Below are 144,179 nucleotides of genomic sequence, written 5' to 3' on the forward strand. Positions count from 1 at the left end.
ACTAAATGAGAGAGATAAGACACTTATGGTTTATTAATATATTATAAGTTCTAATATATTAATAATAAGAATAATAATATTTAGTTAGTATTGATCAATAATTAATTTAGAATTAATTATGTGATCAAAAGAAGACTAATTAAATATATGGGTTGATTGTGTCAATCATCCATAACTTATATAGTGGGCCAAGGCTCCATGTATTATCAAGTTGGGTTAAACCCATAAGATGCTCCATGGATGCTCCATGGGAGGTACATAACCCATGGGTCATGGAAATGAAAGGTCATGACAATTAGGGTTTACGTGGTGTAACCCTAATTGTGATACACTATATAAAGGTTATTCTATTCACCAAAATCGGCCACTAGAGTGAATCAAAGAGGGCTAGCCGAAAATACTAAGTGTTCTTATTCTCTTAGAGTTAATTCCAAGTGTACTTGGTGTTGTGTGAAGCATTTGAGGCATCACACTTGAGGTGCTAGGCTCACAAGGTTTCAAAGGAATCCAAGCTAGAAAGAGGTATGTAATTCTTACTAACTATTAGAATAAATGATCCCCATGTATGCTATATAGGATTTTGAACCTTGGAAAATCATTTTGCATGTATCTTAGTCAAACATAGATCCAAGGTTTCTAGGGTTGCATGTACACCATAGGAGTGTTAGAATGCTCAAAACCCAACAGAAATATGCGTTGTAACATTCATAACAAGAAATTAGAAATATCACCCAAAATCTCGGCCAGAAGGTGATCCTATGGAAACAAGAATATGTATGGAGGAATAAACTTCAAGAGGTATTTTTTTCTATATATTTTCATTGAATGAGGATGACAATATATACAAGAATGATGATACAGACTTCCCTAATTATAGCCTATAATGACGGGACTAAATAAGGAATATACAACAACCACCTAAATGATAATGCTATGCAGCTCTCGATAACACTCCCCCTCAAGGTGGTGAATGTATGTCTATCATTCCCAGCTTGTTAAGAGAGCTATGAAACACTCTCTCACACACGGCCTTAGTTAGCATATCTACAAGTTGTTCCGTGGTGTTAGCATGAGGGAGTTCTACAGTCTTTCTTTCTAAGTGATCTTTAATGAAATTCCGGTCAATTTCAGCGTGTTTAGTTCTGTCATGTTGTACTGGGTTATTTGCAATCTTCACAACAGATTCGTTGTCACAGTGTAACTTCATTGGTGACATTAAAGAGATCGCTAAATCTCTTAAAATTCGTTTTATCCATAAGAGTTCACACACACACCATGAACCATTCCTCTGAACTCTGCCTCAGCACTTGATCGATGGACGACCTTTTGCTTCTTGCTTCTCCATGTGACTAAGTTACCTCCAACAAATGTAAAATATCCAAACGTGTAATTTCCATCTGATCGATCTCCGGCCCAGTCTGAATCAGTAAAACCATTTATTTGGTGGTCTTAATTCTTCCCAAAAAACAAACCTTTACCTGGTGATGACTTGAGATATCTAAGAATTCGATATACAGCTTTCATATGTCTTTCACTTGGAGCATGCATGAATCTATTCACCACACTCACAGCATAGGCTATATCTGGTCTTGTGTGAGATAAATAGATGAGTTTACCTACCAGCTTTTGGTACCGATCTCTATTTCTGGGGGTCTGATTCAGGACACTTTCTAGCTTATGGTTTGTTTCGATTGGTGTATCTACAGGCCTACAATTCAACATTCCTATTTCTTCTAATAGATCCAAGACATACTTCCTTTGGCTAATGGATATTCCCTGTTTTGATCTTGCTACTTCGATTCCTAAGAAATACTTCAAATTTCCAAGGTCCTTTAGTTCAAATTCGGTAGACAGAACTTCTTGAACTTTCACCATTTCTTCTTTGTCATTCCCAGTTACCACCATGTCATCAACATACACAATTAGTGATGTTATTTTTCCTTTCTTTGAATTTACAAACAAGGTGTGATCGGTATCTGATTGTTTGTATCCTATTTTTTCCATAAATGTTGAAAATCTGACAAACCACGCTCGAGGACACTGTTTTAAGCCATATAACGCCTTTCGTAACTTACATACTTTCCCTTCACACTTGATGCAAGGTGGAGGATCCATGTATACCTCCTCTTCAAGATATCCGTTCAGGAAGGCATTCTTTACATCAAACTGCTTAAGTGGCCAATCTTCATATGTTGCAATAGAGATAAAAATACGAATGGTGTTAATCTTGGCTACTAGTGCAAACGTGTCTCCATAATCAATCCCATATTTTTGTGTGTAACCCTTGGCTACTAATCTTGCTTTGAATCTATCTATTTTTCCACTTGAATCCAGCTTTATGGTGTAAATCCACCTACACCCCACCATTTTGTTTCCATTTGGAAGTTTAACCAACTCCCATGTTTGATTCTTTTGAAGTGCCTCCATTTCTTCATTCATTGCATTATTCCACCAGTCGTCGTTTAGGCCCTGTTGCACATCACTTGGAATAATGACGGTAGTTAGTTCTTCCACCATTAGAGCATGTGGTTTTGCGAGCCGGTCTTGTGATACATAGTTACTGATCGAGTACCTCCCGTTTGCTTTTAATTCCGGTTGGTATTGTCTCTTAGGCTTTCCACGGTTATTGCTTATTAGGTATCTTCGATCACCATCGTCTTCCAGCTCTACTTCTTCGTCTAGATCTGTTGTTTCTTCGACTCCAAGATGATCGAGTTCTTGTTCAATAGGAATATCTTCATGTTCCTGTAAAACAGAAGTGGAAGTATTGTTTTTCGTGTTAGTTTCAATGGTTTGTTCCGGAGTTGATGCCTCGTCCTCATTAACTTGATCTTGATCAGGTTCAGGTTCTGCACTGCTCTCAATGCTAACACTTTCACTTTCTTGATGAGGTTCAATGACACTATGGGACTCACCTTCAGGAAAATCAGAAGAAAAAAACTTGTTCATTCTGGTTCACTTTGTTTTGTTCATTAAGGTTCACTACACACACTTTCTCCCCCTGAAGTGTACTCTCATTGAAGTAAGGCATAGTTTCATGGAAAGAAATATCACGAGTGACATAGACCATCCCATTCGTGGGATCAAGGCACCGATAATCCTTTTTGAAATCAGCATAGCCTATGAAGACACATCGAGTTACCCGTGGTTCCAGCTTACCCACAATTTGATGGACCTAGGTAGTACAACCGAATATTCGAGGTTCAAGATTCTAACATGGAGGAGTTTCTACGAGTTCTTGAAGCCTTTGAAGAGGGGTTGGTAAGTTGATAACTCTGGAGGGGGTTCAGTTCATAATATGTGCAACGGATCGAACCACCTCTCCCCAGTACTTGAGAGGTACTGTCATGTCAAAGAGAGAGGCTCTAACAATTTCAAGAATCATTCTATTCCTTCGCTCGGCAAGCCCATTTTGTTGAGGTGTTCAGGCACAGGATGTTTGGTGCCGGATTGAGTTTCTGTTGCAGAAGTTTTCCATTTCAAAATTGACATATTCGCCCCCATTATGGGATTGGAGGGTGTGAATGTCCTTTTTGTATTTAGTTTTTACAAGTTGATGTAATTCTTTGAATGCTTTGTACACTTCTCCTTTGGTTTTTAGGAGATATATCCATATCATACGTGTACATTCATCAATAAATGTGACAAAGTAACGAGCACTACTTGGAGTTGGAACCGGAGTCGGGCCCCATACATCGGAATGAATTTTCATAAATGCTATCATAGTTTTATATTACTGGGAACATAAGAAATTCTCTTATTTTTTGCTAACTCACAAATTGCACAAATTAAAAACACTATCTGATACATTCAAGAATAAGTGTGGTTTCAATTTCCTAAGATAATTAAAAGATAAGTGCCCGAGTCGGCGATGCCATAACATGGCCATGGAATTTTTTGCTTGAGTCATCCCCACATGATTAGCTTGACTACGATAGTTCTCTTCAAGGTAGTATAACCTTCCCCTTCTAGTAACATAGCCACGAATCTGATGTGTCACCATGTCCTGAAACACACAATCATTTGGCCAGAAAGTCACATAGCAATTAAGGGCCTCGGTAATCTGACTTACAGATAACAAGTTTGATGACAATGAGGGTACGACTAAAACTGATTCGAGTTCCATAGAGTTCAACACTTTCACATTTCCTTTTGTTGTGACAGGTTCTAATTCCCCACTAGTAGTATAAATGTTCATTTGTTTTGGTTTATGCCTTGTAGTTAAAATTTCAAGGTTGTTTGTCATATGATATGTGGCTCGTGTGTCGATTATCCAAACACTACTATGAGTATAGCCATAATGAGACTTACCAGTAGTATCCATGGTGGTGTGTGCTGCTATGGGGTTGGGTATCTCCTGGTTTTGAGAAGAATTCGAAGTTGCTAATGTTGCTTGCCCAATCTTCTTCCTTGGTTTCTTTGAGAAATCCCACCAATCTGGGTGACCAATGATCTCATAACACCTGGTTTTTGAGTGTCCCTCTTCCCCACAGTGAGTGCAAGTGAAGGTGTTTCCTCCTCCTCCCCTTCCAGCAGGTCCTTTTCCTTTCATAGGGCGATTTCGTGTAGCAGCATGGACCATAGTGTCTGGTTCAACATGTGCGTCCTCCATAGCTTGTCATTGGTTCGAGTCTTTCCTGATGTAGGCGTAACACAACTCGAGACTGAGAGGTGGGTCCTTTCTCAAACATTCATTCCTAGCCTGGTTGAACTCGGAGTCCAAACCAGCCAAAAAAATGGGACTCGGAATCGGGACATGGTTCTATTTGCTGCAACTGTTGCGTCAATCGTGTCTCCCTTTTCATTTAATTGAGTGTCAATTTCTCGGAAAAGACTAACCAGTTCATTGTAGTAGGTAGGAAGTGTTCGTTCGTTCTGACGAGTGTTGAAAGACTTTCAATTCAACTCGAAGAGTTGGGTCTCATCAGTTCCATCATAAAAAGTTTTGGAAACCGCACTCCAGATCTCAACCGCCGTTTTATGACGAATGAATCGGCGCATTAGGGTTGGAGTCATTGAATTAATCAACCAACTTCTCACCCTACTGTTGTCTGTTGTCCATGTTCCAATAGTTTTCTCATTCGTTGCGGGTTTCACTGATGTACCGGTGAGGAACCCTAATTTATTCCGAGCTCCAATGTGCATCTCCATTAACTGAGACCACAATGGAAAGTTTGTGTCATCGAGAATGACTCCAGCAGGAAACGGTGCATCCTGGATGTTCTGAACGATAATAGAGTTGGAGTTTTCTGCTGTGTCGCCGGTCCCCATAATTCTTCAGTACTTCGATGGATCAGAATTTGACCTGCTCTGATACCATGTGGAAACAAGAATATTTATGGAGGAATAAACTTCCTGAGGTATTTTTTCTATATCTTTTCATTGAATGCGGATGGCAATATATACAAGAATGATGATATAGACCTAATTATACCTATAATGACGAGACTAAATAAGGAATATACAACAACCACTTAAATGATAATGCCATACAACTCTCGATAACAAATCCATTTACAATATATCACTTTTTCATTCCAAATAAACTATATGATAACTACGAATTAGGGACAAATGCAATTCTTGTTCACAAGTTTACCCTTAATTAAATCCTTATCCGTTGCATAAAGATTGAAATCGATAAGATTTTCCAAAAAAATTCCAAGAATTCAGGTATGTAATTATAAAGAATTTCTAATTACATCAAAGAAAGCATAAATGACAACTATAAGGTGGTATAGACCAATGGAAAACACTGCGATCTTTTTGAAGCCTCATTTCACTATGTGTACTTCGTTCAACTTTTTATGCATATTCATATCTTATTTACTTTTATTTTAAGTTTTTGATCTTTTTTTTTCTTTTAGTTTCCAAGATCGAGAAGGATATCATCAGTGGCGGTGGAATTGAAAAAGTTTTGATATGCACACCAACTGTTATTTAATATGTCTCGGTGAAGTTGAATTGCTTGATTCCAAAAGTGCTTCTTTTTTGTTTTATGGGTCATGTATAATTTGAGGAAAAATGTTAGAAGAGCTATTTTAAAAAAATCAGATATGGGTTAATTCATCTTCAAAGCTATCTTTCGCTTTGTATTGTCGAACAAAGAATTAAATCCCAACGAGGTAAGGATTTCCTTCAATCAACCCCTTTAACCACTTTTAACTGCTTAAACGATTCAGGATAAAGTAATTTCAACAAGAGAAGGAAATTTAGAGAATAAATAAAACCAAGTGCTTTGATCCAATATTGGTTGACTGGTCTAATTTTTTCAATGTACATTTGTAATTCCGTGACAAGGAGAAGTGAGAAATAAAGGGGTGGTGGATGGTGGATGAACAACAAAAGAAAATTAGAAATATTAGTGGGTTGATTGCTTATGGTGTTCTCAAGAATGTAAAAATTAACAAGGAAGTTGTTAACACTTAACTACAACTCAATTGGCCTAAACTTCAACCTTGTCTCATTTAGCTAGTAAGACATAAACTAATACTTTTAAACCAATTGTTTTATATGTTTTTGTAAGTCCCAAAAACTATGGATCCAAATCAGTGATCAATTAAGGCAAACAATCAAACAGAGTGTAGAAGGAGTAGAAGAAGAATTAATCCAAGCATGCACACATTTATATCATATAAATGTCAGGTACACCTTGGGAAAACACACACATACGTCACTGACGTCTCTCTCCAACTGACACAGACACACTCTATTTATAGGACCACCAGCCGCACACGTGTGTACAGCCGCACACATTTGTACAACCGCATACACGTGTATGGCCACACACAGAGTGTGCAGCCGCACACACGTGTATGCCCGCACACACTCGCTAACATACTACAACCAACATAACAAACCCCAAGACCCTACCAAGACCTATACAAGATGAATGCCTAGCTCAAACCACAAAATTGTGACCTAACAATCTCCCCCTTGGTTTGAGCTAGCATGGACTCAAGTCTTCTTCGATCAGTGATCACTATCTTGAGACTTTATCACTGCAGTGACGCAAGGCTCTTCGACTGTGGTCTTGAACTTGTCACCAAATTCTGCAATAAGTTTGTTCTTCAAGTCAGAGTAGCCTGCTGATAGGGCACCAAGATTAAGCTGCAGATCGGAGATCTATTTAGAATTCTGAAAGTTTTCTTCTGGAAACTCAAATATCGAGGTTTCCGATCAAAACGTCTTTCTCGATGATCTTCTGTTTAAGAGTAGTGATCTCCTCCTTGAGCTCTGAGATAGATGGGCTTGCTCCCCCTGAACTTCCTTCACCTATTGATATTCATTTGCCACGAGGTAAAGGATCTGAATCTTGTTGAGCAAGAAACCCGGCAAGCCTCAGAGAGGCAACATCATGCTCAGGTTGTGGAGGAGAAGAACCCCCAAGAGTGGAAGAACTCTCGACTTCAAACGAAGATCTAACATTACTTGGTCCTTTTAGGGTCGATTGAGTTGGTGTAGCAGCTATGGAGGGTTGTTGGACTGGTGGTTCTTGATCTTGAATAAGATCTCCCTGCCTCTGATCAAGTCATCTTGTTTTCACAGTAGGCTGGGAGGTTTGTGTCAGTATCTGATCACTCATCAAATGGCAATGAAGTTGGAATAGCAAATGGAAGGGGAGGAATCCTTGAAGTTGTATCCATATCGGTTGAAAGGTGTCGGCCATCCGATCAAAAGTTGGAGACGTTACTTTGAGAACACCACTAACTCCTTTTGTCAATGATCAAGCAACAAACAGTCGCAATAGAATAAGAGGATGAAAAGAAATCGAGCTTGCACACGTCTCTATCAGAAAAAAGTCAGGTACAACTCGATGGATCACTCTGTAAACACTATTGCATTGAGGTCTTCACTGCTTAACCTTATATCATTATCCGTAGTCTATAAGCCGATCTGTGAGACACTCAACAAGCTATACTTTAACTCAAGAGCATAGATGACGTTCTCAAAACTCAGCACTCTATTTACAACTATTCATTTTTGAGTGATCTTCCCTCCATCTCCTCCCGTGAAGGAAACATAACTCCCATTAAAAGTCTGAATGATGTGCAATTGGGAGATGTCTCCTGTCAGTGTGCCAGGAACAACCGCTGTCGACGTACCAAGGTTTGACGACATTTCTCCGCAGCTGTTCCTGCACAATGAGTGGGATTATTTAGATTTGGGGACCCAGGTCATTACAAGCCTGGGTCCTAACCGCACACTCCAACCGCACACTCTAACCGCACACCTTCAAAGTTCCAACCACACTCCTTCAATGTTCCAACCGCACACTTTCAAACTCCAGCCGCACACCTTCAAAGTTCCAACCGCACACCTTCAAAGTTCCAACCGCACACTTTCAAACTTTAACCGCACACCTTTATGATTCTTCAAATTGACACTGAATTGGCTCTGATACCAATTGTAAGTCCCAAAAACTATGGATCCAAATCAGTGATCAATTTGAAGAATCATAAAGGTGTGCGGTTAGAGTTTGAAAGTGTGCGGTTGGAACTTTGATGGTGTGCGGCTGGAGTTTGAAAGTGTGCGGTTGGAACTTTGAAGGAGTGCGGTTGGAACTTTGAAGGTGTGTGGTTGGAGTGTGCGGTTGGGACCCAGGCTTGTAATGACCTGGGTCCCCAAATCTAAATAATCCTGCTCATTGTGCAGGAACAGCTGCGGAGGAATGTCGTCAAACCTTGGTACGTCGACATCGGTTGTTCCTGGCACACTGACAGGAGACATCTCCCAATTGCACGCCATTCAGACTTTTAATGGGAGCTATGTTTCCTTCACGGGGGGAGATGGAGGGAAGATCACTCAAAAATGAATAGTTGTAAATAGAGTGCTGAGTTTTGAGAATGTCATCTACGCTCTTGAGTTAAAGTATAGCTTGTTGAGTGTCTCACAGATCGGTTTATAGACTACGGATAATGATATAAGGTTAAGCAGTGAAGACCTCAATGCAATAGTGTTTACAGAGTGATCCATCGAGTTGTACCTGACGTTTTTCTGATAGAGACGTGTGCAAGCTCGATTTCTTTTCATCCTCTTATTCTATTGCGACTGTTTGTTGCTTGATCATTGACAAAAGGAGTTAGTGGTGTTCTCAAAGTAACGTCTCCAACTTTTGATCGGATGGCCGACACCTTTCAATCGATATGGATACAACTTCAAGGATTCCTCCCCTTCCATTTGCTATTCCAACTTCATTGCCATTTGATGAGTGATCAGATACTGACACAAACCTCCCAGCCTCCTGTGAAAACAAGATGACTTGATCAGAGGCAGGGAGATCTTATTCAAGATCAAGAACCACCAGTCCAACAACCCTCCATAGCTGCTACACCAACTCAATCGACCCTAAAAGGACCAAGTAATGTTAGATCTTCGTTTGAAGTCGAGAGTTCTTCCACTCTTGGGGGTTCTTCTCCTCCACAACCTGAGCATGATGTTGCCTCTCTGAGGCTTGCCGGGTTTCTTGCTCAACAAGATTCAGATCCTTTACCTCGTGGCAAATGAATATCAATAGGTGAAGGAAGTTCAGGGGGAGCAAGCCCATCTATCTCAGAGCTCAAGGAGGAGATCACTACTCTTAAACAGAAGATCATCGACAAAGACGTTTTGATCGGAAACCTCGATATTTGAGTTTCCAGAAGAAAACTTTCAGAATTCTAAATAGATCTCCGATCTGCAGCTTAATCTTGGTGCCCTATCAGCAGGCTACTCTGACTTGAAGAACAAACTTATTGCAGAATTTGGTGACAAGTTCAAGACCACAGTCGAAGAGCCTTGCGTCACTACAGTGATAAAGTCTCAAGATAGTGATCACTGATCGAAGAAGACCTGAGTCCATGCTAGCTCAAACCAAGGGGGAGATTGTTAGGTCACAATTTTGTGGTTTGAGCTAGGCATTCATCTTGTATAGGTCTTGGTAGGGTCTTGGGGTTTGTTATGTTGGTTGTAGTATGTTAGCGAGTGTGTGCGGGCATACACGTGTGTGCGGCTGCACACTCTGTGTGTGGCCATACACGTGTATGCGGTTGTACAAATGTGTGCAGCTGTACACACGTGTGCGGCTGGTGGTCCTATAAATAGAGTGTGTATGTGTCAGTTGGAGAGAGACGTCAGTGACGTATGTGTGTGTTTTCCCAAGGTGTACCTGACATTTATATGATATAAATGTGTGCATGCTTGGATTAATTCTTCTTCTACTCCTTCTACACTCTGTTAATTGAGATTGCACACGTCTCTATCAGAAAAACGTCATGTACAACTCGATGGATCACTTTGTAAATGCTATTGCATTGAGGTCTTCACTGCTTAACCTTATATCATTATCCGTAGTCTATAAGCCGATCTGTGAGACACTCAACAAGCTATACTTTAACTCAAGAGCGTAGATGACATTCTCAAAACTCAGCACTCCATTTACAACTATTCATTTTCGAGTGATCTTCCCTCGATCTCCTCCCGTGAAGGAAACATAGCTCCCATTAAAAGTTTGAATGATGTGCAATTGGGAGATGTCTCCTGTTAGTGTGTCAAGAACAACCGCTGTCGACGTACCAAGGTTTGACGACATTCCTCCGCAGCTGTTCCTTCACAATGAGCGGGATTATTTAGATTTGGGGACCCAAGTCATTACAATCCTGGGTCCCAACCGCACACTCCAACCGCACACTCAATCGCACACTCTAACCGCACACCTTCAAAGTTCCAACTGCACTCCTTCAAAGTTCCAACCACACACTTTCAAACTCCAGCCGCACACCTTCAAAGTTCCAACCGCACACTTTCAAACTCTAACCACACACCTTTATGATTCTTCAAATTGACACTGAATTGGCTCTGATACCAATTGTAAGTCCCAAAAACTATGGATCCAAATCAGTGATCAATTAAGGCAAACAATCAAACAGAGTGTAGAAGGAGTAGAAGAAGAATTAATCCAATCATGCACACATCTATATCATATAAATGTCAGGTACACCTTGGGAAAACACACACATACGTCACTAACGTCTCTCTCCAACTGACACAGACACACTCTATTTATAGGACCACCAGCCGCACACGTGTGTACAGCCGCACACATGTGTACAACCGCACACACGTGTATGGCCGCACATAGAGTGTGCAGCCGCACACACGTGTATGGCCGCACACACTCGCTAACATACTACAACCAACATAACAAACCCCAAGACCCTACCAAGACCTATACAAGATGAATGCCTAGCTCACACCACAAAATTGTGACCTAACAGTCTTTCTAGCTCATCTTAAGATTGCAAGAGATATGTAAGGAACTATTTAACATTGTCTTTAGAAGTATAGATGTTGTGAATAATTGTTTTTATTCATAAATGTTGTGAAAATATGTATACATTGCCAAAATAAAAAGCAGGAGGAATTATGTCCAGGTTTGAAATAACAACTCACTTTCATTAGTTATTTTTATATTGCATCTTACTTACAGTTCACTCTTATGATTTTATTCAGTTTTTTCTTATTAAATCAATGTACTATGAAACTACGCTCATGATTACAATGAAAAATTTATATTTTTTCATTAATTCCCATTTTGCCCCTTTGACAGTTAGAATCAACACAACCATTAACATAAAGCATATACACATATCATATATAACATTAACCAAAAAAAGACTTTCAAGTTGCTTACAAAATAGGATGTTCTAATCCATCCAGTATACAAAGCATATATATTATTTCTTAAACATGAAACATATTACTTCATCAAAAGATAGAGATAATGGTTGCATACACTAAGTTTTGCCATGCAATGACATTCTTCTTGGCCATGTCCATTGCATCTTCCATGTTTCCTCTGGGAATGGTCATGCTTAGAATATGATTGATGTATGCTATTCCATCATCAACTGTTTCCATAGGGTGTTCTGTTACAAATAGATGAATAAGCTTCTCAACTCTTTTGGAGGGTGAGTTCATCATGAAGTGGGTGAAATTGATTGGCACATATATCCGCTTGTGTTCTATGTATAGATGTTGAATATCATGAAATTGGTGTACCCTAACCATCATTTTGAAAGTTCCCAAATAATCATCATCCAAAATTGGAATCATGGATAAACCACAATGTTCTGCAGTAGGCATATGATTCCATTAACCCATTGTTGTATAACCCAAACTTTTAGAAAAATGACCCAGCAATTCCATGTTAAGAAAATCGATGTTGACAAAAGTAACAAAGTAAACTTTTGTTTTTTCATAAGATTTACCTAGATAATTGGTAAAATATCCGCCATGAACAACTCTGATCGTGAATCTCTTATCATTTCATTTCCCATACTCTACGATTGGTGTATTTTTTGGCTGTTCACTGCATATACTCCATAGTTGTAACCTAGACGTTTCCCATGGATCATTATTCATCTTTTTTTCCCATTGATTGATGGATTTTTTTCACAGAGGAGGAGCAATTTGAACTTACCGACGGTTGGTGATGAAAAGGTAAGAATAACCATTTTCATACAAGGGGAGGGTTTAAATGGATGATCAATCGGAGATGAAGAGACATCGACGCAGGCTATTCTCACATCAGTTCTGATTACCTACAGTCTACAGGGGAAATGCAAGTTGAACGACGACGGTTATAATGATTAATGATAATAGTGTTATATATTAATATAATATTAATTAAGTATAAAATTCATACCTGATTTTTTTTATTATTACCATAAAAAATATAAATTAAATAGAAAATATTAATTACCTTAGGTTTATGGGTTCCATGTGGTCGGTTAGTGGTACGGGTTGATCAGTACTATGTCAGGGTGGGGTGTTGGTATGAGTTTAGGACCACAATGGGTTTACAATAGGTGTATGGGTTCCATGTGGTCGGTTGGTGGTACGGGTTGATCATTACTATGTTAGGTAGGGGTGTTGGTATGGGTTTAGGACCAAAATGGGTTTCTAATAGGTGTATAGGTTCCATGTGGTTGGTTGGTGGTACGGGTTGATCATTACTATGTCAGGTAGGGGAGTTGGTACGGGTTAGGACCAAAATGGGTTATAATAGGTGTATGGGTTCCATGTGGTCGGTTGGTGGTACGGTTTGATCATTACTATGTCAGGTAGGGGTGTTGATATGGGTTTAGGACCAAAATGGGTTTATAATAGGTGTATGGGTTCCATGTGGTCAGTTCGTGGTACGGGTTGATCATTACTATGTCTAGTAGGGGTGTTGGTACGGGTTTAGGACCAAAATGGGTTTATATAGGTGTATGAGTTCCATGTGGTAGGTTGGTGGTACAGGTTGATCATTACTATGCCAGGTAGGGGTGTTGGTACTGGTTTAGGACCAAAATGGGTTTATAATAGGTGTATGGGTTCCATGTGGCCGGCTGGAGGTACGGGTTGATCATTACTATGTCAAGTAGGGGTGTTGGTATGGGTTTAGGACCTAAATGGATTTATAATAGGTGTATGGGTTCCATGTGGTCGGTTGGTGGTACGAGTTAATCATTACTATGTCAGGTAGGGGTGTTGGTACGAGTTTAGGACCAAAATGGGTTGATAATAGGTGTATGGGTTCCATGTGGTCAGTTGGTCGTACGGGTTGATCATTACTCTGTCAGGTAGGGGTGTTGGTATGGGTTTAGGACCAAAATCGGTTTATAATAGGTGTATGGGTTCCAGGTGGTCGGCCGGTGGTACGTGTGTAATACAATTGGGTAAATCAATGATATATATATATATATATATATATATATATATATATATATATATATATATATATATATATATATATATATATATATATATATATATATATCAAATATCTAATATTTCTATTAATATCAAATAACTCGTAATAATGTTTTAAAAGCAATAACATTTTTCTAAACCACGATTTATGCTTCTCATCGTGTGGGATCACTATCAGATCAAAATTTGGAAAATCTTTGAATTCATCAAACGAAATTACGCAAATATAAGGGGAGGCAAGAAATTTTTCCATATTGTTTTGGGTCACCACCAAAACTATGAAGAACAATCCAGCAAATCAAGGAAATTACAGTAAATTTGGTAACAACCCTCAATTTAGGACGTACTAACATTGTAATATTTAAAAGACCATGATTTTTTCAACCACTATATCGTTTTTCTCAAGGTTATATCACAGTTGGATTATAATTTAGTTCATCAATCGACAACATTCATCACGCATTCTACTGTAATTATATTGTTTGTGTATTGTGTCAATGTTAGTGATTGTATTGATTAGGGGATTATACATAAAACAAAAAAAAATATATACTACATATTATTGTGCTTGTGGCACACCAAATGTTCGATGAAACACATTTGTGAAAACTTGTTTGTAACATAAGTTACTCATACCTTTTCAGTAAACATATATATAATCTAACTTATTTCTTATGTTTCATGTCAACAGAAGAATCATGGAGGTGAACAAGGAACAACACGTGGATATGCCCGGCTATGATATGGAATATGAGCAAGATGATGGAACCCAAGCTTATGATTCAGACATAGAAGATGGTGAATAAAGGACATTGACTATAATAGCCATTTAGATTCCGAAGAAGAAATCCAAAGCACAGTTCCTACAAGGTCAAATAGGAAGATGGAGTATGACTCGATTGCCAAAGCTGAAGACCGAGTATGTCAATTCTGGTGGAAGAAAAAAATGTGTCATGTTTGATGAATCTGGTGTGTTTACAGGGAAGAATAATGCAGTGTTTGTTAGTTATTTGGGAGATCTTGTCCGCGATAAGGTGGGATTAAGTGCTCTTTGTTGGAAGAAAGTAAAACCAGAAGTGAAGGACTAACTTTGGGAAGAGATTACAGTAAATATTTTATTCACTTTTTTTAGCTGCATCTCACATTGTATTTCCAAATCATCTATAAAATACTAACATATTCATTATTGTTTCATTTTAGCGCTTTCTTGAAGTTGATGAAACTGGAAAACAATTTGTGATGAATAGGCTTGGACAGAACTTTCGAAGGAAATAGTATGCAGCTTACATCAAGCCACATCTAGGCAATCCCAAAAAGCTCAGAAAAATCCCCCTTCGTTACCATGCACTAATTATTGAAAAATATGATTGGAACAAATTCGTGACGTATACACAATATGAAGAGTCTAATGTTACAATTTTTTTTTTCCAAAACTTCTTCATTTATTTATCATAAACATACCAAAAATTGCATGACAAATCTTTTATTTTTTTGACAGGTTGTGTCATAAAGGACTATCAAAGCACAAAAAATGTCAAAGCATGTTCATCGGATGGGACGAGGGGGGGTATACTACTCTTAGGCGGAAGTTGGTAAGCTTTGTTTTTAGCTATATGTTCCTATTACATTACCTTCATATCATTGTAGTGAACATGATTTTTCTTTATACTGTTTACAATTTAATTTTTTTTATCACGATTGAAGAGAAAATGATTTCAAAGGAAGAAATGCCCCCAAGGTCAATTATGTGGTGTAAAGGATGTGAAAGTAAAGCAGAATTTAAGGATGAAGATATTAAACTCATGGCGGATAAACTAGTAACTTCACTAAACATTTTTATTAGTATTATTGTAAAGATTTAATCAGTTTTTTTAGGACAATAATTATTAATATTTTGTGTGCCGGATGGAACAAGAAAAGCAGATAAAAGAAGGAGAAATAAATGTTGAACCAGGAACGGATGCCATGACCTTAGTTTTTGGCAACGAAAAGGGCGAATTTTTAAAGGGTGTCGGCACGGGAGTCACTTACAACAAATATTTCAATGTTCCTCGCAACAAAGAATCATCTAAGGAGGAAATTAAAGATATGAAAGTTGCACTGCAGAATGGAAAACTTGAGCTTGAGAAAAAAGATGTTGAACTCAAGGCTTTGTCTACAATAATAGTAATAAGATGAATGCCTAGTTATGTCTAGGTTTTGCTTTGTGATGTGTTTGCTTTTTTACCATAATTTAAATACTTGCAATTAGTACAATTTTTTTTTTTTTGTATTTTAATTAGGAATTTTATGTATGGATTTGGATTTCAATTATTACTAATATGAAATTATGATTTTTGATATTGTTTCATATTGTTGGGTTTGGTTACTTTTATTTAAATTATTTTGATGTGTCTCCAATGTAGAAAAAGTAACAATACAAATTGAATTATTGTGGCTTTAATATAAATGTGGCCATGTTTTATAGGTTTTCAATATCTCTAAAATGGTTAACAATAAAAACTGAATTATTGTTAAATGGTTTTTAACGTGTAGCTAAATGGTTAACAATAACAATAATATACAAGAACTATGAGTCTACATTTGTTTTAAGATGATGTTTTTTCTAATGTTTTTATGACTAAGTTAAATAATAACAACATGAAAAACAATTTATGAGGAAAATAAATACCATAATTGATTGATTTTGTCACTAAATACTATCAAATCGTGACTTACATAATTAATTACCTGTGTCCATTTAGCGAACATGGTCATGTTCACCGTAATTATATGTTTCTAAAAGATACCCAATAGTCTTAATACAATACCGAATATTCATTAAATTTAACAAAATGTGTGTCTTAATAATACTTATGATTGTGTTTCACTTAATTGTGTCTCTATACAATAGACAATAGTCACAAAAATTGATTCTTTTTGTGACTAATTATAAGCAAATTGCCACTTATGGAATTAATTACATGTGGCAATTTAGCGAACATGATTATGATCACCATTATTATATGTTTACAAAAGATACACAATAGTCATAATAAATTTTAAAATGTGTGACAATATATTAGAAAACAACCACACTTAAACAACATGAATGTCACAAGTTGGTGATATAAAGTCACTACAATTACTAAATAAATGTATCTACTGACGGTTTAACACTACAATATTCGATAAAGTGATTGATTTAAGGTACAAAATTTCATACACATTAGCCACACTTTTATAATAAGGCCACATGTTTTCATATCATACGGACACTAAATTTTAAAGTCACCATAAGACCCATACGATGGTGCCACCTTCAGTCACACTTTTAGTGAAAAAAAATAAAATTTCACTATACGCATATGGTCACACTTTTTTGGTGTGTCTGTAAGTTATTTTTGTACTAGTGAAGGCCTAATCTGTATGCAACCTTTCCAACCCTGGCTATAATCCAGAATGGTCCAATATATCAGGGACCCAATTTCCCTTCTTCCGGAAATAAATCACACCTTTCCAATGTGAGACTTTCAGCAACACCATGTCATCGACCTGAAACTCTAACTCAGATTGGTGATGGTCGGCACAACTTTTTTGCTGACTCTGAGCAGTCTGCAATCTCTGCCTGATCTGCTAAATCATCTTTGTAGTCTGAAGAACCATCTCATTCCGACCCATGACTCTGTGACCAACCTCACCCCAACAGACTGGGGTACGACATATCCACCCATACAAAAGCTCAAAAGGCAGAGCACTAATGTTGGAGTGGAAACTATTGTTGTATGAGAACTTTGCAAGAGGTAGGTAGGAGTCCTTGCTCCCACCAAAATCAATGGTGCAAGCTCGCAACATATACTTGAGAGTATGAATGATCTGCTCACTCTAACCATCAGTTTGCAGATGATAAGTTGTGCTAAAGTGCAGTCTCATGCCAAGTTCCTTATGGAACTTCTGCCAGAAGTGGGAGGTGAACTGAATGTCACGGTCTGAAAAAATGGAGACCAGAATCCCATGGTGTAACGCCTGTGTTTCCGGGCTTGCCATTTTTAGCAATGTAATAGTCTAGGTTAACCTTTGTAACCCGTTTTGAAATAATAAGAGTGTATTATTTGAGTATTATGTGTTTTTGCTTAATTGCTTAATTATGTGGTTTGATTAATTAAGAATACAAATAAGCGTCAAAATTTAAGTGTAAAATAAACTTGATATCTTTGAATAATGTTGTATTAGTTGAAACGAGGTTTCCGAATATATATAGAACGCCCAAATCTGACTTCGTATGAGGAAGTTATGATTTATCGAAGTTTCGGCTTAGCGGTATGCAGCCTGAAATACTCGATTTGAGATCGAGCGGTTTTTAGCCGAAACAATCTAAACGAGAATCGAAGATCTCGTTGTCGGTATCAAAGCGATAAAAAGTTAGGCGAGAACGGACGTCAAACGAAGAAGTTATGAATTTATAACGAAAGTTTCTGTCCCGGCCTATTAAAATAAAATAATAAAAATAAAATTAAAATTAGCCGACAGAGTCTAAACGAAAGTTGTGGAGCGTAGTCTCACCTTCGCGTGGATATAAAGAGCGTCGAAAACGGAGTTCGTATGAAGACGATATGAATTTCCGAAGTTTATTAAATAATTTGTATTTAAAATTTAATCTTTAATTCGGATGATTATCCGAAGGAGTCACCGATCTGATCCGAGTGATGCCCCGCATACTCGTGTACGCCCCGCGTATACCGAGGTATGTCGACACTCGCACTCGAGCACTTCGGATGCGTAAGCAGTGACGTTTCTGAGGCAGTACGCCCCGCGTACTCCGAGGCTCCAGCCTCCTATAAATAGGATGCGAGGGCAGCCGACTCCTTTGCTATTTTTCTCTCTTCTCTCTCCCGTTTTGCATCGTTTTCCAAGACAGAAGTACCCCGAAGCCCCGGTATTATTCTCGAGCCCCGAAGCAAGTCCCGAGATCCTGAAGATCCCGAGAAGTGCGGTTCCCGAGCCGAAGCTCTGCCCGCGAGAAGTTCGATTTTTGTGGAGATCTTCCAGATCTGCTGAGGATTACTACTTCTGCAAGTCGTAGTGTTGTCCGATCATCTTCTGATCAAGTGAGTGTATACTAACTTTCATAAACACGATAATAATACAAGTATGGTTTGAGTGTATTAAGTAAATTGTGGTTTATATGTGTGAGTGTGTAGTTACTTTCTTCTAACGCATAATTATGAAGTATTTTATACGAAATACGTGTTATGTGTATAACTTTGTTGTCATGTGTGTGAATGTATATTCACTCTCTTCTATCTCATAGATCTGATTTGTTTTCTATGAATTACGTGTTATGTGGGTATGCCTCATCTGTTATGTGGAATATATATTGAATGAAAATGCTATACAGGTTTTAAACTATGTATGAAAATGTATATTCTTATCTACTAATATGTTGGGTAGAACATGGGTAGATAGTTGGTATGTAATAAACAGATGAGAGGCCTCGATGTTGTTGTTGTTGTTGATCTAGTTATTCAGCGGAGTATGGATAACGACTACAGACTTTTTCTAGACAGTCTTGTGGAACGCTAGCAGGTTCATAACCTGTAGGTGTTGTGAGCGATGTGTTCACCGGTGTACTCTATCCCCCTCAGGGTTGCCTTTAGGATATCTATTGTTGAGGAAGCCCCTTAGCAGTAATGTCCGTCCCGATGAAAATCCTAGATTAGGTCCCTTGAGATAAATGTTGTTTTAAGGACGTAAAGTGAGGATAACGGGAACGGGTAATCGGGATAGTGTTGGTTGGTGAAATTAAATATAATTTATTTATTGTGGGTTGAAAACCCTATATGCTTACCAGGCTCCCAAGCCTGACCCACTCAGTTTTATATGTATTACAGGAAGTGGCGCAAGGGCGTAAGATGGATGAATCATCGAGTTGTTTTGTTTACAAGTTTGTATATGTATATATTTGTTGAATGACTTGTAATGTTATCGTTTATGCTTTATGGTCTGTATCGGAACATGACATTCCAAGTTTTGATTATATAATGAAAATGCATCTCCTGATGAAATGCTTTGATAAATATTATTTTATCATGTTTTGTTTTGGGAACAAATTCCGCAACACTTTCAAATCAAAAGGATTTACTCTAAAATTATTTTAAAAGCATAAATGAAAATCGGTCTTTTCTGGCCGTGATTTTGGGGATGTCACAGTTGGTATCAGAGCATTAGTTTAAGCGAACTAGGAATTTGTAGGATTTCTAGACTTAAACTTAGAATGCTAAGTGGAATTTTGAGAGGTGTGTCTATTGGATTTTAGACACGAGCACTACTTTATTTTAGGAAAGTTGCCTAAAATGCTTTTATTTGCTAAATGTTATATGTTGCCATATATGATATTATTTGTCCGGATCTACGGTTTGTCGCCAACCGGATCTGAAGGTTTATGTGTTTAGGATTCTAAGCGTATGTATACGATATTAGAACTAGCATGTTATCGTTTGGAGTAATAAGGATGATTTGAATATCTTATCGTGAATGAAGATCTAAATTTCACCTTATTCGATGTGTAGATCAAAAATGGTGAGAACAAGGAGTGGCGTTGGAAACGCGGATGAAAACAGGAATCAAACGCCAGTGATTGAGCAAATACCTGTTGTAGCAGTAGCACCAGAACCAATAACAATGGATGGGGTGCAAGCCATGATTCGGGCTATGTTAGTCGAACAAAGGGATGAGATGCGACAGATGTTGCATGATAATAAGGATGAACCTATCATACCTATTCAGGAACCCGAATTGATTCCTGAGCAATCGGAGGAAGGGAACAATAGTCGCATTATGAGTCAATTTGGGACTCAAGGAGAACGAAGGAACGATTCGAAAAGGAGAAACAACAAGGATGGGCGAATGTACAAGAACTTATTGGGTACCAAGCCGCCAAGTCTTTCTGGGAGCCCAAAGCCTGTTGAGATAATGGACTGGATCTCCGAAATGGAGATGGTATTTGAAAGTTGCGGCTGTAGCAACAAACAGAAGACCACCTTTGCAGTTAGACAACTGAAGACTGGAGTCTTGAGTTGGTGGAAGTTGTTGGCAGATACTATGCCACGAGGAGAAGCCCTGAAAATGTCATGGGAGGAGTTCCTGGAACAAATAAGGGTGCAGTATTGAGTTCCAAAACTTAAAGAAGGGGAGGATGAGCATAGATGACTATGCTACTGCATTCACTGAGAAAATGAAGTTATTTCCGTACCTGGTGCCAATGGAACCCTCCAAGATTGAGAGGTTTGCTAATAGACTGCCTGCCGACTTTGGTCCGACAGTCAAGATGGCAACTACTCTGAAAACAGCTGTTCGCGCAGCTAAGAATGTGGAGGCCCAACAGAAGGAAAAGGGTCTGGAAAGGATAGGTGTTGGTGAAAAGAGGAAGTTCGATGGAACTTCAGGGTCCAACAAGAAAAACAGGTTCTCGAAGTCTGGTTCGAGGGGAAGTGGAGGCGAAGCGAAATGGTGCGACAAATGTAAGAAGAAGCATCATGGAAAATGTGAGGTAGCGGCCACATGCTACAAATGTGGAAAGCTAGGGCACTATGCCAATGATTGTACCCTCTCTAAGAAGGTTTGCTATGGTTGTGGTGAGGAGGGACATATGTCGAGGGACTGCCCGAAGAAGAAGGAGGCAGCTAGACCCAACATTCCGCCAAAGCCAAAGGCGAGAGCATTCCAGATGACACTGGAAGCTGCTAAAGATGAAGCTGATGTCGCATCAGGTACCTTTCTCGTTAACAATTTGCCTACCCAAATTTTATTTGATTCTGGAGCCAACTACTCCTTTATATCGCATGAATTTGGTAGAAAGCTAGCTTTGCCTGTTGATAGACTAGATAATGCCTTATTAGTCGAAGTTGCTAGTTGCAAGTTTGTACCTGTTAGCCATCGTATGAAAAACATCTTAATTGATCTGAATGGGAATAAGTTCCACGAGGAATTATTGCCTATCGAACTTAACGGTTTCGACATCGTTTTGGGAATGGATTGTCTTAGTGCCAACAATGCCGAGATTTTGTGCAAGAAGAAGATAGTGAAAGTGAACCCGCCTGGGAAAGATTCGTTTATGGTGTATGGGGACAAACGCAGAGTAAATTCTGGAATCATTTCTCTAATGAAAGCCAGAAAATGTTTGACCAAGGGGTGTACATCATACTTAGCATTCGTGATCGATGCTAAGAAGGAAAAGAAGGTGATGCAGAATATTCCCGTTGTGTGTGATTATCCGGAAGTATTTCCCGAAGATCTTCCTGGATTACCGCCTGATCGACAAGTTGAGTTTAGAATAGACTTGTTGCCCGGGACAACGCCGATTGCAAAAGCACCTTATCGATTAGCACCGACGGAGATGAAGGAGCTAATGATGCAACTTCAGGAGTTATTGGACAAAGGTTTCATTAGACCTAGTTCATCACCCTGGGGAGCTTCGGTGTTATTTGTAAAGAAGAAAGATGGAAGTATGAGAATGTGCATTGATTACCGAGAGCTGAATAAGGCAACAATAAAGAATAGATATCCGTTGCCGAGGATTGATGACCTATTTGATCAATTGCAAGGTTCAAGTCATTTTTCAAAGATCGACCTAAGGTCAGGATATCATCAGCTGAAAGTAAGAGAGCAGGATATAGAGAAGACTGCATTCAGAACACGATATGGACACTACGATTTTTTGGTTATGTCATTTGGACTAACCAATGCTCCAGCAGCATTCATGGATTTAATGAACAGGGTTTGTAATCCGTTCCTTGATAAATCTGTGATAGTGTTCATAGATGACATTCTGATTTACTCAAAAAGCCAAGAAGAGCATGGCAGACACTTGCAAGAAGTGTTAGAAGTTTTGAAGAAGGAGAAGCTGTATGCAAAGTTCTCCAAATGTGATTTTTGGATTCGTGAAGTCCAATTCTTGGGTCACAACCAAGAAGGGATAATGGTTGATCCAGCAAAGATTGAAGCTGTAATAAAGTGGGAACAACCGAAAGTCCTACGGAGATCCGAAGCTTTTTGGGATTAGTCGGATATTACCGAAGGTTTATCCAAGGCTTTTCTTCATCGCTACTCCATTGACAGCTTTGACCCACAAAGGAGCTATTTATGCTTGGAGTGAGAAGCATAAAGAAGCATTCGAGAAGCTAAAGAAGAAGCTATGCGAGGCACCGATACTTTCTCTACTCGATGGAGTTGAAGACTTCGCTGTTTATAGCGATGCGTCTGGGGTTGGATTGGGTTGTGTTTTGACCCAAAGAGAAAAGGTGATAGCATATGCGTCTTGACAGCGGAAAGAGCATGAAAAGAACTACCCGACTCATGATTTGGAGTTGCAGCGGTAGTTTTCGCTCTGAAAATATGGAGGCATTACCTCTATGGCACGAAGTGCAAACTTTTCACTGTTCATAAGAGTCTCCAATATCTCTTTAATCAGAAGGAATTGAATATGAGGCAACGACGCTGGCTATAATTACTTAAAGACTACGACTGCGAGATACTTTACCACCCCGGTAAAGCTAATGTTGTTGCTGATGCTCTCAGTCGGAAAGTCAATCTTGAAAGGAAAAGGACAAGAGCGTTGAGAATTGAAGTTGTCTCGACTATTTTGGAAAGTATAAAGAAAGCTCAGAGCGAAGCTTCTGAGAAGAATGACAGAAAGGAGGAACGTTTGGGCAAAACATTGGTGTTCGTTGTAAACAGTCATGGACTGAAGGTGTTCCAAGATCGGATTTGGATACCTATGGCAGGAGGAGTCAGAGATCTTCTAATGGAAGAAGCTCACAAAACCATGTACTCGATTCATCCCGGTAGCACTAAAATGTATAGGGACCTAAAACCCTACTACTAGTGGCCGACGATGAAGCTTGATGTTGCAAAGTATGTGGCTGAGTGTGTGACTTGTGCGAGAGTAAAGACACAACATCAGAAACCATACGGGAGTTTACAACCTTTGCCTGTGCCTATGGGTAAGTGGGAAGACATTGCTATTGATTTTGTCACTAAACTACCCAGAACAAAGAATGGTCACAACATGATTTGGGTGGTCGTTGATCGATTCACTAAGAGTGCGCATTTGTGACAACCCGATATTTCAACTCTTTGTAACGACCAAAATGGGTCAAGTATTGTAACCACTTCTGAATAATAAAAATTTACTTTCATAATAAAATGTACAAATAGTTCTATTTAATTTCCTTCTATGATTAAATGTCTTTGAACCATGATCGTACGTGAAAAGAACGCCCAAATCCGACTTCATATAGCGAAGTTATGATTTTTCCAAGTTCGGCTTAGCAACAGACAGCTAAAAACTCGAATCGGAGATCGAGCGACTTTTGGCCGGAATGACCTAAACGAGAATCGAAGGTCTCGACAATGGTATTCCAGCGGTAAAAAGTCTGGCAAAAACCGACATCAGATAAAGAAGTTATGAATTTTCAAAGAAATTCCTTAAACACGATGGGTTTTTAATAAATAAATAAAAAAATTCGGAATTTGCCGACGGAGTCTAAACGAAAGTTGTAGAGCGTAGTCTCACCTACGCGAGGATATAAAGACCATCGAAAACGGAGTTCGTATGAAGAAGATATGAATTTTTGAAGTTTATTAAATAAATTAATTATTTATTTTAATCAAAATTCGGATATTATCCGAAGGGGAGTCAGTGTCCTCATCCGAAGTACGCGCTGCGTACTCCTGTACGCCCCGCGTAACCGAGAGGATTGGCCTCTGATCGTCCACGTCGCGCTATCCGAAGGAACCGACCCGTCCGACCCGTCCGAAGCCCCGACCCGTCCGACCCGCCGTCCCATCCGACCCGCCGTCCCATCCAACCCGCGTACCCAGCAACCCGTCCCATCCGAAGCCGAGGCAGTCGAGGCTTCGGTCATGCATGACGTACGCGTACGCGCTGCGTACGAGCGTACGCCCCGCGTACCGAGGCAGACCAGCCTTATTATAAATAAGATGCGAGGGTTTCCAAAGAAAGGGCTCATTTCTCTTCTTTCTCTCTCAACTTTGCCTCGTTTTCCGTGTGCGTTCAAACCCGAAGCTCTGGTCTTTTTGGCTCAAGTCCCGAAGGTCGATTTTACTCCCGAGATTCCCGAGAATCCCGAGGAAAGTCCGTTTCCCGAGACGAAACTCTGCCCGGTTTTCCATCTCGCTATCTCCAAAACTTTCAAGTGAGTTTCATACCCCTTAATCAACCGTTTTAATTATTCTAAATACTTTTATATGCTTTCAAGGTGGGGATTACAAGTAAAACACATGAGTATTATCGTGTGTTACATAAAGAAACTCTTTTATATATTGTTATATATTCAAATCACATGCGATTTATAAACCTTTAAAGGAACTTTTATATATATAACATATGTTACAATAGCATTCGATCTTTTAAAATATAAAGTTGTTGTAATGCATGTATAAAACTAAACTGTTCTTAGATTATTCTTTTCTATCTTAGACTCTACACCAAAAATCTATGCTTTCATAAACAAGTGATTCTTTTCCTAAGTATTTCTAAACAAACAAGGCACACTTTTTGAAAACTATAATAGGTATAGTTTTACGAACAGATTTCTAACTCTTATGTACTAGAAACATATATTTCAAGAAGTTTACTTTCGTATACAAGAACAAACGTAACATTTAAACAAGTAGATCTGTTTTTATACCACGGATTTGTGAGACACTAACTTCATGTACGTTCGAGTACACATTTCAAGTCCTGTATTATATACCAGAATCCCTTGGAGGGGGAGCATGGTGTTTGTGTATAGATCTATACGGGCTTGACAACCCGCACCCTGACTGTTAGCTGCAGTCCACCGTTTGGGGTGACAAACGTCATAACATTCCAACGCCTGAAGAACGTTGTGTATAGGCATTCAGAGTCAATAGTATGGTTATAAAACTCACAAGGGGTATTAAAAATGCATTGATTTACAAGGTTTTCAAACTCATTGGTTATTTTACATTTACATACATTTTGGAAACAAACATTGGTCTTGAGTGAAGGCTACTTTTATACTAGTAGAAAATATAGGATTTTCTAAACACAAACAAACAAAGATAAACATTTCGTTTCATTCAAACATTGTCACTTAAATACTTATGAAATTTACCAGCTTAAATGCTGATCTACTCTTTCAAAATTACTTGTATGTCCCAGGAAATCAGTAATTTCAGGTATTCATTTCGCTTTTGATGAAGGGATGCTGCGGCGCCAGTTTAATCTCGTATTTTGACATCATATTGTAATTAAGTTTTGAACATGTAACTTATGACAAATGTAAACTTGCAATTATATATATGATGGTTGTATTGCTTTCTTTACTATGTATTCATTTGTTACGTTACCACATGAAGTCATCCGCCCCGAACGTTTCCGCCGTTCAGGTTTGGGGGTGTGACAGATTGGTATCAGAGCAATGTTTATAGTGAACTAAGTATATCGAACCACATAAGATATACAAACTATAAATGCTTAAGGGACTAATACTCTCTGACAAAACAAATTTTCTTTTTACACTTAAGCAACATTTCGTTCAACTTAAATTGATAGTTCATTTAAGTACAATTACATGCATACCACAAACTATTTTCATGTTATACAATTATACAAGTATTTAGGCAAGTTGACACTACGATTGAGACTTGATATATGTAATCAGATTTTGGACAAATATAGCGTGATCAACTATATTTGCCCAAGATTGGACCAACGTATATCGAGGAATGATCGTAGTAAGCAACAAGTCAAACCTTACCAAACCATTACAAGAATCAAACACAAGAATTTAAAAACTATAGGAGTATTTGCTATCTAAACTAGTTTAACTTACATGTTTTACATGTTCCGGCTTTATTCAATTCTTATAACCCTATTTCTCGTACAGTCAAATGGCTGGATTTCACCACCCTGGCGACCCCTACTTTCCCAACCAAGGCAACGGAGGATGGATCGAAGATGATCCCGAAGAGGACGAGGAACCCATAGAAGTGGGTGATGACTCCGGTACCGACTCAGAGCCGGAAGTTATCGATCCACCACCCATTCAACCTCCCGTCTTCGTAAGGAACTTTCAAGGACCGACTCCAGTCTGGGGAAGTCACCTCCACTATTGGAGCCAACAGCAAAACCTACGCCCTCCCTACGGCATGTGTCGGGACTTCTATGATGTCCGCGGCGGAGGTTCGGCTGATCGAGCACTCCCGGTAATGGTGGGTAAGTTAGCCAATCAGTCCTATCAGTCAGGAGTACAAGCTAGTCGACTCCGGGATATCAACGTGGAAGTGCAGGTTCACACTTCTGACATCCGTAGGTTGGACAAGATGCAAGACAACGCCCAATTCCAAACCGAAGCGTTTCAAGCGCAAATGATTGCAGCCCTCGCCGAACTAAGGGAACAACAAGCCGCTTTCGATAGGCGTCTAATGGAGTCAAAGCACTCAGATGCGGAGTCAAGCTCCAAGCGCAACCTTCGACGCAAGTAGTGCTTGTCAAGGACTCAATTTTTGTTATAGCTTAGGACCTCGGCTAAAAGTCTTTAAATTTCTCGAACTTTGTAATCGGAGACCCTTATAGGGGTCAAATTTTCATGATCGTTGTAACAAATTTTATATTAATATAAGTGGCACTATTACTACTATGTTAAGTATTTCGTTCGAACCTTGAATGGTCTTTGTGAACCCAAATACTTGTTTCATACCTTCAGTCTTACAAATAACTTTCATTCTTTTTTTTTAAGACTCATACTATCATCTGTTGTTGAACTATAGCGATTTAGTTCATGAGACACATACATTTTCCATTCTATGAAATTCTTATCCTTGTCTTTTCCATCTATAGTTGAAGGATGCCTCCGCGTAGGAATCCAAGGCGAAACAACAGTGAGGAAGCACCTATACCACCACCACCTCCACCACCCCAATTTGATGCTGTAATGTTTCAAGCAGCAGTCACCGCAGCGGTGGAAGCTGCCATGTCACAGATCAATAACTCGAGTGCTAATGGCTCGGGATCTGGCACACACCCATCCAACCATGGCGAGAGTCATGGACCACCTCGAGAATGCACCTATAAGGACTTCACTAATGCCAAGCCCCGGATGTTTTATGGTACTGGTGGTGTGATAGCCCTGAGGCAGTGGATTGAAAGGACGGAGGCAGTCTTTGAAATCTGCTCCTGTCCCGAGCACAGTAAGGTCAAATTTGCAACCTTCACCCTTCTCGATAAAGCTTTAACTTGGTGGAATGGCCACGTTAAAGTACTTACCCTAATCGTGGCGAACTCCATAAGCTGGGAGAGCTTGAAGGCCATGATGATGAGAGAATACTGCCCACGGGGAGAAATTCAAAAGCTTGAACATGAGCTATGGACTCTCGGAATGGTGGGTACCGACATCGCTACTTATACCAACAGATTCTGCAAACTGGCAATCCTTTGTCCAGATATGATTGCTCCCGAGAGCAAGAAGATAGAAAGGTACATCTGGGGACTGACGCCCCAAATGCGATCAAGCGTGTTAGCTTCTAAACCTGACACCTTTGAAAGTGCTAAGCAACTGGCACAATCTCTGATCGACTACGGAGGTCATCAGAACTCAACCACTTCTGCACCAGCACCACAGAAAGGAAACAACAACAACAACAACAACAACAACAACAACTACAACAACTACAACAACAACAATGGCAGGAAGAGAGCGTGGATTAAAGGGAAGGGTGGGTCTTCCCAAGAATCCGCAAAGAAACAACTGGTTTCAGTAAATGCTGCCATCGTACCTGCTACAGCCCCTACAAATACCTACCCAACAAAGCCTTATATAGGCAACCTCCCAAAATGCACCAAATGCAATTACCACCACCATGGACCTTGTCGAGATATGCAGTGCGCCAACTGCAGCAGGAAAGGACACACAGCCCGTTTCTGCAAAGAACCCGCAAAGCCGATCACTCAAATTCCCGGTGCGGGTGTAGGGCAGGCTTGCTACGGTTGTGGCGAGGTGGGCCACTACAAGAGAAATTGTCCTAAGGCAGCAGGCACCGGAGGTGTGGGACGATTTTTGGCAATAGGCCACGACGAAGCTGTAGCTGACCCAACTATAGTTGCTGGTACGTTCCTTCTCGATAATTCATACGCATGCATATTATTCGATAGTGGAGCGGAGAGAAGCTTCGTGAGTCAAAACTTTATTCATTTACTTAAACCTAAACCTAGCAAGTTAGAAAATTCATTCACTGTAGAGATGGCCAATGGAAAAACCGAAAACAAAAATTGCATATACATGGGTTGTACATTAACATTAGACGGCCATTCTTTCCCAATCAATCTCATGCCGGTTCAAATTAAAAGTTTCGACGTCATAGTCGGCATGGATTGGTTGAGTCTTCTTCGCGCCGACATCATGTGCTTTGAGAAAGCAGTCCGTCTTAACCTCCCTAACAACGAAACATTAGTTATCTACGGCGACAAATCTAGTACAAACCTTCGCATCATTTCGTGCACCCAAGCTCGAAAGTGCTTGCGGAAGGATTGTCGAGCATTCCTAGCACACATCGTCGATACAAGTCAAGAACTGAAGGACATCAAGAGCATCTCGGTAGTACGCGACTTTCCCGATATCTTTCTAGAAGAACTACTAGGATTACCACCGCAACGCCAAGTCGAGTTCATAATCGACTTAATTCCAGGAGCTACCCCAGTAGCGAAGTCGCCTTATCGTCTTGCACCAGCAAAGATGCAGGAACTTTCCAGTCAACTTAATGAACTCCTTCGCAAAGGATTCATAAGACCAAGTTTCTCACCTTGGGGAGCACCGGTCTTGTTTGTAAAGAAGAAAGACGGATCGTTTCGTATGTGCATCGACTACAGAGAGCTGAACAAACTTACTGTCAAGAACCGCTATCCTCTACCCCGTATTGACGACCTATTCGATCAACTTCAAGGGGCGAACTACTTCTCCAAAATAGACCTGCGATCCGGATATCACCAATTACGAGTTCTAGAGGGGGACATTCCAAAGACAGCCTTCCGAACTCGTTATGGACACTACGAATTCGTGGTGATGCCGTTCGGATTAACCAATGCACCAGCAATATTTATGGACCTAATGAATAGGGTATGCCACCCTTACTTGGATCAGTTCGTCATCGTCTTTATCGATGATATACTTATCTACTCTCGAAGTGAGGAAGAACATAGTCAGCACCTACGAAAAGTCCTAGAAACACTGCGAACGGAGAAACTCTATGCGAAGTTCTCTAAATGCGAATTTTGGATACGAAGAGTCGAATTTTTAGGCCACGTTGTTAGCGAGAAAGGTATACACGTGGACCCCTCCAAAATTAAGGCTATTGAGAACTGGTTGGCACCAAAGACACCTACGGAAATTCGTCAATTTCTAGGTCTAGCTGGCTACTATCGCAGATTTATAAAGAACTTTTCGAGCATTGCGAAGCCTCTTACTACATTAACCCAGAAAGGTGTGGCCTTTGACTGGGAAGCGAAACAAGAGAAGGCATTCCAGACACTAAAGCAGGCCTTGTGCACCGCACCGATACTATCCCTCCCCGAAGGGATAGAAGACTTCGTAGTGTATTGCGATGCTTCAAATCAAGGACTTGGTTGTGTTCTTATGCAGAGAGGGAAGGTTATCGCTTATGCCTCCCGACAACTTAAGACACACGAAGTGAACTATACGACACACGATCTCGAATTAGGAGCAGTGGTATTTGCTCTGAAGATCTGGAGGCACTACTTATACGGAACAAAGAGTACTATTTTCACCGATCACAAGAGCCTTCAACACATTTTCGATCAGAAGGAACTCAACATGCGACAACGACGATGGGTTGAGTTACTGAATGACTACGAATGCGAAATTATTTATCATCCTGGCAAGGCCAACGTAGTAGCTGACGCCCTCAGTTGAAAGGAATACACTGGTCGGAGGGTCAAATCTCTGACCATGACTATCCATTCCCACTTGTCCACACAAATTAAGGAGGCACAAATGGAAGCTTTGCAACCTGAAAATGTGGCAGGTGAATCCCTGCGAGGAATGGAGAAGAATTTAGAAGTCAAGGGTGGTGGAGCCTACTATCTCATGGACCGAATCTGGACCCCAAATCATGGTGGTTTCAGAAACGTAGTCATGACCGAGGCTCACAACTCAAGATATTCCGTTCACCCGGGTTCAGATAAAATGTATCTGGATCTTAAGAAACTGTACTGGTGGCCTAACATGAAAGCAGAAATTGCTACCTTCGTGAGTAAATGTCTTACTTGCGCTAAGGTTAAGGTCGAGTATCAGAAACCGTCAGGACTACTACAACAACCAGAGATACCGGAATGGAAATGGGAGCGGATTACTATGGACTTCATAACCAAGTTACCCAAGACGACAAGTGGACTCGATACCATATGGGTCATTGTCGACAGACTGACCAAATCCGCGCATTTCCTACCCATCAAGGAGACTGACAAAATGGAGAAGCTTACAAGAACTTACTTAAGGGAAGTAGTGCGACTGCATGGTGTTCCGATATCCATTATCTCCGATCGAGATAGTAGATTCACTTCAAGGTTCTGGCAGTCACTACAAAGTTCCCTGGGAACTAGGCTGGACATGAGTACAGCCTACCACCCACAGACAGACGGACAAAGTGAGAGAACAATACAAACTTTAGAAGACATGCTGAGAGCCTGCGTGATTGACTTTGGAAAGGCATGGGATATTCATTTACCCCTTGTCGAATTTTCATACAACAATAGTTATCATACAAGCATAAAGGCTGCTCCGTTTGAAGCCCTCTATGGTCGAAAGTGCAGATCCCCTCTGTGCTGGACTGAAGTTGGCGATACCCAGTTAGCTAGAGGAAGAGTTCCTGAAAGCACTCTCACCGGTCCGGAGATCATACGTGAAACAACAGAGAAGATCGTTCAGATTCGTGAACGATTGAAAGCCTCAAGAGACCGACAGAAAAGCTACGCTGACCAAAGGAGGAAACCTTTGGAATTCCAGGTAGGAGACCACGTCTTGTTAAAGGTCTCACCGTGGGAGGGTTTAATACGATTTGGAAAGCGTGGGAAACTAAATCCAAGATACATAGGGCCTTTCAAGATTCTTGCCAGAATCGGCCATGTGGCTTACAAGCTTAACCTACCGCGCGAACTTAGTAATATCCATCCAACCTTCCACGTCTCAAACTTGAAAAAGTGTCTGTCCGACGAGACTCTTGTTATTCCACTCGACGAGATCGAGATCAACGAGAGCCTCAACTTTGTGGAAGAACCAGTAGAAATCATGGACCGAGAGGTCAAACAAACAAAACAAAGTCGCATACCCATCGTGAAGGTTCGCTGGAACGCCAAGCGGGGACCCGAATTCACATGGGAACGCGAGGATCAGATGAAACAAAAGTACCCTCATCTCTTTCATGTTCACTAGTATCTTTACTACTTTAAATTTCGGGACGAAATTCTCTCTAACGGGGGGATGATGTGACAACCCGATATTTCAACTCTTTGTAACGACCAAAATGGGTCAAGTATTGTAACCACTTCTGAATAATAAAAATTTACTTTCATAATAAAATGTACAAATAGTTCTATTTAATTTCCTTCTATGATTAAATGTCTTTGAACCATGATCGTACGTGAAAAGAACGCCCAAATCCGACTTCATATAGCGAAGTTATGATTTTTCCAAGTTCAGCTTAGCAATAGACAGCCAAAAACCCGAATCGGAGATCGAGCGACTTTTGGCCGGAATGACCTAAACGAGAATTGAAGGTCTCGACAATGGTATTCCAGCGGTAAAAAGTCTGGCAAAAACCGACATCAGATAAAGAAGTTATGAATTTTCAAAGAAATTCCTTAAACACGATGGATTTTTAATAATTAAAAAAAATAATAATTTCGGAAATTGCCGACGGAGTCTAAACGAAAGTTGTAGAGCGTAGTCTCACCTACGCGAGGATATAAAGACCATCGAAAACGGAGTTCGTATGAAGAAGATATGAATTTTTGAAGTTTATTAAATAAATTAATTATTTATTTTAATCAAAATTCGGTTATTATCCGAAGGGGAGTCAGCGTCCTCATCCGAGGTACGCGCTGCGTACTCCTGTACGCCCCGCGTAACCGAGAGGATTGGCCTCTGATCGTCCACGTCGTGCTATCCGAAGGAACCGACCCGTCCGACCCGTCCGAAGCCCCGACCCGTCCGACCCGCCGTCCCATCCGACCCGCGTACCCAGCAACCCGTCCCATCCGAAGCCGAGGCAGTCGAGGCTTCGGTCATGCATGACGTACGCGTACGCGCTGCGTACGAGCGTACGCCCCGCGTACCGAGGTAGACCAGCCTTACTATAAATAGGATGCGAGGGTTTCCAAAGAAAGGGCTCATTTCTCTTCTCTCTCTCTCAACTTTGCCTCGTTTTCCGTGTCCGTTCAAACCCGAAGCTCTGGTCTTTTTGGCTCAAGTCCCGAAGGTCGATTTTACTCCCGAGATTCCCAAGAATCCCAAGGAAAGTCCGTTTCCCGAGACGAAACTCTGCCCGGTTTTCCATCTCGCTATCTCCAAAACTTTCAAGTGAGTTTCATACCCCTTAATCAACCGTTTTAATTATTCTAAATACTTTTATATGCTTTCAAGGGGGGGATTACAAGTAAAACACACGAGTATTATCGTGTGTTACATAAAGAAACTCTTTTATATACTGTTATATATTCAAATCACATGCGATTTATAAACCTTTAAAGGAACTTTTATATATATAACATATGTTACAATAGCATTCGATCTTTTAAAATATAAAGTTGTTGTAATGCATGTATAAAACTAAACTGTTCTTAGATTATTCTTTTCTATCTTAGACTCTACACCAAAAATCTATGCTTTCATAAACAAGTGATTCTTTTCCTAAGTATTTCTAAACAAACAAGGTACACTTTTTGAAAACTATAATAGGTATAGTTTTACGAACAGATTTCTAACTCTTATGTACTAGAAACATATATTTCAAGAAGTTTACTTTCGTATACAAGAACAAACGTAACATTTTAACAAGTAGATATGTTTTTATACCACGGATTTGTGAGACACTAACTTCATGTACGTTCGAGTACACATTTCAAGTCCTGTATTATATACCAGAATCCCTTGGAGGGGGAGCATGGTGTTTGTGTATAGATCTATACGGGCTTGACAACCCGCGCCCTGACTGTTAGCTGTAGTCCACCGTTTGGTGTGACAAACGTCATAACATTCCAACGCCTGAAGAACGTTGTGTATAGGCATTCAGAGTCAATAGTATGGTTATAAAACTCACAAGGGGTATTAAAAATGCATTGATTTACAAGGTTTTCAAACTCATTGGTTATTTTACATTTACATACATTTTGGAAACAAACATTGGTCTTGAGTGAAGGCTACTTTTATACTAGTAGAAAATATAGGATTTTCTAAACACAAACAAACAAAGATAAAACATTTCCTTTCATTCAAACATTGTCACTTAAATACTTATGAAATTCACCAGCTTAAATGCTGATCTACTCTTTCAAAATTACTTGTATGTCCCAGGAAATCAGTAATTTCAGGTATTCATTTCGCTTTTGATGAAGGGATGCTGCGGCGCCAGTTTAATCTCGTATTTTGACATCATATTGTAATTAAGTTTTGAACATGTAACTTATGACAAATGTAAACTTTCAATTATATATATGATGGTTGTATTGCTTTCTTTACTATGTATTCATTTGTTACGTTACCACATGAAGTCATCCGCCCCTGAACGTTTCCGCCGTTCAGGTTTGGGGGTGTGACAGCATTTCATAGCAGCCAAGGAGAAATGGTCTATGGAAAAGCTTGCGAATTCTTACGTGAAGGAAATTGTGAGGCTTCACGGTGTTCCGTTAACGATTGTGTCGGATCGTGATAGCCATTTCACCTCGAGGTTTTGGAAAAGTCTACAAGAGGAAATGGGTACCAAGTTGTGTTTAAGTACAGCTTACCATCCGCAGACTGATGGTCAGAGCGAACGAACGATACAAACGCTTGAAGATATCCTGAGAGCATGTACTCTGGAATTCCTAGGTAACTGGGATGAACATTTACCTTTGGTAGAATTTTCCTACAATAATAGTTTCCACTCGAGCATTAAGATGGCACCTTATCAAGCTTTGTACGGGCAGAAGTGTCGTACGCCGTCTTGTTGGCTTAAGGCTTGGGCAAAGTAGTTTATGGGACCAGAGATGGTTCATCAAACTACTGAAAAGTTGAAAATAGTTAGGGAAAGAATGTTAGTAGCTCAGGATCGTCAAAAGAGCTATGCTGACAAAAAGCGAAGACCGATGACTTTTAAAATTGGAGATTCGGTTTTGCTTAAAGTCTCGCCGTGGAAGGGACTTATAAGATTTGGTAAAAGGGGAAAATTAAGTCCAAGGTTTATTGGACCATTTAAAGTTCTTCAGAGGATTGGGAACCAAGCTTACAAGCTCGAACTACCAGAAGAACTGAATGGAATTCATAACACTTTTCATGTGTGTTATTTGAGGAAGTTCACGGGAGAAGTTCCCGACATGATTCCACTTTCAGAGTTGAGAATCGATGAGAACAAAAGGTTGATTGAAGAACCAGAGGCAATTGTTGACCGAAAGACTAAGAAATTGCGACGTAAGATGGTTGGGTTAGTGCTTGTCCGATGGAAACACACGAATGGGCCGAATCTCACCTGGGAGACGGAGAGTGAAATGATGGGTCGCTATCCACATTTGTTTGTTGATGTGTGATTTCGGGGACGAAATCATTCTAAGGTGGAGAGAATTGTAATGCCTATGTTTCCGGGCTTGCCATTTTTAGCAATGTAATAGTCTAGGTTAACCTTTGTAACCCGTTTTAAAATAATAAGAGTGTATTATTTGAGTATTATGTGTTTTGTGCTTAATTGCTTAATTATGTGGTTTGATTAATTAAGAGTACAAATAAGCGTCAAAATTTAAGTGTAAAATAAACTTGATATCTTTGAATAATGTTGTAGTAGTTGAAACGAGGTTTCCGAATATATATAGAACGCCCAAATCTGACTTCGTATGAGGAAGTTATGATTTATCGAAGTTTCGGCTTAGCGGTATGCAGCCTGAAATACTCGATTTGAGATCGAGCGGTTTTTAGCCGAAACAATCTAAACGAGAATCGAAGATCTCATTGTCGGTATCAAGGCGATAAAAAGTTAGGCGAGAACGGACGTCAAACGAAGAAGTTATGAATTTATAACGAAAGTTTCTGTCCCGGCCTATTAAAATAAAATAATAAAAATAAAGTTAAAATTAGCCGACAGAGTCTAAACGAAAGTTGTAGAGCGTAGTCTCACCTTCGCGTGGATATAAAGAGCGTCGAAAACGGAGTTCGTATGAAGACGATATGAATTTCCAAAGTTTATTAAATAATTTGTATTTAAAATTTAATCTTTAATTCGGATGATTATCCGAAGGAGTCACCGATCTGATCCGATTTACGCCCCGCATACTCGTGTACGCCCCGCGTATACCGAGGTATGTCGAAACTCACACTCGAGCACTTCGGATGCGTAAGCAGTGACGTTTCTGAGGCAGTACGCCTCGCGTACTCCGAGGCTCCAGCCTCCTATAAATAGGATGCGAGGGCAGCCGACTCCTTTGCTATTTTTCTCTCTTCTCTCTCCCGTTTTGCATCGTTTTCCAAGACAGAAGTACCCCGAAGCCCCGGTATTATTCTCGAGCCCCGAAGAAAGTCCCGAGATCCCAAAGATCCCGAGAAGTGCGGTTCCTGAACCGAAGCTTTGCCCGCGAGAAGTTCGATTTTTGTGGAGATCTTCCAGATCTGCTGAGGATTACTACTTCAGCAAGTCGTAGTGCTGTCCGATCATCTTCTGATCAAGTGAGTGTATACTACCTTTCATAAACACGATAATAATACAAGTACGGTTTGAGTGTATTAAGTAAATTATGGTTTATATGTGTGAGTGTGTAGTTACTTTCTTCTAACGCATAATTATGAAGTATTTTATACGAAATACGTGTTATGTGTTTGAATGTATATTCACTCTCTTCTATCTCATAGATCTGATTTGTTTTCTATGACATACGTGTTATGTGGGTATGCCTCATCTGTTATGCGGAATATATATTGAATGAAAATGCTATACAGGTTTTAAACTATGTATGAAAATGTATATTCTTATCTACTAATATGTTGGGTAGAACATGGGTAGATAGTTGGTGTGTAATAAACAGATGAGAGGCCTCGATGTTGTTGTTGTTGTTGATTTAGTTATTCAGCGGAGTATGGATAATGACCACAGACTCTTTCTAGACAGTCTTGTGGAACGCTAGCAGGTTCATAACCTGTAGGTGTTGTGAACGATGTGTTCACCGGTGTACTCTATCCCCCTCAGGGTTGCCTTTAGGATATCTATTGTTGAGGAAGCCCCTTAGCAGTAATGTCCGTCCCGATGAAAATCCTAGATTAGGTCCCTTGAGATAGATGTTGTTTTAGGGACGTAAAGTGAGGATAACAGGAACGGGTAATCGGGATAGTGTTGGTTGGTGAAATTAAATATAATTTATTTATTGTGGGTTGAAAACCCTATATGCTCACCAGGCTCCCAAGCCTGACCCACTCAGTTTTATTTGTATTACAGGAAGTGGCGCAAGGGCGTAAGATGGATGAATCATCGAGTTGTTTTTGTTTACAAGTCTGTATATGTATATATTTGTTGAATGACTTGTAATGTTATCGTTTATGCTTTATGGTCTGTATCGGAACATGACATTCCAAGTTTTGATTATATATTGAAAATGGATCTCTTGTTGAAATGCTTTGATAAATATTATTTTATCATGTTTTGTTTTGGGAACAAATTCCGCAACACTTTCAAATCAAAAAGATTTACTCTGAAATTATTTTAAAAGCATAAATGAAAATCGGTCTTTTCTGGCCGTGATTTTGGGGATGTCACACATGGCGAGCAACGATCTCGCGAATATACACATTAGCCAATTTATCGGCCAACAAACTCTCCCGAATGGCTAGGAAGTGGGCACTATTCGTCATTCGATCCACGGTGACCCGAAGAACATCAAAATCCCTTGCCTTCATTGGCAACTTGGTGATATAATCTATCGAAATCTACTCCCATTTCAACATGGGAACCTATAGAGGTTGCGACCTGCCATGCAGCCTTTGATGGTTGGCCTTGACCATCCTGCAAGTCAAAAACCTCTCGACGTACCAAGCAATCTCTCTCTTCTTGCACGACCACCAATAGCTCAAACACAGATCCCGATACATCTTGGTGGCCCACGGATGGATAGAAAGACAATAATTATGAGCCTCCTACAACACAATATGACTAACCCCACAATACATAGGAACCCAAACCCGAGCTCAACGAGTCAACATGCCACTACTGTTCGGAACAAACCTGGTGATCTCTCCCCTAATCCTCTCAATCTTCCCATTTTCTTCCCGCACCCCCTCGGCCCGAGCCTCCCTAATCAACCCCACAAGCAAATAATCCATGGATATCCTCATACATGACACCTCAAAAAAAGGTCCAACCGACTTGTAGCTCAAGGAATCCGCCACCACATTCACTTTACCCAGATGGTAAAGGATCTCATAGTCATAATCCTTGACTACATCCAGCCACTCATGTTGCCTCATGTTCTGGTTCAGATGATCCATAATATGCCTCAAACTCTTGTGATCCATGTAGATGGTACAACCGAACCCATATAGGTGATGTCTCCAAATCTTGAGGGCAAAAACCACCACCCGCAACTCAATATCATGCGTGCGATATCTCGTCTCATGCAGCTTCAGCTGCCGCGAAGCATAAGTTATCACTCATCCTCTCTGCTTGAGAACTATCCCCAACCCAGTGATGGATGCATCAAAGAAAACCACAAAATCGTCGATTCCCTATGGGAGGCTCAAACGTAGGGCCTCACAAAGTCTTTGCCGAAGGGTCTCAAATGTTGACTGCTGCTCAGGACCCCACCGAAAATCCACGCTTTCCTCGTCGGACAAGTGAGGGGTATTGCAATCTTGGATAAGTCCCGATTGAATCTCCGGTAGTACCCTATGAAACCCAAGAAACTCCTGATATCCGAGGGAGATTTCGGAACCTCCCACTTCATCATCGCCTTGATTTTGGCCAGATCGACCAAAATCCTATCCTGGTTAACGAGGTGTCCAAAGAACTGAACCTCTTGCAACCAAAACTTGCATTTTGAGAACTTAGCATAAAGTCGTTCTCACCTTAGAACCCCGAGAAGCTCGCAAAGATGCTCCTCATGTTGCTCTCTAGTCTTCGAATACACCAAGATATCATCAATAAACACAACCAAGAGATCGAGCATCAGACTACATACCCGATTCATCAAATTCATAAATACTACAGGCACATTAGTGAGCCCTAATGGCATTACCAAGAACTCGTAATGCCCATAACGAGTCTAGAATGTGGACTTCTCCTCATCCTCCTCTCTCACCCTGACCTAAGGGCACCTAGACCGCAGATCTATCTTGTTGAACCAAGATGTTCCCTGTTGCAGATCAAAGAGATCATCAATCCACGAATAGGGATAACGGTTCTTCAGCGTGAACTTCTGGTGTGAATCATCCTTATTTTTTACGAATAAAATCGGTGCTCCCCAAATAGAACTGCTCGGACGGATGAACTACTTAGCTAACAACTCCTGCAGCTAAGATGACGGCTCTGGCATCTCAGGAGGTGCCTGTCACACCCCCAAACCAGAACGGCAGAAACGTTCGGGGGCGGAGGACGTTATGTTTAGTATCACAAGACATGTATCATAGTAATCAAAGTAATAAACAACCATTTCATTAGAAAGAAAGTGTTTACAAAGTATGTGGTTCACATAGCATAGACTACATATGTAAATAACAAAACAAGACATGAAACAACTATGCTCCATCTTTTGAATCCTAACACACGTACCTGTCTACTAGTTTCCTAAGAATTCAAGTTATTTTGAAAGAGTATATCAGCATTTAAGCTGGTGAGTTCATAAGATTTTAGTGATGTAAAGTAAGTTGAAAGTTCTTTTTAGAAAAGTTCGCATGTTCCCTCAGAAATTCTTGTATTTCCTGCTTTGATGAAAGATAAGTAAAAATGACTCTATAATCCTTTATATGAGTACTAAATGGATATAAGTTATATAAAACCCATAGTGAAAAACCAATCGATGGTGTGTATCTGCCCTAAGCCCACAACCAAACAAGGAACATGAAATGAGGCAGAAGGCACACCTCCCATTGTTTGTTAGATCATCATTGTATATAACCCTGACGTATTCACTTGGTAGTCACGGAGTTAACTACAATAGTTCCTTTATATTTGATAAAAACATTCTCTAAGAAAACCCTTATTTCTTTTAGTAAAAAATGGTAACCAGAATGGTTCCTTCTATAATCACTTGGCTTATACTAGCTATATATAATCTAATATCGAATAGATAATCAGTTGTGTGAATATGCCCTAAGCCCACAACCAAACAAGGAACATGAAGTAAAGCGGAAAGCACACATCCAAATACCTATCGAGTATTAATTATATATAACCCTGATGTATAGACCAAGGTATTATAGAATTAACCACTTAAGGTCCTTTAAGTTATACTGGTTTAATAAAGTGGATTAAACCGTTTATTGGTAAGTTTCTAGTTCAGTTTACTCATGTTCTATCTGAAAAGTATGGTTTTGTACTAGAAAACGATGTATTAAATTTGTATACTATGACCTGACCCATACCTGGTACACCTTATGATTACTTGGTGTATACGCGATATATATATATATATATATATATATATATATATATATATATATATATATATATATATATATATATATATATATATATATATATATATAACTAAGATCAAATAGATAATAGACTGGGTGCATGTGCTTTAAGCCCACAACCAAACAAGGAACAGAAAATGAAGCGGAAAACACACATTCTACTGTCGGTCAGATCCGATTAATATATATCCCTGATGTATGCACTAAGGAATCATAAAGTTAGCATTATAGGTCCCTTTCTACTGAATGTACTATGACTCAATTGTTCTGTTTGTCGCTTGTATTGATGGAAGTTTGTTGTTGTCTTTTAAATTGACACAACTGAAGTATTGAATACTATAAAACTAGCTCGTTTTATTAATGTCATAATGTGATGTGGTTGTACTCATACTATATGCTCTCCCTCCAAGAGATTTTGGTTACAAAACGCAACTTCAGCAAACAAACTACTGAGCCGTGAAGTAGTTTCACATTAAAGTTATCTTGTTCTTGTATACCACATTTATTATCACCTTTTGTTTAGAACAATGAGTAAGCGATCATTGGCATAATGCTGTTAATCATGATTTGTTCTTCTGTTATAGTATTTAGTGGATTCTTTCTATTATCGTGTATTGTATCTTCCCCCCTGTTTCTCATTATAGTATGTTCTCTATGTTATTGTGTATTGTATCTACCTCCCTGTTTCTCTTTATAGTATGTTCTAGTGTGAACTGAACACCTAAACCATACCTATTATGGTTCACTAGTATGTTTACTTGATTTGTTTCCAACTTGAAGAAAAGACTCATTTATCTATTAAGTAATGATTGTACTTTAAAAGCGAAGTTTTATAAACTAAAAAGTAACACAACTTAAAAAGAGTTTTTGAAATGTTTTGATCACTTATAATACATAAGCAATCTGTTAAAATGATGTTTATAGCAAAAAATTTACACAGTTATCATTGTGTCCAACTTGTATCTCCCCCAAAAGCATTTAAAATAGTTAAAAGATTGATTATAGGGGTATGAACTCACCTTATGTGGGTGATTCAATTGAAGATGTGTATAAGGATGATAAGTTCCACGAGTGAACTCCCAAGACACAAACGAGTCCTAATGACATATAATGGCATATATTGACATGAATTTGGTGTTTTAAACAACTATGTTCCATCGATGACTTACCTAACTTGTAAAACCTGTCTTTTCATTATAATTATATTATTTACCGACATCATGCTTTCAAAGCTTGTAGTCCTTGTTTATATTTATGTCAGCTTCACAGTTACTTAGCCTAGCCCGCTTATAGTTTGTTTGTTTCTCATCGGAGATTTTGTTTTTATGAGTTGTTTAAAGTAAAAATACGAAGATAACAAAAAAAAATCATCCCTAATATATAGAACATCCGAGCAACACACAAAACTGAGGTTTTAATGAAGAAATATGAGCAGGTTGTATTATTGAAGAAATAAAAAATGCGGTGAACGTGGATCGAACACGTGACCTTCAGATCTTCAGTCTGACGCTCTCCCAATTGAGTTATCCCCGCTGTTGTTCTTTTTGATGCAAAATGAATTATATTGTTCAGATTTTTTTTCATGTGTTCTTAATTACATAATTGTTCTGATTTGAACCAAAGTCTACATATATTCATTGAACATTTCAATGACCATGAACACTTCAATGGTCATTGAATTTCATATTAATTAAATGCCAACACCATCCAACTATGATCATGTTTAATCTATTTAAAGACAATTACTCATTTCACATTATCCAAAAATTCAATTAAACTATACATCATTGTAGATGTTATAACAAGAAATGAATAAGAGGTGCAAGGTGTCAAACATGAAGGTATACATGTACCTATGTACTAAGTACAAGTTTTTGATTCATGATGATGATAACTAGAGAATGTTCTAATAGATACGGAGATACTATGAAACATTCAATATGTATTAGAGGAGTTAAAGTGCAGAATGAAATGTTCAAAGCCATGATGCAAGTATATAATATTGATACTTAAATGGAAATTTTAAGATTTTTACTACATGAAAAAAGTTACATTGCATACGTGATTATTGAAAACTCTACCCACCATATCCTTATGAATAGGAATCACTTAAGACCTGGTAAACCAACTTGAAAGTTGACCACAAATTTCAAACTCAGCAGCTAACATATGTTCCGTCAATGACTTACCTAACTTGTAAAACCTGTCTTTTCATTATAATTATATTATTTACCGACATCATGCTTTCAAAGCTTGTAGTCCTTGTTTATATTTATGTCAGCTTCACAGTTACTTAGCCTAGCCCGCTTAAAGTTTGATTGTTTCTCATCGGAGATTTTGTTGTTATTTGAGTTGTTTAAAGTAAAAATACGAAGATAACAAAAAAAAAATCATCCCTAATATATAGAACATCTGAGCAACACACAAAACTGAGCTTTTAATGAAGAAATACGAGGAGGTTGTATTATTGAAGAAAACTGAGCTTTTAATGAAGAAATACGAGGAGGTTGTATTATTGAACAAATAAAAAATGCGGTGAACGTGGATCGAACACGTGACCTTCAGATCTTCAGTCTGACGCTCTCCCAACTGAGCTACCCCCGCTATTGTTCTTTTTGATGCAAAATGAATTATATAGTTCAGATTTTTTTTTCCTGCATTCTTAATTACATAATTGTTCTGATTTGAACCAAAGTCTACATATATTAATTGAACATTTCAATGACCATGAACACTTCAATGGTCATTGAATTTCATATTAATTAAATGCCAACGCCATCCAACTATGATCATTTTTAATCTATTTAAAGACAATTACTCATTTCACATTATCCAAAAATTCAATTAAACTATACATCATTATAGATGTTATAACAAGAAATGAATAAGAGGTGCAAGGTGTCAAGCATGAAGGTATACATGTACCTATGTACTAAGTACAAGTTTTTGATTCATGATGATGATAACTAGAAAATGTTCTAATAGATACGGAGACACTAAGAAACATTCAAGAAGTATTAGAGGAGTTAAAGTGCAGAATGAAATGTTCAATGCCATGATGCAAGTATATAATATTGATGCTTAAATGGAAGATTTAAGATTTTTACTACATGAAAAAAGATACATTGCATACATGATTATTGAAAACTCTACCCACCATATCCTTATGAATAGGACTCACTTAAGACCTGGTAAACCAACTTGAAAGTTGACCACAAATTTCAACCTCAACAGCAAACATATGTTCCATCGATCACTTACCTAACTTGTAAAACCTGTCTTTTCATTATAATTATATTATTTACCGACATCATGGTTTCAAAGCTTGTAGTCCTTGTTTATATTTATGTCAGCTTCACAGTTACTTAGCCTATCCCGCTTATAGTTTGTTTGTTTCTCATCGGAGATTTTGTTGTTATTTGAGTTGTTTAAAGTAAAAATATGAAGATAAAAAAAATCATCCCTAATATATAGAAAATCCGATCAACACACAAAACTGAGCTTTTAATGAAGAAATACGAGGAGGTTGTATTATCGAAGAAATAAAAATGCGGTGAACGTGGATCGAACACGTGACCTTCAGATCTTCAGTCTGACGCTCTCCCAACTGAGCTATCCCCGCTGTTGTTCTTTTTGATGCAAAATGAATTATATTGTGCAGATTTTTTCCTGTGTTCTTAATTACATAATTGTTCTGATTTGAACCAAAGTCTACATATATTCATTGAACATTTCAATGACCATGAACACTTCAATGGTCATTGAATTTCATATTAATTAAATGCCAACGCCATCCAACTATGATCATGTTTAATCTATTTAAAGACAATTACTCATTTCACATTATCCAAAAATTCAATTAAACTATACATCATTGTAAATGTTATAACAAGAAATGAATAAGAGGTGCAAGGTGTCAAGCATGAAGGTATACATGTACCTATGTACTAAGTACAAGTTTTTGATTCATGATGATGATAACTAGAGAATGTTCTAATAGATACGGAGATACTATGAAACATTCAATAAGTATTAGAGGAGTTAAAGTGCAGAATGAAATGTTTAATGCCATGATGCAAGTATATAATATTGACGCTTAAATGGAAATTTTAAGATTTTTACTACATGAAAAAAGATACATTGCATACGTGATTATTGAAAACTCTACCCACCATATCCTTATAAATAGGAATCACTTAAGACCTGGTAAACCAACTTGAAAGTTGACCACAAATTTCAACCTTAGCAGCTAACATATGTTCCATCAATGACTTACCTAACTTGTAAAACCTGTCTTTTCATTATAATTATATTATTTACCGACATCATGCTTTCAAAGCTTGTAGTCCTTGTTTATATTTATGTCAGCTTCACAGTTACTTTGCCTAGCCCGCTTATAGTTTGTTTGTTTCTCATCGGAGATTTTGTTGTTATTTGAGTTGTTTAAAGTAAAAATACGAAGATAACAAAAAAAATCATCCCTAATATATTGAACATCCGAACAACAGACAAAACTGAGCTTTTAATGAAGAAATACGAGGAGGTTGTATTATTGAAGAAATAAAAAATGCGGTGAACGTGGATCGAACACGTGACCTTCAGATCATCAGTCTGACGCTCTCCCAACTGAGCTAACCCCGCTATTGTTCTTTTTGATGCAAAATGAATTATTTAGTTCAGATTTTTTTTCCTGCATTCTTAATTACATAATTTTTCTGATTTGAACCAAAGTCTACATATATTAATTGAACATTTCAATGACCATGAACACTTCAATGGTCATTGAATTTCATATTAATTAAATGCCAACGCCATCCAACTATGATCATTTTTAATCTATTTAAAGACAATTACTCATTTCACAGTATCCAAAATTTCAATTAAACTTTACATCATTGTAGATTTTATAACAATAAATGAATAAGAGCTGCAAGATGTCATGCATGAAGGTATACATGTACCTATGTACTAAGTACAAGTTTTTGATTCATGATGATGATAACTAGAGAATGTTCTAATAGATAAGGAGATACTATGAAACATTGAAGAAGTATTATAGGAGTTAAAGTGCAGAATGAAATGTTCAATGCCATGATGCAAGTATATAATATTTATGCTTAAATGGAAAATTTAAGATTTTTACTACATGGAAAAAGATACATTGCATACGTGATTATTGATAACTCTACCCACCATATCCTTACGAATAGGACTCACTTAAGACCTGGTAAACCAACTTGAAAGTTTACCACAAATTTCAACCTCAGCAGCTAACATATGTTCCATCGATGACTTACCTAACTTGTAAAACCTGTCTTTTCATTATAATTATATTATTTATCCCGATATCATGCTTTCAAAGCTTGTAGTCCTTGTTTATATTTATGTCAGCTTCATTGTTACTTAGCCTAGCTCGCTTATAGTTTGCTTGATTCTCATCGGAGATTTTGTTGTTATTTGACTTGTTTAAAGTAAAAATATGAAGATAACAAAAAAAATCATCCCTGATATATATAGAACATCCGAGCAACACACAAAACTGAGCTTTTACTGAAGAAATACGAGGAGGTTGTATTATTGAAGAAATAAAAATGCGGTGAACGCGGATCGAACACATGACCTTCAGATCTTCAGTCTGACGCTCTCCCAACTGACCTATCCCCGCTATTGTTCTTTTTGATGCAAAATAAATTATATAGTTCAGATTTTTTTCCTGTGTTCTTAATTACGTAATTGTTCTTATTTGAACCAAAGTCTACATATATTCATTGAACATTTCAATGACCATGAACACTTCAATGGTCACTGAATTTCATATTAATTAAATGCCAACGCCATCCAACTATGATCACGGTTAATCTATTTAAAGACAATTACTCATTTCACATTATCCAAAAATTCAATTAAACTATACATCATTGTAGATGTTATAACAAGAAATGAATAAGAGGTGCAAGGTGTCAAGCATGAAGCAATAAACATGTATGTACTAAGTACAACTTTTTGATTCATGATGATGATAACTAGAGAATGTTCTAATAGATAAGGAGATACTATGAAACATTGAAGAAGTATTAGAGGAGTTAAAGTGCAGAATGAAATGTTCAATGCCATGATGCAAGTATATAATACTAATGCTTAAATGGAAAATTTAAGATTTTTACTACATGAAAAAAGATACATTGCATACGTGATTATTGAAAACTCTATCCACCATATCCTTACGAATAGGACTCACTTAAGACCTGGTAAACCAACTTGAAAGTTGACCACAAATTTCAACCTCAGCAGCTAACATATGTTCCATCGATGACTTACCTAAGTTGTAAAACCTGTCTTTTCATTATAATTATATTATTTATCCCGACATCATGCTTTCAAAGCTTGTAGTCCTTGTTTATATTTATGTCAGCTTCACTGTTACTTAGCCTAGCCCGCTTATAGTGTGTTTGTTTCTCATCGGAGATTTTGTTGTTATTTGAGTTGTTTAAAGTAAAAATATGAAGAAAACAAAAAAATAAATCATCCCTAATTTATAGAACATCCGAGCAACACACAAAATTGAGCTTTTAATGAAGAAATACGAGGAGGTTGTATTATTGAACAAATAAAAAATGCGGTGAACGTGGATCGAACACGTGACCTTCAGATCTTCAGTCTGACGCTCTCCCAACTGAGCTACCCCCGCTATTGTTCTTTTTGATGCAAAATGAATTATATAGTTCAGATTTTTTTTCCTGCATTCTTAATTACATAATTGTTCCGATTTGAACCAAAGTCTACATATATTCATTGAACATTTCAATGACCATGAACACTTCAATGGTCATTGAATTTTATATTAATTAAATGCCAAAGCCATCCAACTTTGATCATGTTTAATCTATTTAAATACAATTACTCATTTCACATTATCCAAAAATTCAATTAAACTATACATCATTGTAGATGTTATAACAAGAAATGAATAAGAGGTGCAAGGTGTCAGGCATGAAGGTATACATGTACCAATGTACTAAGTACAAGTTTTTGATTCATGATGATGATAACTAGAGAATGTTCTAATAGATAAGGAGATACTATGAAACATTGAAGAAGTATTAGAGGAGTTAAAGTGCAAAATGAAATGTTCAATGCCATGATTATTAGAAACTGTCACACCCCAAAACCAAGAACGGCGGAAACGTTCTGGGGCGGAGGACGTCTTGTATAATATCAACAACAATGTAAAGTTGTAACCTAGCAACAACATCATCCATTGCATTAATAATATAATTATTATACAAATGTATTCTGTCAAATTTTGATAAACACTAAAGCATAAATCAAAATGAAAGATAAGTCTTGAACAAGCTCCATCTTCCTTTCTCCTTGCATCGGTACCTGTCTATGATAACCTGAGGATACAAGTAATTTTGAAAGCGAGTATCAGCTTTGTAGCTGGTGAGATCATAAGTTTTTAGTGTCTTAATTTGTATTTAAGTATTTGTATGTAAGAATTTGTAAGTATATGTATTGAAAGAGTATATGAACTGTAAGTGTTTGAAAAACCCTAGAAATCCCTATGATTCCTACTAGTACAGGAAGGTGTCATCTACCAAGACCTAACTGTTCTGAATATAGCCTTCTACCAAGGCATCTAGTGTCTGGATGTGTGTCTCGCGTAAGAGTATGTATTTTCCCAAGTATAACTATCATTAACAAAAATATAGTCTCTACCTTACCGTGCGTCGTGTGAATATTCACGAAGTGAATGAAATGGGAAAATGAACTAGTACTATGGTGTAGTGCAATAAGAACTACAGTCGTACTAACTACCTTAAACCGGATTTTATATTAAGGCATTATGTGATAAATTGCACCATACTATAGACTGGTACCAACGACAACTTATAGTCGAAAATAAGATATGACGTTTGGCACCTGCAGACCGGCCGGTCCTGCTGTAGCTAGCAGCAAGGTGTAGGATAGTCAATCCAGTATAGATCCATACACAAACTCATACTATAGACGGGTTACAACGACAACGTATAGTCGAAAATAAGGTGTCACGTTTGGTACCTGCAGACCTATCGGTCCTACTATAGCTAGCAGTAAGGTGTAGGATAGTCAATCCATTATAGATCTATACGCAAACTCACGCTCTCCCTTCAAGAGACTCTGGCTACAACCCGGGTCATGACAATTAAGGCATGATCCCATACAGTAGATCACAATTTTATTAACGTATTAATGTAACTGTAATGTACGGAAATGTTCTACGTGTGCTAGCTGTAATGTGTGTTCTCTCTATCTAGAAAGTATAGTAATGTACTGTAATGTTCTAGAAAGTATTGACTCATGAATGAACTGACTCATTGTATGATATCGCGTTCTAGTAATTGTTCTAGTATCTTCCTAAACTACCCATATGGTAGTTTACTAGTAATCTAACCGGTACATATGGTCATGGATGTATACCCTTGCTACCCAAGGGCATGGGATGAACTGGAAGGACCTTTTATGACTATATATGTACACATGATATATAACTAATATTTAAACGACTTTTGGATGAGTACCTGATATCCCACCAGACCACATCTCAAGCGCGAAAAGGAAATAGGGTGGATAGCCTTCCTAAGTCTTTTAAACATTTCTTATATAATTATACATATAGAGGCATGCAATTTATAATATAAAAGCATAAATAAGTTTTGTAAGACATTTGAAACTTAAATATTATTTTAAGAAAAGATTGACTTGATGTCAATCTATAAAACAATTTGAAGGTATAAGTTTGATAAAACAGTTTAAGTATAAGGAAACATTTGTTTGAAACATAGTTGTAAATAAGTTTGAAAGGTAATGTACAGAGTAAGATGTACAGTGTAATAAGTAGTTTAAAACATATAAAATGTTTATAAAAATCATTTGAAGGAAACCGTTTGTTAAAACGACTACTGAGTAGCCAAATCTTTTGAATGTTGTATATTAATCACATGTGATTGATATAATAACTAGCGTAATTCTACTTATTAATCGCATGTGATTGATATAATAACTAGCATGATTCTACTTGTATCCCCCCCCCGGTAAAACATTTAAAATAGTTTAAAACCTTAGTTAAGGGGTATGAACTCACCTACAGTAAGTGACTGGAATTGAACGGACTGTTATCGTACGGAAGGATCTGACAAGTGCTTGGTGTCAAGTGAAGACTTAGACACACACAATGATCCTAATTACATATGAAAACATATGTATATAGATAATTAGTGATAAAAACACCAATTATACAAGTAATAACATTTAAGCGCGAGGAAAACACTTTTGGTCAAGTGCTAGGAGGCTAATGGGTTGCAACAAAGGAGTGCAATGCCCCTAATGGGAGTTTAAGGTCTAATGACCATATTCATTGGATTTTACGGCCCAGGGGAGTAAACTCCTGGCCGTAAACTCTCAACCAAGGCACTAAATGTAGCTTAGAATTATTACAACTCTAGTGGGAATTGTTTCAAGGCATATACAAGTGTTTGGGCACCATATTGACTCCTTTAGGGAGTTTACGGCCCAAAGACCCTATTCCCTTGGAGTTTACGGCCGTAAACTCCCTTGGGAGGGTTCTTATGGTGCTTTCAAGTCTCAAACATTTCTAGGAACAAATCTAGACTTTAGTACTTGGCTTTAGGAGGGTTTATGGCACCAAATGGTACCATTTTCTGGAGTTTACGGCCATGGAACCTTTTGGGCCGTAAACTCCCTCACTATTGGTGTTCTAAGTATTTTAACTAGTCCAAAACTCATCTAGGTACTTGCCCAAATAGTCTCTTGGCTTAAGGAAAGATTTAGGGTGTCCTTTGACCCCTTTAAAGGATTTTACGGCCCAAGAAATACTCTTGGCCGTAAACTCTTCCACACTTGTGTTTCCATGAGTTTTCTAGGTTCTAATCACTTAGGAGTACATGCCAAAAATAAAGTCTAAGCCTTAGGGAAAGTTTGAAGGCATTTTGGCACCTAAAACATGGAGTTTACGGCCTAAGGAGCTTCTTGGCCGTAAAAACCCTTCTAGCCATGATTTCTAATGGTTTTGTTGGTATAAAGCATGAGTTTAAGGCTTCTAGTTCGAGTTCTAAAGCTTTGAGGGTCATTTGAACCCTTAAGGACCTTAAAATGGAGTTTACTCCCCAAGAACGTTCTTGGGCGGCAAACTCCCGGATCTCACTTATTTGGCAAGCAATCTATGTTATTAAGCTTATAACAAGTAGTATAAAACAACTAGAGAAGTATACTCACAATCTGGAATAAAAACCCGAAGATCCGTGAGAGGAAATTTGGCTTTTCTCTAATTGGAATTCAACAAATGAACCAATTTGGTTCAAAATTCTATTTATAGTCCTGATATTTTTGGCAGAAAATATTTCTATTCTCGGAATGAACTCTAATGTCCTAGAGAAATGGAATAACAGTGTTGCACAAAACCCTAGTGCAACCACTCTCCTAATATCATCTTAAGTGTAAATAATTAAAACTGCCAAACTTATACTCGAAATCCGAGTTTTCACTGCAACTGGTCTACTTCTATTGGCTTGATATGGTTTGATCAGAATGGAAATTTCGGGTTGTCACAAAAAATCTATCCACCATATCCTTACGAATAGGACTCACTTAAGACCTGGTAAACCAACTTGAAAGTTGACCACAAATTTCAACCTCAGCAGCTAACATATGTTCCATCGATGACTTACCTAACTTGTAAAACCTATCTTTTCATTATAATTATATTATTTTTTCCGACATCATGCTTTCAAAGCTTGTAGTCCTTGTTTATATTTATGTCAGCTTCTTTGTTACTTAGCCAAGCCCACTTATAGTTTGTTTGTCTCTCATCGGAGATTTTGTTGTAATTTGAGTTGTTTAAAGTAAAAATATGAAGAAAACAAAAAAATAAATCATCCCTAATATATAGAACATCCGAGCAACACACAAAACTAAGCTTTTAATGAAGAAATACGAGGAGGTTGTATTATTGAAGAAATCAAAATGCGGTGAACGTGGATCGAACACGTGACCTTCATATCTTCAGTCTAATGCTCTCCCAACTGAGCGCTATTGTTCTTTTTGACGCAAAATGAATTATATAGTTCAGATTTTTTCCTGCGTTCTTAATTACGTAATTGTTCTTATTTGAACCAAAGTCAACATACATTCATTGAACATTTCAATGACCATGAACACTTCAATGGTCATTGAATTTCATATTAATTAAATGCCAATGCCATCCAACTAAGATCATGTTTAATCTATTTAAAGACAATTACTCATTTCACATTATCCAAAAATTCAATTAAACTATACAACATTGTAGATGTTATAACAAGAAATGAATAAGAGGTGCAAGGTGTTAAGCATGAAGGTATACATGTACCTATGTACTAAGTACATGTTTTTGATTCATGATGATGATAACTAGAGAATGTTCTAATAGATAAGGAGATACTACGAAACATTGAAGAAGTATTAGAGGAGTTAAAGTGCAGAATGAAATGTTCAATGCCATGATGCAAGCATATAATATTGATGCTTAAATGGAAAATTTAAGATTTTTACAACATGAAAAGAGATACATTGCATACGTGATTATTGAAAACTCTACCCACCGTATCCTTACGAATAGGACTCACTTAAGACCTGGTAAACCAACTAGAAAGTTGAACACAAATTTCAACCTCAGCAGCTAACATATGTTCCATCGATGACTTACCTAACTTGTAAAACCTGTCTTTTCATTATAATTATATTATTTATCCCGACATCATGCTTTCAAAGCTTGAAGTCTTTTTTTATATTTATGTCAGCTTCACTGTTACTTAGCCAAGCCCGCTTATAGTTTGTTTGATTTTCATCGGAGATTTTGTTGTTATTTGACTTGTTTAAAGTAAAAATATGAAGAAAACAAAAAAAAATAAATCATCCCTCATATATAGAACATCCGAGCAACACATAAACTGAGCGTTTAATGAAGAAATACGAGGAGGTTTTATTATTGAAGAAATAAAAATGCGGTGAATGTGGATCGAACTCGTGACCTTCATATCTTCAATCTGACGCTCTCCCAACTGAGCTATCCCCGCTATTGTTCTTTTTGATGCAAAATGAATTATGTAGTTCAGATTTTTTTTCCTGCGTTCTTAATTACATAATTGTTCTGATTTGAACCAAAGTCTACATATATTCATTGAACATTTCAATGACCATGAACACTTCAATGATCATTGAATTTTATATTAATTAAATGCCAATGCCATCCAACTATGATCATGTTTAATCTATTTAAAGACAATTACTTATTTCACATTATCCATAAATTCAATTAACCTATACATCATTGTAGATGTTATAACAAGAAATGAATAAGAGGTGCAAGGTGTCAAGCATGAAGGTATACATGTACCTATGTACTAAGTACAAGTTTTTGATTCATGATGATGATAACTAGAGAATGTTCTAATAGATAAGGAGATACTATGAAACATTGAAGAAATATTAGAGGAGTTAAAGTGCAGTATGAAATGTTCAATGCCATGATGCAAGTATATAATATTGATGCTTAAATGGAAAATTTAAGATTTTTACTACATGAAAAAAGATACATTGCATACGTGATTATTGAAAACTCTACCCACCATATCCTTACGAATAGGACTCACTTAAGACCTGCTAAACCAACTTGAAAGGTGACCACAAATTTCAACCTCAGCAGCTAACATATGTTCCATCGATGACTTACCTAACTTGTAAAACGTGTCTTTTCATTATAATTAGATTATTTATCCCGACATCATGCTTTCAAAGCTTGTAGTCCTTGTTTATATTTATGTCAGCTTCACTGTTACTTCGCCTAGCCCGCTTATAGTTTGTTTGTTTCTCATCGGAGATTTTGTTGTTATTTGAGTTGTTTAAAGTAAAAATATGAAGAAAACAAAAAAAATAAATCATCCATAATATATAGAATATCCGAGCAACACACAAAAATGAGCTTGTAATGAAGAAATACGAGGAGGTTTTATTATTGAAGAAATAAAAATGCGGTGAACATGGATCGAACACGTGACCTTCAGATCTTCAATCTGACGCTCTCCCAACTGAGCTATCCTCGCTATTGTTCTTTTTGATGCAAAATTAATTATATAGTTCATATTTTTTCGTGCGTTCTTAATTACATAATTGTTCTGATTTGAACCAAAGTCTACATATATTCATTGAACATTTCAATGACCATGAACACTGCAATTTTAACACCGTAAATTTCAAAACAATATTTTGCGTTTTATAAAAACATAATTCATTCATTATTCATAAAAACATCATTGTTTAAAACTCAATTCATAACATATATCAATCCCAAGATCTCAGAACATAAAAATCCCGTGTGTGTACTGATCAAGCTGGCGCCTTTCCGCGATCCTCACTAGTACCTGAAACACAAAACATAAAACACTATAAGCACAAGGCTTTGTGAGTTCCCCAAAATACCACATATAAAACATATAAGCCACTCGAGGCTATAACTCTGTGGGTCCGTGCACCCAAACTCTGTGAACCCTCAGGTTCTAACTCTGTAAACATGCACAGCATAAATCACATAGAATAATGCAGTGCAACACATAACACATATACAGCATACAAACACTGTATCACATAACTCTAGTTATCTACTAAAGGTAAAGTATAGTGAGAAGACTCACCTCAGATATCTCAGTAACTCTCTGACTCGGTAAACTCTGGTCTAGCCCTTGCCTAATCACATGAAATAAATACTCTAATTAATACAACCTTCAGGGCTAGGCTAATCTCTTTCTCTCTATTCTTCCTCTAGTAAGGGTAAAAGACTATCCTACCCTTCCGATGACTCTGAGATCCAAACATTGACTAATCCTAAAAGTCAATGAAGTCAACGGTCAACCTTGACCAAACTCGTCGAGTGCACAACTGTGACTCGGCGAGTCCACACGTGTTCTTCACTCTCCTAGTCCTCATTCGACTCACTGAGTCCACCTCAACTTTGAAAATCGTCACTGATCACAATCTGTGAAATGTCCTGACCCAACTCGCCGAGTCCGGCTCCTGACTCGGCGAGTACCATTGTGTACTCTGTCCTCTAGATTCCCTCTTACTCACCGAGTCGCTTCCCCAACTCAGTGAGTCACCAACTGTGTGATTATCGGGAAAAAACCCTCGTCCAACTCATCGAGTCGGCTATTGGACTCGGCGAGTTCATTCCATGCTCAAGCTGAATTGACCTCTTGAGGTCAGATCCGTTTCTCTAAACCATAGATCCAGCTTCCTAAAGCATTATAATCACGTAAAGCTAACATCTTGGTGCTCATGCAAAGGCTCAAAGGCCTTATTTGAAGATATGGCCTCTAACATGACATCCTAAGCTCATAACCTCCATTAACACCCATAAAGCTCAAGGGAAAAGGGTCTCTGGACCTCTTTGGGTCCAGATCTACAGCACCAACACGAGAAGGGACCAATTACTCCATATAACCATCCTTTAAAGGGGCTAAAAAGCCCTAACTCTAAGAATTACACCATAAACTGAAGAAGGGACGAATGAATACCTCAAAATGAAGTCTCTGAGCCTTGGAATCACTGGATTAGCACCCTCTTCAGCCTCCTCTTGTCTTGGTCCTCTTCTATTTGCAAACACACTAACAAATGATCAAGAAATGACTCATTTCCTCTCACAAACACTCTAGATCACTTAGGGTTTCTCTCTGGGGTCTGGTAGCCGCAAATGACAGCCATAAGGCCCTTCAAATAGGCCCCAAACCCGAGGAATTAGGGTTTCATTAAACAGTGTGGACTCGCCAAGTCCTTGGGGCGACTCGTCGAGTCCAGCCATCCACCCGGATAATGATTCGCGTCTCTACTCGTCGACTCTACGCATCAACTCACCAATTTCTTCCATAAAACTTGAAACTCAACGAATAAATAAAATACCTAAAATTCTGGATGTTACATCAATGGTCATTGAATTTCATATTAATTAAATGCCAGCGCCATCCAACTATGATCATGTTTAATCTATTTAAAGACAATTACTCATTTCACATTATCCAAAAATTCAACTAAACTATACATCATTGTAGATGTTATAACAAGAAATGAATAAGAGGTGCAAGGTGTCAAGCATGAAGCAATAAACATGTATGTACTAAGTACAACTTTTTGATTCATGATGATGATAACTAGAGAATGTTCTAATAGATAAGGAGATACTATGAAACATTGAAGAAGTATTAGAGGAGTTAAAGTGCAGAATGAAATGTTCAATGCCATGATGCAAGTATATAATACTAATGCTTAAATGGAAAATTTAAGATTTTTACTACATGAAAAAAGATACATTGCATACGTGATTATTGAAAACTCTATCCACCATATCCTTACGAATAGGACTCACTTAAGACCTGGTAAACCAACTTGAAAGTTGACCACAAATTTCAACCTCAGCAGCTAACATATGTTCCATCGATGACTTACCTACCTTGTAAAATGTGTCTTTTCATTATAATTATATTATTTATCCCAACATCATGCTTTCAAAGCTTGTAGTCATTGTTTATATTTATGTCAGCTTCACTGTTACTTAGCCAAGCCCGCTTATAGTTTGTTTGATTCTCATCGGAGATTTTGTTGTTTTTTGAACTGTTTAAAGTAAAAATATGAAGAAAACAAAAAAAATAAATCATCCCTAATATATAGAACATCCGAGCAACACACAAAACTGAGCTTTTAATGAAGAAATACGAGGAGGTTTTATTATTGAAGAAATAAAAATGCGGTGAACGTGGATCGAACACGTGACCTTCAGATCTTCAGTCCGACGCTCTCCCAACTGAGCTGTCCGCTATTGTTCTTTTTGATGCAAACTGAATTATATAGTTCAGATTTTTTTCCTGCGTTCTTAATTACATAATTGTTCTAATTTGAACCAAAGTCTACATATATTCATTGAACATTTCAATGACCATGAACACTTCAATGGTCATTGAATTTTATATTAATTAAATGTCGACACCATCCAACTATGATCATGTTTAATCTATTTAAAGACAATTACTCATTTCACATTATCCAAAAATTCAATTAAACTATACATCATTGTAGATGTTATAACTAGAAATGAATAAGAGGTGCAAGGTGTCAAGCATGAAGGTATACATGTACCTATGTACTAAGTACAAGTTTTTGATTCATGATGATGATAACTAGAGAATGTTCTAATAGATAAGGAGATACTACGAAACATTGAAGAAGTGTTAGAGGAGTTAAAGTGCATAATGAAATGTTCAATGCCATGATGCTAGTATATAATATTTATGCTTAAACGGAAAATTTAAGATTTTTACTACATGAAAAAAGATGCATTGCATACGTGATTATTGAAAACTCTACCCACCATATCCTTACGAATAGGACTCACTTAAGACCTGGTAAACCAACTTGAAAGTTGACCACAAATTTCAACCTCAGCAGCTAACATATGTTCCATCGATGACTTACCTAACTTGTAAAACCTGTCTTATCATTATAATTATATTATTTATCCCGACATCATACTTTCAAAGCTTGAAGTCCTTTTTTATAGTTAGGTCAGCTTCACTGTTACTTAGCCAAGCCTGCTTATAGTTTGTTTGATTCTCATCGGAGATTTTGTTGTTTTTTGACCTGTTTAAAGTAAAAATATGATGGAAACAAAAAAAATATATCATCCCTAATATATAGAACATCCGAGCAACACACAAAACTGAGCTTTTAATGAAGAAATACGAGGAGATTTTATTATTGAAGAAATAAAAATGCGGTGAACGTGGATCGAACACGTGACCTTCAGATCTTTAGTCTGACGCTCTCCCAACTGAGCTATCCCCGCTATTGTTCTTTTTGATGCAAAATGAATTATATAGTTCAGATTTTTTTCCTGCGTTCTTAATTACATAATTGTTCTGATTTGAACCAGAGTCTACATATATTCATTGAACATTTCAATGACCATGAACACTTCAATGGTCATTGAATTTTATATTAATTAAATGCCAACGCCATCCAACTATGATCATGTTTAATCTATTTAAAGACAATTACTCATTTCACATTATCCAAAAATTCAATTAACCGATACATCATTGTAGATGTTATAACAAGAAATGAATAAGAGGTGCAAGGTGTCAAGCATGAAGTTATAAATGTACCTATGTACTAAGTACAAGTTTTTGATTCATGATGATGATAACTAGAGAATGTTCTAATAGATAAGGAGATACTATGAAACACTTAAGAAATATTAGAGGAGTTAAAGTGCAGAATGAAATGTTCAATGCCATGATGCAAGTATATAATATTTATGCTTAAATGGAAAATTTAAGATTTTTACTACATGGAAAAAGATACATTGCATACGTGATTATTGAAAACTCTACCCACCATATGCTTACGAATAGGACTCACTTAAGACCTGGTAAACCAACTTGAAAGTTGACCACAAATTTCAACCTCAGCAACTAACATATGTTCCATCGATGACTTACCTAACTTGTAAAACCTATCTTTTCATTATAATTATATTATTTATCCCGACATCATGCTTTCAAAGCTTGTAGTCCTTGTTTATATTTATGTCAGCTTCACTGTTATTTAGCCTAGCCCGCTTATAGTTTGTTTGTTTCTCATCGGATATGTTGTTGTTATTTGAGTTGTTTAAAGTAAAAATATGAAGAAAACAAAAAACTAAATCATCCCTAATATATAGAAAATCCGACCAACACACAAAACTGAGCTTTTAATGAAGAAATACGAGGGGGTTGTATTATTGAAGAGAAAAAAATGAGGTGAACGTGGATCGAACACGTGACCTTCAGATCTTCAGTCTAACGCTCTCCCAACTGAGCTATCCCCGCTATTGTTCTTTTTGACGCAAAATGAATTATATAGTTCAGATTTTTTCCTGCGTTCTTAATTACATAATTGTTCTGATTTGAATGAAAGTCTACATACATTCATTGAACATTTCAATGACCATAAACACTTCAATGGTCATTGAATTTCATATTAATTAAATGCCAACGCCATCCAACTATGATCATGTTTAATCTATTTAAAGACAATTACTCATTTCACATTATCCAAAAATTCAATTAACCTATACATCATTGTAGATGTTATAACAAGAAATGAATAAGAGGTGCAAGGTGTCAATCATGAAGGTATAAATGTACCTATGTACTAAATACAAGTTTTTGATTCATGATGATGATAACTAGAGAATGTTCTAATAGATAAGGAGATACTATGAAACATTGAAGAAATATTAGAGGAGTTAAAGTGCAGAATGAAATGTTCAATGCCATGATGCAAGTATATAATATTGATGCTTAAATGGAAAATTTAAGATTTTTACTACATGAAAAAAGATACATTGCATACGTGATTATTGAAAACTCTACCCTCCATATCCTTACGAATAGGACTCACTTAAGACCTGGTAAACCAAATTGAAAGTTGACCACAAATTTCAACCTCAGCAGCTAACATATGTTCCATCGATGACTTACCTAACTTGTAAAACCTGTCTTATCATTATAATTATATTATTTATCCCGACATCATGCTTTCAAAGCTTGAAGTCCTTTTTTATATTTATGTCAGCTGCACTGTTACTTAGCCAAGCCCGCTTATAGTTTGTTTGATTCTCATCGGAGATTTTGTTGTTATTTGATTTGCTTAAAGTAAAAATATGAAGAAAACAAAAAAAAATCATCCCAAATATATAGAGCATCCGAGCAACACACAAAACTTAGCTTTTAATGAAGAAATAAGAGGATGTTGTATTATTGTAGAAATAAAAATACGGTGAACGTGGATCGAACACGTGACCTTCAGATCTTCAGTCTTACGCTCTCCCAACTGAGCTATCCCCGTTATTGTTCTTTTTGATGCAAAATGAATTATATAGTTCAGATTTTTTTTCCGGCGTTCTTAATTACATAATTTTCTGATTTGAACCAAAGTCTACATAAATTCATTGAACATTTCAATGACCATGAACACTTCAATGGTCATTGAATTTTATATTAATTAAATGTCAACGCCATCCAACTATGATCATGTTTAATCTATTTAAAGACAATTACTCATTTCACACTATCCAAAAATTCAATTAACCTATACATCATTGTAGATGTTATAACAAGAAATGAATAAGAGGTGCAAGGTGTCAATCATGAAGGTATAAATGTACCTATGTACTAAGTACAAGTTTTTGATTCATGATGATGATAACTAGAGAATGTTCTAATAGATACGGAGATACTATGAAACATTGAAGAAATATTAGAGGAGTTAAAGTGCAGAATGAAATGTTCAATGCCATGATGCAAGTATATAATATTGATGCTTAAATGGAAAATTTAAGATTTTTACTACATGAAAAAAGATACATTGCATACGTGATTATTGAAAACTCTACCCACCATATCCTTACGAATAGGACTCACTTAAGACCTGGTAAACCAACTTGAAAGTTGACCATAAATTTCAACCTCAGCAACTAACATATTTTCCATCGAGGACTTACCTAACTTGTAAAACCTATCTTTTCATTATAATTATATTATTTATCCCGACATCATGCTTTCAATGCTTGTAGTCCTTGTTTATATTTATGTCAGCTTCACTGTTATTTAGCCTAGCCCGCTTATAGTTTGTTTGTTTCTCATCGGATATTTTGTTGTTATTTGAGTTGTTTAAACTAAAAATATGAAGAAAACAAAAAACTAAATCATCCCTAATATATAGAACATCCGAGCAACACACAAAACCGAGCTTTTAATGAAGAAATACGAGGAGGTTGTATTATTGAAGAGATAAAAATGCGGTGAACGTGGATCGAACACGTGACCTTCAGATCTTCAGTCTGACGCTCTACCAACTGAATTATCCCCGCTATTGTTCTTTTTGACGCAAAATGAATTATATAGTTCAGATTTTTTCCTGCGTTCTTAATTACATAATTGTTCTGATTTGAATGAAAGTCTACATACATTCATTGAACATTTCAATGACCATGAACACTTCAATGGTCATTGAATTTCATATTAATTAAATGACAACGCCATCCAACTATGATTATGTTTAATCTATTTAAAGAAAATTACTCATTTCACATTATCCCAAAATTCAATTAAACTATACATCATTGTTGATGTTATAACTAGAAATGAATAAGAGGTGCAAGGTGTCAAGCATGAAGGTATACTTGTACCTATGTACTAAGTACAAGTTTTTGATTCATGATGATGATAACTAGAGAATGTTCTAATAGATAAGGAGATACTATGAAACATTGAAGAAGTATTAGAGGAGTTAAAGTGCAGAATGAAATGTTCAATGCCATGATGCAAGTATATAATATTGATGCTTAAATGGAAAATTTAAGATTTTTACTACATGAAAAAAGATACATTGCATACGTGATTATTGAAAACTCTACCCACCATAGCCTTACGAATAGGACTCACTGAAGACCTGGTAAACCAACTTGAAAGTTGACCACAAATTTCAACCTCAGCAGCTAACATATGTTCCATCGATGACTTACCTAACTTGTAAAACCTGTCTTATCATTATAATTATATTATTTATCCCGACATCATGCTTTCAAAGCTTGAAGTCCTTTTTTATATTTATGTCAGCTGCACTGTTACTTAGCCAAGCCCGCTTATAGTTTGTTTGATTCTCATCGGAGATTTTGTTGTTATTTGACTTGCTTACAGTAAAAATATGAAGAAAACAAAAAAAGTCATCCCAAATATATAGAACATCCGAGCAACACACAAAACTTAGCTTTTAATGAAGAAATACGAGGAAGTTGTATTATTGAAGAAATAAAAATGCGGTGAACGTGGATCAAACACGTGACCTTCAGATCTTCAGTCTGACGCCCTCCCAACTGAGCTATCCCCGCTATTGTTCTTTTTGATGCAAAATGAATTATATAGTTCAGATTTTTTCCGACGTTCTTAATTACATAATTTTCTGATTTGAACCAAAGTCTACATAAATTCATTGAACATTTCAATGACCATGAACACTTCAATGGTCATTGAATTTTATATTAATTAAATGCCAACGCCATCCAACTATGATCATGTTTCATCTATTTAAAGACAATTACTCATTTCACATTATCCAAAAATTCAATTAACCTATACATCATTGTAGATTTTATAACAAGAAATGAATAAGAGGTGCAAGGTGTCAATCATGAAGGTATAAATGTACCAATGTACTAAGTACAAGTTTTTGATTCATGATGATGATAACTAGAGAATGTTCTAATAGATAAGGAGATACTATGAAACATGGAAGAAATATTAGAGGAGTTAAAGTGCAGAATGAAATGTTCAATGCCATGATGCAAGTATATAATAATGATGCTTAAATGGAAAATTTAAGATTTTTACTACATGAAAAAAGATACATTACATACGTGATTATTGAAAACTCTACCCACCATATCCTTACGAATAGGACTCACTTAAGACCTGGTAAACCAACTTGAAAGTTGACCACAAATTTCAACCTCAGCAACTAACATATGTTCCATCGAGGACTTACCTAACTTGTAAAACCTATCTTTTCATTATAATTATATTATTTATCCCGACATCATGCTTTCAAAGCTTGTAGTCCTTGTTTATATTTATGTCAGCTTCACTGTTATTTAGCCTAGCCCGCTTATAGTTTGTTTGTTTCTCATCGGATATTTTGTTGTTATTTGAGTTGTTTAAAGTAAAAATATGAAGAAAACAAAAAACTAAATCATCCCTAATATATAGAACATCCGAGCAACACACAAAACCGAGCTTCTAATGAAGAAATACGAGGAGGCTGTATTATTGAAGAGATAAAAATGCGGTGAACATGGATCGAACACGTGACCTTCAGATCTTCAGTCTGACGCTCTACCAACTGAATTATCCCCGCTATTGTTCTTTTTGACGCAAAATGAATTATATAGTTCAGATTTTTTCCTGCGTTCTTAATTACATAATTGTTCTGATTTGAATGAAAGTCTACATACATTCATTGAACATTTCAATGACCATGAACACTTCAATGGTCATTGAATTTTATATTAATTAAATGCCAACGCCATCCAACTCTTATCATGTTTCATCTATTTAAAGACAATTACTCATTTCACATTATCCAAAAATTCAATTAACCTATACATCATTGTAGATGTTATAACAAGAAATGAATAAGAGGTGCAAGGTGTCAATCATTAAGGTATAAATGTACCAATGTACTAAGTACAAGTTTTTGATTCATGATGATGATAACTAGAGAATGTTCTAACAGATAAGGAGATACTATGAAACATGGAAGAAATATTAGAGGAGTTAAAGTGCAGAATGAAATGTTCAATGCCATGATGCAAGTATATAATATTGATGCTTAAATGGAAAATTTAAGATTTTTACTACATGAAAAAAGATACATTGCATACGTGATTATTGAAAACTCTACCCACCATATCCTTACGAATAGGACTCACTTAAGACCTGGTAAACCAACTTGAAAGTTGACCACAAATTTCAACCTCAGCAACTAACATATGTTCCATCGAGGACTTACCTAACTTGTAAAACCTATCTTTTCATTATAATTATATTATTTATCCCGACATCATGCTTTCAAAGCTTGTAGTCCTTGTTTATATTTATGTCAGCTTCACTGTTATTTAGCCTAGCCCACTTATAGTTTGTTTGTTTCTCATCGGATATTTTGTTGTTATTTGAGTTGTTTAAAGTAAAAATATGAAGAAAACAAAAAACTAAATCATCCCTAATATATAGAACATCCGAGCAACACACAAAACCGAGCTTCTAATAAAGAAATACGAGGAGGTTGTATTATTGAAGAGATAAAAATGCGGTGAACGTGGATCGAACACGTGACCTTCAGATCTTCAGTCTGACGCTCTACCAACTGAATTATCCCCGCTATTGTTCTTTTTGACGCAAAATGAATTATATAGTTCAGATTTTTTCCTGCGTTCTTAATTACATAATTGTTCTGATTTGAATGAAAGTCTACATACATTCATTGAACATTTCAATGACCATGAACACTTCAATGGTCATTGAATTTCATATTAATTAAATGACAACGCCATCCAACTATGATTATGTTTAATCTATTTAAAGACAATTACTCATTTCACATTATCCAAAAATTCAATTAAACTATACATCATTGTAGATGTTATAACTAGAAATGAATAAGAGGTGCAAGGTGTCAAGCATGAAGGTATACTTGTACCTATGTACTAAGTACAAGTTTTTGATTCATGATGATGATAACTAGAGAATGTTCTAATAGATAAGGAGATACTATGAAACATTGAAGAAGTATTAGAGGAGTTAAAGTGCAGAATGAAATGTTCAATGCCATGATGCAAGTATATAATATTGATGCTTAAATGGAAAATTTAAGATTTTTACTACATCAAAAAAGATAAATTGCATACGTGATTATTGAAAACTCTACCCACCATATCCTTACGAATAGGACTCACTTAAGACCTGGTAAACCAACTTGAAAGTTGACCACAAATTTCAACCTCAGCAGCTAACATATGTTCCATCGATGACTTACCTAACTTGTAAAACCAGTCTTATCATTATAATTATATTATTTATCCCGACATCATGCTTTCAAAGCTTGAAGTCCTTTTTTATATTTATGTCAGCTGCACTGTTACTTAGCCAAGCCCGCTTATAGTTTGTTTGATTCTCATCGGAGATTTTGTTGTTATTTGACTTGCTTAAAGTAAAAATATGAAGAAAACAAAAAAATCATCCCAAATATATAGAACATCCGAGCAACACACAAAACTGAGCTTTTAATGAAGAAATACGAGGAGGTTGTATTATTGAAGAAATAAAAATGCGGTGAACATGGATCAAACACGTGACCTTCAGATCTTCAGTCTGACGCTCTCCCAACTGACCTATCCCCGCTATTGTTCTTTTTGATGCAAAATGAATTATATAGTTCAGATTTTTTTTCCGGCGTTCTTAATTACATAATTTTCTGATTTGAACCAAAGTCTACATAAATTCATTGAACATTTCAATGACCATGAACACTTCAATGGTCATTGAATTTTATATTAATTAAATGCCAACGCCATCCAACTATGATCATGTTTAATCTATTTAAAGACAATTACTCATTTCACATTATCCAAAAATTCAATTAACCTATACATCATTGTAGATGTTATAACAAGAAATGAATAAGAGGTGCAAGGTGTCAATCATGAAGGTATAAATGTACCTATGTACTAAGTACAAGTTTTTGATTCATGATGAATATAACTAGAGAATGTTCTAATAGATAAGGAGATACTATGAAACATTGAAGAAATATTAGAGGAGTTAAAGTGCAGAATGAAATGTTCAATGCCATGATGCAAGTATATAATATTGATGCTTAAATGGAAAATTTAAGATTTTTACTACATGAAAAAAGATACATTGCATACGTGATTATTGAAAACTCTGCCCACCATATGCTTACGAATAGGACTCACTTAAGACCTGGTAAACCAACTTGAAAGTTGACCACAAATTTCAACCTCAGCAACTAACATATGTTCCATCGATGACTTACCTAACTTGTAAAACCTATCTTTTCATTATAATTATATTATTTATCCCGACATCATGCTTTCAAAGCTTGTAGTCCTTGTTTATATTTATGTCAGCTTCACTGTTATTTAGCCTAGCCCGATTATAGTTTGTTTGTTTCTCATCGGATATTTTGTTGTTATTTGAGTTGTTTAAAGTAAAAATATGAAGAAAACAAAAAACTAAATCATCCCTAATATATAGAACATCCGAGCAACACACAAAACTGAGCTTTTAATGAAGAAATACGAGGAGGTTGTATTATTGAAGAGATAAAAATGCGGTGAACGTGGATCGAACATGTGACCTTCAGATCTTCAGTCTGACGCTCTCCCAACTGAATTATCCCCACTATTGTTCTTTTTGACGCAAAATGAATTATATAGTTCAGATTTTTTCCTGCGTTCTTAATTACATAATTGTTCTGATTTGAATGAAAGTCTACATACATTCATTGAACATTTCAATGACCATGAACACTTCAATGGTCATTGAATTTCATATTAATTAAAAGACAACGCCATCCAACTATGATCATGTTTAATCTATTTAAAGACAATTACTCATTTCACATTATCCAAAAATTCAATTAACCTATACATCATTGTAGATGTTATAACAAGAAATGAATAAGAGGTGCAAGGTGTCAAGCATGAAGGTATAAATGTACCTATGTACTAAGTACAAGTTTTTCATTCATGATGATGATAACTAGAGAATGTTCTAATAGATAAGGAGATACTATGAAACATTGAAGAAATATTAGAGGAGTTAAAGTGCAGAATGAAATGTACAATGCCACGATGCAAGTATATAATATTTATGCTTAAATGGAAAATTTAAGATTTTTACTACATGGAAAAAGATACATTGCATACGTGATTATTGAAAACTCTACCCACCATATGCTTACGAATAGGACTCACTTAAGACCTGGTAAACCAACTTGAAAGTTGACCACAAATTTCAACCTCAGCAACTAACATATGTTCCATCGATGACTTACCTAACTTGTAAAACCTATCTTTTCATTATAGTTATATTATTTATCCCGACATCATGCTTTCAAAGTTTGTAGTCCTTGTTTATATTTATGTCAGCTTCACTGTTATTTAGCCTAGCCCGCTTATAGTTTGTTTGTTTCTCATCGGATATTTTGTTGTTATTTGAGTTGTTTAAAGTAAAAATATGAAGAAAACAAAAAACTAAATAATCCCTAATATATAGAAAATCCGAGCAACACACAAAACAGAGCTTTTAATGAAGAAATACGAGGAAGTTGTATTATTGAAGAGATAAAAATGCGGTGAACGTGGATCGAACACGTGACCTTCAGATCTTCAGTCTGACGCTCTCCCAACTGAGCTATCCCCGCTATTGTTCTTTTTGACGCAAAATGAATTATATAGTTCAGATTTTTTCCTGCGTTCTTAATTACATAATTGTTCTGATTTGAATGAAAGTCTACATACATTCATTGAACATTTCAATGACCATGAACACTTCAATGGTCATTGAATTTGATATTAATTAAATGCCAACGCCATCCAACTATGATCATGTTTAATCTATTTAATGACAATTACTCATTTCACATTATCCAAAAATTCAATTAACCTATACATCATTGTAGGTGTTATAACAAGAAATGAATAAGAGGTGCAAGGTCTCAATCATGAAGGTATAAACGTACCTATGTACTAAATACAATTTTTTGATTCATGATGATAATAACTAGAGAATGTTCTAATAGATAAGGAGATACTATGAAACATTGAAGAAATATTAGAGGAGTTAAAGTGTAGAATGAAATGTTCAATGCCATGATGCAAGTATATAATATTGATGCTTAAATGGAAAATTTAAGATTTTTACTACATGAAAAAAGATACATTGCATACGTGATTATTGAAAACTCTACCCACCATATCCTTACGAATAGGACTCACTTAAGACCTGGTAAACCAACTTGAAAGTTAACCACAAATTTCAACCTCAGCAGCTAACATATGTTCCATCGATGACTTACCTAACTTGTAAAACCTGTCTTATCATTATAATTATATTATTTATCCCGACATCATGCTTTCAAAGCTTGAAGTCCTTTTTTATATTTATGTCAGCTGCACTGTTACTTAGCCAAGCCCGCTTAGAGTTTGTTTGATTCTCATCGGAGATTTTGTTGTTATTTGACTTGCTTAAAGTAAAAATATGAAGAAAACAAAAGAAATCATCCCAAATATATAGAACATCCGAGCAACACACAAAACTTAGCTTTTAATGAAGAAATACGAGGAGGTTGTATTATTGAAGAAATAAAAATGCGGTGAACGTGGATCGAACACGTGACCTTCAGATCTTCAGTCTGACGCTCTCGCAACTGAGCTATCCCCGCTATTGTTCTTTTTGATGCAAAATGAATTATATAGTTCAGATTTTTTTTTCCGACGTTCTTAATTACATAATTTTCTGATTTGAACCAAAGTCTACATAAATTCATTGAACATTTCAATGACCATGAACACTTCAATGGTCATTGAATTTTATATTAATTAAATGCCAACGCCATCCAACTATGATCATGTTTAATCTATTTCATGACAATTACTCATTTCACATTATCCAAAAATTCAATTAACCTATACATCATTGTAGATGTTATAACAAGAAATGAATAAGAGGTGCAAGGTGTCAATCATGAAGGTATAAATGTACCTATGTACTAAGTACAAGTTTTTGATTCATGATGATGATAACTAGAGAATGTTCTAATAGATACGGAGATACTATGAAACATTGAAGAAATATTAGAGGAGTTAAAGTGCAGAATGAAATGCTCAATGCCATGATGCAAGTATATAATATTGATGCTTAAATGGAAAATTTATGATTTTTACTACATTAAAAAAGATACATTGCATACGTGATTATTGAAAACTCTACCGACCATATCCTTACGAATAGGACTCACTTAAGACCTGGTAAACCAACTTGAAAGTTGACCACAAATTTCAACCTCAGCACCTAACATATGTTCCATCGATGACTTACCTAACTTGTAAAACCTATCTTTTCATTATAATTATATTATTTATCCCGACATCATGCTTTCAAAGCTTGTAGTCCTTGTTTATATTTATGTCAGCTTCACTGTTATTTAGCCTAGCCCGATTATAGTTTGTTTGTTTCTCATCGGATATTTTGTTGTTATTTGAGTTGTTCAAAGTAAAAATATGAAGAAAACAAAAAACTAAATCATCCCTAATATATAGAACATCCGAGCAACACACAAAACTGAGCTTTTAATGAAGAAATACGAGGAGGTTGTATTATTGAAGAGATAAAAATGCGGTGAACGTGGATCGAACATGTGACCTTCAGATCTTCAGTCTAACGCTCTCCCAACTGAATTATCCCCACTATTGTTCTTTTTGACGCAAAATGAATTATATAGTTCAGATTTTTTCCTGCGTTCTTAATTACATAATTGTTCTGATTTGAATGAAAGTCTACATACATTCATTGAACATTTCAATGACCATGAACACTTCAATGGTCATTGAATTTCATATTAATTAAAAGACAACGCCATCCAACTATGATCATGTTTAATCTATTTAAAGACAATTACTCATTTCACATTATCCAAAAATTCAATTAACCTATACATCATTGTAGATGTTATAACAAGAAATGAATAAGAGGTGCAAGGTGTCAAGCATGAAGGTATAAATGTACCTATGTACTAAGTACAAGTTTTTGATTCATGATGATGATAACTAGAGAATGTTCTAATAGATAAGGAGATACTATGAAACATTGAAGAAATATTAGAGGAGTTAAAGTGCAGAATGAAATGTACAATGCCACGATGCAAGTATATAATATTTATGCTTAAATGGAAAATTTAAGATTTTTACTACATGGAAAAAGATACATTGCATACGTGATTATTGAAAACTCTACCCACCATATGCTTACGAATAGGACTCACTTAAGACCTGGTAAACCAACTTGAAAGTTGACCACAAATTTCAACCTCAGCAACTAACATATGTTCCATCGATGACTTACCTAACTTGTAAAACCTATCTTTTCATTATAGTTATATTATTTATCCCGACATCATGCTTTCAAAGTTTGTAGTCCTTGTTTATATTTATGTCAGCTTCACTGTTATTTAGCCTAGCCCGCTTATAGTTTGTTTGTTTCTCATCGGATATTTTGTTGTTATTTGAGTTGTTTAAAGTAAAAATATGAAGAAAACAAAAAACTAAATAATCCCTAATATATAGAAAATCCGAGCAACACACAAAACAGAGCTTTTAATGAAGAAATACGAGGAAGTTGTATTATTGAAGAGATAAAAATGCGGTGAACGTGGATCGAACACGTGACCTTCAGATCTTCAGTCTGACGCTCTCCCAACTGAGCTATCCCCGCTATTGTTCTTTTTGACGCAAAATGAATTATATAGTTCAGATTTTTTCCTGCGTTCTTAATTACATAATTGTTCTGATTTGAATGAAAGTCTACATACATTCATTGAACATTTCAATGACCATGAACACTTCAATGGTCATTGAATTTGATATTAATTAAATGCCAACGCCATCCAACTATGATCATGTTTAATCTATTTAATGACAATTACTCATTTCACATTATCCAAAAATTCAATTAACCTATACATCATTGTAGGTGTTATAACAAGAAATGAATAAGAGGTGCAAGGTCTCAATCATGAAGGTATAAACGTACCTATGTACTAAATACAAGTTTTTGATTCATGATGATAATAACTAGAGAATGTTCTAATAGATAAGGAGATACTATGAAACATTGAAGAAATATTAGAGGCGTTAAAGTGCAGAATGAAATGCTCAATGCCATGATGCAAGTATATAATATTGATGCTTAAATGGAAAATTTATGATTTTTACTACATTAAAAAAGATACATTGCATACGTGATTATTGAAAACTCTACCGACCATATCCTTACGAATAGGACTCACTTAAGACCTGGTAAACCAACTTGAAAGTTGACCACAAATTTCAACCTCAGCACCTAACATATGTTCCATCGATGACTTACCTAACTTGTAAAACCTATCTTTTCATTATAATTATATTATTTATCCCGACATCATGCTTTCAAAGCTTGTAGTCCTTGTTTATATTTATGTCAGCTTCACTGTTATTTAGCCTAGCCCGATTATAGTTTGTTTGTTTCTCATCGGATATTTTGTTGTTATTTGAGTTGTTCAAAGTAAAAATATGAAGAAAACAAAAAAACTAAATCATCCCTAATATATAGAACATCCGAGCAACACACAAAACTGAGCTTTTAATGAAGAAATACGAGGAGGTTGTATTATTGAAGAGATAAAAATGCGGTGAACGTGGATCGAACATGTGACCTTCAGATCTTCAGTCTAACGCTCTCCCAACTGAATTATCCCCACTATTGTTCTTTTTGACGCAAAATGAATTATATAGTTCAGATTTTTTCCTGCGTTCTTAATTACATAATTGTTCTGATTTGAATGAAAGTCTACATACATTCATTGAACATTTCAATGACCATGAACACTTCAATGGTCATTGAATTTCATATTAATTAAAAGACAACGCCATCCAACTATGATCATGTTTAATCTATTTAAAGACAATTACTCATTTCACATTATCCAAAAATTCAATTAACCTATACATCATTGTAGATGTTATAACAAGAAATGAATAAGAGGTGCAAGGTGTCAAGCATGAAGGTATAAATGTACCTATGTATTAAGTACAAGTTTTTGATTCATGATGATGATAACTAGAGAATGTTCTAATAGATAAGGAGATACTATGAAACATTGAAGAAATATTAGAGGAGTTAAAGTGCAGAATGAAATGTACAATGCCACGATGCAAGTATATAATATTTATGCTTAAATGGAAAATTTAAGATTTTTACTACATGGAAAAAGATACATTGCATACGTGATTATTGAAAACTCTACCCACCATATGCTTACGAATAGGACTCACTTAAGACCTGGTAAACCAACTTGAAAGTTGACCACAAATTTCAACCTCAGCAACTAACATATGTTCCATCGATGACTTACCTAACTTGTAAAACCTATCTTTTCATTATAGTTATATTATTTATCCCAACATCATGCTTTCAAAGTTTGTAGTCCTTGTTTATATTTATGTCAGCTTCACTGTTATTTAGCCTAGCCCGCTTATAGTTTGTTTGTTTCTCATCGGATATTTTGTTGTTATTTGAGTTGTTTAAAGTAAAAATATGAAGAAAACAAAAAACTAAATAATCCCTAATATATAGAAAATCCGAGCAACACACAAAACAGAGCTTTTAATGAAGAAATACGAGGAAGTTGTATTATTGAAGAGATAAAAATGCGGTGAACGTGGATCGAACACGTGACCTTCAGATCTTCAGTCTGACGCTCTCCCAACTGAGCTATCCCCGCTATTGTTCTTTTTGACGCAAAATGAATTATATAGTTCAGATTTTTTCCTGCGTTCTTAATTACATAATTGTTCTGATTTGAATGAAAGTCTACATACATTCATTGAACATTTCAATGACCATGAACACTTCAATGGTCATTGAATTTGATATTAATTAAATGCCAACGCCATCCAACTATGATCATGTTTAATCTATTTAATGACAATTACTCATTTCACATTATCCAAAAATTCAATTAACCTATACATCATTGTAGGTGTTATAACAAGAAATGAATAAGAGGTGCAAGGTCTCAATCATGAAGGTATAAACGTACCTATGTACTAAATACAAGTTTTTGATTCATGATGATAATAACTAGAGAATGTTCTAATAGATAAGGAGATACTATGAAACATTGAAGAAATATTAGAGGAGTTAAAGTGTAGAATGAAATGTTCAATGCCATGATGCAAGTATATAATATTGATGCTTAAATGGAAAATTTAAGATTTTTACTACATGAAAAAAGATACATTGCATACGTGATTATTGAAAACTCTACCCACCATATCCTTACGAATAGGACTCACTTAAGACCTGGTAAACCAACTTGAAAGTTAACCACAAATTTCAACCTCAGCAGCTAACATATGTTCCATCGATGACTTACCTAACTTGTAAAACCTGTCTTATCATTATAATTATATTATTTATCCCGACATCATGCTTTCAAAGCTTGAAGTCCTTTTTTATATTTATGTCAGCTGCACTGTTACTTAGCCAAGCCCGCTTAGAGTTTGTTTGATTCTCATCGGAGATTTTGTTGTTATTTGACTTGCTTAAAGTAAAAATATGAAGAAAACAAAAGAAATCATCCCAAATATATAGAACATCCGAGCAACACACAAAACTTAGCTTTTAATGAAGAAATACGAGGAGGTTGTATTATTGAAGAAATAAAAATGCGGTGAACGTGGATCGAACACGTGACCTTCAGATCTTCAGTCTGACGCTCTCGCAACTGAGCTATCCCCGCTATTAATGAATTATATAGTTCAGATTTTTTTTTCCGACGTTCTTAATTACATAATTTTCTGATTTGAACCAAAGTCTACATAAATTCATTGAACATTTCAATGACCATGAACACTTCAATGGTCATTGAATTTTATATTAATTAAATGCCAACGCCATCCAACTATGATCATGTTTAATCTATTTCATGACAATTACTCATTTCACATTATCCAAAAATTCAATTAACCTATACATCATTGTAGATGTTATAACAAGAAATGAATAAGAGGTGCAAGGTGTCAATCATGAAGGTATAAATGTACCTATGTACTAAGTACAAGTTTTTGATTCATGATGATGATAACTAGAGAATGTTCTAATAGATACGGAGATACTATGAAACATTGAAGAAATATTAGAGGCGTTAAAGTGCAGAATGAAATGCTCAATGCCATGATGCAAGTATATAATATTGATGCTTAAATGGAAAATTTATGATTTTTACTACATGAAAAAAGATACATTGCATACGTGATTATTGAAAACTCTACCGACCATATCCTTACGAATAGGACTCACTTAAGACCTGGTAAACCAACTTGAAAGTTGACCACAAATTTCAACCTCAGCACCTAACATATGTTCCATCGATGACTTACCTAACTTGTAAAACCTATCTTTTCATTATAATTATATTATTTATCCCGACATCATGCTTTCAAAGCTTGTAGTCCTTGTTTATATTTATGTCAGCTTCACTGTTATTTAGCCTAGCCCGATTATAGTTTGTTTGTTTCTCATCGGATATTTTGTTGTTATTTGAGTTGTTCAAAGTAAAAATATGAAGAAAACAAAAAACTAAATCATCCCTAATATATAGAACATCCGAGCAACACACAAAACTGAGCTTTTAATGAAGAAATACGAGGAGGTTGTATTATTGAAGAGATAAAAATGCGGTGAACGTGGATCGAACATGTGACCTTCAGATCTTCAGTCTGACGCTCTCCCAACTGAATTATCCCCACTATTGTTCTTTTTGACGCAAAATGAATTATATAGTTCAGATTTTTTCCTGCGTTCTTAATTACATAATTGTTCTGATTTGAATGAAAGTCTACATACATTCATTGAACATTTCAATGACCATGAACACTTCAATGGTCATTGAATTTCATATTAATTAAAAGACAACGCCATCCAACTATGATCATGTTTAATCTATTTAAAGACAATTACTCATTTCACATTATCCAAAAATTCAATTAACCTATACATCATTGTAGATGTTATAACAAGAAATGAATAAGAGGTGCAAGGTGTCAAGCATGAAGGTATAAATGTACCTATGTACTAAGTACAAGTTTTTGATTCATGATGATGATAACTAGAGAATGTTCTAATAGATAAGGAGATACTATGAAACATTGAAGAAATATTAGAGGAGTTAAAGTGCAGAATGAAATGTACAATGCCACGATGCAAGTATATAATATTTATGCTTAAATGGAAAATTTAAGATTTTTACTACATGGAAAAAGATACATTGCATACGTGATTATTGAAAACTCTACCCACCATATGCTTACGAATAGGACTCACTTAAGACCTGGTAAACCAACTTGAAAGTTGACCACAAATTTCAACCTCAGCAACTAACATATGTTCCATCGATGACTTACCTAACTTGTAAAACCTATCTTTTCATTATAGTTATATTATTTATCCCGACATCATGCTTTCAAAGTTTGTAGTCCTTGTTTATATTTATGTCAACTTCACTGTTATTTAGCCTAGCCCGCTTATAGTTTGTTTGTTTCTCATCGGATATTTTGTTGTTATTTGAGTTGTTTAAAGTAAAAATATGAAGAAAACAAAAAACTAAATAATCCCTAATATATAGAAAATCCGAGCAACACACAAAACAGAGCTTTTAATGAAGAAATACGAGGAAGTTGTATTATTGAAGAGATAAAAATGCGGTGAACGTGGATCGAACACGTGACCTTCAGATCTTCAGTCTGACGCTCTCCCAACTGAGCTATCCCCGCTATTGTTCTTTTTGACGCAAAATGAATTATATAGTTCAGATTTTTTCCTGCGTTCTTAATTACATAATTGTTCTGATTTGAATGAAAGTCTACATACATTCATTGAACATTTCAATGACCATGAACACTTCAATGGTCATTGAATTTGATATTAATTAAATGCCAACGCCATCCAACTATGATCATGTTTAATCTATTTAATGACAATTACTCATTTCACATTATCCAAAAATTCAATTAACCTATACATCATTGTAGGTGTTATAACAAGAAATGAATAAGAGGTGCAAGGTCTCAATCATGAAGGTATAAACGTACCTATGTACTAAATACAAGTTTTTGATTCATGATGATAATAACTAGAGAATGTTCTAATAGATAAGGAGATACTATGAAACATTGAAGAAATATTAGAGGAGTTAAAGTGTAGAATGAAATGTTCAATGCCATGATGCAAGTATATAATATTGATGCTTAAATGGAAAATTTAAGATTTTTACTACATGAAAAAAGATACATTGCATACGTGATTATTGAAAACTCTACCCACCATATCCTTACGAATAGGACTCACTTAAGACCTGGTAAACCAACTTGAAAGTTAACCACAAATTTCAACCTCAGCAGCTAACATATGTTCCATCGATGACTTACCTAACTTGTAAAACCTGTCTTATCATTATAATTATATTATTTATCCCGACATCATGCTTTCAAAGCTTGAAGTCCTTTTTTATATTTATGTCAGCTGCACTGTTACTTAGCCAAGCCCGCTTATAGTTTGTTTGATTCTCATCGGAGATTTTGTTGTTATTTGACTTGCTTAAAGTAAAAATATGAAGAAAACAAAAGAAATCATCCCAAATATATAGAACATCCGAGCAACACACAAAACTTAGCTTTTAATGAAGAAATACGAGGAGGTTGTATTATTGAAGAAATAAAAATGCGGTGAACGTGGATCGAACACGTGACCTTCAGATCTTCAGTCTGACGCTCTCCCAACTGAGCTATCCCCGCTATTGTTCTTTTTGATGCAAAATGAATTATATAGTTCAGATTTTTTTTTCCGACGTTCTTAATTACATAATTTTCTGATTTGAACCAAAGTCTACATAAATTCATTGAACATTTCAATGACCATGAACACTTCAATGGTCATTGAATTTTATATTAATTAAATGCCAACGCCATCCAACTATGATCATGTTTAATCTATTTCATGACAATTACTCATTTCACATTATCCAAAAATTTAATTAACCTATACATCATTGTAGATGTTATAACAAGAAATGAATAAGAGGTGCAAGATGTCAATCATGAAGGTATAAATGTACCTATGTACTAAGTACAAGTTTTTGATTCATGATGATGATAACTAGAGAATGTTCTAATAGATACGGAGATACTATGAAACATTGAAGAAATATTAGAGGCGTTAAAGTGCAGAATGAAATGCTCAATGCCATGATGCAAGTATATAATATTGATGCTTAAATGGAAAATTTATGATTTTTACTACATGAAAAAAGATACATTGCATACGTGATTATTGAAAACTCTACCAACCATATCCTTACGAATAGGACTCACTTAAGACCTGGTAAACCAACTTGAAAGTTGACCACAAATTTCAACCTCAGCACCTAACATATGTTCCATCGATGACTTACCTAACTTGTAAAACCTATCTTTTCATTATAATTATATTATTTATCCCGACATCATGCTTTCAAAGCTTGTAGTCCTTGTTTATATTTATGTCAGCTTCACTGTTATTTAGCCTAGCCCGCTTATAGTTTGTTTGTTTCTCATCGGATATTTTGTTGTTATTTGAGTTGTTTAAAGTAAAAATATGAAGAAAACAAAAAACTAAATCATCCCTAATATATAGAAAATACGAGCAACACACAAAACTGAGCTTTTAATGAAGAAATACGAGGAGGTTGTATTATTGAAGAGATAAAAATGCGGTGAACGTGGATCTAACACGTGACCTTCAGATCTTCAGTCTGACGCTCTCCCAACTGAGCTATCCCCGCTATTGTTCTTTTTGACGCAAAATGAATTATATAGTTCATATTGTTTCGTGCGTTCTTAATTACATAATTGTTCTGATTTAAACGAAAGTCTACATACATTCATTGAACATTTCAATGACCATGAACACTTCAATGGTCATTGAATTTCATATTAATTAAATGCCAACGCCATCCAACTATGATCATGTTTAATCTAATTAAAGACAATTACTCATTTCACATTATCCAAAAATTCAATTAAACTATACATCATTGTAGATGTTATAACTAGAAATGAATAAGAGGTGCAAGGTGTCAAGCATGAAGGTTTACATGTACCTATGTACTAAGTACAAGTTTTTGATTCATGATGATGATAACTAGAGAATGTTCTAATAGATAAGGAGATACTATGAAACGTTGAAGAAGTATTAGAGGAGTTAAAGTGCATAATGAAATGTTCAATGCCATGATGCAAGTATATAATATTTATGCTTAAATGGAAAATTTAAGATTTTTACTACATGAAAAAAGATACATTGCATACGTGATTATTGAAAACTCTACCCACCATATCCTTACGAATAGGACTCACTTAAGACCTGGTAAACCAACTTGAAAGTTGACCACAAATTTCAACCTCAGCAACTAACATATGTTCCATCGATGACTTACCTAACTTGTAAAACCTATCTTTTCATTATAATTATATTATTTATCCCGACATCATGCTTTCAAAGCTTGTAGTCCTTGTTTATATTTCTGTCAGCTTCACTGTTATTTAGCCTAGCCCGCTTATAGTTTGTTTGTTTCTCATCGGATATTTTGTTGTTATTTGAGTTGTTTAAAGTAAAAATATGAATAAAACAAAAAACTAAATCATCCCTAATATATAGAACATCCGAGCAACACACAAAACTGAGCTTTTAATGAAGAAATACGAGGAGGTTGTATTATTGAAGAGATAAAAATGCGGTGAACGTGGATCGAACACGTGACCTTCAGATCTTCAGTCTGACGCTCTCCCAACTAAGCTATCCCCGCTATTGTTCTTTTTGACACGAAATGAATTATATAGTTCATATTGTTTCCTGCGTTCTTAATTACATAATTGTTCTGATTTAAACGAAAGTCTACATACATTCATTGAACATTTCAATGACCATGAACACTTCAATAGTCATTGAATTTCATATTAATTAAATGCCAACGCCATCCAACTATGATCATGTTTAATCTAATTAAAGACAATTACTCATTTCACATTATCCAAAAATTCAATTTAACTATACATCATTGTAGATGTTATAACTAGAAATGAATAAGAGGTGCAAGGTGTCAAGCATGAAGGTATACATGTACCTATGTACTAAGTACAAGTTTTTGATTCATGATGATGATAACTAGAGAATGTTCTAATAGATAAGGAGATACTATGAAACATTGAAGAAGTATTAGAGGAGTTAAAGTGCATAATGAAATGTTCAATGCCATGATGCAAGTATATAATATTTATGCTTAAATGGAAAATTTAAGATTTTTACTACATGAAAAAAGATACATTGCATAAGTGCTTATTGAAAACTCTACCCACCATATCCTTACGAATAGGACTCACTTAAGACCTGGTAAACCAACTTGAAAGTTGACCACAAATTTCAACCTCAGCAGCTATCATATGTTCCATCGATGACTTACCTAACTTGTAAAACCTGTCTTATCATTATAATTATATTATTTATCCCGACATCATGCTTTCAAAGCTTGAAGTCCTTTTTGATATTTATGTCAGCTGCACTGTTACTTAGCCAAGCCCGCTTATAGTTTGTTTGATTCTCATCGGAGATTTTGTTGTTATTTGACTTGCTTAAAGTAAAAATATGAACAAAACAAAAAAAATCATCCCAAATATATAGAACATCCGAGCAACACACAAAACTTAGCTTTTAGTGAAGAAATACGAGGAGGTTGTATTATTGAAGAAATAAAAATGCGGTGAACATGGATCGAACACGTGACCTTCAGATCTTCAGTCTGACGCTCTCCCAACTGAGCTATCCCCGCTAATGTTCATTTTGATGCAAAATGAATTATATAGTTCAGATTTTTTTCCTGTGTTCTTAATTACATAATTGTTCTGATTTGAACCAAAGTCTACATATATTCATTGAACATTTCAATGACCATGAACACTTCAATGGTCATTGAATTTTATATTAATTAAATGCCAATGCCATCCAACTATGATCATGTTTAATCTATTTAAAGACAATTACTCATTTCACATTATCCAAAAATTCAATTAACCTATACATCATTGTAGATGTTATAACAAGAAATGAATAAAAGGTGCAAGGTGTCAAGCATGAAGGTATAAATGTACCTATGTACTAAGTACAAGTTTTTAATTCATGATGATGATAACTAGAGAATGTTCTAATAGATAAGGAGATACTATGAAACATTGAAGAGATATTAGAGGAGTTAAAGTGCAGAATGAAATGTTCAATGCCATGATGCAAGTATATAATATTGATGCTTAAATGGAAAATTTAAGATTTTTACTACATGAAAAAAGATACATTGCATACGTGATTATTGAAAACTCTACCCACCATATCCTTACGAATAGGACTCACTTAAGACCTGGTAAACCAACTTGAAAGTTGACCACAAATTTCAACCTCAGCAACTAACATATGTTCCATCGATGACTTACCTAACTTGTAAAACCTATCTTTTCATTATAATTATATTATTTATCCCGACATCATGCTTTCAAAGCTTGTAGTCCTTGTTTATATTTATGTCAGCTTCACTGTTATTTAGCCTAGCCCGCTTATAGTTTGTTTGTTTCTCATCGGATATTTTATTGTTATTTGAGTTGTTTAAAGTAAAAATATGAAGAAAACAAAAAACTAAATCATCACTAATATATAGAACATCCGAGCAACACACAAAACTGAGCTTTTAATGAAGAAATACGAGGAGGTTGTATTATTGAAGAGATAAAAATGCGGTGAACGTGGATCGAACACGTGACCTTCAGATCTTCAGTCTGACGCTCTCCCAACTGAGCTATCCCCGCTATTGTTCTTTTTGACGCAAAATGAATTATATAGTTCAGATTTTTTCTTACGTTCTTAATTACATAATTGTTCTGATTTGAACGAAAGTCTACATACATTCATTGAACATTTCAATGACCATGAACACTTCAATGGTCATTGAATTTCATATTAATTAAATGCCAACATCATCCAACTATGATCATGTTTAATCTATTTAAAGACAATTACTCATTTCAAATTATCCAAAAATTCAATTAAACTATACATCATTGTAGATGTTATAACTAGAAATGAATAAGAGGTGCAAGGTGTCAAGCATGAAGGTATACATGTACCTATGTACTAAGTACAAGTTTTTGATTCATGATGATGATAACTAGAGAATGTTCTAATAGATAAGGAGATACTATGAAACATTGAAGAAGTATTAGAGGAGTTAAAGTGCATAATGAAATGTTCAATGCCATGATGCAAGTATATAATATTTATGCTTAAATGGAAAATATAAGATTTTTACTACATGAAAAAAGATACATTGCATACGTGCTTATTGAAAACTCTACCCACCATATCCTTACGAATAGGACTCACTTCAGACCTGGTAAACCAACTTGAAAGTTGACCACAAATTTCAACCTCAGCAGCTAACATATGTTCCATCGATGACTTACCTAACTTGTAAAACATGTCTTATCATTATAATTATATTATTTATCCCGACATCATGCTTTCAAAGCTTGAAGTCCTTTTTTATATTTATGTCAGCTGCACTGTTACTTAGCCAAGCCCGCTTATAGTTTGTTTGATTCTCATCGGAGATTTTGTTGTTATTTGACTTGCTTAAAGTAAAAATATGAAGAAAACAAAAAAAATCATCCCAAATATATAGAACATCCGAGCAACACACAAAACTTAGCTTTTAATGAAGAAATACGAGGAGGTTGTATTATTGAAGAAATAAAAATGCGGTGAACGTGGATCAAACACGTGACCTTCAGATCTTCAGTCTGACGCTCTCCCAACTGAGTTATCCCCGTTATTGTTCTTTTTGATGCAAAATGAATTATATAGTTCAGATTTTTTTCCTGTGTTCTTAATTACATAATTGTTCTGATTTGAACCAAAGTCTACATATATTCATTGAACATTTCAATGACCATGAACACTTCAATGGTCATTGAATTTTATATTAATTAAATGCCAACGCCATCCAACTATGATCATGTTTAATCTATTTAAAGACAATTACTCATTTCACATTATCCAAAAATTCAATTAACCTATACATCATTGTAGATGTTATAACAAGAAATGAATAAGAGGTGCAAGGTGTCAAGCATGAAGGTATAAATGTACCTATGTACTAAGTACAAGTTTTTGATTCAGGATGATGATAACTAGAGAATGTTCTAATAGATAAGGAGATACTATGAAACATTGAAGAAATATTAGAGGAGTTAAAGTGCAGAATGAAATGTTCAATGCCATGATGCAAGTATATAATATTGATGCTTAAATGGAAAATTTAAGATTTTTACTATATGAAAAAAGATACATTGCATACGTGATTATTGAAAACTCTACCCACCATATCCTTACGAATAGGACTCACTTAAGACCTGGTAAACCAACTTGAAAGTTGACCACAAATTTCAACCTCAACAACATACATATGTTCCATCGATGACTTACCTAACTTGTAAAACCAATCTTTTCATTATAATTATATTATTTATCCCGACATCATGCTTTCAAAGCTTGTAGTCCTTGTTTATATTTATGTCAGCTTCACTGTTATTTAGCCTAGCCCGCTTATAGTTTGTTTGTTTCTCATCGGATATTTTGTTGTTATTTGAGTTGTTTAAAGTAAAAATATGAAGAAAACAAAAAACTAAATCATCCCTAATATATAGAACATCCGAGCAACACACAAAACTAAGCTTTTAATGAAGAAATACGAGGAGGTTGTATTATTGAAGAGATAAAAATGCGGTGAACGTGGATCGAACACGTGACCTTCAGATCTTCAGTCTGACGCTCTCCCAACTGAGCTATCCCCGCTATTGTTCTTTTTGACGCAAAATGAATTATATAGTTCAGATTTTTTACTGCGTTCTTAATTACATAATTGTTCTGATTTGAACGAAAGTCTACACACATTCATTGAACATTTCAATGACCATGAACACTTCAATGGTCATTGAATTACATATTAATTAAATGCCAACATCATCCAACAATGATCATGTTTAATCTATTTAAAGACAATTACTCATTTCACATTATCCAAAAATTCAATTAAACTATACATCATTGTAGATGTTATAACTAGAAATGAATAAGAGGTGCAAGGTGTCAAGCATGAAGGTATACATGTACCTATGTACGAAGTACAAGTTTTTGATTCATGATGATGATAACTAGAGAATGTTCTAATAGATAAGGAGATACTATGAAACATTGAAGAAGTATTAGAGGAGTTAAAGTGCAAAATGAAATGTTCAATGCCATGATGCAAGTATATAATATTTATGCTTAAATGGAAAATTTAAGATTTTTACTACATGAAAAAAGATACATTGCATACGTGCTTATTGAAAACTCTACCCACCATATCCTTACGAATAGGACTCACTTCAGACCTGGTAAACCAACTTGAAAGTTGACCACAAATTTCAACCTCAGCAGCTAACATATGTTCCATCGATGACTTACCTAACTTGTAAAACCTGTCTTATCATTATAATTATATTATTTATCCCGACATCATGCTTTCAAAGCTTGAAGTCCTTTTTTATATTTATGTCAGCTGCACTGTTACTTAGCCAAGCACGCTTATAGTTTGTTTGATTCTCATCGGAGATTTTGTTGTTATTTGACTTGCTTAAAGTAAAAATATGAAGAAAACAAATAACTAAATCATCCCTAATATATAGAAAATCCGAGCAACACACAAAACTGAGCTTTTAATAAAGAAATACGAGGAAGTTGTATTATTGAAGAGATAAAAATGCGGTGAACGTGGATCGAACACGTGACCTTCAGATCTTCAGTCTGACGCTCTCCCAACTGAGCTATCCCCGCTATTGTTCTTTTTGATTTAAAATGAATTATATAGTTCAGATTTTTTTCCTGTGTTCTTAATTACATAATTTTTCTGATTTGAACCAAAGTCTACATATATTTATTGAACATTTCAATGACCATCAACACTTCAATGGTCGTTGAATTTTATATTAATTAAATGCCAACGCCATCCAACTATGATCATGTTTAATCTATTTAAAGACAATTCCTCATTTCACATTATCCAAAAATTCAATTAACCTATACATCATTGTAGATGTTATAACAAGAAATGAATAAGAGGTGCAAGGTGTCAAGCATGAAGGTATAAATGTACCTATGTACTAAGTACAAGTTTTTGATTCATGATGATGATAACTAGAGAATGTTCTAATAGATAAGGAGATACAATGAAACATTGAAGAAATATTAGAGGAGTTAAAGTGCAGAATGAACTGTTCAATGCCATGATGCAAGTATATAATACTGATGCTTAAATGGAAAATTTAAGATTTTTACTACATGAAAAAAGATACATTGCATACGTGATTATTGAAAACTCTACCCACCATATCCTTACGAATAGGACTCACTTAAGACCTGGTTAACCAACTTGAAAGTTGACCACAAATTTCAACCTCAGCAACTAACATATGTTCCATCGATGACTTACCTAACTTGAAAAACCTATCTTTTCATTATAATTATATTATTTATCCCGACATCATGCTTTCAAAGCTTGTAGTCCTTGTTTATATTTATGACAGCTTCACTGTTATTTAGCCAACCCGCTTATAGTTTGTTTGTTTCTCATCGGATATTTTATTGTTATTTGAGTTGTTTAAAGTAAAAATATGAAGAAAACAAAAAACTATATCATCCCTAATATATAGAACATCCGAGCAACACACAAAACTTAGCTTTTAATGAAGCAATACGAGGAGGTTGTATTATTGAAGAGATAAAAATGCGGTGAACGTGGATCGAACACGTGACCTTCAGATCTTCAGTCTGACGCTCTCCCAACTGAGCTATCCCCGCTATTGTTCTTTTTGACGCAAAATGAATTATATAGTTCAGATTTTTTCCTGCGTTCTTAATTACATAATTGTTCTGATTTGAACGAAAGTCTACATACATTCATTGAACATTTCAATGACCATGAACAGTTCAATGGTCATTGAATTTCATATTAATTAAATGCCAACATCATCCAACTATGATCATGTTTAATCTATTTAAAGACAATTACTCATTTCACATTATCCAAAAATTCAATTAAACTATACATCATTGTAGATGTTATAACTAGAAATGAATAAGAGGTGCAAGGTGTCAAGCATGAAGGTATACATGTACCTATGTACTAAGTACAAGTTTTTTATTCATGATGATGATAACTAGAGAATGTTCTAATAGATAAGGAGATACTATGAAACATTGAAGAAGTATTAGAGGAGTTAAAGTGCATAATGAAATGTTCAATGCCATGATGCAAGTATATAATATTTATGCTTAAATGGAAAATTTAAGATTTTTACTACATGAAAAAAGATACATTGCATACGTGCTTATTGAAAACTCTACCCACCATATTCTTACGAATAGGACTCACTTAAGACCTGGTAAACCAACTTGAAAGTTGACCACAAATTTCAACCTCACCAGCTAACATATGTTCCATCGATGACTTACCTAACTTGTAAAACATGTCTTATCATTATAATTATATTATTTATCCCGACATCATGCTTTCAAAGCTTGAAGTCCTTTTTTATACTTATGTCAGCTGCACTGTTACTTAGCCAAGCCCGCTTATAGTTTGTTTGATTCTCATCGGAGATTTTGTTGTTATTTGAATTGCTTAAAGTAAAAATATGAAGAAAACAAAAAACTAAATCATCCCTAATATATAGAAAATCCGAGCAACACACAAAACTGAGCTTTTAATAAAGAAATACGAGGAAGTTGTATTATTGAAGAGATAAAAATGCGGTGAACGTGGATCGAACACGTGACCTTCAGATCTTCAGTCTGACGCTCTCCCAACTGAGCTATCCCCGCTATTGTTCTTTTTGATTTAAAATGAATTATATAGTTCAGATTTTTTTCCTGTGTTCTTAATTACATAATTTTTCTGATTTGAACCAAAGTCTACATATATTCATTGAACATTTCAATGACCATGAACACTTCAATGGTCGTTGAATTTTATATTAATTAAATGCCAACGCCATCCAACTATGATCATGTTTAATCTATTTAAAGACAATTCCTCATTTCACATTATCCAAAAATTCAATTAACCTATACATCATTGTAGATGTTATAACAAGAAATGAATAAGAGGTGCAAGGTGTCAAGCATGAAGGTATAAATGTACCTATGTACTAAGTACAAGTTTTTGATTCATGATGATGATAACTAGAGAATGTTCTAATAGATAAGGAGATACTATGAAACATTGAAGAAATATTAGAGGAGTTAAAGTGCAGAATGAAATGTTCAATGCCATGATGCAAGTATATAATATTGATGCTTAAATGGAAAATTTAAGATTTTTACTACATGAAAAAAGATACATTGCATACGTGATTATTGAAAACTCTACCCACCATATCCTTACGAATAGGACTCACTTAAGACCTGGTAAACCAACTTGAAAGTTGACCACAAATTTCAACCAAAGCAACTAACATATGTTACATCGATGACTTACCTAACTTGAAAAACCTTTCTTTTCATTATAATTATATTATTTATCCCGACATCATGCTTTCAAAGCTTGTAGTCCTTGTTTATATTGATGTCAGCTTCACTGTTATTTAGCCTAGCCCGCTTATAGTTTGTTTGTTTCTCATCGGATATTTTATTGTTATTTGAGTTGTTTAAAGTAAAAATATGAAGAAAACAAAAAACTATATCATCCCTAATATATAGAACATCCGAGCAACACACAAAACTTAGCTTTTAATGAAGCAATACGAGGAGGTTGTATTATTGAAGAGATAAAAATGCGGTGAACGTGGATCGAACACGTGACCTTCAGATCTTCAGTCTGACGCTCTCCCAACTGAGCTATCCCCGCTATTGTTCTTTTTGACGCAAAATGAATTATATAGTTCAGATTTTTTCCTGCGTTCATAATTACATAATTGTTCTGATTTGAACGAAAGTCTACATACATTCATTGAACATTTCAATGACCATGAACAGTTCAATGGTCATTGAATTTCATATTAATTAAATGCCAACATCATCCAACTATGATCATGTTTAATCTATTTAAAGACAATTACTCATTTCACATTATCCAAAAATTCAATTAAACTATACATCATTGTAGATGTTATAACTAGAAATGAATAAGAGGTGCAAGGTGTCAAGCATGAAGGTATACATGTACCTATGTACTAAGTACAAGTTTTTTATTCATGATGATGATAACTAGAGAATGTTCTAATAGATAAGGAGATACTATGAAACATTGAAGAAGTATTAGAGGAGTTAAAGTGCATAATGAAATGTTCAATGCCATGATGCAAGTATATAATATTTATGCTTAAATGGAAAATTTAAGATTTTTACTACATGAAAAAAGATACATTGCATACGTGCTTATTGAAAACTCTACCCACCATATTCTTACGAATAGGACTCACTTAAGACCTGGTAAACCAACTTGAAAGTTCACCACAAATTTCAACCTCACCAGCTAACATATGTTCCATCGATGACTTACCTAACTTGTAAAACATGTCTTATCATTATAATTATATTATTTATCCCGACATCATGCTTTCAAAGCTTGAAGTCCTTTTTTATACTTATGTCAGCTGCACTGTTACTTAGCCAAGCCCGCTTATAGTTTGTTTGATTCTCATCGGAGATTTTGTTGTTATTTGACTTGCTTAAAGTAAAAATATGAAGAAAACAAAAAACTAAATCATCCCTAATATATAGAAAATCCGAGCAACACACAAAACTGAGCTTTTAATAAAGAAATACGAGGAAGTTGTATTATTGAAGAGATAAAAATGCGGTGAACGTGGATCGAACACGTGACCTTCAGATCTTCAGTCTGACGCTCTCCCAACTGAGTTATCCCCGCTATTGTTCTTTTTGATTTAAAATGAATTATATAGTTCAGATTTTTTTCCTGTGTTCTTAATTACATAATTTTTCTGATTTGAACCAAAGTCTACATATATTCATTGAACATTTCAATGACCATGAACACTTCAATGGTCGTTGAATTTTATATTAATTAAATGCCAACGCCATCCAACTATGATCATGTTTAATCTATTTAAAGACAATTCCTCATTTCACATTATCCAAAAATTCAATTAACCTATACATCATTGTAGATGTTATAACAAGAAATGAATAAGAGGTGCAAGGTGTCAAGCATGAAGGTATAAATGTACCTATGTACTAAGTACAAGTTTTTGATTCATGATGATGATAACTAGAGAATGTTCTAATAGATAAGGAGATACTATGAAACATTGAAGAAATATTAGAGGAGTTAAAGTGCAGAATGAAATGTTCAATGCCATGATGCAAGTATATAATATTGATGCTTAAATGGAAAATTTAAGATTTTTACTACATGAAAAAAGATACATTGCATACGTGATTATTCAAAACTCTACCCACCATATCCTTACGAATAGGACTCACTTAAGACCTGGTAAACCAACTTGAAAGTTGACCACAAATTTCAACCAAAGCAACTAACATATGTTACATCGATGACTTACCTAACTTGAAAAACCTATCTTTTCATTATAATTATATTATTTATCCCGACATCATGCTTTCAAAGCTTGTAGTCCTTGTTTATATTGATGTCAGCTTCACTGTTATTTAGCCTAGCCCGCTTATAGTTTGTTTGTTTCTCATCGGATATTTTATTGTTATTTGAGTTGTTTAAAGTAAAAATATGAAGAAAACAAAAAACTAAATCATCCCTAATATATAGAACATCCGAGCAACACACAAAACTGAGCTTTTAATGAAGAAATACGAGGAGGTTGTATTATTGAAGAGATAAAAATGTGGTGAACGTGGATCGAACACGTGACCTTCAGATCTTCAGTCTGACGCTCTCCCAACTGAGCTATCCCCGTTATTGTTCTTTTTGACGCAAAATGAATTATATAGTTCAGATTTTTTCCTGCGTTCTTAATTACATAATTGTTCTGATTTGAACGAAAGTCTACATACATTCATTGAACATTTCAATGACCATGAACAGTTCAATGGTCATTGAATTTCATATTAATTAAATGCCAACATCATCCAACTATGATCATGTTTAATCTATTTAAAGACAATTACTCATTTCACATTATCCAAAAATTCAATTAAACTATACATCATTGTAGATGTTATAACTAGAAATGAATAAGAGGTGCAAGGTGTCAAGCATGAAGGTATACATGTACCTATGTACTAAGTACAAGTTTTTGATTCCTGATGATGATAACTAGAGAATGTTCTAATAGATAAGGAGATACTATGAAACATTGAAGAAGTATTAGAGGAGTTAAAGTGCATAATGAAATGTTCAATGCCATGATGCATGTATATAATATTTATGCTTAAATGGAAAATTTAAGATTTTTACTACATGAAAAAAGATACATTGCATACGTGCTTATTGAAAACTCTACCCACCATATTCTTACGAATAGGACTCACTTAAGACCTGGTAAACCAGCTTGAAAGTTGACCACAAATTTCAACCTCAGCAGCTAACATATGTTCCATCGATGACTTACCTAACTTGTAAAACATGTCTTATCATTATAATTATATTATTTATCCCGACATCATGCTTTCAAAGCTTGAAGTCCTTTTTTATACTTATGTCAGCTGCACTGTTACTTAGCCAAGCCCGCTTATAGTTTGTTTGATTCTCATCGGAGATTTTGTTGTTATTTGACTTGCTTAAAGTAAAAATATGAAGAAAACAAAAAACTAAATCATCCCTAATATATAGAAAATCCGAGCAACACACAAAACTGAGCTTTTAATAAAGAAATACGAGGAAGTTGTATTATTGAAGAGATAAAAATGCGGTGAACGTGGATCGAACACGTGACCTTCAGATCTTCAGTCTGACGCTCTCCCAACTGAGCTATCCCCGCTATTGTTCTTTTTGATTTAAAATGAATTATATAGTTCAGATTTTTTTCATGTGTTCTTAATTACATAATTTTTCTGATTTGAACCAAAGTCTACATATATTCATTGAACATTTCAATGACCATGAACACTTCAATGGTCGTTGAATTTTATATTAATTAAATGCCAACGCCATCCAACTATGATCATGTTTAATCTATTTAAAGACAATTCCTCATTTCACATTATCCAAAAATTCAATTAACCTATACATCATTGTAGATGTTATAACAAGAAATGAATAAGAGGTGCAAGGTGTCAAGCATGAAGGTATAAATGTACCTATGTACTAAGTACAAGTTTTTGATTCATGATGATGATAACTAGAGAATGTTCTAATAGATAAGGAGATACTATGAAACATTGAAGAAATATTAGAGGAGTTAAAGTGCAGAATGAAATGTTCAATGCCATGATGCAAGTATATAATATTGATGCTTAAATGGAAAATTTAAGATTTTTACTACATGAAAAAAGATACATTGCATACGTGATTATTGAAAACTCTACCCACCCTATCCTTACGAATAGGACTCACTTAAGACCTGGTAAACCAACTTGAAAGTTGACCACAAATTTCAACCTCAGCAACTAACATATGTTACATCGATGACTTACCTAACTTGTAAAACCTATCTTTTCATTATAATTATATTATTTATCCCGACATCATGCTTTCAAAGCTTGTAGTCCTTGTTTATATTTATGTCAGCTTCACTGTTATTTAGCCTAGCCCGCTTATAGTTTGTTTGTTTCTCATCGGATATTTTATTGTTATTTGAGTTGTTTAAAGTAAAAATATGAAGAAAACAAAAAACTAAATCATCCCTAATATATAGAACATCCGAGCAACACACAAAACTGAGCTTTTAATGAAGAAATACGAGGAGGTTGTATTATTGAAGAGATAAAAATGCGGTGAACGTGGATCGAACACGTAACCTTCAGATCTTCAGTCTGACGCTCTCCAAACTGAGCTATCCCCGCTATTGTTCTTTTTGACGCAAAATGAATTATATATTTCAGATTTTTTCCTGCGTTCTTAATTACATAATTGTTCTGATTTGAACGAAAGTCTACATACATTCATTGAACATTTCAATGACCATGAACAGTTCAATGGTCATTGAATTTCATATTAATTAAATGCCAACATCATCCAACTATGATAATGTTTAATCTATTTAAAGACAATTACTCATTTCACATTATCCAAAAATTCAATTAAACTATACATCATTGTAGATGTTATAACTAGAAATGAATAAGAGGTGCAAGGTGCCAAGCATGAAGGTATACATGTACCTATGTACTAAGTACAAGTTTTTGATTCATGATGATGATAACTAGAGAATGTTCTAATAGATAAGGAGATACTATGAAACATTGAAGAAGTATTAGAGGAGTTAAAGTGCATAATGAAATATTCAATGCCATGATGCAAGTATATAATATTTATGCTTAAATGGAAAATTTAAGATTTTTACTACATGAAAAAAGATACATTGCATACGTGCTTATTGAAAACTCTACCCACCATATTCTTACGAATAGGACTCACTTAAGACCTGGTAAACCAACTTGAAAGTTGACCACAAATTTCAACCTCAGCAGCTAACATATGTTCCATCGATGACTTACCTAACTTGTAAAACCTGTCTTATCATTATAATTATATTATTAATCCCGACATCATGCTTTCAAAGCTTGAAGTCCTTTTTTATACTTATGTCAGCTGCACTGTTACTTAGCCAAGCCCGCTTATAGTTTGTTTGATTCTCATCGGAGATTTTGTTGTTATTTGACTTGCTTAAAGTAAAAATATGAAGAAAACAAAAAAAATCATCCCAAATATATAGAACATCCGAGCAACACACAAAACATAGCTTTTAATGAAGAAATACGAGGAGGTTGTATCATTGAAGAAATAAAAATGCGGTGAACGTGGATCGAACACGTGACCTTCAGATCTTCAGTCTGACGCTCTCCCAACTGAGCTATCCCCGCTATTGTTCTTTTTGATGCAAAATGAATTATATAGTTCAAATTTTTTTCCTGTGTTCTTAATTACATAATTGTTCTGATTTGAACCAAAGTCTACATATATTCATTGAACATTTCAATGACCATGAACACTTCAATGGTCATTGAATTTTATATTAGTTAAATGCCAACGCCATCCAACTATGATCATGTTTAATCTATTTAAAGACAATTACTCATTTCACATTATCCAAAAATTCAATTAACCTATACATCATTGTAGATGTTATAACAAGAAATGAATAAGAGGTGCAAGGTGTTAATCATGAAGGTATAAATGTACCTATGTACTAAGTACAAGTTTTTGATTCATGATGATGATAACTAGAGAATGTTCTAATAGATAAGGAGATACTATGAAACATTGAAGAAATATTAGAGGAGTTAAAGTGCAGAATGAAATGTTCAATGCCATGATGCAAGTATATAATGTTGATGCTTAAATGGAAAATTTAAGATTTTTACTACATGAAAAAAGATACATTGCATACGTGATTATTGAAAACTCTACCCACCATATCCTTACGAATAGGACTCACTTAAGACCTGGTAAACCAACTTGAAAGTTGACCACAAATTTCAACCTCAGCAACTAACATATGTTCCATCGATGACTTACCTAACTTGTAAAACCTATCTTTTCATTATAATTATATTATTTATCCCTACATCATGCTTTCAAAGCTTGTAGTCCTTGTTTATATTTATGCCAGCTTCACTGTTATTTACCCTAGCCCGCTTATAGTTTGTTTGTTTCTCATCGGATATTTTATTGTTATTTGAGTTGTTTAAAGTAAAAATATGAAGAAAACAAAAAACTAAATCATCCCTAATATATAGAACATCCGAGCAACACACAAAACTGAGCTTTTAATGAAGAAATACGAGGAGGTTGTATTATTGAAGAGATAAAAACGCGGTAAACGTGGATCGAACACGTAACCTTCAGATCTTCAGCCTGACGCTCTCCCAACTGAGCTATCCCCGCTATTGTTCTTTTTGACGCAAAATAAATTATATAGTTCAGATTTTTTCCTGCGTTCTTAATTACATAATTGTTCTGATTTGAACAAAAGTCTACATACATTCATTAAACATTTCAATGACCATGAACAGTTCAATGGTCATTGAATTTCATATTAATTAAATGCCAACATCATCCAACTATGATCATGTTTAATCTATTTAAAGACAATTACTCATTTCACATTATCCAAAAATTCAATTAAACTATACATCATTGTAGATGTTATAACTAGAAATGAATAAGAGGTGCAAGGTGTCAAGCATGAAGGTATACATGTACCTATGTACTAAGTACAAGTTTTTGATTCATGATGATGATAACTAGAGAATGTTCTAATAGATAAGGAGATACTATGAAACATTGAAGAAGTATTAGAGGAGTTAAAGTGCATAATGAAATGTTCAATGCCATGATGCAAGTATATAATATTTATGCTTAAATGGAAAATTTAAGATTTTTACTACATGAAAAAAGATACATTGCATACGTGCTTATTGAAAACTCTACCCACCATATTCTTACGAATAGGACTCACTTAAGACCTGGTAAACCAACTTGAAAGTTGACCACAAATTTCAACCTCAGCAGCTAACATATGTTCCATCGATGACTTACCTAACTTGTAAAACATGTCTTATCATTATAATTATATTATTTATCCCGACATCATGCTTTCAAAGCTTGAAGTCCTTTTTTATATTTATGTCAGCTGCACTGTTACTTAGCCAAGCCCGCTTATAGTTTGTTTGATTCTCATCGGAGATTTTGTTGTTATTTGACTTGCTTAAAGTAAAAATATGAAGAAAACAAAAAAAATCATCCCAAATATATAGAACATCCGAGCAACACACAAAACTTAGCTTTTAATGAAGAAATACGAGGAGGTTGTATTATTGAAGAAATAAAAATGCGGTGAACGTGGATCGAACACGTGACCTTCAGATCTTCAGTCTGACGCTCTCCCAACTGAGCTATCCCCGCTATTGTTCTTTTTGATGCAAAATGAATTATATAGTTCAAATTTTTTTCCTGTGTTATTAATTACATAATTGTTCTGATTTGAACCAAAGTCTACATATATTCATTGAACATTTCAATGACCATGAACACTTCAATGGTCATTGAATTTTATATTAATTAAATGCCAACGCCATCCAACTATGATCATGTTTAATCTATTTAAAGACAATTACTCATTTCACATTATCCAAAAATTCAATTAACCTATACATCATTGTAGATGTTATAACAAGAAATGAATAAGAGGTGCAAGGTGTCAAGCATGAAGGTATAAATGTACCTATGTACTAAGTACAAGTTTTTGATTCATGATGATGATAACTAGAGAATGTTCTAATAGATAAGGAGATACTATGAAACATTGAAGAACTATTAGAGGAGTTAAAGTGCAGAATGAAATGTTCAATGCCATGATGCAAGTATATAATATTGATGCTTAAATGGAAAATTTAAGATTTTTACTACATGAAAAAAGATACATTGCATACGTGATTATTGAAAACTCTACCCACCATATCCTTACGAATAGTAGTCACTTAAGACCTGGTAAACCAACTTGAAAGTTGACCACAAATTTCAACCTCAGCAACTAACATATGTTCCATCGATGATTTACCTAACTTGTAAAACCTATCTTTTCATTAGAATTATATTATTTATCCCGACATCATGCTTTCAAAGCTTGTAGTCCTTCTTTATATTTATGTCAGCTTCACTTTTATTTAGCCTAGCCCGCTTATAGTTTGTTTGTTTCTCATCGGATATTTTGTTGTTATTTGAGTTGTTTAAAGTAAAAATATGAAGAAAACAAAAAACTAAATCATCCTTAATATATAGAATATCCGAGCAACACACAAACTAAGCTTTTAATGAAGAAATACGAGGAGGTTGTATTATTGAAGAGATAAAAATGCGGTGAACGTGGATCGAACACGTGACCTTCAGATCTTCAGTCTGACGCTCTCCCAACTGAGCTATCCCCGCTATTGTTCTTTTTGACACAAAATGAATTATATAGTTCATATTGTTTCCTGCGTTCTTAATTACATAATTGTTCTGATTTAAACGAAAGTCTACATACATTCATTGAACATTTCAATGACCTTGAACACTTCAATGGTCATTGAATTTCATATTAATTAAATGCCAACGCCATCCAACTATGATCATGTTTAATCTATTTAAAGACAATTACTCATTTCACATTATCCAAAAATTCATTTAAACTCTACATCATTGTAGATGTTATAACGAGAAATGAATAAGAGGTGCAAGGTGTCAAGCATGAAGGTATGCATGTACCTATGTACTAAGTACAAGTTTTTGATTCATGATGATGATAACTAGATAATGTTCTAATAGATAAGGAGATACTATGAAACATTGAAGAAATATTAGAGGAGTTAAAGTGCAGAATGAAATGTTCAATGCCATGATGCAAGTATATAATATTGATGCTTAAATGGAAAATTTAAGATTTTTACAACATGAAAAAAGATACATTGCATACGTGATTATTGAAAACTCTACCCACCATATCCTTACGAATAGGACCCACTTAAGACCTGGTAAACCTACTTGAAAGTTGACCACAAATTTCAACCTCAGCAGCTAACATATGTTCCATCGATGACTTACCTAACTTGTAAAACCTGTCTTTTCATTATAATTATATTATTTATCCCGACATCATGCTTTCAAAGCTTGTAGTCCTTGTTTATATTTATTTCAGCTTCACTGTTACTTTGCCTAGCCCGCTTATAGTTTGTTTGTTTCTCATCGGATATTTTGTTGTTATTTGAGTTGTTTAAAGTAAAAATATGAAGAAAACAAAAAACTAAATCATCCTTAATATATAGAATATCCGAGCAACACACAAACTAAGCTTTTAATGAAGAAATACGAGGAGGTTGTATTATTGAAGAGATAAAAATGCGGTGAACGTGGATCGAACACGTGACCTTCAGATCTTCAGTCTGACGCTCTCCCAACTGAGCTATCCCCGCTATTGTTCTTTTTGACACAAAATGAATTATATAGTTCATATTGTTTCCTGCGTTCTTAATTACATAATTGTTCTGATTTAAACGAAAGTCTACATACATTCATTGAACATTTCAATGACCTTGAACACTTCAATGGTCATTGAATTTCATATTAATTAAATGCCAACGCCATCCAACTATGATCATGTTTAATCTATTTAAAGACAATTACTCATTTCACATTATCCAAAAATTCATTTAAACTCTACATCATTGTAGATGTTATAACGAGAAATGAATAAGAGGTGCAAGGTGTCAAGCATGAAGGTATGCATGTACCTATGTACTAAGTACAAGTTTTTGATTCATGATGATGATAACTAGATAATGTTCTAATAGATAAGGAGATACTATGAAACATTGAAGAAATATTAGAGGAGTTAAAGTGCAGAATGAAATGTTCAATGCCATGATGCAAGTATATAATATTGATGCTTAAATGGAAAATTTAAGATTTTTACAACATGAAAAAAGATACATTGCATACGTGATTATTGAAAACTCTACCCACCATATCCTTACGAATAGGACCCACTTAAGACCTGGTAAACCTACTTGAAAGTTGACCACAAATTTCAACCTCAGCAGCTAACATATGTTCCATCGATGACTTACCTAACTTGTAAAACCTGTCTTTTCATTATAATTATATTATTTATCCCGACATCATGCTTTCAAAGCTTGTAGTCCTTGTTTATATTTATTTCAGCTTCACTGTTACTTTGCCTAGCCCGCTTATAGTTTGTTTCTTTCTCATCGGATATTTTGTTGTTATTTGAGTTGTTTAAAGTAAAGATATGAAGAAAACAAAAAAAAAATCATCCATAATATATAGAACATCCGAGCAACACACAAAACTGAGCTTTTAATGAAGAAATACGAGGAGGTTGTATTATTGAAGAAATAAAAATGCGGTAAACGTGGATCGAACACATGACCTTCAGATCTTCATTCTGACGCTCTCCCAACTGAGCTATCCCCGCTATTGTTCTTTTTGATGCAAAATGAATTATATAGTTCAGATTTTTTCCTGCGTTCTTAATTACATAATTGTTCTGATTTGAACCAAAGTCTACATATATTCATTGAAAATTTCAATGACCATGAACACTTCAATTGTAACACCGTAAATTTCAAAACAATTTTTCACGTTTTATAAAAACATAATTCATTCATTATTCATAAAAACATCATTGTTTAAAACTCAATTCATAACATATATCAATCCCAAGATCTCATAACATAAAAATCTCGTGTGTGTACTGATCAAGCCGGCGCCTTTCCGCGATCCTCACTAGTACCTGAAACACATAACATTAAACACTCTAAGCACAAGGCTTAGTGAGTTCCCCAAAATACCACATATAACACATATTAGCCACTCGAGGCTATAACTCTATGGGTCCGTGCACCCAAACTCTGTGAACCCTCAGGTTCTAACTCTGTAAACATGCACAGCATAAATCACATAGAATAATGCAGTGCAACACATAACACATATACAGCGTACAAACACTGTATCACATAACTCTAGTTACCTACTCAAGGTAAAGTATAGTGAGAAGACTCACCTCAGATATCTCATTAAATCTCTGACTCGGTAAACTCTGGTCTAGCCCCTGCCAAATCACATGAAATAAATACTCTAATTGATACAACCTTCAGGGCTAGGCTAATCTCTTTCTATCTCATCATCCTCTAGGAAGGGTAAAAGACTATTCTACCCTTCCGATGACTCTAAGGTCCAAACATTGACTAACCCTAAAAGTCAACGAAGTCAACGGTCAACCTTGACCAAACTCGCCGAGTGCACAACTGTGACTCGGCGAGTCCACACGTGTTCTTCACTCTCCTAGTCCTCATTCAACTCACTGAGTCAACCTCAACTCTGAAAATCATCACTGATCACAATATGTGAAATGTCCCGACCCAACTCGCCGAGTCCGACTCCTGACTCGGCGAGTACCATCGTGCACTCTGTCCTCTAGATTCCCTCTGACTCACCGAGTCGCTTCCCCAACTCAGTGAGTCACCAACTGTGTGATTATCGGGAAAACCCTCGTCCAACTCGTCGAGTCAGCTATTGGACTCGGCGAGTTCATGCCATGCTAAAGCTGAATTGACCTCTTGAGGTCACATCCGCTTCTCTAAACCATATATCCAGCTTCCTAAAGCATTATAATCATGTAAAGCTAATATCTTGGTGCTCATGCAAAGGCTCAAAGGCCTTATTTGAAGATATGGCCTCTAACATGACATCCTAAGCTCATAACCTCCATTAACACCCATAAAGCTCAAGGGAAAAAGGGTCTCTGGACCTCTTTGGGTCCAGATCTACAGCACCAACACGAGAAGGGACCAATTACTCCATATAACCATCCTCTAAAGGGGCTAAAAAGCCCTAACTCTAAGAATTACACCATAAACTGAAGAAGGGTCGAATGAATACCTCAAAATGAAGTCTCTAAGCCCTGGAATCACTGGATTAGCACCCTCTTCAGCCTCCTCTTGTATTGCTCCTCTTCTATTTGCAAACACATTAACAAATGATCAAGAAATGACTCTTTTCCTCTCACAAACGCTCTAGCTCACTTAGGGTTTCTCTCTGGGGTCTGGTAGTCGCAAATGACAGCCATAAGGCCCTTTAAATAGGCCCTAAACCCGAGGAATTAGGGTTTCATTAAACAGTGTGGACTCACCGAGTCCTTGGGGCGACTCGCCGAGTCCAGCCATCCACCCGGATAATGATTCGCGTCTCTACTCGGTGAGTCTACGCATCAACTCGTCGATTTCTTCCATAAAACTTGAAATTCAATGAATAATAAAATACCTAAAATTCCGGATGTTACATCAATGGTCATTGAATTTCATATTAATTAAATGCCAACGCCATCCAACTATGATTATGTTTAATCTATTTAAAGACAATTACTCATTTCACATTATCCAAAAATTCATTTAAACTATACATCATTGTAGATGTTATAACAAGAAATGAATAAGAGGTGCAAGGTGTCAAGCATGAAGGTATACATGTACCTATGTACTAAGTACAAGTTTTTGATTCATGATGATGATAACTAGAGAATGTTCTAATAGATAAGGAGATACTATGAAACATTGAAGATGTATTAAAGGAGTTAAAGTGCAGAATGAAATGTTCTATGCCATGATGCAAGTATATAATATTGATGCTTAAATGGAAAATTTAAGATTTTTACTACATGAAACAAGATACGTTGCATACATGATTATTGAAAACTCTACCCACCATATCCTTACGAATAGGACTCACTTAAGACCTGGTAAACCAACTTGAAAGTTGACCATAAATTTCAACCTCTGCAGCTAACATATGTTCCATCGATGACTTACCTAACTTGTAAAACCTATCTTTTCATTATAATTATATTATTTATCCTGACATCATGCTTTCAACACTTGTAGTCCTTGTTTATATTTATGTCAGCTTCACTGTTACATAGCCTAGGCCGCTTATAGCTTGTTTGTTTCTCATCGGAGATTTTGTTGTTATTTGAGTTGTTTAAAGTAAAAAATGAAGAAAACAAAAAAATAAACCATCCCTAATATATAGAACATCCGAGCAACACACAAAACTGAGCTTTTAATGAAGAAATACGAGGAGGTTGTATTATTGAAGAAATAAAAATGCGGTGAACGTGGATCTAACACGTGACCTTCAGATCTTCAGTCTGACGCTCTCCCAACTGAGCTATCCCCGCTATTGTTCTTTTTGATGCAAAATGAATTATATAGTTCATATTTTTTTCCTGCGTTCTTAATTACATAATTGTTCTGATTTGAACCAAAGTCTACATATATTCATTGAACATATCAATGACCATGAACACTTCAATGGTCATTGAATTTCATATTAATTAAATGCCAACGCCATCCAACTATGATCATGTTTAATCTATTTAAAGACAATTACTCATTTCACATTATCCAAAAATTCAATTAACCTATACATCATTGTAGATGTTATAACAAGAAATGAATAAGAGGTGCAAGGTGACAAGCATGAAGGTATACAAGTACCTATGTACTAAGTACAAGTTTTTGATTCATGATGATGATAACTAGAGAATGTTCTAATAGATAAGGAGATACTATGAAACATTGAAGAAGTATTAAAGAAGTTAAAGTGCAGAATGAAATGTTTAATGCCATGATGCAAGTATATAATATTGTTGCTTAAATGGTAAATTTAAGATTTTTACTACATGAAAAAAGATACATTGCATACGTGATTATTGAAAACTCTACCCACCATATCCTTACGAATAGGACTCACTTAAGACCTGGTAAACCAACTTGAAAGTTGACCACAAATTTCAACCTCAGCAGCTAACATATGTTCCATCGATGACTTACCTAACTTGTAAAACCTGTCTTTTCATTATAATTATATTATTTATCCCGACATCAAGCTTTCAAAGCTTGTAGTCCTTGTTTATATTTATGTCAGCTTCACTGTTACTTAGCCTAGGCCGCTTATAGCTTGTTTGTTTCTCATCGGAGATTTTGTTGTGATTTGAGATGTTTAAAGTAAAAAATGAAGAAAACAAAAAAATAAATCATCCCTAATATATAGAACATCCGAGTAACACACAAAACTGAGCTTTTAATGAAAAAATACGAGGAGGTTGTATTATTGAAGAAATAAAAATGTGGTGAACGTGGATCTAACACGTGACCTTCAGATCTTCAGTCTCACGCTCTCCCAACTGAGCTATCCCCGCTATTGTTCTTTTTGATGCAAAATGAATTATATAGTTCATATTTTTTCTTGCGTTCTTAGTTACATAATTGTTCTTATTTGAACCAAAGTCTACATATATTCATTGAACATATCAATGACCATGAACACTTCAATGGTCATTGAATTTCATATTAATTAAATGCCAACGCCATCCAACTATGATCATGTTTAATCTATTTAAAGACAATTTCTCATTTCACATTATCCAAACATTCAATTAACCTATACATCATTGTAGATGTTATAACAAGAAATGAATAAGAGGTGCAAGGTGTCAAGCATGAAGGTATACATGTACCTATGTACTAAGTACAAGTTTTTGATTCATCATGATGTTAACTAGAGAATGTTCTAATAGATAAGGAGATACTATGAAACATTGAAGAAATATTAGAGGAGTTAAAGTGCAGAATGAAATGTTCAATGCCATGATGCAAGTATATAATATTAATGCTTAAATGGAAAATTTAAGACTTTTACTACATGAAAAAAGATACATTGCATACGTGATTATTGAAAACTCTACCCACCATATCCTTACGAATAGGACTCACTTAAGACCTGGTAAACCAACTTGAAAGTTGACCACAAATTTCAACCTCAGCAGCTAACATATGTTCCATCGATGACTTACCTAACTTGTAAAACCTGTCTTTTCATTATAATTATATTATTTATGTAACAACTCAAATTTTCAAACAAATTTTCGTTTTTTAAAAATAAAGTATTTCCATTCAAAACAAGGCATAAAGAGTTTGAGTATTCTATCAAATACAAATAGTCAAAATCCCAAGATCATAAAAACATTCTCCAGTGTGTATCGATCACGCCGGCGCCTTCCCACGGTCCTCGCTAGTACCTGAAACACATACATAAACAACTATAAGCATAAATGCTTAGTGAGTTCCCCAATATACAACTTACGCACATACGCCTTTCCAGGCACTGACCTTCCGGTCCATGCGTCTCAGGGGACTTCCTTCCCTGCTGGGTAAACCTTCCGGTCCTACCCACGCCGACCTTCCGGTCCATCACACAGCATATCGCCTTCCGGCCCATAACATATTGCCTTCCGGCCCATAATATAATCGCCTTCTGGCCCATGACATACATAACACATATAACAAATAATTTACCACATATAGCATACATATCACATATCATATCTGACCTTCCGGTCACACAGTCAAACCCTTCCGGGTACAGTATAGTGAGAAGACTCACCTCGTAAATGCTGAAAGCTCGCAAATCCTGAAGTCACTCGTGCACAATCCGACGAGCTACAACCTCCCTATAACATCACATATCTCTCATTAACACTTATACCTTATAAGTGTGACTATCCCTAAAGAGGCAGACTTAGGTCAACTCTGGTCAACGGTCAATGGTCAACGGCCAACGGTCAACTCGACCGGACTCGGCGAGTGCCATGGCCACTCGGCGAGTCTAGACGTCCTCCCTGACTTCCCCTGATGTTCCCTTTCTACTCGTCGAGTATCCCTCTTGACTCGACGAGATCCTTGTGGAAGAATCGCGGGGCCACCCCGACTCCACTCGCCGAGTCTGAAGAACAGCTCGACGAGTTCCAGACAATCTCCAAGCTACTCGCCGAGTCTGCTCATCGGACTCGGCGAGTCCACGCCATGCAGTCGATCAAACTGCTTCCTGAGATAAGTTTCGTCCCGAAATACACAAGCATGGGACCTTCTGGACCTCTAAAGGTCCTAATACAGGATTATAGTCGTTGGGTAACAAGGTACTAATTCATCTAATCACCAAATGGGTTCCATAAACCCTAAATCCATGCACACATCAACATAACAGAAAGGAATCCGAAATATTACCTGAAATATGCCCTCACTGTGTCTCCAAACCGCAGAACTCGAATCCCTTGATGTTCCTTTAGCCAAAACTCTTCTCCTCCTTGCACAACAATTTCTTCAAAGCCCTAATATCCTTCACTCTTGCTCTAGACGCCCACAGCCGTTTAGGGTTCTTCTCAGTCGACTAAAGACGGACAATGACGGCCTATAAGTGCATTATATACGACCCAAACCTGAACGGTTAGGGTTTTCGCTAAACAGCGTAGACTCGTCGAGTCCATATCGGACTCGTCGAGTCCAGTCGCGAACCCGCAACCAAGTCTGCGATCCTACTCGGCGACTCTAGGCTTCGACTCGCCGAGTCCCCTCGTAACTCACCCAAAAACATAATTTAACAATACCTGAGATTCCGGGCTGTTACAATTCTCCCCCACTTGGATTAGACTTCGCCCTCGAAGTCTCACTCTGAAAATAGTTCCGGATGCTGCTCCCGCATCTCACGTTCCGGCTCCCAAGTCATTTCCGACCCCTTACGGTGTTGCCACTGAACCAACACCAGAGGTACTTCCTTGTTCCTCATAACCTTGATCTTCCGATCCCTGATGGCCACTGGTCTCTCGGCATAATTCAGGCTCGCATCCACCTGAATATCCTCCAATGGAACCACTGCCGACTCATCGGCTATGCACTTCCTCAATTGCGACACATGAAAAGTGTCGTGGATCTGTCCCAACTCCGCTGGCAACTCCAACCGATAGGCTACCCGGCCTATCCTTGCAATCACACGAAATGGCCCAATATACCGGGGCCCCAACTTGCCCCTCTTCCTGAATCGAATCACTCCTTTCCAAGGGGAGACCTTCAGGAGAACGAAGTCGCCGACCTGAAATTCAAGCTCGGATCGGCGCCTGTCTGCATAACTCTTCTGTCGGCTCTGGGTAGTCAATAACCTCTGCCTAACTTGCTGAATCTGCTCTGTCGTCTAAAGCACGATCTCCGTGCTGCCCATCACTCTCTGTCCCACCTCTCCCCAGCAAATGGGGGTCCGACATCTCCTACCATACAACAGCTCAAAAGGTGGCATACCAATGCTCGAATGATGGTTGTTGTTGTAGGAAAACTCTGCCAAAGGTAAATACGCATCCCAACTACCCCCGAAGTCTAACACACACGCCCGGAGCATGTCCTCCAGCGTCTGAATCGTCCGCTCGCTCTGACCGTCTGTCTGGGGATGGTATGCGGTACTAAAATGCAATTTAGTACCCAGCTCCTCATGAAATTTCTTCCAGAACCTGGAAGTGAAACGCACATCACGGTCTGAAACAATCGAGATCGGTACCCCATGCCGAGATACTACCTCTCTCACATATATCTCCGCCAACTTCTCCGCTGAAGAACTCTCACTGATGGCAAGGAAGTGTACACTCTTCGTCAACCTATCCACAATCACCCAAATTGCATCAACTCCCCTGGCAGTCCTCGGCAATTTGGTGATGAAATCCATAGTGATTTGTTCCCACTTCCACTCGGGGATCTCCAATGGCTGTAACTTGCCGTGCGGTCTCTGGTGCTCAGCCTTAACCCTACGGCAGGTCAAGCACCTCTCAACGAACCATGCAACGTCCCTCTTCATGCAGGGCCACCAATACTCTTTCCTCAAGTCCAAATACATCTTCGTAGCACCGGGATGGATCGAGAATTTCGATCTATGAGCCTCTTCCATCAAAGTAATACGCGTCCCGCCCACAAACGGTACCCAAATCCGACCCTGAAATGTCATAAGCCCTCGCCCATCCTTAACGAACTCTGAAATTAACCCCACAACCCGCTCTTTCTTCTGCATTTCCGGTCGCACAGCTTCAGCCTGTGCCCCACGAATAGCATCCAATACAGGAGTCATCACAGTCAGTCTCAAGCATAGATCTCGCAATGGAGTGCTCTCCGCTTTGCGGCTCAACGCGTCGGCTACCACATTAGCCTTACCTGGGTGGTACAGGATCTCACAATCATAATCCTTGACCACATCCAACCACCTCCTCTGACGCATATTTAGGTTGGGCTGATCCATCAAATACTTCAAGCTCTTATGGTCCGTATATATTGTACATCGAACCCCATACAGGTAGTGACGCCAAATCTTGAGAGCGAATACTACTGCCCCCAACTCTAAATCATGCGTGGGATATCTCGCCTCATGAGGCTTCAGCTGCCTCGACGCATACGCTATCACATGACCCCTCTGCATCAACACTGCACCCAGTCCCGAAATCGATGCGTCGCAATATACTACAAAATCTTCCATCCCTTCCGGGAGGGCTAATACCGGGGCTTCGCACAATCTCTAGCGGAGTGTCTCAAAGGAGGTCTGCTGCTCGGGCCCCCATGAGAATGCAACACCCTTCCGGGTCAATCTGGTGAGTGGCACTGCAATCTTGGAGAAATCCTTGATAAATCTCCGATAATACCCTGCCAACCCAAGGAAGCTCCTGATCTCAGAAGGTGACTTCGGCACTTCCCAACTCATCACCGCCTCAACCTTGGCCGGATCGACCAATATCCCTTTCTGATTAACAACATGTCCTAGAAATTGGACCTCCCGCAACCAGAAGTCACATTTGGAGAACTTTGCATAAAGCTTCTCTGACCTCAATACCTCGAGGACCTCCCTCAAATGCTCCTCATGCTGCTCTCTAGATCTAGAATACACCAGAATGTCGTCGATAAATACAATCACTGATCGATCCAACATCGGCCTGCATACCCTGTTCATGAGATCCATGAACACAGCCGGGGCATTGGTGAGCCCGAAAGGCATCACCACAAACTCATAATGCCCATATCGCGTCCTAAACGCTGTCTTATGGACATCCCCATCCCGCACCCTCACCTGATGGTACCCTGACCTCAGATCGATCTTGGAAAACCAAGACGCTCCCTGCAACTGATCGAATAAGTCATCGATCCTCGGTAACGGGTAACGGTTCTTGACCGTCAACTTGTTCAACTCCCAGTAATCAATGCACATCCGGTGTGAACCATCCTTCTTCTTGACGAATAGAATAGGTGCTCCCCACGGCGAGCTGCTCGGCCGAATGAATCCCTTCCCCAGCAACTCCTGGAGCTGCAAGGACAACTCTTGCATCTCTGGAGGTGCAAGACGATAAGGCACTTTAGCAATAGGCGCGGCCCCCAGAACCAGATCGATACCAAACTCTACTTGCCTCACAGGAGGTACTCCCGGCAGCTCCTCGGGAAAAACATCTGGAAACTCACGCACCACAGGGACCTCCTCAACTGACTTCGGTCTCTCGGAAACCATCTGCGTATCCATCACATACGCCACAAAACCCTTACAGCCCTGCTGTAGACACTGCCTCGCCCTAGTGGCCGAACAAAAAGCTGATCCCGAACGGGTACCCTCGCCGTACACCGAAAGAACTCCCCCACTATGGTTTCGTATAGTCACCAACTGACGCTCACAGTCGATGACAGCGCCGAATCGGCTCAACCAGTCCATGCCCACGATAACACAGACATCACCCATCGCAATAGGAATCAGGTCAATCGGGAATTCAACCCCGAAAATCTCTAGCACAGATCACTTTCTCGTCAGCTATAGAAACTCTCAAAGGTCGACTCAACGACTCACGACTAGCACTGATATGCTGACTAAAGGCTAAGGACACAAAGGACCTACTCGCACCCGAGTCAAATAACACTAAGGCAGGCACAGAGTTCACAAGGAAAGTACCTACGCATATAATAACATAAGCATAACATCTCGACATTAAAATAAATACATGAATTACAACATACCTGCCACGACATCGGGCGCAGCGCGGACCTCCTCCGCAGTCAGCTGAAAGGCTCTTCCCCGAGCCCTCGGGGCCTCGGCCTTCACCGGTCGAGTCGCAGTAGCTCCGGTAGCAGGTGCAGATCCCTGAAGAAGTTGAGGGCACTCGGCCTTCCTATGGCCAGTCTGGTTGCAATGAAAGCAAACCGTCAATCCCTTGGGGCACTTCCTAGCAATGTGCCCCTCCTTGCCACACTTGTAGCAAGCACCAGATCGACATACCCCATCATGACTCTTGCCGCACTTCCCGCAAGTGCGACCCTTCGAACCTCCTGTCCTCGAATCGGCGGACTTTATCCGCTTGGCTGCCGGTTGGGACTGAGCCGGTCGCCGGTCCACCCGCTGAGACTCGGCCTCCTCCCTGGCCTGGGTCTCCAACTCGATCTCGCGCTTCCTGGCATTCGCCTGAAGCTCCGCAAAAGTATGGTAAGTGGAGTTTGACACAAACTCCCGGATATCCCTCCTCAAGACACCCAAGTACCGGCTCATCCGAGCCTGCTCTGTGGACACCAGCTCGGGGCAAAACATCGCCCTCTCATGAAACTTCCGCGTGATCGCCGCCACCGAATCTGTACCCTGCTTGAGGGTTAAGAACTCCTGAACCAATCGTTCCCGCTCCACCGGGGGAACGTACTCATCCCTGAACATGGCAGTAAACCCCTCCCATGTCACCGCTGTAGTCTCTGCCAAAGTGAAGTTCGCCGTCACGAACTTCCACCAGTCCTTCGCTCCCAGACGGAGCTGGTTCAAAGCGAACCGTACCCTCAGGTGCTCCGGGCATGAACAAGTGTAGAAGCACCCCTCTATGTCCGCGATCCACCTCATCGCAGCAATCGGATCCTGCGTCCCATCGAACTCCGGTGGCTTCGTGTTGCTGAACTCTCGGAACAGCAACGAGTCACCCCCCTGTGGCCTAGCAGCGGCCACAGCTGCGGTAGCTGCAGCGGTTGCAGCCTCAGTCAATGCGGCGTACCGCTCATCGAATGTCTCCATCAGGGTGGTCTTAATAGACCCAAACATCTCCGGGATCTCAGCCCGGATCGCCGCCGCTACCTCCTCGTGAATCATCTGACGAATCTCCTCGTCACTCACACCGCTCGTACTCGCTCCGTGGCGTGGTCTAACCATGATGTCTCTGAAATACAACATAAAACTATCAGAGACTCCATCGAGTGTATTTGCACTCGATAACGCAACCCTACTCAGTCTCCGATATCCAGGGATTCGTACTTGGGTCTCCCACTGACCCGGTGTCTTCGGTAGTACGGGCCCAATACTACCGACCACACCGCATCAGCATTCATCCCAAGTCTTCCTCCCCAAACCCCGGATAGTGAATACTCTACTTCTGATATGCACTATCTACCCGCATACTAGCAAAGCATCTCATATCGGCAAACTTCCCTAGACTAAGGCATCACAAATCAGGCCACTCTAGTCCTATCATGAATACCTAGTCTTCTAGCATGCATAAAAAATTATATCATATAACATTGTAAGGTATTTTGGGGATCTTTACCGTTCGGGCGCTGACTGATCGTACACACTGCTTCTTTCTTGCTTACCACACAACCATTTACCAAAGTTTATGCCTTTATTTAAAAAGTTTTCCTCAAATCCTCGGTTTGAGTTCAGTTACTCCCGAAGGTGCACCCGAATCCCTCAAACCAAGGCTCTGATACCAATTGTAACAACTCAAATTTTCAAACAAATTTTCGTTTTTTAAAAATAAAGTATTTCCATTCAAAACAAGGCATAAAGAGTTTGAGTATTCTATCAAATACAAATAGTCAAAATCCCAAGATCATAAAAACATTCTCCAGTGTGTATCGATCACGCCGGCGTCTTCCCACGGTCCTCGCTAGTACCTGAAACACATACATAAACAACTATAAGCATAAATGCTTAGTGAGTTCCCCAATATACAACTTACGCACATACGCCTTTCCAGGCCCTGACCTTCCGGTCCATGCGTCTCAGGGGACTTCCGTCCCTGCTGGGTAAACCTTCCGGTCCTACCCACGCCGACCTTCCGGTCCATCACACAACATATCGCCTTCCGGCCCATAACATATTGCCTTCCGGCCCATAATATAATCGCCTTCCAGCCCATGACATACATAACACATATAACAAATAACTTACCACATATAGCATACATATCACATATCATATCTGACCTTCCGGTCACACAGTCAAACCCTTCCGGGTACAGTATAGTGAGAAGACTCACCTCGTAAATGCTGAAAGCTAGCAAATCCTGAAGTCACTCGTGCACAATCCGACGAGCTACAACCTCCCTATAACATCACATATCTCTCATTAACACTTATACCTTATAAGTGTGACTATCCCTAAAGAGGCAGACTTAGGTCAACTCTGGTCAACGGTCAACGGTCAACGGTCAACTCGACCGGACTCGGCGAGTGCCATGGCGACTCGGCGAGTCTAGACGTCCTCCCTGACTTCCCCTGATGTTCCCTTTCTACTCGTCGAGTATCCCTCTTGACTCGACGAGATCCTTGTGGAAGAATCGCGGGGCCACCCCGACTCCACTCGCCGAGTCTGAAGAACAGCTCGACGAGTTCCAGACAATCTCCAAGCTACTCGCCGAGTCTGCTCATCGGACTCGGCGAGTCCACGCCATGCAGTCGATCAAACTGCTTCCTGAGATAAGTTTCGTCCCGAAATACACAAGCATGGGACCTTCTGGACCTCTAAAGGTCCTAATACAGGATTATAGTCGTTGGGTAACAAGGTACTAATTCATCTAATCACCAAATGGGTTCCATAAACCCTAAATCCATGCACACATCAACATAACAGAAAGGAATCTGAAATATTACCTGAAATATGCCCTCACTGTGTCTCCAAACCGCAGAACTCGAATCCCTTGATGTTCCTTTAGCCAAAACTCTTCTCCTCCTTGCACAACAATTTCTTCAAAGCCCTAATATCCTTCACTCTTGCTCTAGACGCCCACAGCCGTTTAGGGTTCTTCTCAGTCGACTAAAGACGGACAATGACGGCCTATAAGTGCATTATATACGACCCAAACCTGAACGGTTAGGGTTTTCGCTAAACAGCGTAGACTCGCCGAGTCCATATCGGACTCGTCGAGTCCAGTCGCGAACCCGCGACCAAGTCTGCGATCCTACTCGGCGAGTCTAGGCTCCGACTCGCCGAGTCCCCTCTTAACTCACCCAAAAACATAATTTAACAATACCTGAGATTCCGGGCTGTTACAATTTATCCCGACATCAAGCTTTCAAAGCTTGTAGTCCTTGTTTATATTTATGTCAGCTTCACTGTTACTTAGCCTAGGCCGCTTATAGCTTGTTTGTTTCTCATCGGAGATTTTGTTGTTATTTGAGATGTTTAAAGTAAAAAATGAAGAAAACAAAAAAAATAAATCATCCCTAATATATAGAACATCCGAGCAACACACAAAACTGAGCTTTTAAAGAAAAAATACGAGGAGGTTGTATTATTGAAGAAATAAAAATGCGGTGAACGTGGATCTAACACGTGACCTTCAGATCTTTAGTCTGACGCTCTCCCAACTGAGCTATCCCCGCTATTGTTCTTTTTGATGCAAAATGAATTATATAGTTCATATTTTTTCCTGCGTTCTTAATTACATAATTGTTCTGATTTGAACCAAAGTCTACATATATTCATTGAACATATCAATGACCATGAACACTTCAATGGTCATTGAATTTCATATTAATTAAATGCCAACGCCATCCAACTATGATCATGTTTAATCTATTTAAAGACAATTACTCATTTCACATTATCCAAAAATTCAATTAACCTATACATCATTATAGATGTTATAACAAGAAATGAATAAGAGGTGCAAGGTGTCAAGCATGAAGGTATACATGTACCTATGTACTAAGTACATGTTTTTGATTCATGATGATGATAACTAGAGAATGTTCTAATAGATAAGGAGATACTATGAAACATTGAAGAAGTATTAAAGGAGTTAAAGTGCAGAATGAAATGTTCAATGCCATGATGCAAGTATATAATATTGATGCTTAAATGGAAAATTTAAGATTTTTACTACATGAAAAAAGATACATTGCATACGTGATTATTGAAAACTCTACCCACCATATCCTTACGAATAGGACTCACTTAAGACCTGGTAAACCAACTTGAAAGTTGATCACAAATTTCAACCTCAGCAGCTAACATATGTTCCATCAATGACTTACCTAACTTGTAAAACCTGTCTTTTCATTATAATTATATTATTTATCCCGACATCAAGCTTTCAAAGCTTGTAGACCTTGTTTATATTTATGTCAGCTTCACTGTTACTTAGCCTAGGCCGCTTATAGCTTGTTTGTTTCTCATCGGAGATTTTGTTGTTATTTGAGATGTTTAAAGTAAAAAATGAAGAAAACAAAAAAAATAAATCATCCTTAAAATATAGAACATCCGAGCAACACACAAAACTGAGCTTTTAATGAAAAAATACGAGGAGGTTGTATTATTGAAGAAATAAAAATGCGGTGAACGTGGATCTAACACGTGACCTTCAGATCTTCAGTCTGATGCTCTCCCAACTAAGCTATCCCCGCTATTGTTCTTTTTGATGCAAAATGAATTATATAGTTCATATTTTTTTCCTGCGTTCTTAATTACATAATTGTTCTGATTTGAACCAAAGTCTACATATATTCATTGAACATTTCAATGACCATGAACACTTCAATGGTCATTGAATTTCATATTAATTAAATGCCAACGCCATCCAACTATGATCATGTTTAATCTATTTAAAGACAATTACTCATTTCACATTATCCAAAAATTCAATTAACCTATACATCATTGTAGATGTTATAACAAGAAATGAATAAGAGGTGCAAGGTGTCAAGCATGAAGGTATACAAGTACCTATGTACTAAGTACAAGTTTTTGATTCATGATGATGATAACTAGAGAATGTTCTAATAGATAAGGAGATACTATGAAACATTGAAGAAGTATTAAAGGAGTTAAAGTGCAGAATGAAATGTTCAATGCCATGATGCAAGTATATAATATTGATGCTTAAATGGAAAAGTTAAGATTTTTACTACATGAAAAAAGATACATTGCGTACGTGATTATTGAAAACTCTACCCACCATATCCTTACGAATAGGACTCACTTAAGACCTGGTAAACCAACTTGAAACTTGACCACAAATTTCAACCTCAGCAGCTAACATATGTTCCATCGATGACTTACCTAGCTTGTAAAACCTGTCTTTTCATTATAATTATATTGTTTATCCCGACATCAAGCTTTCAAAGCTTGTAGTCCTTGTTTATATTTATGTCAGCTTCATTGTTACTTAGCCTAGGCCGCTTATAGCTTGTTTGTTTCTCATTGGAGATTTTGTTGTTATTTGAGATGTTTAAAGTAAAAAATGAAGAAAACAAAAAAAATAAATCATCCCTAATATATAGAACATCCGAGCAACACACAAAACTGAGCTTTTAATGAAAAAATACGAGGAGGTTGTATTATTGAAGAAATAAAAATGCGGTGAGCGTGGATCTAACACGTGACCTTCAGATCTTCAGTCTGACGCTCTCTTAACTGAGGTATCCCCGCTATTTTTCTTTTTGATGCAAAATGAATTATATAGTTCAGATTTTTTCATGCGTTCTTAATTACATAATTGTTCTGATTTGAACCAACGTCTACATATATTCGTTGAACATTTCAATGACCATGAAAACTTCAATGGTCATTGAATTTCATATTAATTAAATGCCAACGCCATTCAACTATGATCATGTTTAATCTATTTAAAGACAATTACTCATTTCACATTATCCAAAAATCCATTTAAACTATACATCATTGTAGATGTTATAACAAGAAATGAATAAGAGGTGCAAGGTGTCAAGCATGAAGGTATACATGTACCTATGTACTAAGTACAAGTTTTTGATTCATGATGATGATAACTAGAGAATGTTCTAATAGATAAGGAGATACTATGAAACATTGAACAAGTATTAAAGGAGTTAAAGTGCAGAATGAAATGTTCTATGCCATGATGCAAGTATATAATATTGATGCTTAAATGGAAAATTTAAGATTTTTACTACATGAAAAAAGATACGTTGCATACGTGATTATTGAAAACTCTACCCACCATATCCTTACGAATAGGACTCACTTAAGACCTGGTAAACCAACTTGAAAGTTGACCACAAATTTCAACCTCAGCAGCTAACATATGTTCCATCGATGACTTACCTAGCTTGTAAAACCTGTCTTTTCATTATAATTATATTATTTATCCCGACATCAAGCTTTCAAAGCTTGTAGTCCTTGTTTATATTTATGTCAGCTTCACTGTTACTTAGCCTAGGCCGCTTATAGCTTGTTTGTTTCTCATTGGAGATTTTGTTGTTATTTGAGATGTTTAAAGTAAAAAATGAAGAAAACAAAAAAAATAAATCATCCCTAATATATAGAACATCCGAGCAACACACAAAACTGAGCTTTTAATGAAAAAATACGAGGAGGTTGTATTATTGAAGAAATAAAAATGCGGTGAACGTGGATCGAACACATGACCTTCAGATCTTCAGTCTGACGCTCTCCCAACTGAGCTATCCCCGCTATTGTTCTTTTTGATGCAAAATGAATTATATAGTTCATATTTTTTCCTGCGTTCTTAATTACATAATTGTTCTGATTTGAACCAAAGTCTACATATATTCATTGAACATATCAATGACCATGAACACTTCAATGGTCATTGAATTTCATATTAATTAAATGCCAACGCCATCCAACTATGATCATGTTTAATCTATTTAAAGACAATTAATCATTTCACATTATCCAAAAATTCAATTAACCTATACATCATTATAGATGTTATAACAAGAAATGAATAAGAGGTGCAAGGTGTCAAGCATGAAGGTATACATGTACCTATGTACTAAGTACATGTTTTTGATTCATGATGATGATAACTAGAGAATGTTCTAATAGATAAGGAGATACTATGAAACATTGAAGAAGTATTAAAGGAGTTAAAGTGCAGAATGAAATGTTCAATGCCATGATGCAAGTATATAATATTGATGCTTAAATGGAAAATTTAAGATTTTTACTACATGAAAAAAGATACATTGCATACGTGATTATTGAAAACTCTACCCACCATATCCTTACGAATAGGACTCACTTAAGACCTGGTAAACCAACTTGAAAGTTGACCACAAATTTCAACCTCAGCAGCTAACATATGTTCCATCAATGACTTACCTAACTTGTAAAACCTGTCTTTTCATTATAATTATATTATTTATCCCGACATCAAGCTTTCAAAGCTTGTAGACCTTGTTTATATTTATGTCAGCTTCACTGTTACTTAGCCTAGGCCGCTTATAGCTTGTTTGTTTCTCATCGGAGATTTTGTTGTTATTTGAGATGTTTAAAGTAAAAAATGAAGAAAACAAAAAAATAAATCATCCTTAAAATATAGAACATCCGAGCAACACACAAAACTGAGCTTTTAATGAAAAAATACGAGGAGGTTGTATTATTGAAGAAATAAAAATGCGGTGAACGTGGATCTAACACGTGACCTTCAGATCTTCAGTCTGATAATCTCCCAACTAAGCTATCCCCGCTATTGTTCTTTTTGATGCAAAATGAATTATATAGTTCATATTTTTTCCTGCGTTCTTAATTACATAATTGTTCTGATTTGAACCAAAGTCTACATATATTCATTGAACATATCAATGACCATGAACACTTCAATGGTCATTGAATTTCATATTAATTAAATGCCAACGCCATCCAACTATGATCATGTTTAATCTATTTAAAGACAATTACTCATTTCACATTATCCAAAAATTCAATTAACCTATACATCATTGTAGATGTTATAACAAGAAATGAATAAGAGGTGCAAGGTGTCAAGCATGAAGGTATACAAGTACCTATGTACTAAGTACAAGTTTTTGATTCATGATGATGATAACTAGAGAATGTTCTAATAGATAAGGAGATACTATGAAACATTGAAGAAGTATTAAAGGAGTTAAAGTGCAGAATGAAATGTTCAATGCCATGATGCAAGTATATAATATTGATGCTTAAATGGAAAAGTTAAGATTTTTACTACATGAAAAAAGATACATTGCGTACGTGATTATTGAAAACTCTACCCACCATATCCTTACGAATAGGACTCACTTAAGACCTGGTAAACCAACTTGAAAGTTGACCACAAATTTCAACCTCAGCAGCTAACATATGTTCCATCGATGACTTACCTAGCTTGTAAAACCTGTCTTTTCATTATAATTATATTATTTATCCCGACATCAAGCTTTCAAAGCTTGTAGTCCTTGTTTATATTTATGTCAGCTTCACTGTTACTTAGCCTAGGCCGCTTATAGCTTGTTTGTTTCTCATTGGAGATTTTGTTGTTATTTGAGATGTTTAAAGTAAAAAATGAAGAAAACAAAAAAAATAAATCATCCCTAATATATAGAACATCCGAGCAACACACAAAACTGAGCTTTTAATGAAAAAATACGAGGAGGTTGTATTATCGAAGAAATAAAAATGCGGTGAACGTGGATCGAACACGTGACCTTCAGATCTTCAGTCTGACGCTCTCCCAACTGAGCTATCCCCGCTATTGTTCTTTTTGATGCAAAATGAATTATATAGTTCATATTTTTTCCTGCGTTCTTAATTACATAATTGTTCTGATTTGAACCAAAGTCTACATATATTCATTGAACATATCAATGACCATGAACACTTCAATGGTCATTGAATTTCATATTAATTAAATGCCAACGCCATCCAACTATGATCATGTTTAATCTATTTAAAGACAATTACTCATTTCACATTATCCAAAAATTCAATTAACCTATACATCATTGTAGATGTTATAACAAGAAATGAATAAGAGGTGCAAGCTGTCAAGCATGAAGGTATACATGTACCTATGTACTAAGTACAAGCTTTTGATTCATGATGATGATAACTAGAGAATGTTCTAATAGATAAGGAGATACTATGAAACATTGAAGAAATATTAGAGGAGTTAAAGTGCAGAATGAAATGTTCAATGCCATGATGCAAGTATATAATATTGATGCTTAAATGGAAAATTTAAGATTTTTACTACATTAAAAAAGATACATTGCATACGTGATTATTGAAAACTCTACCCACCATATCCTTACGAATAGGACTCACTTAAGACCTGGTAAACCAACTTGAAAGTTGACCACAAATTTCAACCTCAACAGCTAACATATGTTCCATCGATGACTTACCTAACTTGTAAAACCTGTCTTTTCATTATAATTATATTATTTATCCCGACATCATGCTTTCAAAGCTTGAAGTCCTTTTTATATTTATGTCAGCTTCACTGTTACTTATCCAAGCCCGCTTATAGTTTGTTTGATTCTCATCGGAGAGTTTCTTGCTATTTGTGTTGTTTAAAGTAAAAATATGAAGAAAACAAAAAAATAAATCATCCCTAATATATAGAACATCCGAGCAACACACAAAACTAAGATTTTAATGAAGAAATATGAGGAGGTTGTATTATTGAAGAAATAAAAATGCGGTGAACGTGGATCGAACACGTGACCTTCAGATCTTCAGTCTGACGCTCTCTTAACTGAGGTATCCCCGCTATTTTTCTTTTTGATGCAAAATGAATTATATAGTTCAGATTTTTTCATGCGTTCTTAATTACATAATTGTTCTGATTTGAACCAACGTCTACATATATTCGTTGAACATTTCAATGACCATGAAAACTTCAATGGTCATTGAATTTCATATTAATTAAATGCCAACGCCATTCAACTATGATCATGTTTAATCTATTTAAAGACAATTACTCATTTCACATTATCCAAAAATCCATTTAAACTATACATCATTGTAGATGTTATAACAAGAAATGAATAAGAGGTGCAAGGTGTCAAGCATGAAGGTATACATGTACCTATGTACTAAGTACAAGTTTTTGATTCATGATGATGATAACTAGAGAATGTTCTAATAGATAAGGAGATACTATGAAACATTGAACAAGTATTAAAAGAGTTAAAGTGCAGAATGAAATGTTCTATGCCATGATGCAAGTATATAATATTGATGCTTAAATGGAAAATTTAGGATTTTTACTACATGAAAAAATATACGTTGCATACGTGATTATTGAAAACTCTACCCACCATATCCTTACGAATAGGACTCACTTAAGACCTGGTAAACCAACTTGAAAGTTGACCACAAATTTCAACCTCAGCAGCTAACATATGTTCCATCGATGACTTACCTAGCTTGTAAAACCTGTCTTTTCATTATAATTATATTATTTATCCCGACATCAAGCTTTCAAAGCTTGTAGTCCTTGTTTATATTTATGTCAGCTTCACTGTTACTTAGCCTAGGCCGCTTATAGCTTGTTTGTTTCTCATTGGAGATTTTGTTGTTATTTGAGATGTTTAAAGTAAAAAATGAAGAAAACAAAAAAAATAAATCATCCCTAATATATAGAACATCCGAGCAACACACAAAACTGAGCTTTTAATGAAAAAATACGAGGAGGTTGTATTATTGAAGAAATAAAAATGCGGTGAACGTGGATCGAACACGTGACCTTCAGATCTTCAGTCTGACGCTCTCCCAACTGAGCTATCCCCGCTATTGTTCTTTTTGATGCAAAATGAATTATATAGTTCATATTTTTTCCTGCGTTCTTAATTACATAATTGTTCTGATTTGAACCAAAGTCTACATATATTCATTGAACATATCAATGACCATGAACAGTTCAATGGTCATTGAATTTCATATTAATTAAATGCCAACGCCATCCAACTATGATCATGTTTAATCTATTTAAAGACAATTACTCATTTCACATTATCCAAAAATTCAATTAACCTATACATCATTATAGATGTTATAACAAGAAATGAATAAGAGGTGCAAGGTGTCAAGCATGAAGGTATACATGTACCTATGTACTAAGTACATGTTTTTGATTCATGATGATGATAACTAGAGAATGTTCTAATAGATAAGGAGATACTATGAAACATTGAAGAAGTATTAAAGGAGTTAAAGTGCAGAATGAAATGTTCGATGCCATGATGCAAGTATATAATATTGATGCTTAAATGGAAAATTTAAGATTTTTACTACATGAAAAAAGATACATTGCATACGTGATTATTGAAAACTCTACCCACCATATCCTTACGAATAGGACTCACTTAAGACCTGGTAAACCAACTTGAAAGTTGACCACAAATTTCAACCTCAACAGCTAACATATGTTCCATCAATGACTTACCTAACTTGTAAAACCTGTCTTTTCATTATAATTATATTATTTATCCCGACATCAAGCTTTCAAAGCTTGTAGACCTTGTTTATATTTATGTCAGCTTCACTGTTACTTAGCCTAGGCCGCTTATAGCTTGTTTGTTTCTCATCGGAGATTTTGTTGTTATTTGAGATGTTTAAAGTAAAAAATGAAGAAAACAAAAAAAATAAATCATCCTTAAAATATAGAACATCCGAGCAACACACAAAACTGAGCTTTTAATGAAAAAATACGAGGAGGTTGTATTATTGAAGAAATAAAAATGCGGTGAACGTGGATCTAACACGTGACCTTCAGATCTTCAGTCTGATGCTCTCCCAACTAAGCTATCCCCGCTATTGTTCTTTTTGATGCAAAATGAATTATATAGTTCATATTTTTTCCTGCGTTCTTAATTACATAATTGTTCTGATTTGAACCAACGTCTACATATATTCGTTGAACATTTCAATGACCATGAAAACTTCAATGGTCATTGAATTTCATATTAATTAAATGCCAACGCCATTCAACTATGATCATGTTTAATCTATTTAAAGACAATTACTCATTTCACATTATCCAAAAATCCATTTAAACTATACATCATTGTAGATGTTATAACAAGAAATGAATAAGAGGTGCAAGGTGTCAAGCATGAAGGTATACATGTACCTATGTACTAAGTACAAGTTTTTGATTCATGATGATGATAACTAGAGAATGTTCTAATAGATAAGGAGATACTGTGAAACATTGAACAAGTATTAAAGGAGTTAAAGTGCAGAATGAAATGTTCTATGCCATGATGCAAGTATATAATATTGATGCTTAAAGGGAAAATTTAAGATTTTTACTACATGAAAAAGGATACGTTGCATACGTGATTATTGAAAACTCTACCCACCATATCCTTACGAATAGGACTCACTTAAGACCTGGTAAACCAACTTGAAAGTTGACCATAAATTTCAACCTCAGCAGCTAACATATGTTCCATCGATGACTTACCTAACTTGTAAAACCTATCTTTTCATTATAATTATATTATTTATCCTGACATCATGCTTTCAACGCTTGTAGTCCTTGTTTATATTTATGTCAGCTTCACTGTTACTTAGCCTAGGCCGCTTATAGCTTGTTTGTTTCTCATCGGAGATTTTGTTGTTATTTGAGTTGTTTAAAGTAAAAAATGAAGAAAACAAAAAAATAAACCATCCCTAATATATAGAACATCTGAGCAACACAGAAAACTGAGCTTTTAATGAAGAAATACGAGGAGGTTGTATTATTGAAGAAATAAAAATGCGGTGAACGTGGATCGAACACGTGACCTTCAGATCTTCAGTCTGACGCTCTCCCAACTGAGCTATCCCCGCTATTGTTCTTTTTTATTCTAAGATTATATAAATCCTAAGAATAACCATAATAGTCAATTCAAAACCAGGATGAAGACTAGAGTTGTAAAATGTAAAAAATAAAATGCGGTGAAGGTGCACGTGGCCTTCAGATCTTCAGTCTGACGCTCTCCCAACTGAGTTATCCCATCTTCTGTTCTTTCGTTATAACAACGGTAAAAATAATACATCACACATTGATGTATTAGTAACATTAGTAACTAGGGGTGTTCACGGTCCGGTTTTTTCGGTTTTATGTCAAACCAATGCCAAACCGTTAGTAACGGTTTTTGTCAATCGAAAACCAAAGCCAAACCATTGAAAATTAAAACCGAACCAAACCAAACCGTTACTAACGTTTGGCTCCGATTTGGTTTCATGGTTTGAGCTTTTTACGCTCATTTAAGCCGGACCCATTAGACTAGGATCATTATCTATCTATATCATACATACTTATAAAGCTAGCATTTTTTCTTAAATCTGATGCATTTGAAACCCCATTTTTTAACTTTCTCAAACCACATTCATTTGAAACCCCCCTTTTTAACTAATGCAACTCAAAAGTTTTCTTAATTATGATTTAACACTCAAAAGTTTTATAACTTATATTATGTTTAATTAGCATTTAGTGAAAAGTTTACTATAAAAAGGTCAATCTTTTGTGTCTTTTGTGTTATATAAAATATTACATGTAAGACGGATTTGAAGATATTGTGATTCAAAAGTTTTCATATAGTTGAAGCATTAACGATCCAAATATAATGATTTGAAGAAATGGGTTATGTCGCATCGATGGTAATTGTAATATGATTTTTTTTCTTTCAACCAAAACAAATGAAGCTTTTCTATTCTTTCTTTATATTTAGTTTCTCATTTAATCTTTATATATGATTTGTGTGTATTACTCAATCTTGAATGTGACTCTCCAAACATCAATGTTTTGCTTCGAATATCTTTCTGATTCTTCTTTTTCAAGAAAAATATTTTGATTGCAAGTTAGTGAAGAATTGTCATCAAGTTTCTATGGTTGAATGGTGTTAAATGAAGAAAGAAAATTCATAAAATGGATATAGGTTTTTTTTGTTTGAGCAAAGTTGACAAATGTTAGTTTTTTCTTTTGATTTAAATGTATGTTTATGTAACATCTTTATTTATATATTCAACCACTCAATGCTTTTATTTATTTTATTGTAGTTTTTCTATTTTGATTATGTTTATTTTCTATTATTTTTTTTATTGGGTTATCGTACACAACATATTTAAAAGACGATATTTAAAAGATAACATAATTTTGAACGTTTGATATGTAATTATATTAGACTTATCATGATATGTTCTTCATATGAAAGTAATTTATCCATATTACTACGACAAGAATTACATATGACATTTACGAAAATATATATATTATATGTGATTTGTTTAACATGTATATACACCTATGTATGTTATAAATTTATAATTAAATATATTTATGTCTAATAATTGAAGGGATTAAAATGATGCATCAAAACCAATAATTTGGACGAATATAATAATAATAATAATAATAATAATAATAACAACAACAACAACAACAATAAGAATAAGCATAAGAATAAGAATAAGAATAAGAATAAGAATAAGAATAATAATAATAATAATAATAATAATAATAATAATTAGTTACAACTCAAAAGTTTTTAACTTATGATTATTAATTAGTAATCACTAATAACTTTTTATTTTCCTTTCTTTTATAAAGTTGTAAAGTTTTGATCATTAAAAACATTAATGTATTTGAAGAGATTTATGATTTAAATATGAAAAGTTAATATAAATGTTATAATAGATGTTTTAGTGTTTTTATGTTATTAAAAATTATAGTGTTTATTTTTCGTATTTTTTATTATTCATTGTATATATCTTTTTTAATACAAATGTTATAATAGATGTTTTTCTATTTTTATGTTACTAAAAGTTGCAGTTCATATTTTTTTTTCATACGTTTTGTTACCCGTTATATTATCATTCATTTGATATATAATTTACACAATTTTAAACGGTTTATAAAATTATCAAATAATTGTATATATCACAATGACTTAAAAATTAAACTAGAATGTTTAATAAAACTAATATATTAACTATATGTTTGCTTTACTACAAAATTTTGTTTCAAAGTAGAAATATTAAATAATAATTTTGTAAAAGTTATTACTTTAACTATATAATTCTATTCTCGCGCAACGCGCAGAGATTCGCCTAGTATCTTATAAAGCTAGCATTTTTCTAAGCATTACATTGATTTGAAACTCCTTTGTCCTTTCATATTCTCAAAACTTATAAAAAAGACAAATTTCCAAGCACCATATTGATTTGAAACTTCCATGTTTTTTCATATTCTCCAATGACTTTTCAAATGCATTTTAGTAATGATTATTAATTGTTTATACATCAAACATGTTATATAAGTTGTGCCGCTAGCACTTTCTGGATGGCAAAAACCAATTCTCTTGGAAAAGTCTTGCTACACAAGTTCTATCTTTGTTCCACTTATATAGAAGAAATTCTAAAATGTTTACTTTTTTTAATATTGGGATGCGATTGTCCTTTCTATTTTTTCCCATTTGTGTAGGTCACAAATGGACACAATTAAGATTTAAAATAATTAGCATTATTAATAACTTTATTTATAAATAACTTAAAATTTCATCCAGTTATAGTATATAAAGTATTTTCAACCAAATGCTTAATTTCCTTAACAATTAAACACCAATAGGTGTTTATAATTAACATTTTATTAACAAATATTGTTTTTTCTATGATAAGTAATAAAAATTGTTATAACTATTTTCTTAAAACAACATGATAACAATAATAGTTTAAACAACATAAATTTAAAAAAAAAGATTATGATACATTGGAAAAACGGTTAATGCTTGAAATTAATCATAAACGAAATAAAAAAATGTTTAAATAAATGGTTTTCCAAATAACAATGTCAATAGCTAAAAAATGTATCAAATAAAAAACTACATTTAATTAACTAAATTCACACACAATATATGAATGGATACCAATGAGATGATATGATCCTAAAATACATCTATCTAAGTTGATGGACCATAAGTAGATGCTATTATAATGATTTGGTTTATATATATATATATATATATATATATATATATATATATATATATATATATATATATATATATATATATATATATATATATATATATATATATATATATATATGTTTATGGTATATTTAAATTAATTATAATATTTTATAACATATTAGTGTAATATTCATTTGAAACCCCCCATTTTAATTAATACCACTCAAAAATTTTCTTAATAATGACTTAAACACTCAAAAGTTTTATAACATATATATTATGTTTCATATGCATTTAATGAAAATATTACTATAAAAGGTCAATATTTTATGTAGACAACCATATAAATCACATACAATTGAAAAAGAAAACAAGTTTAAAGATTTTTGTAATGGTTTGAAGTATTTTGACCTTTTTTGAATTATTTTATTATGGTAGAGCTTTTAATTTATATGTTTGTTATATGTTAATTCTTTTTTTATATTTTTTTGGTTATAGTATTCTTTTAATATAATTATTGTATGTTGTGGTTGAATCGTTAATGCAAATTATATTATATACATGTTATCGATCATATTATATATGTTGCTTCAAAAAATAACTAACTAAAATTCATGTATATGTTATATTTTCTAGGAGTGTGTATGGGTCGGTTTCGTTCGGTTATAGGCCAAAACCAAACCATAATCATTTCAATCGGTTAATGAATTTTGGTAACCAATGTGAATCGGTTAACATTTTAGTCGGTTAATAGCAAAGTTCTAAATAACGTAAGGCATGACTAGGCGGAAATGTCAAATCTTAAGCTTTTCCGAGTCTTGGCGAGCCATGTCGTTTGTAAGGCGTGACTTAAGGCGGCAATTTTGTATATAATTCATATTTTTATATGTATTTTCAACTATTATTTATTTCTATACACATAGATGAGTCAAAGTGGCGTTTTGGTAAAGCTACAACTTTTGAACAGCTTTGACAAAATACTTAAATTGTTAACTTAAATATAACATTATAATGTCTACTTAAATATAAATTTCAGTTCCGCTTAAAAAACTAAAAAATATTTTGTAAATAGTTAAAAGTAATAAATTGTAGTGATAAATACAAAAACTAAATTGGAATCTTAATTTAACTAAAATATCTCCTAAAAATATTTTTATAATCATTAAAAGTTTTCAAATAAGTAGCTTAAAATAACTTACAATAACAATAATTAAAAATAACTCTATATAAATGATTATATTGTTACCTTTAAAATCAAAAAATAATGTTTGATTTTTCTAAATAATTATAATGATAGAAATTAAAACATTAAGCAAATAAATTTTAATAAATTAATTAACAATAACAACAACTATAAATAACATTAAATCATATATTATATTTAATTTTATTCATTTGTAACTCGCGGGTAGAAGTCATTCAAACGATTGAGATTATGAAGTTATAATAGATGTATATATATTATCATATAATTCAATATAATCAATATATTATATCAATTTAGTATACGAATTATTATATCAAATTTAACAACGTTATTGTTATATTAAAAAAAAAACATATATTTGTAAAGACTTCAACTATATAGATGTTTCTGCGCTTTACAATGTCAACTTAAATATAAATTTCAGTTCTACTTAAAAAACCAAAGAATATTTTGTAAATAGTTATAAGTGATAAACTGTAGTGATAAATGCAAAAACTAAATTGCAATCTCAATTTAACTAAAATATTTCCTAAAGATTTTTTTATAATCGTTAAAAGTTTCTAAATAAGCAGCTTAAAATAACTTTCAATAACAATAGTTAAAAATAATTCTATATAAATGATTATATTGTTACATTTAAAATCAAAAAATAATGTTTGATGTTTTAAATAATTATAATGATTGAAATTAAAACATTAAGCAAATAAATTTAAAAAAAATAAATTAACAATAATAGCAACTATAAATAACATTAAACTATATATTATATTTAATTTTATTCATGTGTAACTCACGGGTAGAAGTCATTCAAAAGATTGAGATTATTAAGTTATAATAGATCTATATATTATCATATAACTCAAAATAATCAATATATTATATCAATTTAGTATACAAATTATGATATCAAATTTAACAACAACGTTATTGTTTTATTTAAAAAAAAAACATTTGTAAAGACTTCAACTATATATGTGTTTTTGCGCAACGCGCGAGCATTCGCCTAATTTTTCAAATAAAATTAAGAACAAACCAAATTGAATCATTGACAATTAACATAAAGAATAAACATTGATGGACTAAAAGAAACAACTACCTTAGTCACGATTTATCACTAAAATAAAACCATTAAACTTTTATACAAGACTTACTTAAAATATCACACATGATAATGGGCGTGTTTGGCAAAAGTAGCTGTTAGCTGGAAGCGGGTAGCGGTTAGCTGGTAGCGGGTAGCTGGTAGCAGGAAGCTGTAGCTTTTATTTGTTATATGAATGTTTGGCAAAAGTAGCTGGAAGCTTTTGAAATATATAAAATTACATAAAAGGACAATTTATTAAAAATAAAAATATGTATAAATATATTTTTAAGGGTAATTATGGAAATTGATTTCAAAAGCTTCAGAGTGTTTTGTTAAAAGCTACATGAAGTAGCTTTTAGAATCGGAGCGTTTTGTTAAAACTAAAAACTAAACGCTCGTACTGCAAAACGAACCTTTTTGTTTAAACTATAGCGTTTTGCCAAAAGCTAAAAGCTAGAAGCTCCCAAAGCTTCCAAAAGCTCCCTGCCAAACAAGCCCAATATCTACTATAATAAATGAAGGTTTTTTTGGCACATGTCATCTTCTCATTTATTTGAACACATGACATTTTCTACAATTTTTAAATTTTCTATTTTCCACTTGTCATTTTATTGTATTTTTCATTTTATTAAATTAAAATTCCACATTTAATATGTAAGGTAATATATATGTAAGGTATTTATTAGAAAATGTTTATATATGTAATGTATTCAATACATTAAAGTCTCACTAATTTTAATAATTCAAATTTTTCTCATTTTTCTTATAAATTCAAACCTTTCAAATTATTAAAATTTTATATTTATTTTTTTTAATTAAACTCATGTAATACATGGGTCTCACACTTAGTGATATAAATACCTGAAGGTTTAATAAAAAAAAAACATACAATCGAAATATGACATGGTTGCATTAGGAAACTAGAAAAAATAAATTTAGACGCAACAAATGAATAAAAAGAAACTTGTTGTTTTTCTATCAAAATGACATTGTTTTAATGGTTATATATATATATATATATATATATATATATATATATATATATATATATATATATATATATATATATATATATATATATATATATATATATATATACACACACTACGGTTCGGTCCGGTTTTATTCGGTTTAAAACTTTTCAAACCATAAGCCGAACCATTCATTACGGTTTCGAAAATTTGAAACCACAAGCCAAACTGTAAAGAAAAATACAAACCGCGAAACCAAACCGATGCCCGGTTTGACCGGTTTCACAGTTTCAAACTAAACCATGAACACCCCTATTAGTAACATAGTTTGTTTGTCGTCGAAGTTATTATGTTAACTTATTTCATTCGGTTCTGAAAAAAGATTTTAGTTCAGAGATAGATCTTCCTTGATAGAACAAGAAGAACATCACCTTTACACCATATTGTTAAAATTTGGAACATATTTCCATACTGTTTTCATCTATTGGTAATGTAGGGTTTATGTTTCTACTTTTGTCATGTTGCTCTAAAAATAACATAATGACAAAGCCATAGAGAGATATTTAAGAACCCCAAATAACATAAACTAAAATAAACAAGTTAAATGATTAGACATAGTAAATGGTCTAAAGAACAGAAGGCTGATGAAAATGATTACGTCACGAGATCATTTAAACCTCGTTCAAAAACATATATAAACATACAAACCATGATGATGAAAGAACAAAAAAAAATAAAAAAACGAACATTCATTCAACTTATTAATTAATAAGAATCCTAAAAGGTTAAGGATTACATCTCTCTAAATCATTCACACTTAATTTGTAAATCAAACAGAAAGCTGAAAAGTACATTCTCAGGAAAGAAAAGCAACATCATCAAGTACTGGCAAATTTACCAGACATTACAACAACTCAACAATAAGAAGAAATAAAATCCGAAATGAAAGAAAGAAACACAAATTATTTTGATCTAAATCTAACCACTCTCATCATGTTGAAAAGATGCACAACAACACATCAAAAGTGGAACTTACTGGGGGGGGTTGGGTTGGGTTGGGGTTGTCCAAGAACACATGCTGAACTGGAAACCTAAACGTCAATTCAAAATTCAAAATTCATAATTTGTCACCAAATCCAATCCCCTTTTTAAAAGCCATCAAATCTTGTAGTTTATATCTTTTTTCTGAAGAATCCACAAAATCAAATAGCCTTAAAACCTGCCTCGTGTTGTATACTAAAGAGGGTTTGGGTTTTCTACCAAATAACACTTCCTCCTAAAAGTTACCTTCTTTCTTGTATGCAAATCTTGAAAAACTTCTATGCAGCAATCCCTGTAATGTAAATCATTCACCAAAAGCAGAGTTAAAACCAACATATCTACATGTAAAGCAAAACGAATATATGCTATCTAGAGATAATTACAAAAATGACCAATATGGGTAATGGGTGGGATGCATTTTTAACAAAATGACCACCATTTTGCAAATTGTGAAATTGTTTTTCGACTATAAAAGCCTTCGAAGAAAAATCATGTAGTATTTCGCAATATATCTTTTTTTTTGTTTTTGTGGTGTAGACCATAAAAAAAACATTGTTTCAATTTCTAAGGAGGCTCATTGTGAAATAGGTGGTCATTTTGTGTGATAAGCCCCAAAAAGATGTTACTATTTTGTTAAATAACTCCTACCCATTTTGGTCAATTTTGTGATTTTCTTATTTATATAATTAGACATACACATAACACATACCCCTATTAGTTTGTCTATTTGCAATGCTATAATTACCAACATAGCCCTCAGAACTTCTGCCTGTGACATCTTCCGAATTATCAAGCCCATAACCAAATGAACCCGGACCGGGACCCGAACCCTCCAGCTTATTAGAAGGCTGCTGCTGCCAAGTGGTTTCACCATACATTGAACCCCCACGGTATAAATTACCATAAGACCCTTCATGGGTTACCCCATTGTTTCTTCCAAGTCCACCACCACCTCCACCTCCAATTCCATAGTTGTTTTCGCCTATACTTCCACCATTGTAGCCAGACGAACTCACTCCACCACCTTGAGTAGAAATCGGGTTCGAACCCCAGTTCGACCCGTTTCCAAATACTCCAAACCCACCGTTGGTTCCCGAACCCAAATACGGACCGGACCCACCCGGGCTCGTCAGCCCACCACCATTTCCCCAAACATTTCGAGTTGTTGACCCGATAAACGACTCGTTTCTAACATTAACATTACTTTGGTTGTAACCGATAGGGGTAACGAACCGATTCGAGTACGGGCTCAAAACCCGCCCGTAACCCATGTTGTTAGAGGTCGTTCCAAATGCATTCGGGCTCAAACCCGGGTCCAGGTTCATACCCATCCCGTAACCGGACGACCCAAACGGTGAGAACCCGTTTCGGCCCGATTGTGCAATCGGGCTGAACCGGCTATCCGTTCGACCTCCATAAATTGAGCTCATGTTGTAACCTTGCGGGTAGGTGCTGGTGAGGAACGTGTTGGGTCGGGTCAACCCGTAGTTGAATCCAACTCCAACCAACGGGCTTCGACTGGGGCCCGGGGATAACTCTTTTGGGACGGCCCGTTTGACTTCAACCATTTTGCCATTGAGTTCGTGGAAGGTTTTATGCAAAACACGATCCACTGATTCCTCTGAATCAAATGTGATGAAACCAAAACCTCTTGGCCTTTGAGTGTTGTGATCATACATCACCACCACATCTGTAATCGTACCAAATTGATCGAAGTATTTCTTGAAATCACTCTCGGTGACTGTTGACGCTAATCCTCCTACGAATATCTTCTTCGTACGACCTCCCGGACCTGGTGATCCTTGAATGCTGTTGTTGTTGTTTCTGTTCAAGTTCAATCCATGGTGGTCTTCTCTAGGAACAGCTTTTTTGGCTTCGACCTGTGTGATTTTTTTTTTAATGAAATTAAGAATCTAAATCGCATTGTTGATTGTTATTAATTAGGGTTAGAGAATTTTTGAATTAACTTACGGTTCGACCATCAATCATATGCTTCTCCATCACGACTCTCTCTGCAACAGCGGGATCAGCGAAGACGATGAAACCAAATCCACGAGCACGACCAGTGATACGATCTCTCATGATCACGGCTTCGATAACTTCACCATAACCACTAAAATACTCTTTCAATCGAGCCTCATCGGTGTCCCATGAAATCCCACCAATGAATAGTTTACCGAAATCCGATTCCATCTTTACTATAACCCCATGTTGAATTGCCATGAAATTGGATATAACCCTCAACTAAAAACTAATCGGGGTGCTGAGTTGCTAACCCAATTCAACTACAACAACGACAGAATGAAAGATATCAAAATTCTGATTAAAAATCGAAACTTTACCCTATTATATCGATGCAAATCAATCCAAACGCTACAGATTTCATGAGTCCAACAAAAATTTAGTGAAGAAGCAGATAGAACAACACAATTATGCATATTTCCAGTTTCAACAGATCAAAATGTAGATAAGAAAGGATTAAAACAAGTAAATGCTTACCTTATCCGGACAAAATTAGGAAGAATCGGGTACCAAAGAGTGATCGGAAAACAGTCCGAGTATTCACGAACTAAAATCAAGAAAATCGGATCCCTCAAACATCAATCTCAAGTAGATTTCAGATTCATAAAAACCCACAATTCAAATAGATCACAGAAATCGATCAATACAAAACAAAATTAGGGAAATCTACACAAGAAAATTAGTTTCTGTATACACTTACCATTAATGGAGGTCTGATTTGAAGGTGGGTAAGATCTAAGAATGAATATGCATATAATTGAGAACGGTGGATGTGGGTTTCTTCCCCAAAGGCAAGGTATTGTTATTATATTTTAACTAAAAAAACTTTACATATTTCTTGGTTATTCCTCCACTCCTTTGTGTATATAAATGAAAAGAAATGGAATTTGTAGCTGGGATTGATGGGAATAGTATAAATTAATAGAAAGAGGAGAGAGAGAAAGAGAAAGAGAGACAGTGTGTTTTGGGCAATCCTCTGGTGTAAGAATATTTGGAGGAGCCTAGAGAGAGATGACAGGAGATGATGAGCTTTTAAATCTTGGATTTGAATAATTAAATAATAAAACCAAATCTAGTTCAATATTATTTTATGCGATTTTTACATGAAATTGTACAGCCATATATATAATTCGGTAGAGTGCATAGTATATTTCAAATGGTAAATTACATGCATTTTTCAGTTGTTTTTTATTCTATAAATTATATTTTTAAAATTGACATCTAAAAGTTTCACTAGTTTAGTATATGAATTTATGATTAACTTTGTCTCCAAATATGAAATCCAACTAATCAAAGTTCTAGAGAAAATCACAAAAACATAATGTTAAATGAATTTTAACAAAATAACCATAATTCAAGAGTTTACCAAAATAATCATGGATTCACGGTGGACCGGTGTGAAATGTAGAACTCTAAAAAATGTACACGTTAAAAAAAAAAAAAAAAAAAAAAAAAGATTTGTGACTTCTTTGTTGAAATTTAGGGATGTCAACAGGACAAACGGTATAGGAATTGCATCCCCTGCCCTCACCCTCGAAATTTCCAGCCTTCCCACCTCCGTCCCCACCCCCGAATTCCTAGATTACCACCCTCCCCCCCTATTTCCCTCCTCCAATCGAGGGACACACAGGTTTCTATTCTAGTTAAGTTCCTCATGCACACCATGTGTTTGTGTTTATGTCCTAGTGGGTTTATTTGGTTGCTATCATCATGTTTTTTATGTATACGGGAGTTTAGTGAGTTGCATATGTTTATTTACATACTCAAATTGAACCGGGTGCTATAAGTTCTATAAAACTATATTTCCCACAAGTCATACTTGTTAACCACATGACTCCTATCACCACTTTTTTATACATTGGGATAATCTATAGAGTTTAGCTATCATTTTTTTTAACCTTTTTGTATAATAATCTTTATAGTGCATAACAGGAGGAGAGAAATCATTCTCATCACTATGTTTTGCACTTGCACTTCATGAGATGACAAAAGCTCAATTTCAGCTATGGATGAGTTTGATGTGTTTATGGTAAAATTATTTTACATGAATAACTAGTTGTTTATATTCTTCTTTTTAACCACATTAAATTTCTTTTAATAAAACACAATCAGTGGCTTGGTTGTAACTTTTAATGATCTTTATATTGCAAGATGTTGTGAGTAGAAAAATAAGCTTGGAAACGGTTGTGGATTTTGCTTTGGCACAAGGATCATAGTGGACATTTATTACACCTCGTGATATAAGGTAAACCACTAAGTTCAAGTTTCTTTCTTTTTCTTTATTTACTTACAAAAGAGATGTTTATAACATTTTATGACAAGTTCTGTAGTAAAGAAAAAAAAAGAATAGTGTTGTAACATTTTATTTAATTACTTGATATATATATATATATATATATATATATATATATATATATGTGTGTGTGTGTGTGTGTGTGTGTATGTATTTATTTACATCATGGTAAAACATGATAAAGAAGCAACAAATGGCCGCTCCTCGCTCATAAACAAAGGTTTGGTTTGGTTTTGTTAATGCATTATGGTGTACTTTATAAAAATGCTTCTTTATAAAAAAAAAATTAAAAAAAAACATTACATGTCACAAGTGAATCACATATAAATTACATGTGATTCAGATAAAAATCACATGAAATTCACATTTGAATCACATATAATTCACATGTAAATCACAAGTGAATTATATATAAATTATATGTGAATCACATGTCACAAGTGAATCACATATGAATTACATATGATTCACATTTAAATCACATGTAATTCACATATGAATTACATGTGATTCACATGTAAATCACATGTTATTCACATGTGATTCACATGTAAATCACATGTTATTCACATATGAATCATATGTAATTCATATATAAATTACATGTGATTCACATGTAATTCACAGTAATTCACATATGAATTATATATGATTCACATGTAAATCATATGTAATTCACATATGTGATTCACATGTAAATCACATATGTATTTTTGTGAGTGTTTTTGCATCAAAAAATTTCTTTTTATTTTTCTTGTAGATTTCGGAGAAATTGTGTTGAATATTGAAGAGAGATGAAAAATGATAAATTGAAGAAAATATGGAAATATTGACACGAAGACATGAAAACAGTTTGATGTTTTGTACCATTTTTTGTTTTTGATATTTTATATTGTATCGAATAAAATACTTATTGTATTGTGTTTATATATTAGTAAATAAAATGAATTTTCTTATGATTCTTTTACAAATATTATAAAATATGAAATATGCATATATGCACTTGTAAAAATATGCATAAATGTACCAAAAATATGTATATATGCACCTAAAAAATGCAGTTTTTTTTAAAAAAAATAATGTGTTTTTGAAAAAATTTGGTTTTTAAAAAAACTGCAGTTTTTTAAAATAAATGCTTTTAAAAAAAATACAGGTTTTTTAAAAAATTTGCTGCTTTTTTTTTGAAAAGTTTGCAGATTTTAAAAAAAATGTTGTTTTTTTAAATTGAAATACAATTTTTATTTTTTTTATGAAACAATTGCAGATTTTTTTTGAAAAAAAAAATGCAGTTTTTTTGATAAAAAAATGCAGTTTTTTTGAAAAAATTGCTGTTTTTTTTAATATTTTTTTTCATTTTTTTTTTAAATCATGTTTTCTTAAAAAAAATTAAAAGATCTCCATTTTTTTTTAAAAAAAATTGAAAATATTTTTTAAAAAAATCTGAAATTTGAGTTATTATGTTAATTTTTAATATTTTTTATTAATGTTTCCAATAACACAAAAATTTAAACATTAAATGAGATTGGTATGATTACGACCATGCCCTTATTGAATTAGTTTTGATCTCACGCTCCACTTTTAGTTCTTGGGTTCTCGGAAAACTATTAGTTCTCAACCGATCTCACACACACACACACACACACACACACACACACACACACACACATATATATATATATATATATATATATATATATATATATAGGGTTGAAATCGGTTGAGAATTCATAGTTTCCTGAGAACCTAAGAACTAAAGGTGGAACGTTGGATCAAAATCATATCATTAAGGACATGATCGTCATCATACCAATCCCACTTAATTTTTTGTATTATTGGAAATATTAATAAAAAGCTCTCAAATTAACATTATAAAACAAAATTATGGATTTTTTTCTAAAAAAAATTAGTTTTTTTTAAACTGCTGAGTTTTTTTAACTTTTTTGAAAAGCATAAATTTTTAAAAAATTTGAATTTTTTTTTTAAAAACTACAGTTTTTTAGAAAAAAAATTGTATTTAAAAAAAATGCAAAATTTTTAATAAAACAGTAATTTAAAAAAAATGTAACTTTTTAAAAAGAAACTTCATTTTTTTCTAAATTACTGCAATTTTTTTTCAAAAAAAGTGCAACTTTTCGAAAAAAAACTGCAATTATTTTAAAACAAAATGTAATTTTTTTAATAAAGCTGCATGTTTTAAAAAATAAAAATTTTTAAAAATTAGTAAATTTATATAAAAAAACTAAAATATTTAAAAAAAAAAAAACATTTTAGGTGCATATATTCATATTTTTTTCAAATGAATATATGCATATTTCTTATACTATAATATTCGTAAGTAAATCATAAAAAATCTCATTTTTATTAATCAATCTATAAACATAATAGTACAAGTATTTTATTCGATACAAAATAAAATATAAAAAATAAAAAATGCTACGAAGATTCATAATGTTATCATTTTGTCATATTTTCTTCAATTTATCACTTTTCACCTCTTCAATATTTTTCACAAATTCTTCAAAATCTACAAGAAAATTAAAAAAACAAATTGATTAATGCAAGAACACTCACAAAAATGCACATGCATATATCATATAAGATTTACATGTGATTCATATGTGAATTACATGTGAATTACATGTGATTTACATGTGAATCACATGTAATTCATATGTGAATCATATGTAAATCTTATATGTGAGTTACATGTTATTTACATGTGAATCACATGTAATTCTTATGTGATTCACTTGTGAACTACATGTGAATCACATGTAATTCATATGTGAATCACTTGTGATTCATATGTAACTCATATGGGATTCACTTGTAATTTACATGTGAATTACATGTGATTTTATATGTGAATTACATGTGATTCATATGTAAATCACTTGTGATTTATATGTGATTCACTTGTGATTTATATGTGAATCACTTGTGATTCAAATGTGAATCACTTGTGATTCACATATGAATCACTTATGATTCACATGTAAATCACTTGTGAGTTACATGTGAATTACATGTTCCTTTGTAGTTTTATTAATTTTTTTTGACAATTTAAAATGTAAACCTATAGAGAAGATGCACAAGTGAATAAAGCTTCACATTGATCAAGAAGAGCTATATCTTGTGTTACTACAGTCGGAAGTTCAGAAACCACCCAATTTGTCCCCTCCAACTGTAGAAAAGCAATTTATTTACAACATCATTCACTTTTATAAACTTCAAATGAATAAGAATTAAAAGATATAAAACTCACTCTTAATAGTCTAGATCGTAAGGAGGATCCAGTCGACTGCATTACTTGAATAACACCATAACATTGGATAATATTTGTTGTCAGAAGAGCAAGCTACTATAATCTTTGAGTTTTTATCTAATTTGGATGCAACATCTATTCCAGACAAACATTGTGTCTGATTAAGTACTTAATACAGGACTGAATGGGGTTGAAAATTGAAATGATTTTTTTTATATAAAAAAATACTCACAGTCAGTCACTCACCTCAATGTGGGAATCCCATTTTTATTAAATTAGCAATTGCAAATTCGGCTATGGTGGGAGGTGGTGGTGCATGCTCTATAATTAGCTCTTTTAAATGTCCCTGTAAAACAATATACATGTTAGATAACTTCAAGTAAATTATATTTGTAGTCCTTGGGTATTGGATATAGCCTATTTTTTTCATTTTTGGTCCTAAAAAGATTTTTTCTTGCAATTTGGTCCTTATTTGAGGTTCTTGTAACGTTTACTTTAGCAGACTTTTAAAATTTTGGTCTTGAAATGTAGTCATTTGTGTAAATTAGAATTTTTGTCCCCAGGTCTAGTTAATTTTTCCAATTTTGGTCTTTATTTGAGGTTCTTGTAACACTTTTGGTCCTTGTTTCAAGTAAAAATACCAATTTTTGGTCCCAAAACATATAGTTAATTCTTGGAACAAGAATCAAACCCGCAAGAGCAAACTTTTTGGACCAAAATTTTTAAAAAATAAATCAGGGACTAAAAATGTAATATTGTTCCAAAATATAGTGAGTTTACTTGAAACAGAAGCAAAAACATTACAAAAACTTCAACGAAGGACCAAAACTGAAGAAACCAGCTATAGAGCTATATTCAAGGACCAAAAATGTAATTTACCTAACTTCTTACATATATTTTGGACTAAAAGATTTGAAATTATTTTTTTGACCTCGCCTCATCTAAAGCAACAAAATATAACCCTCTAGTTTCTTGGCATAAATACTTGCATATATAAAGTTCTATTGAGAGCCAATAACTGAACACCTAATCTTGGAGTTTTTACATTTCTGAATAGTCTCCATTACATCTCTTGGATCACAAGTAATTAAAGTTGAATAGACATGTTAACATACCATCAACCAGAAGCATGTCATTAGCTTCTACATCATTAACAAGATCATCATAATTAACACTAACATAGTCTGCTGTACCAACACCTATTTTTATTGTGAATGTGAATTCTTGGGCACTTGCTAAGTTAATTAGTTTTGTTGATTAGGGAAAAAAGTTGAGTTGATTGGGTGGGTGGGTGGGTGGGACAAAAAATTGGAATTGGTGATATGAGGACACGTGCCTTGGTGTCGAGCATGATTGCAATGACATTATCCTTATGTTGAGCATTGTATTCTTTAACCAGATCAATGACTTTTTGATGAGAAGAATGATCACCATGTGACATGTTTAGTCTTGAAACATTGACCAATGTCTTTTATCTCCTATAAATTGCATCTAAGTCAATGATTTTTTTTTCAAATGAATCTCTTTATCTATAACAATTAGAAAAGTTAATAACACATAAAAAAGGTAGCAGTTCAATTCAGAAAAGAAAAGAAATTTGTGTAAAATTATCTAGTTTACAACACAGATAACCATAATTGATCGTTCTATAGTCTTTTTCACTGATGCATTTTTACAAACACCTTGAGGTTATCTTTTATTCTGAATACACATCTCTGAATACACATCTCTGAGGTTATCTTTTCTATCTCTCTTGCTCACACTTCTTACTCTCCCATAATCGATTACAATCACTCTTCGGAGCAAGTCTTTTGTGACTTAATCACTAAGTTTGATCTCACTTATTAACTTGGCTTGAATGCATTCCTCGTTATGAATCAACTTATGTGTATACTTGATATAACAATTGTTGTCATTTCCTTTTCTTTACTTTTCCGCAACTAACTCTCTAACCATCTAGCATTAAATATTATTGTTGAGCTTTTAGATCCTTCAAGATTAACTATTCCGCAATATACTTATTCTAAAGTTTGTTCAAGTGTGTCTCAAAGTTTTTCTCTCAACACATATCTAGTCCCAAATATCATTCTAAGTCATAAAGTTTCCAACTTTATGGCTTTCCAAGGCTAGAAGGAATCCACAAACCAAAACCCTAACTTAATACACAAACCAAAACATCATAACTCTTGCATGGCGGGAAGAAAGGGTACAATATCACATTTTAATGGTTCCTAGCACTCAAAAACATCTGAAAGGACAATTCTTATGGTTTAGAGTAAGCCATACTCATGAATAACAAGATTATGGGATCAGAATGCATAAAAGTTTAAGAACTAGCAAGATTCAAGGAAAACATTCATCAAGTTCCAAGCTTTATACCTTCAAGGGATGCTTGAGGGTGAGATACTTCTGGATCTAAGTTGCCTTGAGCTTCCAATTTGATCTACCACCTTTTTCCTCCTTCACAAGCATAAGAACGCACTCTTTTCTAGCTCAAAATACACACCAAAGAACTAGGTTTTGCAAGGGACATTTTTTGGAGATGGAGGCTGATGGAGGAAAGGGTTTTGAGGGGATAAGGATGCTTAAATAGTGCTCAAAGCCTAAAAAAATTAGGGTTATCTCACCTGACAAGTACGCCCAAGGTACTCACGTACACATGCGACCCTTTTTAATTAGCTACGCCAAGAGTACACCCCAAGTACGCTTGGCGTAAGGACCAATATTGAAATAAATTTTCATACTTAGGGTTAAATGGAAAATACCTAATGTCTAGGTGTTACAAGTGTAGTTTCAGTTATTGAGGCTCATGTATTTGAGTGTGAGGTTGTCGACATCGATGATTGACTGTGAATTCTATCCTTCAATAAATCAGTAAGATGTCGTAAGGTTGTGGAGGAATGGTTCGGACAGGATTTGTGAGTTTTAATCCACATGGTTAGGGTTCAGGTGGATTTGCCTGTCTGGAAGTTAGACATGGTTTCAGGATCTTTAGTTTATGGATAGGGAATTTAATTCTTCTTGGTGTAGTTTAGTCCTGATGTGTTGGTGTTGTCCCATCGTCGGGTTACTTGTTTCTCGCCAAGGATTGGGTTGGCCTTCAGTCTGAAGGGCGTCATTATTTCAAACATATTTCCAATACTGTGGCAGATGTAAATTTGTCCTTTGGGAGTTTCTACTCGAGTATGGTCCATGCACTTAGTTTGGAAATCATTATGGTCATAGTTATGGTTCTAGCATTCGTAGTAACGTTAGCATGTTGGAAGAAGCAAATGGACTTAGAAGAACCCTCAAGGGGTTCAAATGGTGTTTTAAGAGTATCCAGTAAGGACAGATTTCGAGGAAGAAATCTAATTTAAGTGGGAGAGAGTTGTAACACCCGTTTCTCGGATTGGATGAGTTGATGATATAAAGGAATAAAAGCCAAGGTTTTTGAAGAAAACAATATGCCACGACGTGCATCAAAGAGTGTCACGATATGGCATGCCAAATGAAGCACGTGTGCTTTTAATGGTTGTCACGACATGACAAGAGGAAGGTCACGACGTGACAGTAGCTACAGCCCAAGCCCGTGATCTTTTAGAGTTCCTTCCATATTTAAGCCCCTAAAATCAAGGTTTAGGGCATCCTCTTCAGCCCCAAACCCTTTCAACGAAACCCTAGCCTCCATTGTTGAGTTTGTGAGCTTTTGGTAGTGTTTTCGATGTCTTGACAGAGAATGAAGCCTTTTGTGGTGTTTTTGGTGTATTGGAGGAGAAGGAAGCGTCCTTAATGCATGGACCAGCTTGCAAGTCTCATCATCATCTCCTAGAATTTTCTCTAGACCATTATAAGTGTTCAAGTTCCAAGCTTTATCTTCTTTGCTTCTAGATCTTAGTTTTTTGTGCATTTTCTCCGACTTTGAAAAAGTTTGGATGGATGGATTCCATAAAGTTGGCAACTTTGTGGATCCTTGAGGTCCCCTTGAGGGTTATATGCTATGAATATGAAGTTTGGTTGATTTTTGAATCCATGCATTATTTTTTATTTTGACCTAACATGAAGTTCCAACTTTTTTATTTTAACCTAGCATGAGCTCAAGACATGCATGTATATAAATCATCGATTTTGATAATGTTCTTAGAGTAAGATAACATTCTGGAAAGCTCTTTCAAAAAAAAATCTCTAACATTCTGGAAAGTTGGAATAGATGGCTTAAAGGATTAAGGGCTTAATGCATTATGCTACCTCAATGCAGTATTCACAACGTGGCCATATTGATGTCATGATGTGACGATGAGGCTCATCGACTGTTTGGACGGACACTGTCACAGCATGATGGCATGAACACCATGACATAACAGTAGATTTGATCATGACTGATTTGGATCGTGAATGAGATTTTGATCGAGTATGAGTTTGTTTTCCACGATGTAACCATAGATTGATCACGACGTGGAAGTCAGCTGATGTTGACTTTTACCGTTGACTTTTTGACTTGTTCGAATTTTGGGAAAATTACTAGTCTTTGAGTTTGGATGAAGGTTTGACCTTTGATATTTCGATAGGTGGGATGCAACACCAGTATTTGGACATTTCAAACTGTGTTTGTTCAACAGCAAGAGGTAGGTGAATCTTCTCACTAAACTATGTAGAATGCTAATTATCTTTGTGACACTTGCATGGAAGACCAGGATGTGGCCCCTAGAATGTGTATGAAAAAAACCAGGATTTGGCCCATGGCAATTATATGTAAGACCAGATCTGGACCCTGACAATTGTATAAACGACCAGGATCTGGCCTTTGGCAATTGTATGTAAGATGAAGATTTTGATGGGTTTTGGTCATAAGACATCCTATGTGCTCATACAAACCCTAATGCGTGGATCTAGGTTTCTCTATTGTACATGCTTTGAATCCAAGACTATAAACCCTAATTCTAGCATATGGAAATCAATATAAACATGTAATTAGGTTTAAGAACATACCTTGATTGTTATATAGCAATAAAAATCCAATTCCTCCTTGAATTGACCTTGGAAAGCAGAGAGTCACAAGTGTCACTCCTCTAATGGCTTACAAACACCAAGAGCAAGTGGAGAAGGTATAAAGAGAGAGGAGGGAGGTTAGAATTCGTCCTTAGGACCTCTTGGGAAGGGTTAGACGAATTAATGAGCCTTAGGGGGTTTATATAAGTGTAAAGATTAGGGTTTTAGTCCTTATCCTTATCTAGTTGCTTGCCCACCAAGCAACCATAAGATAAGTCTTAGAAACCCTTATCCTAGTCGAATTCTAAGGCATTATCTCCTTAAATTCGTTCACCCTATATTTAAGATAATCCTTACCTTATTTTGTAACTATCACATAATTACAATTCAGCCCCTCTAGTTTAATTAATTACACTTGATCACAAAATTAATTCTTAATTAATTATTGACCAATATTAATTAAACAAATATGATTTCTCCTTTAATATATTATTCTTATAACATATTAATAAATCATAATAACCTCTCTCTCTATTTATTTCTCCAATCAAGTTGCTTTGGTGAAGGCAACCCAAAAGGACCATGCACCATCGGGTCAAGTACATACCAAATTAGTTATGGACTTAGACACTAATCCAACAGTCTCCCACTTGGATAAGTCTAACAACTATTCTGCGTATGACTTCGGATCCCGATCTGCAATCGTAGCTTTCCAAAGCCGCTGTCAACTCTGATCCTATCAGATACGCGTGTCCTTAGATAAGGGATCATATATTCCTCCATTCTAGATATCATATGAGATATGATTTCAAATCATTCTCTTTGTACTATATCTCGATTTCCGATTTATGACGACTGACTAATTAAACAAATCAAATTAGCCCTAGCCCGGCCGAGCATTTATGTTTGTCATCACTAAACCATCGAGGGGCCCAAAGATATCGCTTTTATCCTACTTTGAATAAAAGGAACGGATAAACTTTGATACAATGCTCGCTTGCACTCACGCACCGAATCACACACAATAATATGTTTTATAACACCAAGTTACTAGTGCGTTTACATATTATCAATGTGCAACCGATTCGCAAGATACAACTCACACATCTCGGTTTCAAGAATATAAGATGTTATCGTCTCACCAATCACTCGTGATACAATCCATGGAGTGATCCAAGTGAGCGTGGGTCTAATCCAATGCTCAAATCACATTCATAAGCACTCATGAACGTTGCAGCAAACATTTGCTTATGTCTAATACTCTTTTAGACAATCCACACACCAATTCACGACAATCTTCATTCATATCTACTTCCAACATATGAACGACTGTGGCCCGTTTGAATAATTCGATTATTCTTAATAAACTCAATTATTCTGGAAGTCAAAACATGCGAATGTGAAACACAAGAATAATACTAATCCCATATGGCCTCAACCTTTTGAGCATAAATAAAACACTTTTTATTTATCACCATATTATTACTCATTATTTGTAGTTTCGGGTAATCAACTTCTTACTTGAATTACAACACTTGTCCCATGCTCCTAGCATGCACACAATGTTTACCTATGGTTCTTACTTTGTGAAATAGATCATATTGAACACATTTCCAATCATTCTCATTTCACAACTCCAAATCCTTTTTCCATAAGTTAAAGAATATCAAATTCTCGCTACTTATAGAATATGCTAGATTTTAACATTCTATGCAACTTATCCTTTCGTAATGTCACTGCACCAAAGTCACAAAGACTATTGCCAATGATATTATAAAGTCCTCTATCGGAGATTGTTACAAGACAATTCCATAGACGTGATGTCTCTCACTCAAAGTACATTCTTTGAACATCCTTTTGCATAGAAGTTTCTAATCTAATCATAGATTTCTCAATATTCAATTCCCAATATGGACACACTTCCATATGTTTCATATGACAACTCATTCTTAATAGAATCTTATCTATTCGTAATGATGTCGATATGGTCCATCCAATATGGAAATATTTCCATATTTTCCAATACTATACTTCCAACTACTCACAAGCGACCAATCCTCGTCGAACTTGGATTGTCCTTTGATAGTTGTTTAATTATTTTAGTCAAAACCAATTCTAGTCCCTTTTCCCTCTAAATGCACTCGACATTTGGAAAATTTTAGAATGGTCAAACATTAAAGCATTTGCAATCGATCCTATACCTGAAGCGTATGGGACACGACGCATAATGTTTTATTTGCTATGTTCTCAAAATTCGAATTGTGAAGAGGGATGCCGTAATCATAATCGAAATTTTAAGAACACACTTTGCACCTTTGACTAAATTTTATTAACATTTCTCAACCTAAACCTTTAGATTTGAAATGAAGCATAATATTCTCTCCCTTAATTATAGCAAAACAACTCTTCAACTATTGCGACTTTGCAAAGTATGACTCTTGTTTTATATAATTAATATTGCTAACCTTGAAATACTTTCCTTAATAATCATACAATCATAACTTTTATGCTCCCACTATCTTGATGATTATTATAAAACATAACACTTATGCTCCCACTAGCTTCGACATGTATTCATAAACATCTTAACTTTCAGAAAAACAATGCTTATTGAATTTCTTAAGTTCATGTTTCTAATACTTAGTGCTTTGATAATCTTTTATCAAGGTTTCTTGAACTTATACACATTTGCCTTCGATAGTCCATATGTGTGTTTAAACAATTAAGACTAATTGCCAAACCTCACAATTCAAATTATGGAAAGGGATACGGTAACCATAATCAAATTCGAGAATGCAATTTTACAATCACTATCTTCTTAAATCTTTCTTAGTGAAAGCATTTCCTCACAATCATTTTCATGAAGGAGGAAATCTTATGACACTTAGATTTGAGCGGTGTATGTGTTCCTATCCATGTGAATTTGTTAAAACCAAAGTTTACGACAAATTCAAACTCATATGGACCGAACTTTCTTGATCTCGATTTCTTGCCTTTATGGTAGCACAGCTGCCCACCATGTCTTCCAAGTAGTTAAGCAGCTCACCCTTTCCTATCAATGTACCTTTCATTGATTAAGGTGCTTTGCCTTTTATGCGTTCAAAATGAGAACTCATAGAACTCACATGCATAATTAACTCAATTGGATTGGTACAGAATCAAAATAATGTCAACGCGATAGGTTGTAAACCTCAACTCGTGTGCTAGTGATGATCGATAAGGTTCATTTGATTTGTTCTTGAAACCTTTCAAGACCATTAAGACTCCCACTGACTCCTTGACATATAAGATTCTCTTGTCAAAAACCATTTCTTGACAAACAAATATTCAAGAGTTAGTGTAGCTTTTATCAAAACACTTCATAAATTGGTCCTAGTTGGTCTTTGTCTTATCCAAGACATCACAACTTTCCATATTTAATGAATGTTGTAAACCTTTAATACTTTTCACTCATTGTCACAATCTTAACTTTAAGACTTGTTATTGGAACGAAGTATGATTGACTTATTGATTTAACCATTTCTTCAATTCTTGATTCCTCTTCTTAGACATACAATCGTACTAAGACTCACTTAGAGGATCAATTGAGATATGGTTCTTAATCATTAAGATCTATCATAAAGCATAAAAGGTACTCTCCCATCTTCTTAGAATGGAGAAACTTTTATCTTTCTGCATACTTGATTCTTCTTATTCGTTCTGCTATTGATCTAAACCCTTTAATCAATTCAAAATTACACTTAATCATATTTACTAAACCTTTAGTAAATCATGACGAATATCTTTGTTACTCTTATGGTGGACTTGATCAACACGCAACATTGTGTGCTCGATCTCTTAGTCCTTCACTTGACACTTTGTCAATGAATTTGTCTAATTTCCAAATATGAAATTTCTCATTCATCGTGCAACCAAGTTGCATGATTCCAACTTTCTGTCCAATTGAAACTTGGGCGATGAGAAAACTCTCCCTATTTGGTAAATTCTCGACTTTTCCATAAACACCATAAATAAGAATCATATCCATTTGTAGAAATATGCAAACACCAATTTTCATAACGATTTCATTGCAGGGAAATAAACAAACGAAAATTTATTTTATTTATAAAAGTAGCGGAAAACATTTGTCCTTACAATGCAAAATCCATTGAAAACTATGTATTTCAAAAGAAAATTTTCTAACAACTCTATCATAACTATCTAACCTCAAAATCTAATCTTCAAGTCCATGCGATCAAGATCCATTCCTTGTTATTAGATTCATCTTGCTCTTTCACCAAGCTTCCTTTCTTTTCACCGATCCTGTAAAACATTCAAATGCAATCTTATTACATTATGTATTAAGAATTAATGAATAGGAACTTAATGGAGTTAGATAGTGGATTTTACCTGAAGCGCAGCCATACTCTTTGACTCTCCCATCTTCTGGACTCTTCAGGCTCTTTGGGCAGACTTGTATCCAACGCCCTTTCTTTTGGCAGCAAACGCAGGTCGGTTCTCCTAGAACGTCCTCGGAAGTATGGTCGGTTGACTCTCCCAACAAATACGCTCCATTGCTTCGCCAAATCATTTTTGATTCAGCAGCAATGAGCATGTAAGTTAGGTCAATGAGGTTGTCGTCATGATCCATCATATAATACTTTCTTTTGAACTCATTATATGATTCTGGAAGTGACTGCAAAACCCAATTCACAGCCAACTCATTCGGGAATGACACACCCAACATTATCAACCTATCAATGTGTGATTTCATTCCTAGAACGTGGGCACACACGGGTTTACCATCTTCATGTTTCATTTCCAATAGGGCTTTAGTGATATTGAACCTTTCAATTCTTCGATCTTGTGGGTTGGGGAGAACAATAGGAGGAGGAGGAGGAAGTGAAGCATGATTTCTCGTTCCTCGATTGAATCGTGGAATACCATCTTCATGTGGAATGCTTGTTCCACGGGATTTGGGAAGACCATAGTTGTCGAACTTTGACATCTACAAAACGGGAGAAAACAAATTCAAGTTAGTTGATTGATTGAGTCCTTAGTAAATCACCCAAATGAGATACTAAGGCTAGGACCCAACACAATATTCTACAACTCGGGAGAGGGATGCCGTAACCCTAATTGCAGAATATTTGAAGGTAAGTGAATGACGATTCACTAATTTCCACCACGAAAAACGAAAAAGAAATTTAAGTTTTAAATCTATGAAAACTCCTAGATCCTTTGAGATTCATTGAACTTTCAATGGCATGTTTAAATCTCGATATGCCCCTCTTGTTTGTGACTGGGATGCCGAGGATCACAAAGCGGGTGTGAATAACCATGCAAACTTACATGGTGCCCTCACATGTTACAGTCACCTATTCGATGTGCCGGTAAACCACACACGCTCCACCGAACTATGACAAACATTGAGTCACCCTTTGCTACCTTTCCTTAGACCCATTTAGTGTGCCGGTTAACCACACACGCTCCACTAACGTCTTTGCAAGGGCACAAAGTGTAATTTCATGGAATTGCATCAATTCACTTTTGCCTAAGTAACTAAGAT

The 144,179-nt window shown here is 35.2% G+C and overlaps 1 protein-coding gene and 26 non-coding genes across 30 annotated transcripts; all 27 read right to left on the reverse strand.

The window, feature by feature from the left end:
* Positions 1-43,165: 43,165 nt before the first annotated feature.
* Positions 43,166-43,238, reverse strand: TRNAF-GAA (transfer RNA phenylalanine (anticodon GAA)). The gene has a single exon. It is a non-coding gene; the product is annotated as a tRNA-Phe (tRNA).
* Positions 43,239-44,183: 945 nt separating this feature from the next.
* Positions 44,184-44,256, reverse strand: TRNAF-GAA (transfer RNA phenylalanine (anticodon GAA)). The gene has a single exon. It is a non-coding gene; the product is annotated as a tRNA-Phe (tRNA).
* A 946-nt stretch (positions 44,257-45,202) lies between these two features.
* Positions 45,203-45,275, reverse strand: TRNAI-GAU (transfer RNA isoleucine (anticodon GAU)). The gene has a single exon. It is a non-coding gene; the product is annotated as a tRNA-Ile (tRNA).
* Positions 45,276-47,249: 1,974 nt separating this feature from the next.
* Positions 47,250-47,322, reverse strand: TRNAF-GAA (transfer RNA phenylalanine (anticodon GAA)). Its single transcript has one exon. It is a non-coding gene; the product is annotated as a tRNA-Phe (tRNA).
* Positions 47,323-57,485: 10,163 nt separating this feature from the next.
* Positions 57,486-57,558, reverse strand: TRNAF-GAA (transfer RNA phenylalanine (anticodon GAA)). The gene has a single exon. It is a non-coding gene; the product is annotated as a tRNA-Phe (tRNA).
* A 9,127-nt stretch (positions 57,559-66,685) lies between these two features.
* TRNAF-GAA (transfer RNA phenylalanine (anticodon GAA)) lies at positions 66,686-66,758 on the reverse strand. The gene has a single exon. It is a non-coding gene; the product is annotated as a tRNA-Phe (tRNA).
* A 2,995-nt stretch (positions 66,759-69,753) lies between these two features.
* Positions 69,754-69,826, reverse strand: TRNAF-GAA (transfer RNA phenylalanine (anticodon GAA)). Its single transcript has one exon. It is a non-coding gene; the product is annotated as a tRNA-Phe (tRNA).
* A 1,974-nt stretch (positions 69,827-71,800) lies between these two features.
* TRNAF-GAA (transfer RNA phenylalanine (anticodon GAA)) lies at positions 71,801-71,873 on the reverse strand. Its single transcript has one exon. It is a non-coding gene; the product is annotated as a tRNA-Phe (tRNA).
* A 2,979-nt stretch (positions 71,874-74,852) lies between these two features.
* Positions 74,853-74,925, reverse strand: TRNAF-GAA (transfer RNA phenylalanine (anticodon GAA)). Its single transcript has one exon. It is a non-coding gene; the product is annotated as a tRNA-Phe (tRNA).
* A 947-nt stretch (positions 74,926-75,872) lies between these two features.
* Positions 75,873-75,945, reverse strand: TRNAF-GAA (transfer RNA phenylalanine (anticodon GAA)). The gene has a single exon. It is a non-coding gene; the product is annotated as a tRNA-Phe (tRNA).
* Positions 75,946-77,920: 1,975 nt separating this feature from the next.
* TRNAF-GAA (transfer RNA phenylalanine (anticodon GAA)) lies at positions 77,921-77,993 on the reverse strand. Its single transcript has one exon. It is a non-coding gene; the product is annotated as a tRNA-Phe (tRNA).
* Positions 77,994-79,964: 1,971 nt separating this feature from the next.
* TRNAF-GAA (transfer RNA phenylalanine (anticodon GAA)) lies at positions 79,965-80,037 on the reverse strand. The gene has a single exon. It is a non-coding gene; the product is annotated as a tRNA-Phe (tRNA).
* Positions 80,038-82,008: 1,971 nt separating this feature from the next.
* On the reverse strand, positions 82,009-82,081 carry TRNAF-GAA (transfer RNA phenylalanine (anticodon GAA)). Its single transcript has one exon. It is a non-coding gene; the product is annotated as a tRNA-Phe (tRNA).
* Positions 82,082-83,031: 950 nt separating this feature from the next.
* On the reverse strand, positions 83,032-83,104 carry TRNAF-GAA (transfer RNA phenylalanine (anticodon GAA)). The gene has a single exon. It is a non-coding gene; the product is annotated as a tRNA-Phe (tRNA).
* Positions 83,105-84,054: 950 nt separating this feature from the next.
* Positions 84,055-84,127, reverse strand: TRNAF-GAA (transfer RNA phenylalanine (anticodon GAA)). The gene has a single exon. It is a non-coding gene; the product is annotated as a tRNA-Phe (tRNA).
* A 950-nt stretch (positions 84,128-85,077) lies between these two features.
* TRNAF-GAA (transfer RNA phenylalanine (anticodon GAA)) lies at positions 85,078-85,150 on the reverse strand. The gene has a single exon. It is a non-coding gene; the product is annotated as a tRNA-Phe (tRNA).
* Positions 85,151-86,101: 951 nt separating this feature from the next.
* TRNAF-GAA (transfer RNA phenylalanine (anticodon GAA)) lies at positions 86,102-86,174 on the reverse strand. The gene has a single exon. It is a non-coding gene; the product is annotated as a tRNA-Phe (tRNA).
* A 2,997-nt stretch (positions 86,175-89,171) lies between these two features.
* TRNAF-GAA (transfer RNA phenylalanine (anticodon GAA)) lies at positions 89,172-89,244 on the reverse strand. The gene has a single exon. It is a non-coding gene; the product is annotated as a tRNA-Phe (tRNA).
* Positions 89,245-91,215: 1,971 nt separating this feature from the next.
* TRNAF-GAA (transfer RNA phenylalanine (anticodon GAA)) lies at positions 91,216-91,288 on the reverse strand. The gene has a single exon. It is a non-coding gene; the product is annotated as a tRNA-Phe (tRNA).
* Positions 91,289-93,259: 1,971 nt separating this feature from the next.
* TRNAF-GAA (transfer RNA phenylalanine (anticodon GAA)) lies at positions 93,260-93,332 on the reverse strand. Its single transcript has one exon. It is a non-coding gene; the product is annotated as a tRNA-Phe (tRNA).
* Positions 93,333-94,282: 950 nt separating this feature from the next.
* TRNAF-GAA (transfer RNA phenylalanine (anticodon GAA)) lies at positions 94,283-94,355 on the reverse strand. Its single transcript has one exon. It is a non-coding gene; the product is annotated as a tRNA-Phe (tRNA).
* Positions 94,356-95,304: 949 nt separating this feature from the next.
* Positions 95,305-95,377, reverse strand: TRNAF-GAA (transfer RNA phenylalanine (anticodon GAA)). The gene has a single exon. It is a non-coding gene; the product is annotated as a tRNA-Phe (tRNA).
* Positions 95,378-109,383: 14,006 nt separating this feature from the next.
* On the reverse strand, positions 109,384-109,456 carry TRNAF-AAA (transfer RNA phenylalanine (anticodon AAA)). Its single transcript has one exon. It is a non-coding gene; the product is annotated as a tRNA-Phe (tRNA).
* Positions 109,457-114,498: 5,042 nt separating this feature from the next.
* TRNAF-GAA (transfer RNA phenylalanine (anticodon GAA)) lies at positions 114,499-114,571 on the reverse strand. The gene has a single exon. It is a non-coding gene; the product is annotated as a tRNA-Phe (tRNA).
* Positions 114,572-116,543: 1,972 nt separating this feature from the next.
* Positions 116,544-116,616, reverse strand: TRNAF-GAA (transfer RNA phenylalanine (anticodon GAA)). Its single transcript has one exon. It is a non-coding gene; the product is annotated as a tRNA-Phe (tRNA).
* Positions 116,617-118,588: 1,972 nt separating this feature from the next.
* TRNAF-GAA (transfer RNA phenylalanine (anticodon GAA)) lies at positions 118,589-118,661 on the reverse strand. Its single transcript has one exon. It is a non-coding gene; the product is annotated as a tRNA-Phe (tRNA).
* Positions 118,662-125,776: 7,115 nt separating this feature from the next.
* Positions 125,777-129,127, reverse strand: LOC111914875 (heterogeneous nuclear ribonucleoprotein 1). Of its 4 annotated transcripts, none has more exons than XM_023910586.3 (5): positions 128,806-129,126; positions 128,583-128,652; positions 128,055-128,368; positions 126,793-127,963; positions 125,777-126,375 (listed from the first exon to the last, which is right to left on the reverse strand). In XM_023910586.3, exons 3-5 carry the CDS (start codon positions 128,304-128,306, stop codon positions 126,362-126,364), a joined length of 1,437 nt encoding a protein of 478 aa, XP_023766354.2. In that variant the 5' UTR covers positions 128,307-128,368; positions 128,583-128,652; positions 128,806-129,126; the 3' UTR covers positions 125,777-126,361. The 4 variants fall into 4 exon arrangements, with proteins under 4 accessions (XP_023766354.2, XP_023766355.2, XP_023766356.2 ...); XM_023910587.3 differs by having other exon boundaries at positions 128,583-128,688; XM_023910588.3 differs by lacking the exon at positions 128,583-128,652 and having other exon boundaries at positions 128,806-129,127.
* Positions 129,128-144,179: the final 15,052 nt, after the last annotated feature.

The sequence above is a fragment of the Lactuca sativa genome, chromosome 5 (genome assembly GCF_002870075.4).
Source record: "Lactuca sativa cultivar Salinas chromosome 5, Lsat_Salinas_v11, whole genome shotgun sequence".
In the NCBI taxonomy this organism is placed as follows: Eukaryota; Viridiplantae; Streptophyta; class Magnoliopsida; order Asterales; family Asteraceae; genus Lactuca; species Lactuca sativa.

Excerpts from the sequence above, each read along its gene's own strand:
- LOC111914875 (XM_023910588.3), bottom strand. The coding sequence starts at position 128,306 with ATGGCAATTCAACATGGGGTTATAGTAAAGATGGAATCGGATTTCGGT. Across the intron at positions 127,964-128,054 it reads ATATGATTGATGGTCGAACC|GTCGAAGCCAAAAAAGCTGT; the intron begins GTAAGTTAATTC and ends AAAATCACACAG.